Here is a 132,837-nt window from a genome sequence, read left to right on the forward strand (position 1 = left end):
CAGGTGTCTATTTCTATCAGTTGGACTGGAAAACTCATAATCCCTGGGGCCTGGGAAAATCTCTTTTTAGGACTGGGAAACAGTTCGTCTGAGACCAAGCACTGTCCCAGACCTGCCTGACAAACTGCAAAAGCAAGACCCACAAGAATCAAACCTTTTCCTAGGAATTTAACTGCATATCCAACCAAAGCTAAAGAATATTGATAAGAATACATATCTGGCACCCAACAAGATAAAATTCACAATGTGTGACATCCAAGCAAAAAGGACCAGGCATGTGAGGATGACTCATCTGAGGACTTGTATCTAGAATTTACAAACAACTCTCCAAACTCAAAAATAAGAAAGGCAACCCAGCTTAAAAAAATTGGCAGGAAATTTGAACAGACACATCACCATAGATATGTGGATGACAAATATGCACATAAAAAGATGTTCAATGTTACCAGTCTTAAAATGCACATTAAAACCAGGAGATACCACTTCATACCTATTAAAATGGTAAAAAAATGTTTAAAACAGACTGTACCAAGTGATGACAGGAATCAAAAAGAAGTGGAAATGTCAGTGCTGCTACTCTGAGTGTAAATGGTGCAAACACTTTGACGGTTTCTTAAACTGTTAAACATACACCTTCAGACGGCTCCATCATTCCACTCTTAGATATTTACCTACGAGGAATAAAAGCATATGTCCACACAAAGACTTACACACAAATGTTCATAACAGCTTTATTTGTAAGAAGCCTGAAAGCTGGAAACATCCCAAATGTCTATTTAATGAAATACCACTCAGATATGGGAAAAAAACAAAAATCCTCGATACATGCCCAATCAATGAATCTCACAACATTTACTGAATGAAATAAGCCTGATAAAGAAGAGTATATGGGGGTTCCCTCTGTGGTACAACAGGATTGATGGTGTCTCTGCAGTGCCAGGACACACAGGTTTGATCCCTGGCCTGGCACAATGGGTTAAGGATCTGATGTTGCCACAGCTGTGGTGTAGGGATCTGATCCCTGGCCTGGGAACTCCATATGTTGCAGGGCAGCCAAAAAAGAAAAAAAAAAAACAGAGGAAGAAGAGTATATGTCACACAGTTCAATTTATATTAAATTCTAGGAAATGCAAAGTTTTGTACAGTGACAGAGCAGATCACGCTTGCCTGGGGAATAGGGGTGGGTGGCATGCAGGGTTGGGGATGGAAGAGGGGTAACAAAGGGGCCGGAGGACACCTGAAGATGGGGGGTGAGTACAGCATCTTGAGGTTGTACTGGTTTCATTTGGCATTCATGCCTTTTCAGCACTTCTCACACCATCCACTTTAGGTATGTGCAGCGTTTCTCGGGAAAGCAGTTCAAAATATGAATGGGTTCTACATTCTAGAGATTCTGACAGAACTATTATTTTCATCTTCAAATACTAATTGCACTTTAGTTCAAAAAAAACTTTAGAACTTTATTTTTAAAAGTGCAACATGAAACAACAGGCATCAACATTAGGTCACTGACAATGTTATAGATATTAAGAAGTACAAAGTGAAAGTGAAGAATTCTAATTGAATGATAAAAACCAACACGACCTAATGCAACCATGCAGAGTCAATCCTCTAACGTCTGCTGGCCATCTCTCTCCTGAATGCTGCCCTGCTTACCAGCAGTGGAGCCCTCAGGCTCGGAAATGTAAACTGTAGTCTCCAGCTGTTCTCTGAGCTCCTGGATCAGGGGCCCAGATGCTCCAGGAGCCCGGGAAGGGGCAGGTAGCTGTCCCTGACAGATATCAGACCTCGGAGGGGCCTTGTCTCTGCATATCAAACCACTGTCAAGGAGCAGGGCAGCATGGCTGTTCTCAACAAAGGGACCAAGCAAGGAATTTACTGCCCCAGATTCACTGTCTCTGGGCTCCTCTTCTTCAGAGTCTGAGTCGTCAGTCTCAGATGAGAAGGTGCTGTCTGATTCCTCTGAATCGCTTGTGTCAGAACTGGAGGCAGCCTCCTGCTGCCCAGAAACTGACTGGGCTCCTGCCGTTGATGCAGTTTCTTCCTCCTGGACTAGAAGTGCCGCTGCTTCCAGTTCTTCCAGTTCTAATCCCAGCTGGGCCTTGGTTAGGGATGCTTCCCTTAAGGCGTCTGAGAGAGCTGACAGCTTTTTGGACCTTGAAAACCATTTTAAAAAGAAATATTAGGACTATTTGGTAACTGGCCTGGGAACGACAAGGTCCACAGATTCAAGAGCTAAGAAAATAAAGCTGGATCCATACTTCAGGCGGCACATGAGGTTAAGTCCCCAAAGAGATCAAAGATGTAAATGGAAAAAAATCAACCAAGTATTATAAGGAAACATAGGAGTTCCCGTCATGGCTCAGTGGAAACTAATCTAGCATCCATAAGGACACAGGTTCAATCCCCGGCCTTGCTCAGTGGGTTAAGGATCCAGCGTTGCCATGAGCTGTGGTGTAGGTCACAGACTCGGCTAAGATGCCACGTTGTTGTGGCCGTGGCATAGGCTGGCAGCTACAGCTCCAATTAGACCTCTAGCCTGGGAACCTCCATATGACTCGGATGCGGCCCTAAAAAGACAAAAGACAAAAAAAAAAAAAGAAAGAAAAAGAAACACAGGAGATGTCCTTACGACCCTAAAGTGAGGAAGGCTCTTCTAATTATGACTCAAAATCCAGAAACCACAAAGAAAGGCAAAGAATGATAAATCAAACAATAAAAAAACAACAATTTCTGTGAGGCAAAAGAAAAATCATAATAAAAATCAAAAGGCTAATGCAAAATTGAGAAAAATATTTGCAATTTTGCAATTTATATCACACAAGCAAAGCCTAATTCTAATAGAGTTCTTAAAAATGGAGATAATTAGGAGTTTCCGTTGTGGCTCGGCAGAAACAAAGGCAACAGGTATCCATGAGAACGTGGGTTCAATCCCTGGCTTCACTTAGTGGATAAAGGATCTGGTGTTGCTGTGAGTTGTGGTATATGTCATAGATGTGGCTCGGATCCCGCATTGCTGCGGCTGTGGTGTAGTCCAGTAGATGCAGTTCTAATGTGACCCCTAGCCTAGGAACTTTCATAAGCTGAAGGTGCAGCCCTAAAAAGACCAAAAAAAAAAAAAAAAAGATAACCATCAGAAAAAAAGGGGTCAAAGACACAAGCAGACAATGCTCACCAAAAGAAACACAAATGACTCTAAAATATATGAAAAGATGTTCAACAACTTCAGTCAAATAAGGGAAATACAAATTAAAATCATACTGAGATGTATTTTTTATATATCAGATTGGCAAAAATCCAAACATTTAGTAACCCTGCCAGCAAGGCTGTAGAGGAGAGGCGCTCTCATACACTGTTGGTGAGAGAGTAAAGAGCTACAATCCTTATAAAGGAGAATCTGGCACTAACTTTTAAAATTGAAAACATACATATTCCTGATGCAGCAAAACCACATCTGGAAATTAAACACATATGCTACACAACACAGGTCCAGAGTTATTTACCACAGCATTGTTTTTAATACTTCAAAATAAGAACCAACCAAATGTCCATCAACAAGGCACGGGTCAGATCAGCTATGGCATATCCATTCGAAGAAGAGTCTACAGCAATGTAACCAGAGGATTTCCAGGGGCTAACCCAGATACATGGTTCATCAGCAGCAAAAGGCCTGCCATAGGTATATGCAGCCTTTTAGGTTAAAAAAAAAAAAAAAAGTAAAGAAATAAAATTTTTTTTTGTTTTGCTTTTTAGGGCCGCATATATAGAAAAAGAAGTTCCCAGGCTGGGGTCGAATTGGAGCTGCAGCTGCCGGCCTCACCACAGCCACAGCAACGCCAGATCCAAGCCACATCTGACCTACACCATAGCTCACGGCATCACTGGATCCTTAACCTACTGAGTGAAGCCAGGGATCGAACCCACATCCTCATGGATCCTAGTCAGGTTGGTTAACTGCTGAGTCACTAAGGGAACTCCCAAAACATGTTTTTATTTGTACACTTACTTCTCCATGAACTCTGGAGAGCTACAGAAAGCACAAGCTTTTATGTGGAATGGGCACTGCAGGAGCCAGGAAGATGGAGGATGACAGTGAGAGGGAGACTTTTCACCACATATTTTTCATTTTTAAACCATCTGAATGTAATACCTAGTCAAAAGTTTTAGCTAAAAAAGAAAAAAGGCAGTATCAGAGAGCATCATGGGATGTTTCTTATTTTTACCAGAAAACCACCTCATGCCATTTCAGAGGATACCTTTGCTAAATACACATTACATTATAATGAACAGGTAAACTTTTTCATTAACTTGGATGCATTTTAGTTGTTTTGTTTTTGAAGCAACATATAGCACACAGCAGTTCTCCAAAAACTACATCTTTGTTGTTCCAGAGAGGAAGATTTGATGTGACAAGTGGAAAAAAAAAAAGTAGCAGTAAGTGAAAACAGTAAGCGTGCTGATGTGGCTCCTGTGTTTCCCTAGCTCCAAAGATTAAATGGGTGGATTGAGACAAACTGGATGAGGTGAATTCACAGGATAAATTCAGTCATCAAAGTGCAGTCTATCCCATAATATTGGGGAAATGAGGCTTGGTTTCAGTAGAGCTGAAGTGATGGATGGGGATTTTCATCTAAGTGCTTGGACGGACCTGAGACCCCTTTGTCTCAAAATATTTAGTGTAATAACGACTTCCTGCTGGGATGCACCCCCACCCCCAGGCTCTCCAGAAGCTCCACTGCAGTGGTGTCCCAGGGTGAGTGGGACGAGGACAACTGTCATCATGGATGCTCAACTTTCTCTGAAGTGAGGAAAACCCTATGTTTCAGTGCGGAAACTGCCAGAGCTTAGACAAGGAAAGATGGCCCAGAGTACAGAGGAAAACTCAAATGAGATTTTCTGGAGTTGAATAATGATTCACCAAGGGCTATAACTCTGGGTGAACTCCAGGTGGTTTGAAGCATCTCTAAAAGCAAAGTTATGAACTAAGATGGGTGCAACATAACCTGTTCAAGATGGCTGTAGATGATGTCCACCACACGTCCTAAAACCATGGCTACCAGTGGTCAAGGATCAGGGTGGTCGGAGCTGGTGGACCAGTTTAAAATCTCCTTGCTGCAAGGCCCGGCCAGCCTAAGGACTAGTCAGTTCATTGCCGTCCTTCTTGATAAAAACAGTCCTTCCTCTCTGGGTAATGAGACACAGCTTTAAGAGATAAAGAGGAATGAACTCAGGGAAAGAAGAGAATGCCTCTTATTAAGTTATAATATGCAAAATAAAAATTTTAAATAGAAGCTTTTATATGTTGGTGACCATACATCTCACAGTTTCTACAGTCATGATAAATACTTTCAACAATACATGAAGGATGACACCCCGCAAACATCACCACGCTTGCTCCTAATGACAACCCTGGGAATTGGCTTCATTTTTATCCCATGTGATAGATAATAAAACAGAAGTCAGGAGAGGTTAAGAGGGCTGGGAGGGGATGGCTCAGCCGACGAGGCCCTGTCAGGACCGGAAGCCCATGACCCTAAGCCCTAGCACTCTCCCCTCTGCCACAGGGCCTCCCACAAATGCTCATGCTCTGAAAAGGTCCCCGTCTTAAGGCCACATTCTTGACTCCTTCCCCATCTGATGCCACTCAACACCTTCTAAAGGAGCAAGCTGTGATTCTGCACAAGGCCCAGAATTCTCCAAAGAAACTAGGATGGTCTCTTTGGCTGAGACATCTTAAATCAAGGATACATCTAAGCTTTAACTACAGAGGTTGGAGAATTGGGAGGGGAAAAAAAATTTGAATATAGTAGATACATCTACTCAAGTTAAAACTATTTGCGTCTTACTGTCTACTATAAAAATATTACATCTGTCATTTATAACATTGTAAGTATGGAACCTCAAAGCCCCTTACCTATAATTCTGGCTCTTTTCAGAAAGACTACCTCATATGTACTGGGACTAAAAAGCATCAACTCTTAACAGACAGGCAAAAGTGGTAAGGATGAGTCATGTGACCCAAACAGAAATGCAGGCCTATTACCAGCAGAGGTGAACTTTTACCCTTCAGGGGAAAGTCTGTTTCTCACTTTTAGCACTACATTATGTTTAAGGTGACCCACTTATACAATATGTGTAAAAAATGGATATGTTGATTTTTCATTCCTCAACACCCTGATTCATCTCTTTTTTTTTTTTTGTCTTTTGTCTTTTGTTGTTGTTGTTGTTGCTATTTCTTGGGCCGCTCCCGCGGCATATGGAGGTTCCCAGGCTAGGGGTTGAATCGGAGCTGTAGCCACCGGCCTACGCCAGAGCCACAGCAACGCGGGATCCGAGCCGCGTCTGCAACCTACACCACAGCTCACGGCAACGCCGGATCGTTAACCCACTGAGCAAGGGCAGGGACCGAACCCGCAACCTCATGGTTCCTAGTCGGATTCGTTAACCACTGCGCCACGACGGGAACTCCTCATCTCTCTTTCTTATTATCCCAATTTTACTACCTCAAGGTGGCTAGTTCCCCAAATTGATATTAAAGTTCTGACAGAAACTTTACAGAAGGAGCATTCTTAACTCAAGGCAAGGTAAATGCTAAGGTAAAAAGTGATTAAAAATTTCAAAATATCACTGGTATAGAATGTGACCCAAGAGTTTGAGGAATGAAAGTTGGCCTTGTTTCTATTCTATTTTACACAGATAACTTAGCAATCACTGTTCACAGAAAAGGAAATTATTCCTTTGGAGAAATATATTAAGCCATGAAAGAGTAGCCTTTTTGTTCTTTCAAACACTGGCACAATTAAAGTTGGTTCTAAGTCACTCCTTATAAATTCTAGACTCTAACTCTGTAATGGCCTTTCCATTTCAGAAAGCACCTCATTTAACGCAGTTAGTGGTTTTTCACTGTCACACTCAAAATAGACCAGGCTAGTTCATGTCAAAAAGCCTTGTCAAATGACATTATTCGTTAACCAGAATGCTTACAAAAACCAGGTACATGTGGATATACTCAATGAACACATATGGTGGGTTACCAGTTGTACTTACAGTATATATTTTATAATCAAGTGAAGAACTCTTACCTGTTAAGATTTGTTACAGGGTGAAGGAATCAGGATTTAAGACACATGCTAGATCACATTCATGTCGTATTTTAATAAAATCATACTCAACACAAGTTTTTCTTAGAAAATTTCTGGAAATGTAATCTTGCCATGTAACTTAAAAAAAAAAAAGAAAAGAAAAGAAAGACCTTCCATTCTGTTTATATATGTGAAATAACATCATATTTGGAGTTTTTTTTTTTTTAAATTAAAGACTGCTTTCTGACAAGTTACAGTAAATCCAAATACCATGAAAGAATAATAGTAACAGCTGAGAGTATATGCCTTTGCAATGGCTAAGCTGATATAAAATTTCCTCAATTATTTTATATTTGGTGACAGTTTAGGGGGGGAAAGGCAGGGGTGGGAGGAACCACAGCCTTATGAAATAGCCAAAACAAAGTGCAAAAGGAGCCCTAAAAAGTAGGAAAAAGAAAACTGGGTATAAATAGAAAGCATACATCCTGTTTCTTGCTGTAGAGTTTTGTCTCAAACTATCAATCAACTTTTCACCACTTCCTGCAATAGCAGGTCTACTATAAATCTCAATAGTAACTGACTAGGTTTCATTTCCTCTGCCAAAACCTGCTAACCTGCCAGGCATGACATACTGACACTATTGCCAGCAACTGATAATGCAGGACAGGACTCCAGTGAGGCCACTCCAGACACATACACTTAATTTCAAAGGATACACACACACACATACACACACACCCCATCTCAGGTTTGTTCTGGAAACAAACAATATGTCAGCTTTCCTTTTAAAGGGTATTGATGACATACCAGATCCTTAACTTTCTGTGCCACAGGAGAACTCTGGGCGGGGAGAACCCTACTAATTTTAATGTAGAAAATACTGCATAAAAAGAGTTATTTAGGCCATATTGAGTTCAGGCCAAGGAAATAATTTTTCATCCCATTTTCATCTTGACTTAATACCACTCTTTGGACCTAGGTTATGAAAAGTAACACCGAGTCCATGGCTCATGTGAATAATTTTCCAAAAACTCCCTGGATTAGTTTCCAGTGGCTATCATAACAAGCTACCACAAACTGGGTGGCTTAAAATAGCAGAAATTTATTCTCTCACAATTGAGGCTAGAAGTCCAAAATCACGGTACCAGCAGGGGTGGTTCCCCCTGAGGGCTCTGAGGGGAGAATCTGTTCCATGCCTTTCTCTGAGCTTCTGGTGTTGCCAGGAATTCTTGGCTTGTAGACACATCACTCTAGGCTGCACTTCTGTCATCACTGGGCATTCTCCCTGAGCGTCTGCTGCCTCACATGGCCACCTTTCCCCTAGATGTGTCTCTGTGTCTCCTCTCAAGAATACCAGTCATACTGGGTTAAGGGCCCGCCCTACACCAATATGACTTCATCTTCACAATTACTGACACCCACAACAACCCTATTTCCAAATGAAGTCACATTCTAGGGTTCTGAGAAAGATATGAACCGGAGAGTGCACCATCCAACCCAGTACAGCCTGTCTTTCAGCACCACCACCTCTGGCCCAAATTCATGTCTGTCCTACAGGCAATATACATTCACCCATCTCAACATCCCCCAAGTCTCAACCGATTTCTGTATCAGTTCTAGAGTCAACGTCTCATCTAAATTAGGTATAGGTGAGACTCTGGGGATGCCTGCCCTGAGGTAAAATTCCTCTCTGTCCACAGATCTGTGAAATTTCAAAACTTGTGCATTTCCAAGGTACAATGGTTGGACAGGTATAGAAAAGAAGTTCCCATTTCAGAAGGGAGAAAATGGAAAGGATAAGAGTTACTGATCCAAAGCAAGTTCACAAGGCAGCAGGTCAAATTCCATTAGTTTTTGAGGCCTGAGACTAATCCTCAGGGGCTTGATGCTCTGTCCTCTGGGCCAACCCACCAGGGTGGAAGCTCCACCCACTCCAGCCTTGGCAGCCTTGGTTCATATCCTCCCACCTCTGCCCTCTTCCATCCAGGCTGGCTGTTTCTCTGCTGTCAGTCTCCTGCAAACGTCGAGGGCTCCACACCATCAGGCAAGAGAGTCCTTCACAGGTCCTTCCTGGATGCGCCCACCTCCCTTCCTTACGTGTGCCAGATGGCTGAGCGGTTCCATCAACCACAGGCTTAATCTCTTTAGCCAAAGACTGTCTAGCCACACCCTTGGCCCCATTTCCAGAGCACAACTATCTGTATAGGCTGAGAAGTTTCCAAATCATTGAGTGCTAGACACTTTTTACTCAAGAAGTCCTCCCTTGATTTACCTTTGCCTTCTTTCATTCTACTCTAAGCAACAAGGAGAAACCAGGCTGCACCTTCCACAATGGGAATCTCCTCGATTAAATCTCCCAATTCTTCCTCTTAAGTTCTACTTGCAGTCACGTTCTCTGCCTTTAGCAAGGATCACCTTTCCTCTAGTTTCCAATGAAATGTTCTTCTTTTCCATCTGAGACCTCACTAGAAGTACTTTTCACACTCCTATTTCCAGCATCATTCTATCTGTGATATTTTATAGAGAGATATATTTTTTCTAAGAAAACAGAAGCTTTCTCTGTAGCTCTCTTCACTTCTTTCCAAGCCCTCATGAGATTCACCTTCAACATCCATATTTCTACTAAATATCTCTTTAAGGCAATCTAAGATTCTTTCATCACGCACTCCAAAACTTGTCCAGCCTCTTCCAGTTCCAAATCCACTCCCACAATTTCAGGTATTTGTTACAGCAGCACTCCACTCACAGCAGTAACAATTCTGTATTAGTTTGTGGTGGCTGCCATAATAAGCCATCAGGAAATGGTGACTTAAAACAATAGAAATTTATCCTCTCACAGTTCTAGAAATCAAGATAGTGACAGGGTCTGTTCCTCCTGGGCGCTCTGAGGGGACAATATGTTCCATGCCTTTCTCTTAGCTTCTGCTGTTGCTAGCAACCCTTGGTGCTCACTGGCTTGTAAATATATGGCTCTAAGCTCTGTCATCATAGGGCATTCTCTCTGTGTGTCCATTTCCTCACAAGGCTGTCTTCCTTCTGGGTGTATCTCTGTGTCTCTTCTCTCCTTATAAGGATACCAGTCACCTTGGGTTAAAGGGCCATCCTACTCCAGCATGACCTCATCTTAACAATTAACTGCATCTGCAAAAACTGTTTCTAAATAAGGTCACATCCTAAGACTTTGGGAAGGCTGTGAATTTTGAAAGGACCCCCTTCAAAATAGTATGCCCCCTACATCTCTGACAGATAGTACAGATGTTCATTAATAGAGGATAATTAAGACCAAAAATAGATCACTTAAAGTAGATTAACATAAAATAGAAGCCAAAATTTAATAGTAAACAGTGATTTTAAAAAATGTTAAGATTCCACCTTGAGACAAAACTACACAAATAAGTTTAGAAAATATTTAACAGGAGTTCCCGTCATGGCAGAGTGGAAACGAATCTGACAAGGAACCATGAGGTTGCAGGTTCGATCCCTGGCTTCGCTCAGTGGGTTAAGGATCCGGCGTTGCCAGGAGCTGTGGTGTAGGTTGCAGACACAGCTCGGATCTGGCATTGCTGTGTCTCTGGTGTAGGCTAGCGGCTAAAGCTCCAATTAGACCCCTAGCCTGGGAACCTCCATATGCCGTGGGTGTGGCCCTCAAAAAGACAAAAGAAAAAGAAAATATTTAACAATATTAATATGTAGATTTTAATTATGTACTAATTTTGAAAAGAAAGAAAGAATGAAATATTAACTGTAATTATAACTGGTCTAACAAAATTGTATTGTAGTACTATGTACCTGATGTTCCTCACTTCAGGTTGGTCTTATAGAACAGAATCATAAAGTAATTTTTTACAACTAATCAGTTCAAGGGCCTCTCAATCATGTGATACTCAAGTCAATGTTTTAACAAACTAAAGGCTGTCCACTCCTGTCACTATCATTGTAGCATCTTCTTCAGTTGTTAGTAATTCCACACTTCCAAGCCTGCCAGCGGTTCTGTATGGTTCAAGTACAGCTCCTATATTACTTCCACTGCCTTTGTGAAATCGTTGACCTTTTGCTCAGTCTGCAACTTATCAGCACTGTACAATATCAACATCATCAAAAGGTCAAAGAACAAAAACACTGGCAGGATGGGTGGGGAAGATGCTAGAAAGGAAAGTGATAAGCTAGAATCGGGACTAAATTTATTAAGTGGTTTGATTCAACAGTATTTTGTGTTTTGACCATCATCACTTTTTGTAACTTTCTAAGTTCAGAAATTCAACTTACAAGTATTCAGAAAGACATATATACGGCTGTACTAGATACACAAACACATACACATGCACAAACACATACACATGCACACACACACATTTTTAGAGCAAAGTAAAAAAATTCACGTAATCAAGAAATTTCTATGATCCAGCAATGATATTTATGTTCATATGATCAAGCAATCCCACTCCTGGGTATATATCTGGAGAGAACTGTAATTCAAAAAGATACATGTACCCCTATGTTCACAGCAGCATTATTTACAACAGCCAAGACATGGAAACAGCCTTAATGTTCGTCAGCAGAGGAATGGATAAAGAAGATGTGGTACATACATACAGCAGAATATTACTCAGCCATAAACAAGAACAAAAATGCCATTTTGCAGCAACATGGATGAACCTAGAGATTATCATACTAGTGAAGTGAGTGAGAAAGAGAAAGACAAATATCCTATGATATCACTTATATGTGGAATTAAAAATACAACACAAATAGGGAAATCAGTGGTAACAAATCCAACTAGCATCCCTGAGGATGCAAGTTTGATCCCTGGTCTTGCTCAGGAGTTAAGGATCTGCCGTTGCCATGAGCTGCGGTGTAGGTCACAGACGTGGCTCGGATCCTGCTGTTGCTGTGTCTGTGGCATAGGCCGGTAGCTGCAGCTCTGATTCAACCCCTAGCCCGGGAACTTCCATATGCTGCATGTATGGCCCTAAAAGAAGAAAAAAGCAAAATAAAATATAATGCAAATGAATATATCTAAGAAACAGACTCACAGACATAGAGAACAGATTTGTGGTTGGCAGAGGGGAGGCGGAGATAAGATCGAAGGATTGGGAATTTAAGATTAGCAGGTGCAAACTGTTATAGATAGGATAGATAAACAACAAAGTCCTACTGTATAGCACAGAGAACTATATTCAATATCCTGTGATAAACTATTATGAGAAGAATATATACATATATAGCTGAATTGGTTTGCTGTATAGCAGAAATTAACATGGCATTGTATATCAACTATAGTGAAGAGTGTGCCTCTAGTGGGTGAATGAAGGTCTATCCAAATCCAGAGAAGCTATCATTTGCTTCAGCACTGACATTCATCTGAGAAGTGGAAGGGTGAGGGTGATAGACAGATTAAGAAGGGCACGAGGTCCATAAAGAACTGTTTGAGGGAAGTGCATTCCATCCTGTCCTTGAAATCGTTCTGCATTTATGCCAGACCGAATAAAATTAGCAGAGGTGGAAATATGAGTTTCGTAAACTAGCCACAAAATTTCCCTCTACGCCCCCCACAATCCAGCAGAACTGCTTTTGCTGAAATGTGCTCTGGTGTAATCTCCAAAGCTAGGGCTCAGAGCCAATTTCCAAACTGGCCCCATGAAACTCTCAGAACTGTGCCACCGGAAAGGTCTCCCTTGCCACACCGGCAGTGATCGAAGTGCAAGCTGAGAGCCACCTGTGTGATGGACCATCCCTGGAGCTCCTCCTCACCTCCCTTTTTGCTTTGTTGCTACCTTTTTATTAAATTCTTTTATCCCCACTTTATTTGCATCATCTTGTTTTCTACAGACAGAGATGTTTTAAATAATTTCTGGTACAAGACAGGAAAGAAGTAATTCATGAGTGAATCCAAATAACTCGTTAAGTAACACAAAGAAGAGCAATGTCAACAAAAGGCCTTTGTAGGGGAGAAAAGGATATGCGAAAACAGAGACTACAGGGCCAAGGCTGAGACAAGCACACCTCTTCAATCTCTACAATTACTCTAGGAGTCATGACATTTGGGGGATGTCAGACTGCGACAATTCTGACAATAATTCTGCCTTTCATCTATGTGAAAAGGGAAGACCATGTTGTTTAACTGTAGAAGTGGAGTATTTTGACCTATTAACTGTTCAAGTGAAACAGCTGTTTAGATGCCATTAACATAAGTAGCGGTCAGTCAACAAGAGGGAGAAGGCATTAGCAGGAAGGCCGTAGCAGAAGGAAGGTGTTGTAGGGGGGAAATGTCCCTCACGAAGATACGTTCAAGCCCTGACCTCCAGCACCCGTCAGTGTGGTCTCAGCTGGGGAAACAGTCTTTACAAATGTAATCAAGATGAGGTCACACTGTGTTAGGATAAGCCCTAAATCCAATGGCTGAGGAGGGACTGATGTCCTTATAGGACATCATGTGAAGACACAAGGACACAGAGAAGACCATGTGACGATGGTGGCAGAGTGGAGTGATGTGTCTACAAGCCAGGGAAAGTCAGGGATTGCTCACCACCACCAGAAGCTAGGAGAGAGGCATGGGAGAGGCTCTCCCTCAAGCCTCCAGAAAGAACCAATTGATTTTGGACTTACGGCCTCTCTAAAACTGACAGAATAAACGTCTGTTCTTTTAAGCCATCCAGTGTGTTGTCATTTGTTACCACAGCCCTAGAACACTAAGAGAGAGGCATATACAGGGATGAAGATCTTTAGAGCCAAAAAGAAATTAGAAGCCATGTTATACCAGTTCCTGGTTTTACAAATGAGAAAATGATACCACCAAAAACATCGACAGCAGCAAGGCACAGGAAAGTTCCCTTCATTTAATAAAACGCAGAGAACGGACCAGAATGTTTCCAGTTTCTCTCTGGGTTTAAAATGGTACGCTTTTACACTTCTCCATCAGACACTGACGCTCCGTTTTGACGCTCCGTTTCCAACCTGCAATTGCTTCTCAGAACACTCAGAATAAAACCCAAACTTCCCAAGTGAGGATGAGGTCCTGGACCTGACTGTCTGGGGTGGGGGGTGGTGGGGCATTTGAGTCCAGGTCACTGTACCAGCTCTACTCACCATCTTCTCTCCATCCTGAGGAACAATGATGTATTCTCTCCTCAAAGCCTTTGCACGTGTTCTTCCTTCTGGAACATTCTTACCTCAAGTCTTCCCAGTTGGCTCCTACTCATGTAGGACTCAGCTAAGCTGCCCCTCAGAGAGTCATGCAAGGAAAGTCTACTTAAAGCAATGCTTTCCAAGGGCAGACTGTGCCACGGGACATACAGCAAGCTGTCTTTGCCTGGCATGGCACACAAGTAAACCGTCCAGGGTGGCTCACACTCCACCTGCCATCCTGAAGGTTGAGGGTGCTGTTACCTCCACTCCCCTGAAACCCACCGGGGGTGCCACAGACCACAGGCTGGGATGCTCTGCCCTTCATTCTCAACTTCTTACACCAAGATTTATTATCATGAACTTGGCATTCTAGGACAGTTTTGAGGTCTACAGAAGCGCAAATTCTGGCTAAATTTTCAAACATGTCCTTTTTTTGTCTCCACTTTCCCATCTTGAAAGCAGAAGGAAAATGACTGCTCCCAAACTTCCTGGCATACTCTGAGGAAGAAAGACTGGGGCAAGTGATTTAATGTGTTTATTTCTCTGTAAGCTTGTGCTAGATGCTAAAATTTTCCCTGGTTACAAAATATGAAGTTTGTGCGCTGTGTTGTTTTCACAACACTGAGACAGGAAAATACCCAAGTGCTGGAATGTCTACCACATGCACACACTGCAGCATGCGGCTCTCCAAAATACAGTGGAAGTCGAGAACTTTGAAAATCCAGAATATTTATCCGCTCACAGGCATGATGCACAGTGAAATGTCTTCTCCAATGCATAATGCAATGGCATGAACCAGTTACAACAGAACCATTCTGCGGTTTCTTTCTTTTTTTTTTGTCTTTTTTTGCCTTTTCTAGGGCCACTCCCACAGCATATGGAGGTTCCCAGGCTAGGGGTCGAATCGGAGCTGCAGCCGCCGGCCTACGCCACAGCCACAGCAACGCGGGATCCGAGCCGCGTCTGTAACCTACATCACAGCTCACAGCAACGCTGGATCCTTAACCCACTGAGCAAGGCCAGGGACCAAACCCGCAACCTCATGGCTTCTAGTTGGACTCGTTAACCACTGTGCCACATGAGAACTCCTCTGCGGTTTCTTAAGGACAATCTTGTCCTACCAAATGAACGAGAGCCACGCATGGGCCACTCCCTGGTTTGGGCTTTCTGAAATTATTAAATGTCTGACATATCACATAAGCTCTGCCTCTTCCCACTCACTTTGAACCATGGTTAATGTGATCTCTAAAAAAAGCTGGGGATCTCTGCTTTCCTAGGGACAATGTGATTGGACACAGGGAACAGACAGCTCCTCATGAGGGCTGGTCACAATGCTAGGTTGGCACCTGTGGGGGTGGGCCCGTGGGGCTTCCTATATTCATCCTACTAGAATGACTCCATGTTATGCCAAAGGCAGAGCTCACCAACATAGTAAGGGCAGCACTTTAACCTGTCTCCCTTTGTGGGGAAGCCAGAGCCAGGATTGCCATACTCGCATTCAGATGGCTTCTTGTGGGACCAGGGAAGGCTATGCCCTGGCAGGGAGTTGGGATGGCGACCATGCAGTGGGACTGGTCAGTAAAGGCAGGGAGGGGAGCACTCTGAAAATATGCCCACCTGCCATCAACTTGACATCCTGCCTCTTAATTCCCCACTTCATAGCCCTACAGAGCCACATCACTAGCTGGGATCCTTATTAATATGTGGTATCCTCAGGCCAATGTGCCAAGAGATTTTGTTAAAGGGGCCCCAAAAAGACCTTTAAAAAGTGATGCTGAGTTAGACACCTCACCAAAATAACGCTGAATAAATAAAGCCGAATGCAAAAGAGTATGCACCATATTGTTTCAGTTACACTAAGTTCTAAGGCAGGCAAGGCCAGAGGTTGGTGACAGACGGGAGAGGGTACAAGGGGCTTCTGGGGGTGGGATGGTCCTCTAAGGCATAGTTCTTTTTCTTTTTCTTTTTTTAAGGGCTGTGCTTGCAGGATATGGGAGTTCTCAGGCTGGGGGTTGAATCAGAACTCCAGCTACAGGCCTACACCACAGTCACAGCAATGCCAAATCTGAGCCACGTCTGTAACCTACACCAAAGCCACGTCTGTGACATACACCACAGCTAATGCCAGATCCTTGAGTGAGGTCAGGGATTGAACCTGTGTCCTCATGGTTGCTAGTCGAGTTCGTTACTGCTGGGCCACAATAGGAACTCCTAAGGCATAGTTCTTGATCTGGGTGATAGTCAGTCACACAGGTGTTTCACTTTATCAGAATTACTTGTATATTTATCATCCATGTCTTACTTCAACAAAGATCAGCTTAAAATAAACAAATGAACTAACAAGAGTCCTGGAAAAGAGGTTCAGGCTTCTGAACATTTGCCCAGGTAAAGGTGGTGGAGCCAGAGAGAGGAGGGAGGTGTGCTAAGGGTGCACAGGATCATAGGAAGGGCGCTGGTCTGCTCTGGGCAAATGTCAGGACTTCTAACACAACACTCCTCATCTCGAACTTCTTTTTAAACGGCATGGCATGTTCTACCAAACACAAAGAGAATCTCAAAATACGCCTAGAGAAAGATCCATTAGTCATCTCTTTCATCGAGCACACTGTACACAGAAAGCTGTTCTCTGTAGAAGTACATAGTACACTGCTGTGGAGGTGATACCTGAGCTACTGGTTAAAGTACTGTCTGTGGGTCATTTCAAATATCTTTTTTAAAGGCACCCCCCACCAAGACATTTGATCTACAGACCTACCTTAGTTCATTTTCAAGTAAGAATTAGAATTTTTATTATTTTTCCTTTTAACATTGTTTCTAAGCTTCCAATATTTCAGCTTTTCCATCAAAACCTTGAAAACTAGCCATCGGGAATCTTTTTTTTTTTTTGCTTTTTAGGGCCATACCTGCAATATATGGAGGTTCCCAGGCGAGGGGTCGAATCAGAGCTGTAACTGCCAGGTTATACCATAGCCACAGCAACGTGGGATCCGAGCCTAGATCACAGCTCATGGCAATGCCAGATCCTTAACCCACTAAGCAAGGCCAGGGATCAAACCCGCATCCTCACAGACACTAGTCTGGTTGTTACCACTGAACCATAACAGGAACTCTGCCACCAGGAATCTTTACATCTCTTGTATGAATAGTTTCCTCAAGGTGAGTGATTTGATCTAATTTGTTTATTATAGAGTGAAGCTTACCTTCTCAAAATAGATTTGTTTTTTCAATGAGCATGAAGGTTTTTAAGATCCCAGGCTGTATTTGTAATTCCAACCAAAATTTATACAGGGACCAAAAAATCCTTTCTCCTAGGAGCAGAAAAAAGACCACTAGATTGAGTTTTCAGGTACTTCCTTCTTCTCTCCCTCCTCCTTCCTCCTTCCTCATCATCATCAGCAGCAGCATTACAACCAGTGAAAAGAGAACTAGATGGAAAAAGGTTTTTTGGCTGACCATGGTCAATTGGGGTTCTTCCACTTTGATTTTGACACTTTCATTTTTTAAACAGAAGAGTACATTTTACCAACATATTTCTCTGTGAAATGAGACCTGATTTGGATATTATGGTCAGTCTTCTCAAATAACTACCAAAATTCAAGGAATCTCTTTTTGTACTAAACTCCACCCATGTACCAGCTGACACATAAATATGAAAATACAAAAAGACTCACATTATTTTATATTTAGGATAAAGTCTTAACAAGAATCAACTCCTTTGTTTTTATGATTTAAGCTTCCTGGTCACAAAAAGAACTATCCTCACCACTCTTCAGACTAACCCTGGGGGCTTTACTCTGCACACTGTTCCCTCCGGACTTACACCATCAGATTATAACACGTAACTTTCCCCTCCCTCTCATCAGCCAGAGACCAGGGTCATTTACATGTGTGGCTAACTCACTTCTAAATAAATTGTTAATTTCCTCAAAATTTCTAGAGAAAATCCCTAAATCCCTAAAACAATGCCTCATTTGAAACTCTTGGACCTGGATGGGTTCCAAAATCCTAACTTGTTTGTTTTACACTTTAGATAGGTGATTCTGGATGTGTCATACTACGTCTTACCTATTATCCCCGGCAGCAACCTGTAATCAAGTACACTAATTATTTATATAGCAAAATGAAATGTATGGTTAGTCACTCCAAGTGGGGTAAATAAAAACTATAAACGGCCTCACATCACCAGATGAATTTAGGCCGGTCAGGTTTTGTTATCCATTGTCCTGAAAATATTTCTGCTTTCAGAACTTTCTGGGTTTCAGAACTGAGGTCAAGGGGTGGTGGATCAGGATGACAAGTAAGTAGACGGGGCTGCAGCTTTTCAGCTCAAGTGCCCAGGTCCAAGGTCAGTCTTAGGAGAAACATTTACTGACCCCCTATTATGCACCAGGCATTGTGAATTTAATGGTGAAAATACAACAGACTCTGTGCTCTGAAGATCAGATCATCTTAGTCTGTGGTGGGCAAGGAGGAAGCCATCCTATCACGGTGAAGGAAGTCTATGAGAAGGATGAGCCTCGGAAGACCTGGGCACGTCCAGCTTGGCTTCGGGAGCCCAGGGTGAGGAAAGAATTCTGTGCCCACACTGCCTTCCACATGAAAACCATCTTGTACCTTAAAATGAGGGCAAGACATCTACCAAAGTCCTAATTCAGCCCAGGTGGACTACAATGCTTTTCTTGAAATTTCAAACATTAAATTCTTTGAGAGAAGAAACACTGATTTCTTCTCCTCTGCCCCTACTGTGCTGGTCTGTATACCGATGTTTTAGTCTGTCTATAAGGTACAGACAAGTTTTACTCTTCACAAATTCCATATTGGGAAGTCCGCCATTTGCCAAAATTCTTTTGTAACTTCAAGATCAATACTCCTTGGTGCTGTGTGGTTATTCAGGGACACACACAGAACAGTGAAAATCTTTAATCACCCAAAGCCCGTGTCCCCAACTGAGGTATGATGGGATGGGGCTCTGCCTTCTTGTTTCAGCTTTCACACTGTAAAAAAGGAACTTCTTCATGGTCAATTCAACTTTGCATTTGGGGGCTTTCTGTTGACAATTTCCCTGTACAAAATGGCCCCCAAGCTCAGTGCCCAATTGTAGTCTAGTGCACTTAAATGCCCAAAGGCTAGAATGTGTCCTGTGGAGAAAACATGTGTTAGGTGAGCTTTGTTGAGGCATGAGTTATGGTGCTATTGGCCATGAGTACACTGTTAGTCAATCGACAACATGGGTGAAACAAGGTGTCCTTAAACAAAAACGCTAATAAAGCAAGGATATGTACTGATTGGTTAATGAAACTATTGTGACCAGAGGCTAACACTGTCCTCCCATTGTTGCAAGTTTGCTAACTCAGTGTCTGCAACAACTTTACAGAACAGAGCTGCTGTGAATAATGAAAAGTGACTGTAACTTGGTACTGACTACAAGACCACAGAGGAGAGGCGACCATTTCCGTGGGGACAAGGGGGTGATGATGGAGAAGGTTTCCTATTATAAAAAGTGTCATCTAAGCTGAAACATTCTCAAGGACTATGAGGAGCTGTCCACGGCATAAAAGCGGGAAGGAGGTTTTAGTGCAGTGGGAGCCATGGCATCATAGAACCAGCCAACGGCCCCATTAGATCTCTGGCTCCATCCTCAGACCGCAGAACAGGTTGGCTGCATTCCACAAGGACTAAACATTGTTTGTGACAGGAAGGAGAGATGCAGGTAAGATGGTCTATTTATGAGAGACCTTGACTCTTAGAACACAAATTCCAAAATACCCATGGTTTCAGGTTCTCCTTTTTTCTCCCCCATTAAATCTCCCAGGACACTGATGTTTATAAACTAGAGCAGTCAGGCGCCACTAGCCTCTCCAGACCACAAGAATAGACTTCTCCTAACCTCAATCCAGGCCCCTGTCAAGATCAGCGTGGTCAGCAGCTTGGCACATACACACCAGACCCTGGTGGGCACAACCACCTCTCACGTGGAGGAAATGTAAAAATCAGCTAATGTAAAAGTCAGCTCAGGCTTGATGTATTCAATGACTGCCTTAGAAAGCCTTGGATTTGAAAGCCAGAGCAGACAACGATGCTGACAAATGCTCATTTACAGAAAATCAAAACTGAGAAAGGCTAATTTTCTTAATGCTTGCTTATGTTCTCTCAAAAACTAGTTCAACTAAAGTGAAAAGCAGTGTTCTATCAGGACATCTTCAAGTGACAGCGCTGAGCCCATCCAAGGGGAATTTTAAAATCGGTTTAATAAAAGCAATTGATAATCAACAAGGCACATTTAGTTTCTCTCCTGAATCAAGCCTTGCTACTTAAAGCATAGTTCCTGGATCAGCAGCAGCAATATCTCCCCAGAACTTGTTAGAAGTGCAAAAGCCGAGACCCCTGAACCAGAACCTTCATTTTCTTTCCCTGTTTTTTTCATCTTTTCTTTTTACAGCTGCGCCTGCTGCATATGGAAGTTCCCAAGCTAGGGGTCAAATCAAAGCTGCAGCTGCCAGCCTATACCACAGATACAGCAACACCAGATCCAGGCCGTATCTGTAACCTACCCCGTAGCTTGCAGCAACATCGGCTCTTCAACCCACAGAGAGAGGCCAAGGATCAAGCCCACAGCCTCATGGGTCCATAACCCACTGAGCCACAATGGGAACTCCAGACTCTGCATTTTAATAAGCTCCCCAGGGGATATAACGCTCAATAAAGTCTGAGAAGCGCTGCTTCAGCTGTGACATGTGAGAGTGATGACTCTGACCACCTTATTCTGGCTCTCAGCATCGCTCATTCAGTCTTTCCACATACCAGGGAGGATGGGAGGAGCATGAGGCTCTTCCTCATTCCTGGGTCAGCTCTTGAGGGCTAAGCATTTGCTATCCCTTCACACATTCTAGAAAGGGCGGCCTGACTCTGCCCTTGCCCTCTCTCACCCAGAGCATAAATCTGAACCCTTAGCCTGCATCTACTCATTAACCTTGGGTCCAAGTCAAAGTGCAAGAAGCCCTTCTCTAATGGCCCTCTGGCTCCAGAGTTCTCTCTATGGTTTTTCTTCTAGGCCAGCTTGACCCTGAGGCCCATTCCCAGAAACATCTCATCTCTTGGCCCTGATTCTACAAAGCCGGGGTCAGCTTCTTTCTTTGTACAGAATCTTCAACCTCTTCAGGGACTGCTCCCAAGGTCAGGCTCCAGAAGTCTGCCCCTGATCCCTCTTCTGTCCATTTAGACTCGGCCTCTTGCCCGCTTCCACTGACCTCCACCCACTTCTTCCTTACCACCACATACAGGACCTCCCAACAAGTAACCTCTACCTCCAGGTCTCACCGAAACAATGCAGCAAATTCAATTTTCATTCGCTCATCCAATAAATATTCACTGAAAGTACTATGTGCCCAGGCACTGAGCCAAACAGACAAGGATCCCACATGGAGCTTACACTCCTGTGGAGGAAAAGATGAACAATAAACAAAAACTAAGTAAACCTAGAGCAGGCTAGATGGCATAAATGATATGGAAGCAAGAAGGCTGAAAAGTGGCCCAAGAGTGCTAAGGGCAAAGGGGGTTCATTTTTTTTTAAGTGTTTAGAGAAGACCTCACTGAAAGGTAACAAAAGGGAGCACATACACTGAAGAGTCTGAATTGAGGAACCTGGCTTTAGGCTTGCTCTTTACAGAGTCCATTTCTTCCTGGCTTGAACCTCCAGCCCACTGACCTTAGTACAACACTCTCATCTACCCTAATCTCAGTCCTAAAAGCCAGGGGGATGTATATCCATTCCCACGAGGCTGTTTCTAAGCTCCGGATGGTGTATCCACACCTCACACGTTCCATCGATTCCACTGGAGCCTGATACCCAACCTATGTTGTCCCAAGTTCCAGGAAAATGACAACAGGCTATCTTACTTCTAAAAAGGATGACCTAGAGCTCCTGCTGTGGTGCAACAGGACTGGCAGCGTCTTGGGAGCACTGGAATGCAGGTTCGATCCTCAGCCCAGCACAGTGGGTTAAGGATCCAGTCTTACTGCAGCTGTAGCTTAGTTCGAGACTACAATTCATATCTGATCCCTGGCCTGGGAGCTCCATATGCCTCAGGGTGGCCAAAATAAATAAATAAACAAATAAATAAATAGGAAGACCCAGAGGTTTAGGAAAAGAGGAGAAAAACTCTGGCTAAGCCAAAGTTTTACAGCATTTCATCCATCTATAAATGTAAACTATATAAAATACTTGAGAGATTAGGAATGCATCATTCGAAAGGTAACTTTTCCCTGCTAAGAAACTGTGAAAGATGACAGAGGAAGGCCTCCTGCTCAGCCCCCAGGACAAGGGTGAGGTTCCTAGCAGGTCCACACCCCTGGTGTGGGTGGCAGATGGGGCATTAAAGGAGCAATTAATTCTCCTTTAAAGACGGAGCAGGCCCTGCTGTTGAAATCTACACAATTGCAGGCTGGAAGAAACCTGATAGGTAACTGATTCCAGGGTTGTTCAGCAGAGCTTTACATAATGACAGAGACGATCCAGGTCTGTGCTATCCAACACGGTGGCATCATGTGGCAACTGAGTATGTGAAAGGAAGTAAAGCAAATTTTCTTTTAATGAATTTATATTAAAATAGCCTCATGTGGCTAGGAATATAAAATTGGACCACACAGATCAAATGTAAAACCTGCATTTTCTGGGACAAAGATGAAGCCTAGACAAAGCTAAAGCCATAGGGCTGCCGTGATCTGGAACACTCCTGTTGCACCCGGGCACATGGCTGGAGGGTTTTTCCAGCTAATTCCATACGCATGAGCCCATGCAGTCCTTTCCTCAGCCACATGGGCTAAGCAAATACATTTGACTCTCCACATTTCACCAGGGCTCGGAGCAAACCTGTGCCTGATGCCACAGGGTAAACCCGGGGGATGGCCAGGGCTTCTAACATGCAGACCTGCTGTGTGCTGGCTCCCATGAAAGCAGTGACACCACATGGGTTATCAGAGGGCTTAGTACCTACATGAGACAAGATGCTAGAAGACCACACTGGCCAGAAGAACCATTGAACAATCTCTCCTACATTGGCGGATCCAATCCTTGACAAAACATTCATGCAGATTAAGTCTCCTAGCACAGTTTCAGCAGGATGGGAACTACAATTTATTCTCTATTTTAAGATAGTGACTGCAACTCTCAGCAAGCAGGTCTCAACTCGTTTGCTGGACATCTCTTTAAAATCCTGTGTTCACTTTATCATCAAGACACATAGGCCAACACTCTGCTATAATTAGAACTGAAGAGTTGCCAACATGTCCAATCACACCCAAATTACTACCTACGAAAATTACTGATTACTAAAAATAAGAATGAAAAAGTGGCTCCAAGATATCATTTGACTAAATGCAGGAATCCACAGTGCAACTGAAAGCTGCAGTCAGATGGCTGCTAGGTCCAAACCTGTTGGCTGAACAGCATTTCATGTTCCTCCAAGAACTGGATGCAAAAGCTTAATTATGGTTTGATTCCAATGATGTTATCAAAACACTTCCCACGTGGGGCAAGAGATGTAAGTGCTTTTCTCCTTTCATTCCTTGTGAGGGCATCCAGGTGGGGTTTTTCTTGGAGCCACCTCACTCTGAAGACATGAATCCAGCCCCACAAGGAGCACTTGACAATAAAGCAGGGAGGGCTGATGGCAGGGCGCGTGTGGGGCCAGGCTTTGATCACAGCTGCAGCTCTCACCTGCTTAAAAAGGCAGCCGCGGGGAGGCAGCGCTTCATCCCCTTGCTCAAAAACACTAGAAATCAGCAGAGGTAAGCTGACGGGGAAAACATTACTCAAACCGCTGACCCTGCTGCAGGCGGAGAAGAGCTGCCCTGGCTCGGCTTTGATTTTCCAGAGCTGAGCCCGAGGGAAGAGGCGGGCGGACTTTCTTCTTTCCTGGAACCCCTATGGCAAGGGGCAGGCCAATGGAGCCCAGAGGAATACCAAGTGCAGAAGAAAGGGAAATAAATAAATAAATAAATAAATAGGAACCCAGGCAAACCTGAGCAGTGGTGGAGCGCTGCCATCAGCAGCTAGGAAGAAAGAGCATGTCCCCAGGGAAAAGCCACTAGGGTTTTGCAGGTTTTTGTGAAACCATGCGGAGCTGGGAGCTTTGGCTATGATCTCTGTCATGCTGCTATCCTGCTGGGGGAGGCAAGTAAGTATGTGTGCTAAGTCTTCCTGATGCATTTCTACTCCTGTTGTTTAGTGTGTGTCTGAGAAGAAAACAACAGCAAACCTCCCCGGTCCGGGAAAGCAGCTGGAAACAGAGCAACACATGACCAGTTTTTTTTTTTCCTTGATACACACCAAGCCCATTCTCTACTTGATAAGCAGCCTGTCTGCAGCTTAATGGTCATTCACAATTTGCCTTTTTAAAGACAGGGTTTAGAATGAGCTAGCGGGTTGACTGGTGTAAGACTCATCCATCTGTGTTCAGCTTCAGAAACTGAGTCCACTATTACATGGTCACTGCTGTCACACTGATTGAGAGCCCAAGGTTTGTGGGTACAGCAGTGCACAAGCAAAGCCTGGCTCCTGCTCACATGGTGCTTGCAGTTTGGCAGAAAGAAAGGACAGGGTCCTCAGATCCAGTATCAGAGCCTGTACCCATTAGGCCAAGGTCACAGACTCGGCAGCCCTCACGCAGATGGGGTCAAGTGGAAGGGGCCAGGGTCTCTGTGGCACAATGGTGCACACTTGTCCCACATGATGGAGACAGCTGGCCTCAGCTCCAGCTAATTGTCACCATGTGGGGATGCGAGCTCAGCAACTGCTGGACTTCTGTCAGTTTAAGAACAGCTGTAAATCTAGACTTTTACATTAAGTCTTCCAATTTTCAGTGCTGACAACCAATTCGAAGTTTTAAAAAACTTACTGAGAACTAAATGTAACCCAGGCGCTTCTGCAGACTTAGCCGCATTTCCTCAATTCTTTAAAATATTCTATATACCCCAACACACACCTGCCATACCAACGTGACCAGTTTACCACTGCTCTCACACCTAGAACAACTGTTTTAACGTTGGGGATTTGCCTCAAGTTGTACCCCTGCCTAATACGCCTCCCTCCGTCCTCTCTGTGCCAGGTCAGATCCCACCCAGCTTTAGTTCCCAGTTCAAGACTACTATTCCACTCAGCCCTGCACACCACCCCAAGTGCCCCCTTTTCTGATTGAATATCTTTCTTATAACTGTATCACTGGCAGCAGAGTGGGGATTCACTCCAGTCTTCAATTCTATTTCCATGTCTTATCTCCCCAACAAGACTAAATGCTCAATAACAGAAAACACACAGGAACTCTGTCAACAGAGACGGAGCATGCAGTGCTAATGGAAAAGGAGTGCTAATGTTCTGGAAGCTGACAGGGGACTGACTGATCACAGCAAGGCCATTAAGAGCCCAGGTTCTGAAGGCCAGCAGGACAGGGTTTCTTCATCTCTTTGAGGCTGTTTCCATACCTGTAACCTGGAGCCATAATAAAATGGGGACATAACCCAAATCGTATGGAGCCTGAGAGTAAAAGAGATGATGAATATTAAGCACGGAGCACAATGCCCGGCATGCAGTAAGCTATTATTATTATAATAGACCAACTGCCTGATTCAGCCAATGTCATTATTAAGCAAGCACTGCCTCAATGGGGAGCTTTGTTGTCTTCAAACCATTAATTGACTACTTTGTGTTAACATGCTCCAGACATATTGCATTTGTTAGCTCATCTAATTTACCTAATTCTGCCTATTTTATGGATAGTCGAAGCACAGAAACCTTAAATGACTTATCCAAGGCCACACAGACCTGAAGCCAGTCAAATGGCTCCCATACTCTTAACCATACTACTACAGAGGCCCTCCACATCTCTAATGGCAAGGGACAACTTTCTGACATTGACATTTTTGAATCAAAAGCAGGATTTGGCTTTGTGAACCATGGCTTAAGATTTCAGAATGATCAGGGCTTGGCTTGGGCCAAACTGTATCTTAGAAGTTTTAGTAGGGATGGAGTAAGCACAGGTAGTTGTAGAAGTTGTAGAAGTCCCAATAAAGAGAAAAACCTAGGTTAATAACTACTCAAGAAAGCCATCAGAACAAAGCAGGCTAGCCTGACTAGTGGAGGTGGAAGAATTGCCTCAGGTTGCTGGGTGGAGGCTGGGATGAGGCCTGCATTCAGATTCAGACCAGAGGGAGGAGTTTGAGGACTGCCCTTCTGCTGAGGTGAATACACACCTTACAGGATACTAAGGAGGAGCTACTGCTCTAACAGAGAGGAAGAGGCAGTCTTTTTCAACCCCTATTCCCCTTGGATGATAAACCTGTAGCCCACCGGGTCCTGGGGGCAGTGCTTACGTGCCTGCCCGCTAGTACCTCTCACAAGCATCCTGTCTTAATAAGTCTATTTCTTGCCTATCACTTTGTCTCTCGCTGAATTCCTTCTGTGCGGAGGAATTAAGAACCTGAACCTCAGTAAGTCCAGACACCAGCTAAGTGATTCTAATTTAAAACTGTGGTTCAAGCCCCAATCTGGGATTATGCTGGGTTTGAGTTCCTGGCACATGGGTTCAAGTCCCTATGTGGGTTTAGGCTGTGTTCAGGCCATTTTCAAGGAATTTGCTTCTCTGTCAATTGGATCAAGGGCTGTCATTTGTTCAATACAAGGAGAATGATGAGCATAAGAAAAATGTCCAGGAAGTACCATAAAATTATAACTTCTTATGTAAGACAAAAACTGTGACATAGATTAATATAAAAGGCATTTTGGGAGTTCCTAACACGGCTCAGTGCTTAACGAATCCGACTAGGAATCATGAGGTTGCGGGTTCTATCCCTGGCCTTGCTCAGTGGGTTAAGGATCCAGCATTGCCGTGAGCTGTGGTGTAGGTTGCAGATGTGGCTCGGATCCCACGTTGCTGTGGGTTAGACCTCTAGCCTGGGGAACCTCCATATGCCAGAGGAGCAGCCCCAGAAAAGGCAAAAAGACCAAAAAAAAAAAAAGGCATTTTGTTGATCATATTAAAAACTGGAGAGGGAATCAGAACAGTATTTCTAGCCACCAGCATCCATAGAGAAAACAGAAAAGAGGTAAATGCATCTGGTTTAACATTTAAAAGGTGAAGAGGGGAAAGTGATGAAACCACAGAGAGCAAACCGCAAATCTATGAACTCCAGGCATTAGAAGATGAAGTGATCCCCAGGAGCTGGCACAGGTTCACAAAAACTGAGGCCATCCCTTGGACTGGCCTGGACCTGGGAGCCCTGTGCAAAGACTGTGCGTGGGATTTAAGAAGGCATATGACTATTTCCTGTGTCTTCTTCAGGGTGAAATACAGAACATAGGGTATATGATTATAAAGCTGACTGGATTCACATCTGACCTTACAGATAAGGCTGATTTCAACCCGAAGGAAGGGATCTAGTAGAAAGGTAAAAAGCTTTGACATCAGACTTCTTCGACAGTTCTTTACTATTTCAGGTAAAAATATAGAATGTTCATTCTAATTCCTTAAGGGCAGAAACCTTACTAATTCCTCTTCAGCTCCCTAGTGCCTCATCTTATGTTTCGAACACAGAAAGGGCTCTAAAAATGATGACTTACTGGAGTTCAGGAGTCAAGTTTACATAGAGCATTACAGAAGTAAAAAGATCAGGAGAAGATCAGGAAAGAGCTGGGATGACAGATGTTCGTTCCCAAAAGATTAAAGTAGGTGGATGGAATAAACCGAATCCGACAAGGCAAAAACCAAGGAACAAATACAAAGCTCTTTGAGAGCTGATGAAAATGAGGAATTATAATTAAACAACAATATCTGAGACAAAAACCTTAATGGCTTTGGATAATGGCAAACTGAGAATGAATAGTGGGAAGAGGTTTCCAACATTAAGCAGATGAGCTCCCAGGCCACATTAACACAGGAATGGGGATAAAAACCAAAAGCAACAGCTCCTCTTTACTTTCTGGCCAAACCTGGAGAGCTATACTTAACCTGGAAGATACTTTAAAAGGATACTGAGCCAAAATGGTACAGGGGGAGGAGGGGGAACTGATAAAGTAGTGTGCCTAAAAAGAGACCAGGAAGGGCAAAGAAGTGGAAATTCTGGAACTGTAAGAATCATTTAAAAGCAGAAGAGGCTGACCTAGAGGCTTTAGAAGGGATGAGGTAGTAATCCTCCAGATGGATAAAAATAGATACTTGAAGAGAGAATGGACTTTTTCTACATGGGTTTGGAATTGAAACTAATGTAAAATAAGTAGATTCAGTCCAATTCAAAGGAGAGCTTTCAAACAATCTAAGGTGCTTCAGAGTAGATCCCGTCCCCTCATCCACCAGTCAGTCTCCAGGCACTGGAATGGTTCAAGCCAAAGGATAAGCCATCACATGCTGCCAAGAGTGCACGGGGAATTGACCCACCAAATAAAGGCTGGCGAAGAAGGAGATGTTGCCAGACACTTTGATTCTATGACTGACTGAATTACAATGATCATCACCAAGACAAGTGATGCCAGTGTTAGCTTCAAGCCTCACAAGGGAGAGATGACTTTGTTGGGAACGTATGAGGGAGCTCCAGGCAAAATATATCATTTCTGGCAGGGAAGACTGCATGTGCAAAAGCAATGAAGAGCTGAAGCTTATGGCAAATTTGGGAACTGGTGAGTGCATGTGACAGGAGAGAAGGAGGGTGCCTGATCAGCAGGAGTGGGGGCCAAAATATGAAAGATGAGGAAGAGGACAAAAAGCTTCCTGAGCCCAGCTCAGGTACACATTTGTTAGGCTTTTATCCTTAGCAAAGGGAAGTCATGGAGAAATGCTGAGCACAACAACCACAATCAAAAGGGCACTTGGGATGATAGCACTGGCACTGTCACTAGAAGAAAACAAGATGGACAGTGAGAGGAGACCCACCTTGGCTCAGTGGAAATGAATCTGACTAATATCCATGAGGACGCAGGTTCAATCCCTGGCCTCGCTCAGTGGGTTAAGGATCTGGTGTTGCTGTGAGCTATGGTGCCACAGACACGGCTCAGATCTGATGTTGTTGTGGTTGTGACATAGGCTGGTGGCTACAGCTCCGAATTCAACCCCTAGCCTGGGAACCTCCATATGCCATGGGTGCAGCTTTAAAAAGACAAAAAAAGGACAGAAAGTGAGACTGTGAGGGCAAGTTAGATAGACAGGACATTCTGGCAGGAAATGAGAAAATATAGATCTGAATTAAAGGAAAGGTAGTGAGACCAAAAAGAAGAATTTAAGTGAAAGAAGTTAAATAGGGAGAATTTGAAAGACCTGCTGGACTAATCCACTGGGAAAGCAGACACAGACACACTTGAATCAGGGAACCAAGACATGTCACCTTACCTAACAGTAAGACCGAAATCCCCAAAACATCTAAAGTTACAACTATTCCCAATTACTGATCCATCATGGTTTTATAGGGTACATTCAGTATTTTTCATGTATAAAAATTATAAGATTTTGTAGTTATCTTTGAATCTGAAACAGTCACCAAAAGTCTATTGAAACAATGTTCGCAAAATTAACTCCTCCAGGGAGTTTCCAGCATAGCACAGTGGGTTAAGAATCTGACTGCAGTGCCTCGTTGCTGCAGAGATGCAGGTTCAAAAATCCCCAGCCCGGCACAGTAGGTTAAAGGATCCAGAGTTGCGACAACTGTGGCTTGGATTCAATCCCTGGCCTGGGAACTTCCATATGCTGGAGGTGTGGCCATAACATTAAAAATAAATAAATTCTTCCAGGGACAGAAAGAAAATATGCCAGGCAAATACTGACCAAAAGAAAGCTGTATGGATAGATTAAAAAAATCTCTAGAAGAAAAAAAATCAAGATGGCTATTTGGGTAAGTTTTACTGAAAATTCAAGGATGGGGGAGTTCCCGTCATGGCTTAGCGGTAAGAAGCCCAACCAGTATTCATGAGGATGTGGGTTCGTTTCCTGGCCTCACAAAGTGGGTTAAGGATCTGGCATTGCCATTAGCTGTGGTATAAGTTGCAAATGTGGCTCGGATCCCTTGTTGTTGTGGCTGTGGTGTAGGCCGGCAGCTGCAGCTCTGATTCAACTCCTAGCCTGGGAACTTCCATATGCTGTGGGTGGTGTGGCCCTAAAAACAAACAAACAAACAAACAAACAAACAAAAAAAAATTCAAGCAAGAGCTCCCTTCAATCTTACACAGGCTATTTCAGGGAACAAAAAAGGCAACATCCCCAAATTCACTTTATCAGGCTGTCATAATCTTGATAACAAATGCAGAAAAAGCAAAAAAGAATGGAAAATCATAGGCTAACTACCTTCCCTTCCTATCTCTTGCATATGCAACACACAAACACACAGAGTTAGCAAACCAAATTCAGGATCATTATTTAAATAATGCATCATAATCAAGATAGGTTTATTCCAGGAATGCAAGACCTCACTTAAGCTATGTATTTTATAAACGCCATTCATAACATTAACAAATCAAAGGAGAAAATCCTTAAGATCATCTCAAAAGAGGAAAAATATGCAATAAAATTTGAGGGCCATTTGAGATCAAAACTAAGATTAACAGGAAAGTTTCTTAACTTGACATAGGCTATCTACAAAAGCCTGCAGCAAACATATTTAATGATGAACCGTTGAAAGCTTTTTCTAAAAGATAAAGCGCAAGATAGGGAAGTACATTACCACCCTATCTGTTCAGTATTTTACTAGAAGGTCTAGCCAGTACAGTATGATGAAGAATAATAACAACAACAACAAAAAGAAAGATAAAAAGAATGGAAAAGAAGAAACCAAATTATTATTATTTGCATTGCTTTATTGCCTATATCGAATAGTAGGGAGAATCTGCCCCTAAGTAACAGAGTTCAGCAAGGTAGCTGGATATAAAAATCAACCTAAAAAAGGGAATTACATTTTTACATTAAACAAAGAGTTTAAAATAAATTTTTTTTGAAAAATACCATTTACAAAAGCAACACCTAAAACGAAAGAATAAATCTACCAAAAGATGTGTACAGTTTTTACGGAGAAAGTTATAAAATGCTATTAAAAGGCATTAAAGAAAATATAAAAATCACACTATGTTATTGCAAAGAGGCTAAGTGTTTTAGTCTCCCCAAACTGATTAACAGATTCAAAGCAATTCCAATCAGAGTGCTATTCATGGAAATTGACAAGATGATTCTAAGATACAGAGCTTCAGTAACTAAGAAAGTCTGGAATTGGCACATGATAGACAAGTAAATCAGTGGAACTGAAGACACAACCTGAAAACAGATCCATGTATATATGTAAACTTCATATATGACAGAGTGAGCACTGCAGGATGCATGGGGGAAAGGATGGACTATTTAATAAATAAAACTGGAATAAGGTTATCCATATGGGGGAAAAAATGAAACTCGATCCCCTATCTCATAAAATACACAGAAATAAGTTCCAGGTGGACTAGAGACTTAGATGCTAAACCCCAAAGAATAAAAATTTTACAAGAAACTATATGAGAATATCTTTATGACAAGCAAATCAAAAATCTTTCTTAAGAAACAAAAAGCATACCCATAAAGGAACATATTGATAAATTCTACAACATTAAAATTAAAAACTGCTGTTTATACAGACACTACAAGGAGACTGGAGATAAACTACAAACAGGGGAGAAATGTTTGCAACATATTTAACCAATAAAGGACTAGTATCCAGAATACCAGAGAAACCTAAAAATCAAAAAGAAAAAGATAGCCCTAATAAAAAGTAGGCAACACAACAGACAGACATTTCACAGAAGAAGGGATGTGAATGGCTCATAAATACACGGAAGGCTGTTTAGCTTCATTAGTTACCAAGAAAATGAAAATGAAAAATAAAAAGAAACTCGTTCACACCCACGGAGAATTTCAAATTTTAAAATTTGAACAATACAAGTGTTGGCATTAAGACTGAGCCAGGGGAAAAAAAAAAAAAAAAAAAAGGAGTTCCCAGTGGCTGCAGCTCCGATTAGACCCCTAGCCTGGGAACCTCCATATGCCGTGGGAGCGGCCCAAGAGATGGCAACAACAACAACAACAACAACAACAACAACAACAACAACAACAAAGACAAAAAAAAAAAGACTGAGCCAGGGAAATTCTCATACACTGCTGACAGGAGTGTAAGTTGATATAAACGGGTACAGCCACTTTGGAAAAAAACTTGGCATTACCCACTGAAGTTTATCTGGCCTACAACCACCCCCTGAATCCCAGAAATGGACTCACTCACTCAAAAAGTTGCACAAGTGTACCACGAAGCATGAACAAAGATGTTCAGAGCCATATTTTCCTAAAAACCCCAAATGGAAACCATTCCTCAACAATAAAATTTACATTACAATAAACAACTTGCAGTCAATTCAGGCAGCAGCGAAAGAACTAAATAAATTAACTACATCTCTGTGCATCATCATGGATAAATCTAAAAAAAGAAAAAACATTACCTGAAAAATGCAAGTAATAGAAGAACACATACACAATGATGCTATTTACCTACAGTTCAGAAGCCAGTAAAACTAAAACTACACTTGGGAAAAACATATAGATGGCAAAACCGTAAGGAAAAGCAAGGCAATGATTAACACAAAGTTCAGGGTTGTGATTACTAGAGGGAGGAGGGAAATACAATTGGGACTGGTCCCATTGGGTGCCTCTAGGAAACTGGTAATATTCTGTTTCTTAAGATTGGTGGTAAGTACACTCATGTTCACTTTTTAATTCTTCTTTGAACAGTACCTATATTTTTAGATTATTATAATATTTCATAAGAAAATAACTAAATTCTATAAACACACAAAAAAGGCAAATAAGAGGTAGCCTTCAAAAGATAACTGAAACCAATAGTTCCTTTAAATAATTTAAAAAAAAACCCCAAAACCCAACAGAGGCAAAGAAAAAAAAAAAATGAGCCATTACCCATAATTATGAACTTAAGTGCCAATCACCCCAAAAGAGGCTAAATTCTGTAAACAGAAGAATTTCTTTAACAAAAGCCAATAGCCCGAGAATTATTTTTCCCAAATGAAGTCTTATCATTCATTCAGCCATGCAAGTCACCAACTCAGCCGTCATCCTCCGAGGTGCCTTCTCCCTCTCTCTCCAAATCCGTCCGAGTTCCAAGTCCTGCTTCCCTGGTCAGGCTACACTCATCCCTCACAAGGACTTTTCCAGCTGGTCTAACAGGCAATTCACACTATTATCCAGTAATGTCCTCCCAGAAAGTGCCTAAAATCCTTCACCAGCCTCCCACTGCTCTTAAGATCAAAATAAAAATTATCATTATGTAGAAAGTGCTATACAGTCAGGCTTTGCCTCAATCACCAGCCAAATCTTGACAGATCCCTCAAAACCACACACATATGCCTTTTATGTTTCAGTCACCCCAGCTGAACATCCTATGTCCTTTCAGTTTCTTGAACACATATACAACTGTCTCCTGTCACAGAGACTCTGTAAGGGGACCTTCTACATCTTGCGAAATCCACCATCTCTCTTAAGTTAACTCCTGCTTGTACTTCAACACTCAAAGCAAATACTTCCCCGGAAAAGTTTCTCTGAACATTACCTGCCCCTTCTCCTACCCCTGCTACCAGACCAGGTCAGCTATCACCTGCTTTCACAGCAGCATGAATCTTTTTTCTTGCAGCACTTTCCAAGATTTTGCTTTTCCTTTTTGTGTATGTGATTATTTGATTAATATCTCTTTCCCCCTAGACCATAAGTTCCACAGTGGAGGTGGGGAGGGGCATTCTGGTTTTTCGCTTATCAGTGTAGGCTCAGAACCTTAGCCTAGAATGCTGCACATAGCAAGAACTCATAAATACTTGTTGAATGAATGGATGGATGGCACAGACACTCCAGCCTAAAGTAGTCAGAACTTAAAAAATCACTATACCCCCACTTGATAACAAGACCCCAAAAGATGTGAATCAGAGTAGGTATATGGCCTCATCTCTCACTCCAAAACCTCAAGAGGAGAGCCCATTTTATGTGGGCAGGTGATCTTTGAAAAAGTATGATCAAAAGAAACATGTTACACTGTCCCATAAGATGAGAAAATTTGTGTAAGCTTTCATTTAAAAAACAAAACCAAAAATGTTCTCAGATAAATCTGGAGCAAGGCTGAATCTTTCTGATAAAAAGATAAGACAAACCTAGTATTTACCTCCTAAACATTCTAGATTTGAAATTTCCTTTTGAAATCAGGGGTTACAATCATGCTTCTGAAACATACATATGTGTAGTGCGGACATGTTCAGAATATAAGCTTCACAATTTCTTGAGTTTTATAATTAATCTAGTATTTAGTAAAGTGGAGATCCTTTGCCAATAGTTTTATTCATATGGCTCCAGTTTACCCAGCTTAAGTGAAATCCTTTTAACTCTTGTACCCCTTAAACCAAGTATATAGGACATTTGCTGACAACTGTAATTTTAAACATCAAGTTGAAAATGAAGTGAATTTCTTTCAATAAAAACTAAGTCCTGGAGTTCCCTTGGTGGCGCAGTGGTTAACGAATCCGACTAGGAACCATGGGGTTGCGGGTTGGATCCCTGGCCTTGCTCAGTAGGTTAAGGATCTGGCGTTGCCATGAGCTGTGGTGTAGGTTGCAGACGCGGCTTGGATCTGGCGTTGCTGTGGCTCTGGCATAGGCTCACGGCTATAGCTCCGATTGGACTCCTAGCCTGGGAACCTCCATGTGCCGCGGGAACGGTCCTAGAAAAGGCAAAAAGACAAAAAAAAAAAACTAAGTCCTATTTTTCTTGAAACTTTAGGATAGTCTAAGGATAGAAATAAAATCCAAATTGGCTGGCAAACTTTCTTGGAATGGCCACAGGTACTTAAGGCTGGATGAGAGAAGATGTTTTATTCTTTGCTCAAAGTGTCTCTGGGTTCTAGGTAAGGTATCAAAAATGACACTGCCAGCGAATAAGTTTGGATGTGTATGTGGCTTGAGGGTACAGCACAAGAAAGGGCCTGAAGAAAACAAGATCATCTGAACAGACATCACTTTTCACATTGCACTCTGTCATTTAAAGCACACCACATAATTATAAATCTGTGATGTAAAGTGATATCCACCACAAGGCTAACAGCAGTTCATCTGCACAAAGGACAAATATGCCAGGACATTAGAGTCTATTCTACGATCTGATGTGTTGTTGTAAAACTGAGAACACATGCACAGTAGACTTTTATCTGCTGTCTTTTTTTCTACTCTATAATTTCCTGTCAATAATAATATGGTACACCCAACAAGGAGATAAACTCATTTGAAAATAATGTCAAATTACTACTTGACCTAAATGCTAAATTCATATTTGAGAAATCTCAAGCAAGCATTGATGGATTATCTAATTATTGTCTATTTCATTGCATTCAGGGCGCAAGGGCTTTCTTTTTTCATTTATTTACTGATTTAGTTGGGCCTTGAGCGCAGGCCACCATACTTTTTACTCAATCGGTTCTTTAATATTCTGCTACATTTGAGGGGGAAAAAATAACAAACATCATCCTTGTAATTTCTTAAAATGCACATCACGGAAAAAATAAAATTCATGTTCACTGTAAAACAAAATGTTTCATGTTCACTTTTATACAAAAAGTTAAGTACAAACAGAAAGGCCACCTATAAATCTACAAGCCAGAAATAACTTTTATCAACATTAATGTGCTTCCTTCTAGGGTTTTCAATCTGTGAATACATATTTCTTAATGTGATTGAGCCGTTTTAGCAAATATGGCTTTATATATACATGGCTATTTCCATTTAACTTTCCAGTTATGATTTTTCATGATAGTGTAGTATTGTTAACCTTCTGAGACAGTGGGCTCCTTGATGCAGGAATTTTGACTTGAACTAACCTTCAGCACTGAGTACAATGCCAGTCATAGCAGACGCTCAATAAATTTTAGATTCAATCAGACTCTGAACTCAAACAAATTAGCCATGAAGAAAAGAAATATGTATAATTACAAATAATTGAGTTCAATAATTATCATTGATACATTATTAATAATTAATAAGCAATTATAAATATTTCAGATGAACATGGTTGGAGCTAAGAAATTATTACACACAAGTAGCTCCCTTTTGGAAGGAGAATTCAATGGAATGGCTCTCCATGCTCTCCTTCAGCTACACAGTAGACCACCTGGTCTGTCTCTTGCTCAGGTGCGCACAAACTGGAGATGATGACGAGAGGAACGTCTGGAGTTGAAGGTTGGGGTACTTTCCTCCTTCTCAACCAGCTCATGTTCTCTGTCTCCAGAGGAGGGGATGGCACCTGAATGCAGGTCCCATGATGGTCAATTCCTGCACCTCTCTCCTCAGGGAAATGGCAGCGCAGTCCCAATGCCACCCTCTTGGTCAATGTTGCTCAGTAGTAAGTAAGGGACAGGGAAGGGATCTAAACATCCATCCACCCAACTCAACCATCTAGACACCCACGCACTGCTCTCTCTACCTGTCTCTCTCTCTCATATTCCTCCAAACTATGTAAATACATCTCTGCAAAAAGTTACTTTACATTTCCTTTGCCATTCATCTGGATACATAATATCTGTGTAGGTAACAGCATATATCCTTTTTTTGTGACTAGAATAAAAAGAATGGGATATACACTGAAGGTCCTAGAGAGAGAGGTTTAGTATTCTGTAACGAGAGGGTAAGACTGCTATTTTTCTTTTTTCTTTCTTTTTTTTTTTTTTTTTGTCTTTTTGCTATTTCTTTGGGCCGCTCCCACGGCACATGGAGGTTCCCAGGCTAGGGGTCGAATCAGAGCTGCAGCCAATGGCCTACGCCAGAGCCACAGCAACTCGGGATCTGAGCCGCGTCTGCAACCTACACCACAGCTCACGGCAACGCCGGATCGTTAACCCACTGAGCAAGGGCAGGGACCGAACCCGCAACCCCATGGTTCCTAGTCGGATTCGTTAACCACTGCGCCACGACGGGAACTCCTGACTGCTATTTTTCATTTAAGCTTTTTACTGAATTAGAAAATTTTCAGTTCAATGAGCATTTACTAATAAGGGAAAGGCATTTTGCTAGGCGCTAGGCTATCAAGTTGAGTGAGTCTTTTGCCCTTTATGACATTCACAGTACAGATTTCTTTGGGCCCTTCTTCTTTGGATCAGCAATTAACAATGAAGTCACAAAATCATTCCTCACAGAATCATACATCTTGAGATTGAACTTCTATCACAACCCACTCCCAGGTCTATATAATCACTCATTCCAAATTTCATTCTTTTCTTATAACGATACTCAGCTTTTTGTTTTTAAAGTTTTAAGTTAACACATAGGACTCTGAAAAGCAAAAGATGTCTCTGCCCAAGAACTACATGCTGCCATCATGACAAAGGCTTGGCATTCCCAGAGGCTTCCTTCACTCAGCTACACAAGCAGAACATACAACTGAAGAAGGAAGTGACCATTTTGCAGCTGGCATAAATCTCCAGCTCTGGAAGTTGAGTTTCTATGTCTCCAACTTAGTTCAAGCGACTGGCAGAGACTGCCAGGAGTCCCTGAACCCCAACTCCAGTTTCTCAGGCAAGGCAACCGCTCCGTGGCCATACTTTGGGCATTTGAGAATCAATGTACAAAGTGCTTCCTTTTGGAAACCAGGATGGTTGTTCTTCTAACCTTCAGATCAAGTATCCTGTCATTTAAAAAGGTTGGTACCCACAAAATATGATTTTTGCTGCCGATCCATAATTAGATACTAGCGAAGTTTACTTTTCTCTTAAATATAAACATAGATCTATTACAATCTTCCTGCACTCTAAAAAGGTTGTTTTATGCACTTTATGGGGTAACTGCACTTTACTTTGGAGGCCACTGCAATAGCAGGTTTGGAGAATAAATGTTTACATCAAAATGACAATTTTACAATATGAGAAAACTATCCAGGAAAAAAAGGTAGGAAATAAAAATAGAAAATAGTCTGCTTCACGAAAATACTAATTTATCATTTTAACAAAAGCAGAAGCTTCTATGAGGAAAAGACAACACACACCTGTGTAACAGCTGACACTTTTTTTAAACCTTCCAAAAGGCCATACTCAGTGAAAATATCTAAAAGTGGATCAGAAATTTGCTGATACCCATCCATTTAAAATACAATCTGTCAAATTCTTTCAATACTCTATTACTGTCTGTATTTTATAAGAGAAAAACTATTTCCTGGAAAGTTATTTAAATTGAGAACAGCAAATAAATAATCAATGATAAAATTATATAAACATCATACATCACTTACAACCTAAAATATACCCCAAGAAGGCCCTTTTCCAACATCTTTCCCCATCTCCGGGAGAACAAAACTCTCTATAGCCCTATTTATAATTTTCCCGGCTTCTATTTATTCAGAGAAGTAGTCAGAGCAGGAAATGGGACCAGTCAAAGGATCACAATCAATCTCATCACCTTCACAACATGCTGTGAGTGTAATTAATCCTCTATTTATTTAGGGGACTTCACACCCCTTACATTAAGGCAGCAACTCCCTGCTGGCTTCGGTTGAGATAATTATGTTATAACAAGGATTGGGTTTCAATCATATTTGGCAGAAGAAAAAGGAAATTGTACTTGAAGTTGTCAGTTTTTTTAAAAAGCTTTCTTGTGACTCCATTCAAAGGACGCTCTTGACAAAGCTCTCCTTAAACAGAGCACTTTCTAAGTACGATAACCGCACATATGCCACATTAATCAATGTAAGCCTCTTCTCTGAATGAGACATGAAGACCATCCAAGTACAGGGAAAACTCTATCTGCAGGAAAGAACATGGCTTTACAAAACCTGACTCGATCAATCCCCACCTGAACCCACTTGCTCCTGCAGGTGGGTCTCATCCACCAAGAATCCTCCCAAGCCTTCTGACTGGCAAAAATACGTTAGAACAGGGAGGTGAAGGAAAATACCAATTTGCTCACACAGTAGCTAATTATAGCCTGTGAAAAGCCAGGGCTCCGGCAAGCCAAAACCAAGGATTTGAGAAGTCTGGAGCCAAGTATCCGGAAAGAAAACGAGTAAGGACAGAGACAAAACCTAGCAAAGCCACGGCTCGCAAATGGGCCTGACACACAGGTGCCTCCACGGACCTGCTCTCCAACCTGGGAGCTGCCTAGCCATTCCTGCCAGGTTCTATCTCTGTTACAAGAATTTAAGAGTCTCAATTTCCCCTCCACCCTCCTCCTCATTTAGACAATTAATATGATATATGAAGTCTTGTCCATTTTATTTTTATAAATCTCTATTTTTATTAATAGAGCATGGCACAATGCCCACAGTAGATGTAGGACTAAAAATGATAAATTATCTCCAAATTTCTAAAAATTCTCCAATCTGCCAAACCTCTTTTTTTTTTTTTTCACGGTCTGGATTAGAATGTTTGTAGGTATTCTACCCTTCCTCTCAGGTATCTCAATATATCTCAATAATATTTCATTAACCTTTCAATAGTATTTAAGCTCTTGGAAAAGCAAAATGTGCAAGCATCTGAGCTTTACTGATGTGAGTTCCAGTTCTTAGTGAAAAACAAAACAAAATGTGCTCTCCTGGAACTGGAAAAGGACGTTAAGTAAAAACTTGGAAAATCGAAACAAACCCATGGAACTTAGCTAAAAATAATGCATCAATAATGGTTCCTTAATTGTGACAAATGACCATACCAACGTAAGGAGTTAATAACATTGGGGAAACTGAGTGTGGGGTGTCTGGGAACTAACTCTCTGTACCATTTTCACAATTTTTCTAAAACTAAACCTAAAACTCTTCTAAAATAAAAAGATAACCTTAAAAGGAAAAAGAAGGCTAGAAATTACAAACAAAAAAACAATGAAAAACGGCACAAAACTTGAACATTCTACAGAATTCTTTGGCTAGTTTTCTCCATGTGTACAGTTAGAGCAGGCATTCATGTCTTTACAAAGGGTTATTTCAGCCTGAAATCTTTAGGAACATCCGTAATCCCATGATTTATTGGCACATTTCTTGTTTGAGAAGTCTAATGAAGAGCAGCAGCCCCCAGTGGGCACTGCTGAACTACTGGTGATAAGGTGAAGGCCCATTAAGTAAATCCCTTCTATATGAAACCGCACTGAAGGGCTACAAGTGAATGGATATTGGCAAGTACTAATCTTTTCTTATGGAGATAAAACCCACTTCCGTCCAGCATGAATTTGTGGATTTAATTAAAAATAAACAGTAAAACTAAAGAGCAACTTGACATGCCAGCATAAGCGCCTTACCAAGAATGATTTCAATTCAAGGGAGGTTTAACTTGCTTGAAATTCTGCACAATTGTTTCTTGAAATTTCTATATGCTAATCCATTAGCAGCTAATGTAACACTTAACGATGAACCATTTGTCAGAGAAGTAACTTCCCCTGCAGAAGTGAAACCACCTAGAGTGTCTGATCATCACTGGTATGCTTGAAGTGGACACACCTCGGAATCACCCTCAGCCCTGTATTTTTATTCTGAGCATCAGTGACACAGGGCACCATAGCTGTCAGCACTCTCCCAGTTGTGGCTCACAGTGTTGTCCTGGGATTGCAGCAGGGTCCTGTTAAGGTGTCTGCCTACCCACATGCACCCTTCTCTGAGAAACGCAACAAGCTAGTGACAAAGTGAGCCCTGGGACCATGTGTATACCAACCACTTTAGTGGTCACCCTTCACCCCAAGCCCACTGTGACCAAGGTAACTAGACCAGGAGAAAACACTGACCCCTGCTGGGCCAACCACATTCTCCCTCTGCGGGAATCAGAAACCAGTACTCTAGCCCAACTCACCTGAAACCAGACACAGGGAAACTCAGAGCCTTGCAACAGCCATCCTCCTATGCATGCAGCAAGAGAAGAGGGCAGAACTTGCACAGAAGCAGTTTGAGGGACCACAGGTCACCAGAAAGTAAGCTGATTGCCGCACTTCGTGGCTTGAGCTCTTGGGGCCCAGCTGCACTCCAGCACCTGGGTTCCAGAGGATAGCCTGCAGCCTCCTAAAAAGGCCCCACTTTTACTAGAAAAGTCTGTGCGGGTTTCTCGTACATAACCAAGTGATTTCTAAGTCAAGAACACAGCGAGAGTCTCCAGCATACTGAATGGAGAAATAAGGGTTTCATATCTGCCTCTGTTACTAAAACATCGTGACCCCAGGCTAACTGCAGACTCTCTAATTCAATAATAAAGGGGTACTATTAGGACAGATAAAACTGTGATCCAAATGCAAAAAAAGCCTCCTGTCTATCTTTGCCCTTCCAGTGCATCAAAGCTACAACCAGGAAGTCTATTCTCTGGGTTGCTTACATGTCTGACTTGCCTGCTTCTCTGCATGATGTTATTTTCCCAGCCAGGAATGCATCCACTCCTGATTATTATTATACTCATATGTGTAACTGTCCTGTGTAACCAGATACCATTTTTTATGTTTTGCTATTAATTCACATCCCTTCTCCGTCCAACTCTTCTCCAGACATCTTTTCCAGCTGTGATCCAAATGTTCCCGACTCTCTCTTTATGGATGCTCCTTAGGGACCTCAAATCAACATTTCTGAAACTGAACTCCTCATTTTTCCTCCATCTCACTACTCTTCCAACCTACACCCTCTCCAATATTATTTATTTCAGCAACAGCCTAGTTAACTGGTCAAATCCAGATCTCACCTTTGACTGCTCCCCTTTTCACTCTCCCCTAAGATCCTATCATTAACAAGTCCTGTCTTGCCTACCCCTTAAATCTGACCACCAGTCTCCTTCCCAACTCTCACCACCTTGGCTCAGGCTACAACTTCCTTTAGCCTGGATCACCCACCTCCAAACCAGCCTTTGAGCATTGAGTCTGAGCCCCGCCCTCACTCCAATTCATTCTCCACGATATGACCTGATGGGTCTCCCCAGAATTTAAAGCTCACTGTGTTACTCAGACAGATACTCCAGAGCTCAACCTCTACAGTGGCTCCACTTTCTATCAGGACAAACTTCAAACATCTCCATGGGGCCAGGGCTCTATAAGAACTCTCCTGTCTCATTTCTTTCATTTCTTTCCTCCCATTTCAGTACCAAGGAATGGGAGCTCCAAACATTGTGGGTGTTCAAGCTCTTTAAAAGGACCTTTTCTTCAGTCCCTGCTATCTAAAATACTCTTCACCCCTGCTTCCTCATCCACATCTGATTTTTCAGCTCTCAGCTTCAACTCTTCCTTCCTTCCTACCCCTCAAGACTAGGCATGTGGCCTCCTGTGTGCTCCCACAGCACCCATACTCCCCACTGTGACCTCTAGCAGGCTAGTGCACAATATTCCCCTGGCATCTGTACTCCCCACCAGAGGACCAGCTTTTAGGTGGCAAGTCTCTTGATCACCAGAGTATCTCAGCACCTGGCAGAGAGCAGGGCTCAACAATTAGTGGTTGAAAAGAATAAATAACTCCACTTTTACACTTGGTGCTAATGTTTCACCTCTGCACATGAAGTATTCACTCCCTCGGCTTTTGGCAGATAAACCAGGAGCAAGAGAAAGGCAAAAGGAAGAGATCTAGGAGTTTCCATTGTGGTGCAGCAGAAACGAGCCTGACTAGGATCCATGAGGAAGCGGGTTGGTTCCTGGCCTTGTTCGGTGGGCCAGGTATCCAGCGTTGCCATGAGCTGTGGTATAGGTTAAAGACGCCGCTCAGATCCTGTGTTGCTGTGGCTGTGGCCTAGGCCAGCAGCTGTAGCTCCAATTCAACCCATAGCCTGGAAACTTCTATATGCCATGGGTGCAGTCCTAAAAAAAAAGGGGGGGGGGGATGATATCTACACTGTTGTCAGGAACATAACGCTATTTCCTACCAAAGCACGTAGACAGAGGATAGAGCAATGATACGGTCCTAAGTTTTCTAAACTGTTAAGATTCCAGAGCAGAAATGGCTTGGGCTTATTCACAACAGAGGAGAGTGAAGTCTCAGATTTACTAAATGAAACAAAACTATTTAGTGGCAGAGTTGTCTCACTCTACAAACTTTGTACATTAGTGTCCAAAGTGTTGCAAAATAAGATTTCATGGGGGGGAGGGGTAAGAATGCTAAAAAGGGGTGAAAAAAATATATGCACCAAGAGTATTAATCACGGTAAACCATTCATCAGTTCCATGAAAAAAGGTTCAGCATTTCAAAGACATGTGCTTTCCTTTTCTCTTACAACTATTTACCTTAAAAAACTACACTGGAGAAAAAAAGATTTAAAACCTTCATGGCAAGCTCAGTTAGGATTTTAGACTTCAATTTCTTTTTTCACAATAAGGAACAACCAGAGCTCCTGCTGTGGCTCAAAGGGATGAGCAGCATCTTGGGAGCACTGGGATGTGGGTTTGAACCCTGGCCCAGCAGAGTGGGTTAAAGACCTGGCGTTCCCGAAGCTGTGGCTTAGTTTGTGGGTGTGGCTTGGATCTGGTTCCTGGCCCAGGAGTTTCATATGCCATGGGGCAGTCAAAAAAAATATAAATAAATAAATAAATAAGGAGCAACCAAAATTTTTCCATGCAGAAAAACAAAATAATACTATACTCTATCCAGTGTCATTTCAAACAACACTACACATTAAAATCATAAAGTATCGGAGTTCCTGTCGTGGCGCAGTGGTTAACGAATCCGACTAGGAACCATGAGGTTGCGGGTTCGGTCCCTGCCCTTGCTCAGTGGGTTAACGATCCGGCGTTGCCGTGAGCTGTGGTGTAGGTCGCAGACGCGGCTCAGATCCCGCGTTGCTGTGGCTCTGGCGTAGGCCAGCGGCTACAGCTCCGATTCAACCCCTAGCCTGGGAACCTCCATATGCCGCGGGAGCGGCCCAAGTAATAGCAACAACAACAACAACAAAAGACTAAATAAATAAATAAATAAATAAAATAAAATAAAATCATAAAGTATCAAATTTTCTTCAGCGAGCATAAACTTGTAATGAGGAACTGATTAGATTTTTTTGAACACTATGCTACAGATATTATGCTATAAAGAAAAAGGATTTATAGAGTACTATCATAAGTATTAAATAAGTCACAAAATGATATGCGCAGCATTATTTCCACTGGTTTAAAAATGCACTGGAAAAATAACTAGAGAAAATATTAAAATACTAGCTCTGGCTGCATTAGATGAAGTCTCAGAGTAACCTGCTTATTAGGTCTTATTTGAGAGGCAGGGCTGGAACACGTATGGTTTTTTTAATGGTACAAGCTTTTCCACCCCAGCTCATACCAAAGGGTGTAAAATGCTAAACTTTCAGAGGATCAGAACTACCAGTTCTCTTTGTGAGTACAGCCCACCAGGAAAGAAATCAGGGGAAAGTGAGATCTTGAGTGTAGCTAAAAATTTCAATGAAAGTAAAGTTAGAACTGATTCAGTTTGTTTTTGTAAAACAAGGAGAAATGCTCCTTCAACTGGCCTTACTAGGTACCATTCAATCCAACTAAAATTTACTATGTTCACAAAGGGCTACGATGGGCCCAGAGAGGTGTCCATTCCCATGAACTTTAACATTTTATTTATTTAAAAAAAGTATTTTTTGGAGTTCCTGCTGTGCCATAGTGGGTTAAGAACCCAACTGTAGTGCCTGGGGTCGCTGCCAAGGTGCAGGTTTGATCCCTGGCCCCAGTGGTTTAAAGGACCCCACGTTGTCATAGCTGCAATGTATGTTGCAGCTGCAGCTCAGATGCAATCTCTGGCCCAGGAACTGCTATACGCCAAAGGTGTGGCCATAAAAAAAATTTTTTTTAATTTTTTTAAATTAACGTAGAGTTGCTTTACAATGCTATGCTAATTTCTGTTGTACAGCAAAGTAGCTTAGTTATACATATATACATTTTTCTTTTTTTTGTATTGCCTTCCATTATGGTTTATCCCAGGAGACTGGATATAGCTCCCTGTGCTATATAACTTTAACACTTTGGAGGGAGAAAGAGATACGCACCTAAATTACTACAATGCAAGGCAGGCCCAAATGGTCTCTAAACCAAGTGTCATTGGAACATCCTGGAGGAAGATAAAGGAATCCTTAATCTATCATGCTACAGAGAAAAGCTCTCTACAGGTAGGACTTTTTTCTCACTCTCCATCGCCTGCAACCCCATACCATGGGCAAAGACAACTGCTTGTCTAGGTGGCATATCTGGAAAAACACAAAATCCGGACCCAGAAGACCCGAGACTATGACAGACCTATCTCTTATAAGGTGTATGACCTCAAGAAAACCACTTCCACATGCTCCCACCCAGGGCCTATTTGCTGCAGTCGCCACCACATTGGAAACCTCCAGTGAAGCTACAGTGAAGGATGGTAGGGAGTGTTCCTTTTCAGAAAAATTATTTGTAGAGTCTGTAACTTGGAATAAAAATACAGGAGCTTCAGTTTTTAAGATCTGCAAATATGCTCTACAAGACGCAGATATCACAAGGAAAACCACGAAGCACTAAAGCAAAACTTCATAATTGTTGCCCTAACTTCATTAATTTGGTTTAAGGATGACTTCGCTACCCATATTCCAGTAAGTTTTTGCCAAAGCAAATGTCTGACTATAAAAATGGAATGCTAGTCAGAATTCAGCACTTGTCCGGTATTTCAAATAAAATTTTATACAGTCATCATTACAATCAAATAGAGACTGAGGAAAAGGCAAAACTATTTTAAAACATAAAAATAAGGTGCTAGATTTCACTAATAAACTGTATGGGAAAGAAATAAAATAGGAGGCAAAACTATTTTAAAACATAAAAATAAGGTGCTAGATTTCACTAATAAACTGTATGGGAAAGAAATAAAATAGTAAGGAAGAAATTAGTTATGAAAAGTATGGACACTCACTGCAGTATTATTAATTCACAGCCAAGAAAGTTCACACAAAAGATGATACTGGAAAGCTCAATTATACTGTGCTTGAAAAATTATGAATGAAATTAGACAATTTAATTAAAATTAGGTTATCTTATCTCAAAGGGGAGAAAAAATAGCTGGGCTAGACCAGAGTTAAAATGCAAAACACAGAGTGAAAACAAGACAGACTCTTTGGCAAAAGGAAAGTTACAGTCAAACGGGTAAATTTGAAAAAAATGTTCCCAAACTAATTTGAAGAGTTCCTGCTAGTTTCTCTCCTCTATTTCACTCCCCAATAAGCTAATATCTTTCTAAAAATTATTATTATCCTAACAATGACTAGGAACCTAAGAAGGTCGTTTTATTTCCTGCAACTTAAAACCAAGGGAAAAAAATTTTTTTTAAGCACAAGAAAGTCCTATTAAACCCCACATCAACTTGAGGGCATACACCCTTCTACTTCAATGAAACACGATCTTCTCTCTAGTTAATAAAGAATGCCACAAACAGAGAAAGGAAGCACTCATGGAAACGGGATCCTGGCACAAACCTCAATGCTCATTACATGCTTATAAAATCCTCACCCTGAAAGAAAAAAGAAAAACCTAAACCCTCACAAATAGACTATTTCAATTTAATTTTATTATGAAAACAACAGGAAATGACAGCAGGGTATTTGATAAGCTCAATTAGCAGGAGGATCAAATGAAGTGATGACATACCATTATGACCTCAGGGGTTAAAGATGCAATTTTCCATCTGGCGAAATCTAGATTTCCAACATGAATGCTGACACCACCTGCTGTATGTTATTAGGCATTATCCTGAGCAGTCCCTAAGCATTTTGCTTACAACAGGTATAGCCTCAAGTTTTTTTCTTATTGCACTCTGCAATATCGTGAAATTGCTTCTCCATGAATAGAAATCAAAAATAAATTCTATATAATGACTCACTCAGAACAGGCATTAAAAGCCACCCTAAAGCATTCATTTACCAATCATAGTAATAGTAAAAATATCATGATCATTTTTCTTCTAAGTCATGAATGATGTTGTGCCATCATTTTCAATAGCACTTATGAATTCCAACCAAAGGCTTTCATTGTATGTTCTCAATTAACAGTCTCCTGCTCCTGAAATAGATATTTTGGGCATGTCAGATAAGAATCAGGTCTATAGAACAACCTGCACAAAATGAAAATTCACCGCACTTTTTTTTTTTTTAAATGGCTGCACCCACGGCACATCGAAGTTCCCAGACTAGGGGTCAAATCAGAGCTGCAGCTGCCAGCCTACACCACACCACAGCTTGCCAGATCAGAGCTGCATCTGTAACCTACACCCACAGCTCACAGCAATGCCAGATCCTTAACCCACTGAGAATGGCCAGGGATCAAATCTGCATCCTCATGGATTCTAGTTGGGTTTATTACCACTAAGCCACAACAGGAACTTTTTTTTTTTCACTGCACTTTTAAACTTGATATACTTCCTTGAGCGAGGTAATTGTAAATATATATATATATTTAACATACCAAGTGCAAGGGACGCATTTGGGAGTGTTTAGACCCTCAGAAACATTTTATTAGGCTCTGAAGGTCACTGTTCTTATACTTTGAATAGTGGATTTCATAGGTCAGTTGTTAACCAATGAGGGCACAGCTCTCACTGTGGTTAGATTTAGGTCTATAGCCTGTGATATTTACACATACGCCCCCACATACATATTCATACCTCACTGTAAGTCAACTTACAGACACGGGTTCAGATACCCAGTCTTGAGATTTCACTGAGGACAGTCAATACCATAACAATGAAGAGTCAGAACTGTGTTTTAACACTTACTTTCCAGGCTATACCAATTTTTTCTTGTAAAATAAACTTTTCATCACCTGTGCCTCTTCCCTAACAACTTCACCAAGCTCTCCTTGTTGATCCAGTACTTCTTAAGTGTATGGTAGCTGTATGGGTTTCTCTCTCATTAAAACTTATTCTCCAGGTAATTTCATTTTCTTCCTCCCTGGAAGGCAGGTACATGCTCTAGAAATGCATGTAAAACTTGTAACTCAAAACTTACTTGGCTTTCTGAATCCACACACAGTAGTCTGATATGTAGAGATCATTTAGAATGTAAGCTGGATCGTTTTCCTGAAAGATTTTGTGAATGTCCAGTAGACACTTTAAAACTGCACTTTTACCTGGAGGAAATTGAAAAAAATAAAATTATCCTTAAGAAAAAACACATGATTTTTTAAACTGAGAAATTCACATACTGGGGGGTACTATATTTACAGCAACTCAGAGTTTTAATGATTTTGTGAATATTTTTCATATTTTTTGATTGTAAGAAATCATATCAGTACTGTTAAGTCCAAATTCCTTTATTTCTTAAGAACTATGAAAAATCTTTATACTCTATTGTTATAGTTGAATAATTGTGGTTGCCATAAAAACACCATGAAACAAAACTAGGTATATTAAATGACAGGGAGAGAAGTTTTCCTAAGTAAATGAATATTTAAATGCGTCGTAATTTTAATTAGATTATGTTTTAATTAAAGCTTTCAAAATACCATGGGAAAGTATATTTTAGTTTTCAAACTTCTCTATTTCTTATGTCAACTATTTTTGCCAAAGAATCATCGAGTACAAACTTAAAATTTACTCACCTGAAAGAATTGAGGAAAACTCAGCTGAAAAGTAAAATATCATAGCACTACTTCAAAACGAAGCCAACAAAAATCACTTGGAAAAAAGCTCAAAAGTACTAAAGTCTTGTTCAACCTAATTACTTCCTCCTGGCTGTGAAATGAACCTAATTTTAATCCAAAGCAAAGCCTACAAAAGGAACCCTTCACAACTCAACAATTCCCTATGCGCGCCCAACTTCAAGATAGTCCCTGAAATTTATTAAGTATAAGGCAAATTACTAAACCTATACTGGTACTACTTCCTTTGATCTGTGAAACACAGCATTTTCTAAGTCTGTTTCATTCTTTATAGTTCTAAAATGTGAAACTACTGTCTGATTAAAGAAGACAGTGGATGTGCTTTCATCAACATTTCCCACTTGACTATTAGATGTGATAAAGGAATTGTGAGCTATATAATGACCTCTCAAGATGCCAAAATTGCTGCCACTAAACTTTTAACACAATTAACACTAGAAAGTCAGCTTGAAAAGATCGGGGACTTCTGTTTCATGTGGTGGTTAATCCCCAACACCTAAAACAGAATCTTGCAGCAGCAGATTTTAGCATTTTAAGAATGAATGAATAAATGACACAGTAATCGCTTGCTTGAACCCTTGCAATGTGTTCCATTTTGTGGCCCCAACACACCAGGCCCTGATGAGTCTTCCCTGGAAATGCCTCTTGCAGCTGCCCTTTCCTCACCACTCCCTGACCACCAATCCTCACTCACGCCTAAATGAGACACTCTGCCTCATCCCTCGGATTCCACTCTCTTCCCCTCTTGCCCTCTGAAACACATTTTTCTTTTTAATGATTTTTATTTTTTTCCATTTTAGCTGGTTTACAATGTTCTGTCAATTTTCTACAAGCAAGGTGACCCAGTCACACATACACATATACATTCTTTTTCTCACATTATCATGCTCCATCATAAGTGACTAGATATAGTTCCCAGTGCTATACAGCAGGATCTCATTGCTTATCCATTCCAAAGTCAATAGTTTGCATCTATTAACCCCATATTCCCAGTCCATCCTGCTCCTTCCCCCTCATTTTTAAAGCACTGCTTTTGTTGAGTTCCCTCCCTGCAGGTGCTTTCAAGGCTCTGTTGACTTGTTCATGGCCCCTTCCCCACACCTGGAATGCCTTTTCTTCTCCCTTCGACCTGGCAGAATCCTAGCCAGCCTTCAAGGCCAAGCTCAAGTTTTCATCCCTCAAGAAGCCTGGACTGACTTCCCTAGTCCTCAGGGCTCTTTATTAAACCCTGCAGAGGACGAGTCCCGATATGGCTCAACAGGATCAGTGGTGGCAGCTTGGGAGTGCTGGTACACAGGTTCAATCCCCAGCCCAGCACAGTGGATTCGATGTTGCTGCAGCTTGGTGCATGGCTGAGGCTTGGATCTGATCCCTGGCCTGGGAGCTCATATGCAGCGAGGCGGCCAAAAAAAAAAACCAAAACTGTGGAGGAAAGAAGCAGAAAGGACACTCAGCTGATTCTCCCTATAACCTCCCTTGCTCATCACAGGAGAAACTGAGGCTCAAGGGTGGTAAGATACTCAGAGTGCCACTGAATTGAGGGCCCAGGATCCAAATTCTGATCTTACTGACTCCAGACTATCTGTGTGTTCTTGGGCTACATCACATTTTTATTACTCAAGAGTTAAGCAAGTAGTAAGCTCAAGATAGGGATCATGTCTTTTTCAGAAATGTTCACTATTTATGTGACTTCCTCATATGCAGAGAGGAAGAAGGTGGATAAACTCAATGGGTTAAGAGAAAAAAATACTTAGAAGGCCTAAAACTACACTAGGTTAAGGCAAGGTCTTTGTGACTTGTCAGAGTGGCCCAAGTTAACTGATTAACGTGGCTTCCTCCTACCCCAACCACAAGTCTATTTCATTTACAAAATAGGATTTCAAGAGTGTGATGGCAGGAGGAGGGATTATGATCAAAACTCACAGAACTGATGAAAGCCAATTAGCCATGTTACCCAAATAGGAAAAAGTCAAGAGAGAACTAAATAAACTGTGAGAATTTTTGGAATGGTTCGAACTGCAAAAGAGAAGAAAATGTCAGGGCAAGCATGTGCCTATTTCTTACTTTCTGTCTCTTCTTTGTGGGGAGGGGTCAGGGCAAAGGAGTTTGGTTTTATGACAACTACTAACTTCAAGATTTAGAAGTCAACCACATGTCTTTACCAAAAAAATAAACTGTTCACTTGAAACTTGTATAAGCTCCTCTACAGCATACCGTCTCTCTCAAGATGGAACGTCTTACTAATACAAGCAGGTTAATAGAAAATGCAGGATTTGGAGCTGGGCCTCACAGCAAATAATTCAGTGAGTAAAGGAAAGGGTAGGTATGACAGCTGGAGGATGGCTTAAAAAGGAGAAGTGGGACTTAAAATGGGGTGGGTTGGGGAAACAGAAAAAGACCATTTGGGTGGAGCAGATGGTTCAAGGAGGAAAATGGGGAGTAAACAGGTGATCTTGGCAGAAGTGAGACTGTGAGAAGGAGATGAATGCAATCAGGCAGGACTGAGGGGAGATGGGCTAAGGGGAGGTGTGGACAATAAGGATTAAAGACCCTACAAGCCAGAGATGTGTATGAAAGAGTATGGAATTAAGGTCATATATTTAATGAGAATCCACTGCAACCATTAACTAATGAGATTTTTTTTTCTTTTTTTTTGCTTTTTAGGGCCGCATACATGGCATATGGAGGTTCCCAGGCTAGGGGTCTAATTGGAGCTACAGCTGCCAGTCTACACCACAGCCACTGCAACACAAGATCCAAGCCACGTCTGCGACCTACACCGTAGCTCTCACAACGCCAGATGCTTAACTCACTGAGCAAGGCCAGGGATCAGACCCGCAAGCTCATGGTTCCTAGTCGGATTCATTTCCCTTGCACCACAATGGGAACTCCTTAACTAATGAAATTATAGGAGTTCTTTTTCTATGTGCTAGGTGGGATGCTGCCCAATTCATTAATGGTGGATAAAGCCAATTAAATCTTTAAATTTAAAAAAAAATTGTCTAACTGGCACAACACTGTAAATCAATTATATTTTTTTAAAAATTCCTAGCTTTATTTAGCAGACATGCCTAAAGTGAGGCTGCTAAGGGACACAGGCAAATTCAAATCTTCCAGCTATCACAAAAGAAAAATAAACATAATAAAAGCAACATCCAAAGTTATTAAGTTTTTTAATTTAAAGTGAAGCTACATGAAGCTTGCATGTTTTGATCTCTATTTTCCTAAAAAAAAAAGAGAGAGAGACAAATACACATGGGAAAAACCCTTAGGTATACCCAAATGTATTAATGGTATTTGTCTCCACACTTACTGAACAAATATGTGAGCCCCTGATGTCACGTGGGATTACAGTTTTTTATTCTTCTTTACATTTTCCCCAGTTTCAAAATACTCCACAATAATTTTCCATGAACTTTTTACTCATTTAACAAAAAAACCAGACATACCTGACTACATAGCCAAGCCTTGAAATAACGACAAAGGATGTTAAAATTTCTAAATTCACATTTAAATTTTCTTTACCTTGTATTTTTGAGCAACTGAGAAGAAATATTTAGAGCAGGTAATTTCAGAAAGTCATAGACAAGGCAATTTTGAAAGGGAAAGTTACACACTCTTCAAAAGCTTGTGTTTTCATTTTAAATCTTACTCAAACTATTTTTGCAGGGTGCTATATGACAAATAAGGTAGAAGACAATGAGGCTACTGTGAGCTGGCAATCTAGAACAAAAAAGTACATTAAACCATCCTGCTCCCAACAATGACTACTGTTACTCAAGGTCATACTGGATCTCGTCTGTTCCTACTAAATCATCAGAGATGATTATGGCACCATAGCCAAGAGACTCAGGAAGCATATAGTTTTTCTTATAAACATCTCTTTTGCATTGATTGCTCTTCTCAGGTTGCCAATCACTTATCCAACAGCTATCAGCAAAGGAAAGGGCTGGCCCTCCAGGCTGTCACACAACCAGTGGCTAGAAGGGGACTCAATGCACCTGCCTCCTGTGGGGATTTATCCAGTCGTGGGCTCGTCACACATTATATGGGCGTACAAAACTGCTCAGGCCTAAATCCAAGAGAATCATTTCTGCTGAAAGGCACTGCAGGAAAGTTACCATTTTCTGTCAGTTCACTGCCTGGCCCAGGGCAGGAAAAAGCAGGTACCTTGCACATAACCACGGTAACTATTTTCCCTGCAGCAATCCACTAACAGGCCTCTCCAAAGAGTTAGGGATTTTCTATGCATGACCAGGTCCTCAGCGACGCCAACTCTATCCACTCAAGAAAGGCTTCTGACACCAGGATCTCTTCATGAGAGTTCAAAACCAGTGAAGGCAAGTTTAAAACTTATCCTGGTATATAAATGACAAGTGTCATGAATGTTTTTACCTCAGGAAAAATGACTGTCTAATGACAACAGAGAAACATAAGGACAATATAAAAAAATATGGATGACAGTAACAAGCAGGTGGGCAGTAAACAATATTTAACACAGTCTCTGCCTACACATTCTCCAGCTTTCCTTTAAAAGGAAAGTAAACTGAGAACAATGTGCTTTCCTGTTCTGGACAGATGTGGCTGAGGTCTCAGGTTAATGTATCTTAAAACAGAGACAAGATTGAGCTGTTCTAAATTAGAATCCATTGGCTATTTGAAATCTTCCTATCAGCCAACTGGGTTTGGCAATAATCACTCACTGACAGACCAGCTCATGGTTGAAGGCACTTAAGAAATGGCTCCCATCTCTAGGAGATTATAAAGACAGTGGATGTTTTTACCGGCTAAAAACCAGCACAGAAAAAAAAAAACAATATAAACTGCTAACTCTATACAGTAAGAGCTAAATTTCTTTTCAACTCTTGGTACATTATAGTTATGATGTATCTGGCTGTGGTTTTCTATGTATATAGTTTTCGTCTTTAAAGTTGTGAGCTACACAAGACAAGAAGCCATAAAGAGTAAAGGAAAAAGAGGTGGTTATTCAAAACCCCTGGTGGAAAGCACTGCCTGGCTTTCATTTGTAAAATTGCCTCAAAATAGAAGCCACCATGGCTATCATCCCTAAATACCTAATTTAATAGATATCTGGCTAGAATCCTGGGATTTTGATGAGACATTATCAGGAGGGATAATTTATGAATTATTTTTAACATTAATTATCATAGATCATTTGATCATAAAAAGGGAAGACAAGAACTGTGTCAAATTATTCAAAATTAAGGGAATCAAAGTACAATAATTTGCTTCAATATCAGGGCCTGTTAGAAAGTAGCATAAAGGCAAGTCCCTAACAATTAACACAAACATGCGTTCAATTTAACTTTATGAAAGTTGCTCAGTCTATTTATACTTTTATCCTCAACTTCCTCCAGATGCCATTTAAGCTCTTATGTTTCTGAGTTGTAATAAGAAACACATACCAGAAGCAATGACAATTATTATTTTGAGCACAAATTCATAGTCCTATATCAATTTTTAGATTCTTTTTTGGTATTAAAATTACATTTTTTTGGCCACACCCACACCACAGTTGAAGCTTGTGCCACAGCTACCGCAATGCTGGATCCTTAACCCGCTGTACCATACGGAAATTTCCAAAATTACATATATTATCTGCATAGCCAGAAACAAAATGAACACAAAGCAAACATATACTGTGAAAATGTTTCCTTTGCACAACCCTCAAGCCAACCCTAATTTACTATCAAGTCTCAAAATGGGCATTATTTCCTTAGGAACTGACTTCCAACAGCCTCTCCTAATGCCTAGCACATTGTCTGTTATGGTAGTTGACAGCTACCCACTTCTGCTGCACCAAGTACTTTCCATACATTGCTTTACATAACGCTACTAGTTCAGTGCTTTCTTGCTCATTTCATTGGTGAGGAAACTGAGGCTCAAGGTAATGAAGGGGTTGGTCAAGATCACAGCTAAGAAGCAAGAATCGGACTGAAAATAGGTACATTTTCCTCCCAGCCACAACATAGCACGGTACCATATTTATCAGCTTGGGTGGAAACCTCCTTGACAGGAAAGAACACAGCTTCTCATTTGTCTTCCCTGGTCTAGAACACTGTCTGGCAAATGATAGGATCCTGTTCAATAAAGGCTGGTTGTTATTGTAGCCAGGAGTACACAGAACCTAAGTTTAAAAACACCGGTCAAATTAGTCAGTTAACATGTACTAGTTATAGCACCTTTGTGACCTGTGCATTTAAGCTATGGAGTCAGGACAAATGTGGGGTATACAATGTGTTTGCCTTCCCTTTTAATTTCTAATCCCTGATAAGAATATAACTGTGCCAACTTTCTTACATCACCACACCATCAAAAGTTCAAATAATGAATTTAACCCAGGGCTGCTTTTTGCCTTTTCTGCTCTAACAATCCCTGCTGGATTTGCTGGTTTGAAAGGACAGCCTTGACATTCACTCGGTCCTCCTCCTTAAGTCACCTGTCAAAGCAGTGGCCGTGTCAGTTTAGAAATACATGTCCGGATGTCATCAAAATTACATAATGGCAGCATGACTAATTTCCATTTCTTTAGACAGTTAAGAATGAGGCATCTAAGTTCAAGGTGGAACATTTTTAAAAAAATCCCATCTATACAGTAAGTACAAAAATAGAAAGGTTAAGAAGTTGAACATGCATAGCAAAAAGCTCTTGGAACAGTTGCAAGCTAGACCTGAATTTTTAAAAAACTCATAAGCATCGAAAACTTCTTAATTCTGTGCATAAGGTTTTAATTACAACTATTCCACCTAATGTAGACAGTATGTGTCTCAATGCCTGGTAGCTCAATTTAAAATAAATTCTTGTGTCGTTACTTTAATTAGGACTATTCTGGGGAGTTCCCTTTGTGGCTCAGTAGTAATGAACCAGACTAGTATCTATGAGGACATGGGTTCGATCCCTGGCCTCACTCAGTGGGTTAAGGATTCAGCATTGCCTGAGCTGTGGTGTAAGCCACAGAGGCGGCTCAGATCCTATGTTGCTATGGCTGTGGTGTAGGCCAGCAGCTATAACTCTGATTTGACCCCTAGCCTGGGAACTTCCATATGCTGAAGGTGAAGCCCTAAAAAAACAAAGAAACAAACAAAAAACCAAGAGACTATTCTGGAGTTCCCACTGTGGTGCAATAGACCAGTGGCTTAGCATGCAGGTTTGACACCTGGTCAGGTACAGTGGGTTAAAGATCTGCAGGGTGGCCAAAAAAGAAGAAGAAGAAAAAAGACTATTCTACTTCATTTTTCCAGGCGGTAAAACTTAATACGAAAACTTATGACTTATTTTTTGGAATTAACTCAGTTTTGAATTGGGAAAACTAAGACTGTGCATATACAAAGCAGAAATACACAGGAAGAAATGTATAGGATTCCTCAAATGGCGCATAAAGGGGAAAAATAAACCCAGTCCGACCAAACTTATGAGTCCCCTTTAGGGATGTGAAATACTGATCAGTAGGTCATAGTAAAAAGAAAGAACCAAACCCTTTTGACACCCTCACTGTATTACAGTGAGAATATTTGCTGACTGCTAAATGGTTTACACACTGTAGAACTAAGCTTATGCTTCTTTACATTTAGTGTACAGTAAATATAATCTAGTAAAGATGATGACAGGTCTGTATCTTCATGCAAATTTAATTTATCTTAGCAAATGACATTTTTGGGTTTTTTTTGTTGTTGTTGTTTTGTTTTTTTGGTCTTTTCAGTGCTGCAACCTCAGCATATGGGGGTTCCCAGGCTAGGGGTCTAATCGGAGCTGTAGCTACTGGCCTACGCCACAGCCACAGCAACCCCAGATCCGAGAGGCATCTGTGACCTACACTACAGCTCACGAGACCCAGTCTCCTCAGGGAGAAAGACAACTACTATACAGTATCATTTATATGTGCAATCTAAAAAATACAACAAACCTGTGAATATAACCAAAAAGAAGCAGACTCACAGATAAAGAGAACAAACTAGTGGTTACGAGCTAGGGGTGGGGCAAGACATGGGTCAGAGAGTAAGAGGTAGAAACAATTTGGTTCAAAATAAGCTATAAGGATATATTGTACAACACAGGGATAGTCAATATTTTTTAGTAACTGTAAATGGAATATAACCTTTAAAAATTGTATTTAAAAAATTAAAAAATTAAATTAAAAAAGGACCCCATATTCTTATAAAGCACTGTAGGCGTTCACAGCCTCACCTCAACATACTGCTCCCGCCTTTTTCCTACAACCCCCCTTCACAGCAAAGCCGCCAAAGTGGAATATTTGTCATTTCTTGAACATATAACTCCTTTCCTTTCCTCTCTCTGGTGTTCTTTGCCTTCTACTTTCTCAGGGAACACCTTCCTCTACTTCTTTTCTAAATCCTACACATTCTTTGAGCAATAAGGACCCTATCTATATATATATCTCACTCACCAGGCCCACATTGCCTGCCTCTCCCATGTCTTGCCCCTCCCCCACCCATATCAGAAGCACCATCTGGAGTCAGAGTAAAATTTAGTGCTGGAATCCTGTGTCTCCTCACCTCCACTTTGACCAGGCCTGGCTGAGGAGGATAATAATACAAAAGCAAGTAGAAAGAGAGGTAAGGGGTCTGGGTTTGGTTTTGTTTGGATTTAATAAGGTTTCTGGTCACAGTCACTGAGAGAATGCAGGTCATACACACCCTCCCGCCATCGCCTCTTGGCACCCACCCAGAGTTGACACTGGGTCTCAAGCTGTGATGGGTGGAGCAGAGAGCTGTCCGGGCCCTCACTGCCAATAGAAGATGGCAGGTCCCAGAAGCTTGGACAGAGACAGGTGGCACTTAGCTTGCTTAAGAGTTCAAGTCACAAACTGATGGTCTACACGGCCTGACTTGGGTGCTCACGCAGACCTGCCTCTTACAGCATTACATTCAATCTTCATGTCGTTGTTCACATTTAAACTTTTAAACTACCTTGTAACAAAGACCATAACTTTCTACTTCTTTTTAAGTCCCTAAAGGTGGCAATTCTACACAACCACAGGGCAATAGGCTACTGATGGGGCACGTATGTCTCAAGTTCACACAGGCACAATTACTCCCATGTGTGTTCCTTAGACTCTGCCATCCTCCCTCATTCACCTGCTTGACCAAGTAGGCATCTCAGTTTATTTCTCCTCATGCTGAGGGACTGCTGAGGGACAAACTCTAATAGGAACAAACCAGATCACCTCCATCTCATCCTGGGCTGGTGCAGGTGGGGAGGGAGAGAAACAGATGACACGATAGGCTGAATGTTGGCCGCTATTTAAGATGGAAAGCAGCCAAAGACCTCGGCTCACTTCAAGAGGGATATCCTCCAAACCTGTACACAGCGACCCTTGAAGGAGAAGATGGTTAATCTACACATAACTATAGTTGGCCTCAGTATCTGCAGTTCCATGCCATTCACTGATTCAACCAACCACTGACTGTGGAGTACTGCAGTATTACTGCTGAAAAATACCCACCTGCAAGTCGATCTACCCACGTTCAAACCCATGTTGTTCAAGGGTCAACTTCATATATACCTGTGCCTACAGCAAGCCTACTACAGCAAGGAGAGGTACATGTTTTTTCTGTAAAGATCCAGAGAATAAGTATTTTGGCTTTGCAGGCCACATAATTTGTTCCAACTACTCAATTATGCCATTATATCACAAAAGCCGCTGTAAACAATACATGAGTGAATAAGCATGACTTGTTCCAATAAAGCTTTATTTATGGCCACTAGAATTTGAAGTTCACATGATTCACATGCGTCATGAAATACTACTTTCCTTTTGATTTTTTTCAACATTTGAAGATATAAAAAGCATGTTTAACTCACAAGCCATCCAGGATGGATTTGGCCTATGTATGGTAGTTAAGCTATTTTCTACGTTTTTTAAATTTATTTTTGTTTTTTATTTTTTTTAGATTTTTATGTTTTCCATTATAGTTGATTTAACTGTTCTGTCAATTTCTACTGTACAGCAAAGTGACCCAATCATACATATATATATCTTCTCTCATACTATCTCCACCATGTCCATCACAAGTGACTATATATAGTTCCCTGTGCTATACAGCAGGATCTCATTGCTTATCTACTTCAAAAGCAATAGTTTGCATCTATTAACCCCAGACTTCCACTCCATCCCACTCCCTCACCCTCCCTCTTGGCAACTACAAGTCAGTTCTCCAAGTCCATGAGTTTCTTTTCTGTGGAAAGGTTCATTTTTGCTGATTAGATTCCAGATAAAAGTGATACCATATGGTATTTGTCATTCTCTTTCTGACTTATTTAGTATGAGAGTCTCTAGGTTCATCCATGTTGCTGCAAATGACATTATTTTGTTCTTTTTTATGGCTGAGTAGTGTTCCATTGTGTATATACACCATATCTTCTTAATCTAATCATCTGTCAATGGACATCTAGGTTGTTTCCATGTCTTGGCTATTGTGAACAGTAGTGCTGCAATGAACATACCGGTACATGCATCTTTTTCAATGAAAGTTTTGTCTGGATATATGCCCAGGAGTAGAATTGCTGGGTCATATGGTGGTTCTATGTTTAGTTTTCTGAGGTACGTTCATACTGTTTTCCATAGTGGTTATACCAACTTACATTCCCACCAACAGTGGGAATGAAAGGGTTCCCTTTTCTCCATACCCTCTCCAGGTTTTGTGATTTGTTGACTTGTTAATAATAACCATTCTGACTGGTGTGAGGTGGTACCTCACTGTAGTTTTGATTTGCATTTCTCTCATAATTAGTGATATTGAGCATTTTTTCATTTGCCTGCTGGCCATCTGTATGTCTTCTTTGGAGAAATGTCTATTCAGGTCTTTTGCCCATTTTTCAATTGGGTTGTTGGCTTTTTTTGCTGTTCAGTTGTATAAGTTGTTTGTATATTTTAGATATTAAGCCCTTGTCAGATGCATCGTTTGAAACTATTTTCTCTCATCCCATAGGCTGTCTTCTTTTTTTTTTATGATTTCCTTTGCTGTACAAAAGCTTGTCAGTTTGATTAGGTCCCAAGTTTATTTTTGCTTTTATTTCTGTTGCCTTGGGAGAAGGTGTTTTCTTAACAGGCATTCTCCCCTGTAAATTGTAAATACTTTTATTTTATAGCTTAATTTTTGTCTTATTTTTATTACATGATAAACACAAGAGCCAAGGTCAAGTCATATATGTCCTCATAATTCTGCTGATTCTGTTATAACGCTTTGCATAGAGAAGGGATTTGATTTGTATCTGTTGAATAAATATCTGCTTGTTTGTTATTTTTCAATATTAATTCCTATTTAAAGGAACTCTAAATTGCAAAAATGTAATTCTTCCATGTTTTTCAAATAACATAAAAAGTATTATTCAATTTACTTCATCTAGATCTCAATATTACCATGTATTAGTACTTTCACTCATTAAGGTCAAATACAATATTCTCTGCCCAAATTTGTCTTAAATACATGCATTTTTCTGCTTTCATCCTCTTACTTAAAGAAAGTAAACTTATAGTTACTTCCTTAAAAACTCAGACCAATAAATAAAAATAAATAAGTAAAAATAATCTCAAAACTGACATTAGATTTATTTAAGAAGCACTAACTATAGAAGTTTTTTTAAAGCTATAATGTCAAACCATGTAACTAACCTCCTGAGGTTTTTTTTTTTTAAAACATCACTCAGCTTAGAAATTGCATAAATTAACAAACCATCTTAAATAAATAGTATAGGAACTACAATGTAGATCAAAATTGGAGATGTATATACATGTCAATATTTAAGAGAGCAGCAGATTTTGAGCCATCATCCATTAGGTAAGATACTTTAAGTGATTTTTTTTTGGGGGGGGAGCAGAAAAACCATAAGTTCTTAATCATCTGTGGCCATTAAAAGGCAATTTATTATTTGTAAACCATACAGGAAATGCTGCCCCCTACAGAGTATTTTAAGAGAACAAAGAATATTCTATATAAATGTAACCCAGCAATTACCAAGAGAGCAATCTAAAAAAATTTTAGTGATTAACAAGATTATTGGGGAAAAAAGCATCTATGGAGTTGACTGGAATTTGATTTTCTTCCCTTTAATGTTTATTGCTCATACACAATATCCTTCCACACAAAAGTATATATATAAACCCACAAAGGCTCTGAGGATAAATAATATCTATAGCAATAACGTGCCAATTTAAGAGCTGGGAACACAAATGTGGGCTCTGAGGAAGAGGTGAGAGTAAAAGGAATTTGCTTTGCCTGGTGGAAGAATCCAGGGTGAGAGAGCACCAAGGCTGGCCTACCAGGATGTCATACAGAGCGTTACTCTCTCTCACACACATTTCAGCTATAGCTCACACACTCTGGGGCTCTAAGCCCCTCCTTTCTTAGGTTGGTTGGTATGTAAGTAAGTGGTCAGCAAAAACAGGTAAAACAGTACTTCAATATTTGATCTGAATTCCAAGCTACTAAAATTTCTTCAAAGCACTACAGTTGTTCCATTCTTAGAAATTTTTAAAGTATGAAGAGGAATTGACTAGGAAATAAAAAGTTTGAGAACAATTGAGAAGGAAGAAGAAAACAGAATTATCATGTCCTGGCTGAGGAGCAGGGAATTATGTGATAATATTAGGGAAGTAGAGAAATCAATGCTAGAGACCAGCTAACTCAGGAAGAGAAAGTTAACTCGGGTAGGAAAACTATCAACTAGTTTAGTGGGGCAAATCTCAGGGTCAAACAACATATCAACTCCAAAGTTTCACTGATGAAACAATTTTCGTCTATGAACTGCGTCATGTCCCTCACTCACAATATTAAGAACACTTCCTTCCATCCTTCTATGTCTAATTCTTCAAGTCCCAATTCAAATCTCAGTTCCTATACGAAGCTTTCTCTGATTCCCCAAAAACATCACCTCTCCCTTTTCTGAACTACTTCACTTTGTATAAGATGCCTACTACTGCCTACTATGGATTTTACATTTTTGATGGACATCTCAGTTACTCATCCACATGCTCCCCAAATACAGTACCTGAATCTAATTCATATGTACAGGGCACACTGTATCTAATAAGTAGCTTTTTCGTAGGTACTGACAAAATCCCTGCAGAATGAAGAAATTAATAGATAAGGTCATGAAACAATTAAGAAGTACTTCAAAGCAAAAAGAAATCTTGGAGGAATTGAAAATTGGGAGTCAAATAAGGCAGAAGCTCCCCTCTGTAGATAGTTATACATCTTAAATGACTTAGAGCTAAGCCAGTTTTCCTAGCTTTCTACTTTCACCACCATGGTTCTTCTTTGAGTTACTTATTACACATGTAATTAAAAAACAAAAAACAAAAACAAAAAACAAAACAAAACAAAAAACACCTGGTAGTTGTGTTCTTCCATGGCCCCCATTAGAATTTGAAGCTTTCTGAGGGTGTAAGTCAGATCCCTCCTGTTCACTCCTCTATCTTCAGACCCAGCTCAGCACCTTGGTGAAGCAAATGCTCAACAAATACTTGTTCAATGACCCTCAAAATCATTTTACATAATGTTCTTAACAACTAGAAATTAAAAGGTCTAACAATTCTTTAAAATGTCTCTAATTGGGAACCCACTAAATTAAGATTAATGTCAAAATTGGAAAATCCTAATGATTTCATCTTTTAGTTTCAAGTTTGGGGTAATCTTTACAATTCAATAAAAAGAAGCATTTGGACTTCAGACTACACAGAATTCAAATGCTGAAAACAAACTCATCTTTCAGGCTGCATCAGGACCCACAGCTCATACAATACACTTGCCTTATCTCAGTTTCCTCAACGGTAATTTTTCTTGAAGAAAAAAGTTAGGCCCAAGCTCTGTGCTTTGCCTCTTCTCTTTCACACTGATTGTGTTGTTATCTCCATCTACAGAAGAGGTTAGTAAACCGGTCACTTCTGAAAAACTGATTATTGAGCTGAGTAAAACTTAAATATGTAAGAGCTATTAATGATATGAAGTAATGTCAGCTTTTAGTCGGTAACAATAACTAATCTCCTGAAGGCTGTTTCTTAGGATATAGCCACATAGCTACCAATCATCAAACCTCAAATGTGCACAGAAAAGGTAGGTTTCTGATTAGCACTCCAAACAAACAGGAATAGAGTTCCCTTCGTGGCTCAGAGGAAACAGACCCGACTAGTATCCATGAGGATGAAGGTTCATCCCTGGCCTCACTCAGTGGGTTAAGGATCCCGTATTGCCATGGCTGTGGGCGGCAACTACAGCACCGACTTGGCCCCTAGCCTGGGAACCTAGCCTGGGAACCACATGCTGCAGGTGTAGCCCTAAAAGAGGAAGAAAAAAAAGGGGGCCAAAAAGTAATAACTCCAAATGTGTATCAGTCAAAAAAATATATACACATGTTTGAACACAAAGTATGTCTTCTACAAAACGTTTCCACAAAATTTAAAATACAGATGTAAAAAACAAACAATAACAACAAAAACCAAAGATATGCAGGGGTTAAAAGTCCAAACTTAAGAAAAATAAATTCTTACACAGGAAGATCACAGCATGTACAAAAAGAGACCACAGGATCCCGAACTCCTTGGAGCTCATCACCAAGCTTCGGCAAGTACCAACTCGTGGCCAACCCCGTTTCCTCCACACCCTGCCCGTTTCCCCCGACCCCGCTCTGGATTATTGTGAAGCAAATCCCAGGCTTCAAATAATTTCATTTATATAACAATTTCAACCCTTCAAAAGGGCACAGACTTCGAGTCAGACAGACCTGGCGCCCAATCCAGGCTCTATTGACTCTGGCTGGGTGACTCTGGGCAACATGACTGAACTTTCTTGAGCTTGTCTTCTCTCTGCAAAGGGGAGATGGAGTCTGACCTCCCAGGATGAGAGTGTGGACAATGGGAGCTAAGGTACCTGAGGCACTGAGCCTGGTGCAGGCACGTGGGGAAGAGTCAGTGTGGCGCGGAGGCTGGAATGAGGACAGTGCTAGCACATGAAGCCAGACCTCTTTCTGACGCACTCCCAGAGAGGCTCCCAGGACAAAAGAGCTATCAAATATTCCCATTTTTAAAAAGAGACACTAAACCCTCTGTGCTAAACTTGTAGGGAGACTAACAAAAAAACTGATCCATGACCCTAGGCCAATATTCACCTCCAGAAATATAAGGGAAAAGAGGTCCAGAAAAATCTCTTTGGCTAAGGCTGCTGGAGTGCTATGGGGTTCCCACCACCTTTCATGAGCTGGGAGAGAAGGTACTCTCCTGTCACTTTAAACCAAGAGAAAGGAGGGTAAGGAAGGGACCCTGAAGAGTATAACCAACTCGTCCTGGAAATTGTGGGGTACAATGACTTGTGTTTGACTCAAACCTGATAAAAGGCCCCCCTTGGAGAAGCAGGAAGGGGCAGCCTGTGGCTTAGTGGAGGACTGCTCTGGAAGCAAGCAGTGCTTCCTGCCACAGGGAGAGCAATCCCCTCCCTATCACTGGCTTCCCAACCTGAGGCAGGCCTGAGCTGGAGAAGGCAAGATTTATTTTTTTAATCAAGTTCAAAGGGAACATTTTTTTGGAAGTATTGAAATGAAACTCTTCTTATAATCTAAAACAAGAGAAAAAGTTATAGAATATGTATCATATATCATAGGATACATGTGTGTGATGTGCTATTTATAGGATATATATTCCATCCAGAAACAATAAAAGAAAGACTCCACAGAATGAGCTCAAAGGGGAAACTGGGAGAAAAAAATTAATTTTTTTTCCTTTTACCCCATGACATTTAGCCCTTTTAATCTAATGGTTACCTTATATGTCCAATTGAGGCATAAAAGTATACAAGAAAAGTAAAGAAGGCCTTTAGAAAGATGAACGAAATACACACAGTAGAACAAACAGTAAGTTGTGCGAACAATGTATAATCAAATACTAAACTATATCACTTTTAAAGAGAATAAAATTTCTTAAGACACATTAGAAAAGCTGCTCTCTTTTGGTTTCTTCTCTTTTTTTTTCCACTGATTTCCAGTAACAGCAGCTCAGTGATGCTTCCATGAAAGGGTCTTCCCACTCTTCCCAAAAGAATAGAACAAGGAGGGGGAAGTGAAAATTGCTACAGATAGGAAGAGAGGCAAAAAGAGGGGATGACCATGTGCCCCAAGATCAATTCCATGGGTGCAGCCGTATGTTAAACACTAAAATAATGCTTAAAAAGACAAAGTAAGTCTTCTGCCCTTGCAGGAATCTGAGCTAGGCATATAATAACAGTATGAGATAAATGTAGTCTTCTGGAGGGTGGGGAAGGTGTAGTAGAAAGACTATAAAATTGATAACAGTCAAAAGTCCAATAAAGAATCCTTGTAGGAGTTCCCGTCGTGGCTCAGCGGTTAACGAATCCGACTAGGAACCATGAGGTTGCGGGTTCGGTCCCTGCCCTTGCTCAGTGGGTTAACGATCTGGCGTTGCCGTGAGCTGTGGTGTAGGTTGCAGATGCGGCTAGGATCCTGCGTTGCTGTGGCTCTGGTGTAGACCGGTGGCTACAGCTCCGATTCAACCCCTAGCCTGGGAACCTCCATATGCCACAGGATCGGCCCAAGAAATAGCAACAACAACAACAACAACAACAAAAAAAGACAAAAGACAAAAAAAAAAAGAATCCTTGTAAAAGCTCCTGTACTATCAGGTAAAGCAAATTCATGGCTCTTTAAAAACTTAGCTCTTAGTCCATCCTCTGTTGATTCTGATACCAGCCTTCCTTCATTGGTTTGGGAAGTTTGTTTCACTTAAGACCAGTATTTCTTTTACGAAAGATTTATTAACTTTCAAATATGGAAGCACTATGTAGATCTTTTAGTAAAAGCATGATCGTTTTTTTGAATTATAAGTAGGCACAAATTCTTTCTTAGAAAACATCAAAAGCCAAACCAGAGCTACTGCACCTAAATTATGGGGTGTCCAAACAACTGAGACTCTTCAATGGCATTAATGGTACCCCACTGTCACCCACCTGTACAAACATAGGTTTCCAACCCCAACCAGAGCTCGTCATCCCACAACAAGCCAACAGCTCAAGGCTCAAATGTTAGAAAACCTGGCTCAGTGCTTCAGCACTAAGTAGCCACAACCCAAATTAGCCACAGAATATACTATGTGTTGTTTATAGAGGGCTGGGATTCATTTTCAGTGTGCTACCTCAGGTTTTCTGTTGCTACTGCAAAACAGCAGATAAGCCTATTTCTTGTCAAATAAATAAGGATGGAAAGTTAAGTCTAAATTTTCAATTCTGACCTACCTACTGAAACTGTTTGAGTAATTGACTACAGTATAAGTCAAGGCAATCAAATTTATTTCGGGTTATACCATCACAGAATTGATTACTTTTCAAATAAAAATCCAGAGAACTAGATTATTTCCCAGAATAAAAAGCAAAAAGCAATGGAAGTGTGTGTGCATGTGCATTTGCGCATGGGGGCTTTGCCGGTTTTCTGTCTGGAAGCCATGATATAACAAGATAATCACAAACTGTATTCTCACTGTTTAAATCTATGAATAATGCACAGATAATCTAGCATGACTCAAAACAAGAAATTAATTGTGACATGTAACTCAAGTTCAACAGTCATTTATAGTAGATCAATTTTTCAAAGTAATTTTTGCAGTTCAAAAAAGAATGAACATGCAAAAATAAATTTTTAAAGCGAGCTTCCCACTGTTTAAGGAGACAAATTCCTCAAAGGTAGTAGCTCTGCTTTTTTTTTTTTTTCATCTTTTTGTCTTTTCTAGGGCCGCTTCTGCGGCATATGGAGGTTCCCAGGCTAGGGGTCCAATCGAAGCTGTAGCCACGGGCCTATGTCAGAGCCACAGCAACGTGGGATCCGAGCCTCGTCTGCGACCTACACCACAGCTCACGGCAACGCTGGATCCTTAACCCACTGAGCAAGGCCAGGGACTGAACCCATGGTTCCTAGTCAGATTCGTTAACCGCTGAGCCACGACAGGAACTCCTGCTTTTCTTATAATCAAGAATCCTTTAAAATAAAATACATCTAGTCTAAACCAACCAGATGAATAAAAAAGTATCCTTCATTTTAAACTATTATTCATGCTTACAATTATTGCCTACTTTATAAGAATCTACTTCAAACATGACTTTCCCCCCACGGCAAAAAGAGTATAGGTTACACGGAAGTCAAACAAATAAACAAACACACAAACAAAAAACCTAGATAAGCCTCCAGAAGGGACAAAACCATAGAGGTGGGATTCTTTCCATTAAGCCAATGAAGTCACCTGGATATAAAGGAAAGAACTTCCTTTCTTTCTCCTTCTTAGCCTCAAGTCTGAAAACTAAGCCCCCAGAAGCATTTTTATCTGAGGACAAAGAAATGATGAGACTCCCCAAGGAAACATGTAAGAAATGATCATGAAGTACAGCAAGTGACTTTTAAATAAATGTACCAGAATTAACACATACAAATGGATGTTGCCCCCTTCAAAGTTATTACCTTAAAAACTATATACCTAATCCAGTGATGCTGTCAGAGGCACTTGGGAATTTGTTTCAGAGCTTAAAATTTTCTACACCCTTCAAATGAGCAAGTATTTGTCTTTTCAAGCTGGATTTAGCAATGGCCAAAAGTCCTCAGAGTTGCTGTGCTTTCCATGGAAAGCCCTTCCTGATCTCCCAAAACAAGGTTCCATGCTTCATCCTATAATCACTGCTCATTCCCCAGCAGATAACTTTTCAGAGTTGGACATGCTTACTTATTTACCATCTGTCACCCTGACAAAACTGTAAACTTCATAGAAGCAGGGAACCTGTATTATTTATTACTATACTCATAATCCTACAATAACATCTAGAAAATTACAGGCATGTGAATGATACAGAAGTACTGAATGACACAATCCACTATTAATATAAAATGGCTTGTAACAATTTCTCTATTTACCCCTTGCCACTGCTCTATGGAAAGAGTACCACACTTCTCTGTGTGACTATACATCTATATAGAGGGACTATTACTTTACATACCTGGGAGGAAACATGTTTGGATTGGATCATTGCCATTACTTATTAACATATAGAAAAAGAAAGCAAAAATCACGACTACATCTTCACAGACTAAAAGCACATAAACTTTTCATTCTCAAATGTGCAGTCACAATAATATCTTACCTAGTTGCAATATCTTTATAGTGTCTCTGTAGGCTTCCATCACCAGCTTGAAATGGCGGTGAAGTGGGTAGCACAAAACTCGTCTTCCAAAAGACACCAGGATATCATGAACATTAGACCAAGTCTGTGAAGTATCATTTAAATAAGTAATCATTTCCATATTACACGAAACAAAAGCACACAACAAACGCATAACTATTCTCAATTAAAAACTAAGTCTGGATCATCATCAAGCCAAGTGGAAGACAAATACAAAGCCATGGAATGAGACTCTTTCTTTACAAATCACAATATAATTTTTATCTCAGTCATAATTTCTCACACTTTATCAACATATCAAAAATGCTCCTTAAAAATCACATATATAGCAGGAAAGTTTTTAAGTCTTTTAAAAGTTACCAATCTGAATGCAAAACATATGGCACTAACAAAATACAGATGCACATAAAAGACATTTCTAAATGATCTATGTTTCATGTTTTTGTCTTTTAGGAGCATTCAAGATAATGTAGATGAAAAATACAGAACTCTTGAGTGAAGGGGGTTCACAGTTCCCCTCTTCCTTTTCTCTCTTTTTCTTTAGCTTTTGGCATTTACTTCAGTAATTTGCTTTCACTTATCAAAGAGAAACTACTCATTTCTTTATCTTGACAGGTATCAGACTGATACCATTAGCAACACAAAACTTACTGAAAACACTAGAAAAAGATAAATTTTTACAAAAATTTTTAAATTGGGTTTTAATTTAAAATGTATAACAAATGTAACCCATATATAATACTTAAAATATAAAATTAAAACTGAGAGTAACATCATTTCCATGTATGTATCCTTTCCATGTATGTATGTATTTCCATGTGGGTATCCTTAACGAATAAATCATCTGATTACAAATACCGAGCACCCAAAAAGAATAATTTACAGCTAAAAAAAAAAAAAAAAAGGAACTTTTAAAAAATTCTGTCAAGAAGTGAAATAAAAGTATGACAGAACTATTAACATGTCTGGCAATTCTGTTACCTCGAAAACAATAAAAATTTCAAAATAAAGTCAAATAGGTCAATTTCTTCATGTAAATTTTAATAACTATGAAATTATATAGTCACCAACTACTTTGTTTTCAGTGTAAGTAATCAAGTGACCATTACAAAAGCCAGTTTCTCCATTAATCTACTGATCATGGAAATATGCAGAACCCACACGAAATCCAAAGAATAGCACTTCTCCATCTTAAATATGCATACGAATTCCTGGAGATCTTGCTACCTAGTTAACTCAGGGGGTATGGATTGAGATTCTGTCTTTCCAACAAGCTGCCAGCAGAGGATACATTATCTGCTAAGATTCTCTGATAAAGTTAATTATTTTGGTTCCTGTTTACATCTTATCTATTATTTGAACAAAGTGATTCCACAGACACAATTTTGATTTTACAACTTAAAATGAACACTATCTAGGATTTAAACTGGAAACACACACACACAGAAACAAAACTAGTTGCCTTTAATAGATGATACAATTATCAATTATTGAAATCAGCATTTTTTGAAGCTTCTTTTTTGATGTACGACAGTGTGTTCAAAGCTAGTAGATTTAAGGATACCATCCTTAGCTATTTTTGTTTTGTTTTTTTCTTTTTTTTTTAGGAATGTACCCACGGTATATGGAGGGTCCCAGGCTACGGGCTGAATCGGAGCTGTAGCTGCCAGCCTACGTTTAGCTATTTTTGGTAAGATCTACACAACTATTCTCTGGAAAATAGATTATAAAAACAATTATTATTATACTAGAGAGTTATCAGATCTAAACATACTAATTGTAGGACCTAAGCTAAGTTATTTAAGCTATATGTTACAAGTTTCCTCATCTGTAAAATATCAACAAGATTTATCACACAGACTTACTGAAGGGAACAGGTGAAGTAATATACACCTATACTTAAAAGGCTTGGCACAACCCCTGGTGGCAAGTTGCAGCTAAGAATATTATCACCTAGATTTGCTGCCCATCTGTGAGCTCTGAACCTCAATACATACCAACCTACCTCCATGCCTCAAACTCCACCCATATCCTGCCCCAAAAGACTCTGTCCCCATTCCTTCTCCAGAGTTTGTGCTCCCTTTCCTGACTTCCAAAATATCCTAACTGGTCTCATTATTATACTAGGATTAGAGTAAGAGTAACAAATGGAATCAGACTTTTATTAAAAAGATGGAAAGAAAAAAAATTGGACAATAAAGCTACCACTTTTTAAAAATCAAGGAATTGCTTGGTTGACCCAAAATAAACTAATAACAACAAAAAATAACTCTCTGAACAAACAGAATCAAAGCAAGTACAACGGAAAATCATACCTCAAACCAGCACAGCGTTGGACTCAGTTTTCTGATATTCCATGCAGATTCGACCTTATTTGTTTTGAAGAAAAGGATACTGTCACATTAGAGACAAAGTCATTTAAAAACAAAGCAAATACATCCACTTATTCAACTAGTATCATATAAGAACTAAGAAGCATTTAGGACTGCGGGAAAGTAATGACTTTAATGATGCCAGGGTGATCAAAGGCGAGTTTCTGCCTACTCTGTTTGGAATTTTAGAAAGTAAAGCTTTCACACTGATAAGAGTACCAGAACACAAGAGCACATAAGCAAGGGCTTTAAAGCTAAAGCAAAGCAATGCGTGCTCAATTTCTGTCCTTCCCAACTAGGTTTTACTTGCCTCCCAGATATTTATAAATAATCTACCAAAGAACTGAGAGATAATGTTCAAGTATTCTCTGTGGCACTTAAAAAGCTGCTCAAGCATTTGGCCTTTCAGAGAACGCTTGTGAGAAGAAGTACATTCTAGAGAGCAATCCTGAAGTTTCAGGACGTCACAGTTTTAAATATGTGAATGTAAAAATAAAAAATGCTAGGTTTTATCAAGCATAACTACATATTCTCAATCTCCTCAAGCAATATGAAGCACTTTTTCTGTCGAAGAAAACATCTTCTACAACTATGGTATCCTAAAAAGATAAGTGGAAAAAAAAAACCTTTTTCAGTTACAGTATGACCTCAATATACTCATTAATATTCATTTTGGAGTCAAATGCAAATCTCAAAAATCACTGTTGAAATTTTCAGAATTCTAACAGCAAAAAATTTGGCACATATCGACTCCTTCTCCTAACACTAAGCAAATGCTACCATGTTCAGTGAGAAAAGCAGGTCAAATAATAGCATAGGGAGTTCCCTTCATGGCTGGGAGTTCCCTCCATGGCTCAGCAGTTATCGAACTCAACTAGGATCCATGAGGATTAGGGTTCGATCCCTGGCCTTGCTCCATGGGTTGGGGATCCGGTGTTGCTGTGAGCTGTGGTGTAGTTCACAGACACGGCTCGGCTCCCAAATTGCTGTGGCTGTAGCATAGGCTAGGGGCTGTAGCTCCAATTCATATACTAGCTTAGGAACTTCCATATGCTGCAGGTTTGGCCCCCAAAAGCGAAAATAAATAAATAAAATAAATAATAGCATATACTATAACCCAATGTAAATACACATGCAAACAGGTGTACCATAAAAGAAGACTGCAAGAGAAACATCACCTTGCAACAGTGGTTATTTCTGATGGCAGAGATGGTAATTTTAATTATCTTCTTCCTGAGAGTATTTTCCTTCACAATGATATGAATTATTTGTGTCGTTTTAAAAGGCAGGGGGAGGGGAAGAGGAAAGGGGGAGGAGACTAAGAGGTGCAAACTATTACACATAAATAAATATTAATGAGTATAAGAATATAATGTACAGCACAGGGAAATGTAGCCAATATTTCATAATAACTTCAATTAGAGTATAATGTATAAAAATACTGAATCTATGTTATACGCCTGAAACTAACATTGTAAATCAACTTTACTTCAATAAGAAATGTTTTTAAAATAAATAAATGAAAAAGAGGGAAGCATATGCACAGCTCAAAAATAACCGCTTCAGCAAGGACAATTATAAATAGCTGCAGGGGAGTTCTCTGGTGGCTAAGGAGGTTAAGGATCTGGCCCTGAACTTCCACATGCTGTGGGTGTAGCCAAAATAAATAAACAGGTGCAGGGACTTATTAACTGGGAAGACTTTTTTGTTTTTCAGCCTTTATATATACACAATCAGTGATATAGGTGAGGAAGAAGTTTAGCTCTTCGTTTACAAAATCAAATGTGGTTTAAGAAGAGATACAATACATTTTTATAAGAAGATCATTTAAGAAACAACAAACTTTACAGAAAGATTTACTTTTACAATAGGATTTCATCGAATAGCAAAAGGATACAATGCGAGTTTTTAAAATCTGATTTAATACAATTTTTCAGAAGTATACATACTATTTAAATTGAGGGACACCTCAGATTTCCTTTTTTAAAAAAATACTATGCTTTACATCTGTGAAGGAGCAGTTCCGAGAAAGACTCTAAATAGGTTTGGTAAAGTTTACCCCTTGCCAATGTCAAGTGTCGCATGGCAAGAGCCCACTCAATTGGTCAAATGACCTCCTAAAAGAGATGAGAGCTCAGGATATTGTTCTCTACCCTCACTTTTACTTTCCCACTCCACTACTGGGTAGAGATGAGTGCTGAGAGAGAAGGGAAAAGATGAAACAAAAACATCAGGCTTTCATGCTGGTACCCAACACCAACACACCTGTGCACCTCCGCCTGGAACATCCCTATGTAACTCATCACAACTGGTCGACTCATGACCGTAACACAGCTTACTCCATACAAGAGTCTATGCCAACAGGCAGAGACACACTTACATTCTTCTCTCCTTCAGTGACACGTGTTTCATAGCAATATGCCAGAAGGATATCTATCAAACTGTAGTAGACCTGACGATGGGCTCTCTTGTCTAGCAGGTAAGATTTATTGACAAAATTTCGCAGCTGATATTTCTCTTCTTCAGAAAAAGACACTAGAAGAAAACGCATTTAAAAATTAGATGTTCCATTCTGCTTTATAAAATCCCCACTGTAGAAGATTTGTCAAAAACATAACTTTGATTATAGAATCGGAAGTAAAAGTTACTTAACTCCGGACCAGAAACAACTTTTTTTTTTTTTTGTCTTTTTGCCTTTTCTAGGGCCGCTCCCGCGGCATATGGAAGTTCCCAGGCTAGGGGTCTAATTGGAGCTGTAGCCACCGGCCTACACCACAGCCACAGCACCGAGGGATCAGAGCCGCGTCTGCGACCTACACCACAGCTCACGGCAACGCCAGATCCTTAACCCACTGAGCAAGGGCAGGGATCGAACTCGCAACCTCATGGTTCCTAATCGGATTCATTAACCACCGCGCCACGAAGGGAACTCCAGAAACAACTTTTTAACTAGACTTCACATTTTTATTAAGAGCTATGTACCTGCTCAAATCCTAGTAGGGCTAAATAAAGGAAAAAATGTCTAAGCAATATCTATTCCTTTTTCCAGACCTCACCCCAACCCTACTCTTTTTTTGCTACACTGCTCTGTATTCAAGGTGGCTAAATAACAGAATTACTGACTTTTAAGTTAAAATAATTACTTTTTGACAACAGAAAACGTAATAGCTAAATGAAGCACTCTAAATATTCATTATCCATTTTGAAAGTTCTACACAAAGTAATGGACCTATTCCCATATATCAATCAATTTTAAAGGCATAGTATTTCATAAAGTATCCTTTAACACAGCAAATGTGACCACAGAGCACAAAGGATGCTTCCTTTTCTTCTTTTGCTTGGCACCTCTTCTTTTCATCTTCATTAACAGTCTCTTCCATGTTAAGAATCTAGTATATATGTCACTTCACACTTTTCTTTACAACCATAGAGACACAAACATATATACATGGGAGTTGATACCTTTTTCCCCCTCCAGAGAATGAGATTTTTTTTTTCCATCCAGCCTATCTCACTCAACAATACTTCTTGCAAATTCCTCCAAGTCTGGTACTTAGCTAATTTCTGCAAAGGAGTAGAATATCTCATGGTGTAGCATGCTCTATCCAACCACTCCCCCTACTGATGGGCATTCACTTTGCTTCCAGTTTTATGCCACTGCTAAGAATGCTGCAATAATGAGATTCTTCTATACAACACTGGGAACTATATCTAGTCACTTGTGATGGAGCATGAAGCAGGATAATGTGAGAAAAAGAATGTCTATATGTATGTGTGACTGGGACACTTTGCCATAAAGTAGAAAATTGACAGAACACTATAAACCACCTATAATGGAAAAAGTAAAAATAATTACAATAAAAAAAAAGAATGCTGCTATAAATATCACCATCATAATGTCATCAGATACTGGAGGTTTCCATTTCTATAAAATAGACTCCCAAGTGTGGATTTCTTGTTTTTCAAAGACATTTTATTTACTTATTTATTTATTTCCTACACACATCTTTTGCCCACTCTCAGAAATAAATGCTTTTTAAAAAATCATTTTCAGTTTAATGGATAAGAAGTGACTGTGGTAAGAAAAAAATTCTAAGATGAATCCCAACGAGTCACATCACTTGGTGTGGGGAGGACCTGCAACTTGCTTCTGTTCAAAGGAATATGGTCATGGTAATAGGACAGTCACTATTACGATTATGATGATTATGTTCCATTATCAGTAGATGAGCCAGAGACCCACCTGCTGATTTTGAACAAATAAGACGCTATGCGTGAGGAGGCTATGCAGCAGGGAACTGTGGGGTCCTCTAAGATCTAAGAGTGACCCACCAGCTGGAAGCCAGCAAGAACATGGGGGCCTCAGTTTCTATAGCTGCAGGGGTGAAATTCTACCAACCATCATGTGAGCTTTAAAAAGTACCCTGGGCTCCAGAAACTTAGCTGCCAACACCTTTTTTTTTTCTTTTCTTTCTTTCTTTTCCTTTTTTTTTTTTTTTTTGGCTTTTTAGGGCCAAACCCACAGCATATGGAAGTTGCCAGGCTAGAAGGTTAAATCAGAGCTGCAGCTGCTGGCCTTCACCACAGCTCAAGGCAACACCCGGGAGTTTCCACTGTGGCTCAGTGGAAATGGACCTGACTAGTATCCATGAGGATGTGGGTTCAATGCCTGGCCTTGTTCAGTGGATTAAGGATCTGGCATTGCTATGAACTGTGGAGTAGGCTGGCAGCTGTAGCTCTGACTCAACCCCTAGCCTGGAAACATCCATACACTGCGGGTGCTTTAATCCTAAAAAGCAAAAGGAAAAAAGGCAACACCAGATCTTTAACCCACTGAACAAGGCCAGGGTTCGAACCCACACCCTCGTGGATACCAGTCTGGTACATAACCCACTGAGCCACAACAGGAACTCCTCCTATACCTACTTTGAAAAAAAAGGAATTCTCGTTGTGGCTCATGGTTAAGAACCCAACATGGTGTCCGTGAGGATGCAGGTTCAACCCCTGGCCTTGCTTGATGGGTTAAGGATCCAGCATTGCTGCAAGCTGCAGTGTGGGTCGCAGATGCAGCTCTGGTTCGACCCCTAGCCTGGGAACTTCGGTATGCCTCAGGTGTAGCCGTAAAAAGAAGGAACAAAAAGGAAAGAAGACAAAAGAAAAGATAGCCATCACTGTCTACAGCCTTGCAAGACCCTGGGCAGAAGACCCAGCTAAGCTAGGGCTGACCCCTGACCCACGGAAACAAGAGACAAATTAGAACTTTGTTCCTTGTTTGTAACTTGTCATGCAGCAAGAGAAAACCAATACAGTGGCATATGATAGTTACTTAGGTAGTATTTCTCTAATTGCTAAACTTTGAACATTATTTCATAGGTTTGTTGGCAATTTGGAATTGCTCTCTTGGAAAATACCCATGTGAATATGTTTTGCCCAGTTTCTTCTGGATGGCTGGTCTTGTCAAATATTTAAGAACTCGTCTATTATAGATATGAACCCTACTCATCTCTCTAAATCTACTGCATCTTGACTGACTTTGTTTAGGGAATCTTTTGCCACTGAATTATTTATTTTTGTGTGTAGCCCAATTACATCTATCTTTTTTTTTTTAACAGATTGTGAATTTATGGCCTTTGATAAGGTTTCCTCAACCGCTGAATTGTACATAGAGACTCTCAGCTTTTCTTCAAGATTTACTGTTTCCTCTTTTATATTTAAGTCTTTAATCCATCTGGAAGTTATTTTTCATGTTTTAAGATTTCAGTTAATTCCAGATGAAGAGTTAATTGTGCCAGCACAGTCTGTTCAGTAATCCATCTTTTCCCACAGTACTGAACCACCAACTTTATCAACAAGATCTGCGCTTTTCTTGCTAAAAATTACTTCCAGGCATTTTCAGTTTTTGTCACATGCAAATACAATATTTTTCCCCATTCCCAGTAAGTTACTGACAGATGAGAAGCGGCACTTTCTTTTTAAATACAAGTCACCTTACCAAATGTTGGCTAACCAGATCAAAAAAATCTAACTACTTAATAAATGCAAATGGTTTAATAAAAATGGAGTTACCGTTGTGGCTCAGCGGGTTAATGACCTGATGTTGTCTCTCTGAGGATGTGAATTCAATCCCTGACCTCACTCAGTGGGTTAAGAATCCTGCACTGCCACAGCTATGGCACATATGGCAGACATGGCTTGAATTCAGTGTTGCTGTGGCTGTGGCACAGGCCTCAGCTGCGGCTCCAATTTGACCCTTAGCCTGGGAACTTCCATGTGCCACAGGTGCAGCCCTGAAAAGGAAAGAGAAAAAAAAACAAAAAACAAAAAACCTTTAACTATATATTGGGAAGGCAAGCAAGTCCAAGAGTGTAGTGCTTCCAAGCTTCCTTTGAGGTCTGTAATTCAGGCAAGCTATCATAGGATACATCTTCTCACATTAACAATATGTGAGCATTATAGGTTCCTCATTAACTATACACACAAAATAAAATGCATCATGTCTTAGAGCAAGATTTACAGAGAAACAGCTAACAATGTAGATATGCTGAATTCCCAGCTTATATGAACAAAATATGCCCACTACTTTCTTAGAGCAATTCTTTTTTTTTGCCATTTCTCAGGCCGCTCTCACGGCACATGGAGGTTCCCAGGCTAGGGGTTGAATCAGAGCTGTAGCCGCTGGCCTACGCCAGAGCCACAGCAACGCGGGATCCAAGCCGCATCTGCAACCTACACCACAGCTCACGGCAACGCCGGATTGTTAACCCACTGAGCAAGGGCAGGGATCGAACCCGCAACCTTATGGTTCCTAGTCGGATTCGTTAACCACTGCGCCACGACGGGAACTCCTCTTAGAGCAATTTTTAAGGAAACTTAAGCATCTAGATTTACTATTACCTCTCCATAAGAGTGTTATCAATCTCTTAACTTTCGAAGTAATCCTTCATTTTCCTTCCATGTCCTATTAGACAACCACTTTCAAGTTCACTTTAAAAGTCACTAAGCCTAGTCAAGAGGATCATTCAGCTTTCACCACTCGTGCTTCATTGTCAAAGTAGTACCAAAATAACACTGAAGACTTTTTGTCCAGGTTTGAGAACCGTCCTTTCTACTGAGGTAAGGACAGGCTAAACTGCTGTAACCAACAGACCCAAAATACAGTGGCTTCGGAAAGACAGTTGCGGAGTTCCTTTATGGCTCAGTGGTAATGAACCCAATTAGTATCCACAAGGATGTGGGTTCGATCCCTGGCCTTGCTCAGTGGGCTGGGGATCCAGCACTGCCGTGAGCTGTGGTGTAGATCACAGATGCGGCTCAGACCCCACATTGCTGTGGCTGTGGCGTAGGCCTGCAGCTGCAGCTCCAATTCTACCCCTAGCCTGGGAACTTCCATATGCCGAAGGTGCGGTCCTAAAAAGGGAAGGGAGGAAGGAAGGAAAGGAAGAGTTGTTTCATGCTACTACCCTGAGTGAATGATCCCAGACAGGTGGGTGTCAGAGTCTCCACCAAATAACTTCCATCCAGACAGTGGGAAAAAAATAATAATAAATTAAAAAAAAAAAAAAAAAAACTTCCATCCAGGATGCTGCTCTAACCAATGGGAAAGCAGGAGAAGAGGATGACAAACGCCTTCTTTCTAAAGACTTGATCCACAAAGCGTACAGAGCACTTCCACTCGCTTCCCCATCATCCAGGACTTGGTCTCCTGACCATACCCAGTGGCAAGGAAGGAAGGAAATGTGATCACCAGCCCATGGGCCCAGCCCAGCTCTAATGCAGGAAGCCTCTTCTTAGGGGCAAAAGATTAATAATAGACACATGGCTTCTTGGACACCTTCTCAAGAGACCAAGAATTATTAAACTGCCTTTTTAATATTCCCAAAATACTCTCCTGAAAGCTAGCGAAGCCCCAGTCCCTTTCTGTCTCTGCTCAACAAGAGGCTGTCCTTCTGCTCCTCACAACTGGGCAAAAGCCAGAAGGAAAGGAATATGATTACTCCCACATAATGGCCCCTTTTCACATATCGTTTTCCAATCCCACTTCTATGCTCTCTTAGGAGTCTTAAGTTTAACATGGCTTCTTTTTGCTGTAAGGCTTCCTTCCAGCAGTTTTTTGTAGTCCGTCCTCTGGGAGAGAAAAAAAATCTTAAACACACTTACTTGAAATTACTAGAAGCGATATTCCTTTACTCATTTAAATACATTAGAGTAAAAAAAAAAAAAAAAAAAAGGCTTTGACATAAAATATAATTATTTTTTCAACTATATTTTTAAAAATTTAATGTTTGTACTAGCAGTACTTCTATAAACAATAAATAACTTACATCAGCAATAAATAATGTATTTAATTTGCTGGCCAGCAACATGAAGAAAGGTATATATTTTCAAACTTAATGTAGGCCTCAGATTTGATGCCTGGCCTGAAGCATTCTTTAAAGACTGACATTTAAAAATGAAATTCATGGGAGTTCCTGTTGTGGCTCAGCAGGTTAAGAACCAGACATAATGTCCATGAGGATGCATATTCAATCCCTGGCCTTGCTCAGGGGGTTTAGGATCTACCACTGCCCCAAGCTGTGGCACAGGTCGCAGATGTGGCTCAGATCTGGTATTACTGTGGCACAGGTTGGTAGCTATAGCTCCGATTCAACCCCTAGCCCAGGAATTTCCACATGCTGCAGGTGCCACTGTAAAAAGAAAAAAGAAATTCGTGGAGTTCCTGCTGTGGAGCAGTGGATTAAGGATCCAGCATTGCTGCAGCTGGGACAGAGGTCACAGCTGTGATTTGGATTTGATCTCTGGCCCAGGAACTTGCCTTGGGTTCGGCCAACAACAACAACAAAAAAGAAACTCATATGACAGGTAAACTGAGTGGTGATTGTTCCCTTAAAGGGCTCATATAAAGATTCCTCAATTTAACTAGAAGCTCTCAGTTCATTTAAAGTAAAGTAAGGAAACTGTAAGAAGGAATATTTCTTCACCACATGAAGAAAGCGAACCTGAAAAAGTATTTTAAGATCTGTGGTACTTGGCAAGAAGATGTGAGAGGATATTCCCTTAGGTATAGTTTTGGAGATGTTCATTGATTCAGTTAATAGGAGGAGTTCCTGCTGTGGCACAGCAGGTTAAGGATCCAGTGCTGTCGCTGCAGCAGCACGGGTTTGATTCCCAGCTTGGTGCAGTGCATTAAGTATCTGGTGTTGCTGCAGCTGAGGTGTAGATTGTAGCTTTGGCTCAGATTTGATGCCTGGCCTGTGAACTTCCATATGTCGCAGGTGCTGCCAAAAAAAAAAAAAAAGTAGCTACTAGGAAAGTGCCAGGTGTTCGTGTTCACTAGCCTTTACACCCTACTTGGCTAATAAAGACATCTGCTTCCATGTAATTCTGAATCACAATGTAAAGAGGCTCAGAACCATTGAATAACACATCAACCCACCCACAGGTTTATTCATTACTCTTAAGCCATCACACAGTAAGTGCTCAACAATTTATAAAGGATGACCTGGGAAGTGTGGGTTCTGATGTTACATTACCCACAGGTGTTTTCACACATCACAGGTCACTTTCCATGACCATACACACAAGGAAAGTCAACTTGAAAGTACTCTTTTGAATTCCAGAATCCTGGGTGCCCCAACCTTCCCTTAAAATACCACCACTTTTTTCTGAGTGTTTTTGAGTTCCATTTTGGCCTAAGCAGTTCATTGATAATATACAGAAGTATTTAAATTCTGAAACTCAAGCAAAGAAACCAGAGATAATAAATAACAAAAACAACAAACCAGGACATCACCAGAGAAACCAAAAGTCTGAGCTCTCCCAGCCCTTTTTTATTAGAGCTGTAAATCAAATCACCCAGAGGAGAACTTGGGGAGGTTTGCACACCATTGGGTCTAACCGAGCAACAGCACTGGAAATAACTAGATGTGGCGCCAACAATACTTGGACGATTGCCACCACCAGTAACATTTGTTGAGCATTTGCATGACTTAGCTATACCACAAAGCAGCTTTGCTATATAGTTCACAACATTTTTGGTTAATTACATTTCTATAAATAATCTACAGTCAAACAAAAGTCAGCTGAATGTTCAGTTCATTTGGGAGAGAAACTGGTGCCCAAACACTGAAGCAAATGGCCCAAGACCACCACCCAACATTAAAAACCCCATTAATACATTTGGGGACTGCCAAGAGGCTCCCATCAAAACGGAAAGGGACCTTGTCACTCCTCTTAGAACCTTGTCTAGTTTTGTTACTTTGACATTTTCCCTTCTGTCAAAATCCCTCTTCCAAACATCCCTGTCTTCTGTGGGTCAACAATTAAATCATGTGTGATCTGCCTCCTCTGAGAGAAATGCAAATCCATTACATTGTACACTTTCTGGAAACAGATTAAGGGAATCAGGAGAAAGTGTGCTGCATGTAAGCCCTTGGCCTAAACTAGCAGCCCTGAGGTGCTGCAGCTTTCAGAGCCGACACTGACAGTTCGCCTGAAAACACTGGTGGCAAACAGGATGTCCCTGCTAGGAAGCTCATTGACTATAAAAGTTATGTGGTGTCACAACAAGCAGTCACGTGGCAAGATTCTTGGGCTGAGATTAACCACTGAGAGACAACACGGGAAATGTGGTAAGTTCATCCTCGTGAAACCAAAGCTCAGTGGGAGCACAGCATTTAACACTTCCATTTACAAGCCTTTAGGGAGGGCGATCCGGATCATTACCAAACAGAAGATGTCAATGAAACGCAGGGTGACACTGAAAATGACAAGCACTGTAACCAAGGCAAAGACAGGGGCAAAGTTCACCATGTTAAGGCTTATCTGGAAATCAAAACAATCCAGCTTAGTATTTTATGAGGGGAAGGGATCAAAGCTGCACTCCTAACCTACACTACTATATTCACCTGGCAATGTCCCACTGCAATGACAAGAAGGCCCAGGAGGCAAAGGAAAAAAGAGGGAGAGGAGAAAGGGAAAAACTACAGCAACATGCTGCTTGAGTGAGCTGGGAACTTCGAAGTTTATTTTTTGGTTTATTTCTTTTCTCCCATATTTGAGACTGGTTCAACACACTTCAATTTACATCTCCAAATGTGGGTGTCTCAAATATTCAAACAAGAAAAACAAAAATTGAGGGAGGAATCGTGTTAACAAAGAACTTCCCCCTAAAGCTGTGAAATGCACAAAAATTGGAATTTCAAAGGGAAGCCATTCAATTTCTGGCTCTCCTGCCACTGACTTACTCTATAATGACAATTTCTAAGACTTAGAATATGCTACGGGTTTTAAGGACAGCAGTGTCTAGCTCAATCCTCACGATAACTCTCTGAGGTAGATACAGGATTTCCACAGTGACCCAGAGAAGTTGCCACATCACAGAGCCAGCCTGTGGAGGAGCAAGGCGTTAAACCCTGAGCCCCATATTTACTTTATAGCCTATGCATATCCCCACACCTGGCACATTTACAGGATGTGAATTCAAATTCTTCCTTAATCATGTGCCTTGCTAATTTTTTAACGTTCTTTTTTTTTTAGTAATTAACATACATCATGAAGTGATTATCACAATAAGTTTAGTAAACAGCCACCGTCTCATATTGACACGAAATTAAAGAAACAGAAAGCAATACTTCTCTTTTTTTAATTTATTAATTTTTTAATAGTTATTCCAATACAATTTTTTTCTACTGTACAGCATGGCGACCCAGTTACACATACATGTATGAAAGCAGTATTTTTCTTGTGATAAGAACTCTTTAGATCTATTCTCTTAACTTGCATACATAACATAAAGCAATGTTAATTATATTTATCATGTTGAACATTACATCCTTAGTACTTATCTTTTATTTTTAAATTGAAGTGTGGAGTTCCTGACGTGGCTCAGTGGAAACGAATCTGACTAGGGACGAAGGTTCGATCCCTGGCCTCACTCAGTGGGTTAAGGATCTGGCATTGCCATGAACTGTGGTGTAGCTCACAGACAAGGCTCAGATCTTGCTTGCTGTGGCTGTGGCACAGACCATAGGCTATAGCTCCAATTCAGCCCCTAGACTGGGAACTGCCATGTGCCTCAGATTCAGCCCTAAAAAGTAAATAAATAAATAAATAAATAAATAAATTGAAGGACAGTTGATTTACAATGCTGTTAGTTCCTGGTATATAGTAAATCAATTCATATATATATATATATAATACACACATATATATATATATATATACACATATATATGTGTATTTTCTTTGTCAGATTCCTTTCCATTATAGGTTATAGCCTAGCTATTTTTAAAGGTGATTCTTGGAATGAATCATCATAATAGCTTAACTGACTATGACTGTGCCTAAAGCACCATTCTGGATATATACCACGGGTCAGATAAAGATAAAAGATCAGAAAGGCGGTGGTTAAAGGCACATACTGGCTGAACCTTCTACTAAAATTATACACAGAGAACTAAAAGCATGATGACATAGAAAACAGGACATAGAACAAGCTGCAACTGAGCAAAGGAGAGTAAGTTAAAATTTAAATTAAAGAGGGAGTTCTCCTTGTGGCTCAGTGGTAACAAACACGACTGGTATCTGTGAGGACTCGGATTTGATCTCTCACCCCGCTCAGTGGGTTAAGGATCCAGTGTTGCCATGAGCTGTAGTGTAGTTCGCAGGCAAGGCTTAGATCCAGCATCGCTGTGGCCATGGTATAGGCCAGCAGGCTACAGTTCTGATTTGACCTCCTAACCTAGGAACTTCGTAGGCTGGGGGTGCAGCCCTAAAAAGACTAAATAACGTAATAAAGAAATAAAGGTAAGGCTGTCTCTTGATTTTTAGGGCAACTAGCTCACCCTTGTGGACAAAAATTTTAACTGCGCAACCACCGACTCCTTCCCAGACCACTTCAGGAAAATAAGGCACTCAAACTGGAGAAACTGAGTCAGACCCCTCAGAAAGCCTTGATGATTCAAGTTTGAGCAAACTCTCTGAGCAGATCTACATGGCATACACAGTTAACTGTTTAAATTTTTTATTGTTATTTCCCCAATACAATTTTTTTCTACTGTGCAGCATGGTGACCCATTTAAACATACATGTATACATTCTTTTTTTTTTAATTATCATATTCCTCCATAAGTGACTAGATATAGCTCTCAGTGAAACTATTTAAATTGTGTTAGCAAAGCCACATTTAAAAATTCAACTACATGATTTGAGAAGTCCCTGAAAGACTCTTAAATCAAATACAAAACCAAGGTTTGGTTGAAAAAAGTCATTATTTATAAATGATTTTCTGTTATCCAACAGAGTCAATTCTAAAAAACTACAGTGGCAACGATTCACCCTGATACAGATCACCTAAGCTCTTAACAAAACCTAACTACAAGAATATTTAACAGGAGTTCCCGTCGTGGCGCAGTGGTTAACGAATCCGACTAGGAACCATGAGGTTGTGGGTTCGGTCCCTGCCCTTGCTCAGTGGGTTAAGGGTCCGGCATTGCCGTGAGCTGTGTTGTGGGTCGCAGACGCGGCTTGGATCCCGCATTGCTGTGGCTCTGGCATAGGCCGGTGGCTACAGCTCCGACTCGACCCCTAGCCTGGGAACCTCCATATGCCGTGGGAGCGGCCCGAGAAATAGCAAAAAGACAAAAAAGAAAAAAAATATTTAACTGCAATATTTACTTATTCTATAAATATTTATTGAGTACATATTACATAACAGACACTACACAAGACTCCAGAAGTAGAGCAAACAGCAGGCTACTGCATTGTTATACAGAAAATCAAAATATTGTGATGCAACAGCTACTTCAGAATGAGTGATCAAAGAAAGCCAGTGCAGAACCCTGAATGCCCGCCAGTAGTAAACAGCCCAAATGTCCACCAATCACAACATCAGCACACGAGGCAGGTATTAAAAGCTTCAGGTAGGAGTTCCCTTCGTGTGCAGTGGAAACAAATCTGACTTGTTCGATCCCTAACCTCGATCAGTGGGTTAAGGATACAGCGCTGACATATGCTGTGGCTCTGACATAGGCCAGGCCAGTGGCTGCAGCTCCAATTAAACCCCTGGGAACCTCTATATGCCAAGGGTGTGGCCCTAGAAAAGACATACACACATGAAAAAAATAGTTTCCTCTATGAGGCAATTATATTGTGCTTAGGAAAGACGGTAAACAAATGCACCTAATTTTGAATTTCTTACCTAATGCAGTAAAATCTTCTGGCTCCTGATTCCTTTTTGAAGAGGCCATAATTTTTGAATATAAATCAGTCCACCAAGGAATATACTCCAAAACCTGTTTAACTGCCTCATCTTCAAAAAAGTCAGCTCTGGAGAAAAAAAAGAACAAAAACATATGTATGTATGTGTATGTATAAAGGGGCCTGTTACATAGAATTGGGCTGGTTTTCACTTTTTTTAATTTTACCTTAAAATGTATCACAAATGCACTAGAAATAGAGACTAATGCAAAGTACATTTCAAGGCAAGACTGAGCAATGCTATTACTTTCTTTGTGGTTACTAATCATCATAAAATGAAAAATAAGCATTGACCTTAAAGGATATTTGGCTCTTATGATCTCTTTAGGTTGAAGGTACAAAGAAGACCATGCTCTGTACCACAGCCATGTGAGATGAAGCAAATCTGAACACACAATGGACTAAAGCCTAGCACTTGTGCAAAGTTTCCAACCAGCACAGATTTTTGGTAAGGTTACAGTGAAGGAAAGAATCTTTTAACTTCACCAACAAAAAAATAAACACATGAGAAGAATATTTAGAATACTGCATATCCAGAGGTCACATATACACACACACAGACACACACACACATAACTTATTGTTTAGCATGTGCACTCATGTTTCTTACCATGATGCAATCTATTTTACCTATTTAGCTAAGCTAATCTTAATAGGCACTTAATTTAAAACTACTGCAAAAGATAAAAGCAACCTTTGTAGAGAATAGAAAGTTAATCCCCCTGCCCTTTTTCTCAGTTTAACTAGAAAGACAATTGCTACATTCAAAATATACTCTTGGAGGACACTCATTCAGGAAATACACTGTCTTGCATTCAAAGATGGAAATAGGTATCCTTGGGAAAAGAATGACAAAAAGCATAATGCATAGTGGAAAATTCACATATCTTTCCATTAATTAGAAACTTAAGGCACTGGCTGTTTTGATAAACTGGATTTTCCAGCTTATAAGTTTTATGACCTTAAACATTTTTCTCTCAAGTGAGATACTAAAATATTTTTAAAATTAGGAAGATCACAGATAACTTATTGAGTTCTCTGGATGTGCCAAGCACTGTACCAAGCGCTTTTGAACTGTTATTTCCTTGAACCCTCACACCACCACCACCACCGGCAGGGGGTGCTAATACTCTCCTTTCGCATGGGTGGGGCCAGCATGGGGACCCACTTAAGTCTTAGTCTGGAACCCAACTATTAGCCAACATAAACATTCCATTTTTATGACTGAGGATATAAAATGCATATTGGACAAAACAACAGTTATTTTGAAATAGTAATTTTCAATAACAATTTCTGTCAAGATTAGGCTGCTGCCCAGGATTCTGGCCACAGCAAATTAACAAACCAACAAATTAACAAATTAACAAATTAACAAAGCCTTTTGCAGAGACAAGAACACGAGATGTTAACAGGCATGACTTGGCAGGGAATGGCTTCCTCTTGGGACAGGCTGTTCGAGGTGTCCTCGTACAACATATAAACAGAGACCTGTCTAACAGGTAGTCAGACGTGCAAATCTGATGGTAGTCATGAGCATTTAGACAGTTACTAAGGCCAAAGAAGAGGAGAGAATGGCTCAGGGAGAAGTTCCCATTGTGACTTAGCGGTAACAAACTTGACTAGTATCCATAAGTACTCAAGTTCAACCCCTGGCCTCGCTCCGTAGGTTAAGGATCCAGCATTGCCATGAGATGTGGTGTAGGTGGCAGATGCAGCTCGGATCTGGCATTGCTGTGGCTGTGGTGTAGGCTGGTAGTTGTAGCTCCAATTCAAACCCTGTCCTGGGAACCTCCACATGCCGCCAGTGTGGCATTAAAAAGACCAAAAAAAAAAAAAAAAAAAAAGACCAGGGAGATGGCAGAGTGAGAGGAAAGGGCACTGAATGCTGCTGAAGCACTGGGCACATATGTCAAGGGTAGAAGAAAAGCCCGTCTGAAAAGATGCTGTTTTCACCCATAGGAGAAAAATAGGAGGGGAAATGCTTTTCTAAAACAGTACCTCTACCACCTTCAAGTCCCTTAACAAAATATTTCAAAATGTTTTAAGTGACTGAGTACAATCTCACTAACACAGTCCCCAACCTACACAGTGATGGTTTATTCTTTACGTTGCCCAAGATCTTAGGTTGAATGTTGTACTTTTAGGAGTAAATACTTTTCAAGTTGTTAAAAGCCATTCAGTCAATGAGCATTCACTGAGTACCCTCTAAGGGTGGCGTCAGGGAGAAGATGACCAGTAAGACACAAGTCCCGCCCTTCATGACACCACAAATGACTATGAACCACAGACACAAACACAATGTTATAAAATGAGGTGAAAACAAGATGAGCTATAACACACAAGCACTCCCTATGTCGAGTTGCAAGGGGGGCGCAAGGGCGTGACAACTGAGCCTAGCCTTAAAGGGTAAGTCAAAGTTACTAAGGGCAAGTGAGAAACGAGCTGGCAAAGGGATACCAGGAGTAAAAAGTGTGTGAGGAGGGAGATGGAAACATTCATTACAGCCATGGCAATGGCATAACATGGACAAGAAGTGGCAAAAGAGATGCTACGAAGGCAGGCAGGATCCAGAGAACTTCCTACATGTGCTCAGGAGTTAGGAGCCTATGCTTTAGGCAAAGGAGAACCCAATAAGAGTTTCAGCGCATTTTCACTTTCAGTACCTAAGACACCATACTGGTGGTTTTACAGCTGATGGATCTGCAGAAATACAGGCTGGAGTGACAGGTGCCAGCTGGCCAGTTAGGAGACAGCTGCAACAAACCAGACCCAGGCGAGGGCCAGGAAGAGTTGGAGTGAAGGAAAGAGAGAAATGGTACAATTTCAGGACTGATCGAAAGTATGGGAGGAGAAAGAAGTCAAAGTTTCTCACCTGGGTAACTGGGATGAAAAACAAGGTATCCCACCCAGGAGAAAATTCAGCAAGATTTTACTGGTAAAATGATGCGTTCCATTTTTTTTTTTTTAATCTTTTGTCTTTTTAGGGCCACACTAGCAGCATATGGAGGTTCCCAGGCTAGGGGTTGAATCGGGGCTATAGCTGCCAGCCAACACTACAGTCACAGCAACACAGGATCAGAGCTGCGTCTGCGGCCTACACCACAGCTCATGGCAACACCAGATCCTTAACCCCCTGAGCGAGACCAGGGATCGAACCTGCATCCTCACGGACCCTAGTCAGGTTCGTTAACCACTGAGCCACAACAGGAACTCTCCATTTTGAATATGATGAAATAGAGGAGTCAATGAGAGACCCAGTCCCTCTCTAAACCCTGAACCCAGCTTTTCTTCACAGCACTTATCACAATCAAAATACCGTCCACTTTCCCAGGGAAGTGTAAGCTCGTAAGGGCAGCTACTTTGTACCTGCCACACTCTTCTTGCCATCTGCAACACTGCCTGGCATGGAAGTCATTCACACAAATATTTGGTGAACAAATAAATGCACATATAAAAAATGAATAAGTGACGTTTCATTCCAGTGCTTTTTGCTAAGCTTTCGACTGTGGATAAAGACCACCTTGGAAGCAGGTGACCCTCTTTCCAGTCTCATCATTACCATGTGACATTCTGAGATCACCTCAATAAATTGAGAAGCCTCACCAGTCTCCCATCTTAACAAATGTACAGCACTGTACATTACAGTTTTAAATGACATCCCAGATTAACAGGTACAACCTACTCTGTATAAAACAAATAAACTAAAAGGATATATAGTTCAGCACAGAGAATATAGCCAATATTTTAATAGTCGGAGGACCAGATGGGACACTGGGCTTTCCTTTACCTCCTCTTCCTTCCTCCTTCCACTTTCTGCTTTGCAGCTGCTCCATCCCACCTGTAAACCAATGGTGTCCTCTCCTGTCTTTTTTTGGGGGGGTTGAGGGGCATACCTGTGGCACATGGAAGTTCCCAGGCTAGGGGTCAAATTAGAGCTACAGCTGCCGGCCTACACCAGATCCTTAAACCACTGAGGGAGGCCAGGGATCAAACCTGCATCCTCATGGATACTAGTTGGATGTGTTTCTGCTGTGCCACAACAGGAACACCTATAGTAACTTTAAATGGAGTATAGCCTATAAATGTTTTGAATCACTATGTTGTACACTTAGAACTAACATAATGTTGTAAATCCACTATAGCTCAATACAAATAAATAAATAAAAGAGGGCCTTCTCTCCCCTCAAAAAAGGCACCCTAAATATACACGATCATTTTTGTCCCTATCTCATAGATAATTTTTTGAATGTCAGTTAAATTATTTTACTTTCTCCCAGAGAAGGAAATAAGTGAGATTTTATGAACTGGCTAAAATAAAAAAATGCCAAAATTAAAAAACATGGGAGTTCCCTTCATGGCTCAGCAGTTAACAAACCCGACTAGGATCCATGAGAATGCAGGTTCGATCCCTGGCCTCGCTCAGGGGGTTAAGGATCTGGTGTTGCCATGAGCTGTGGTGTAGGTCACAGAAGCAGCTCAGATCTGGCATTGCTGTGGCAGTGGTATAAGCTAGAAGCTGCAGCTCCAATTCAACCCCTAGCCTGGCAACCTCCATATGCCACAGGTACAGCCCTAAAAAGACCAAAAAAAGAAAAAAAAGAAAACAAACAATTTGCCTGGGAAGGAAAAAAAAAACAAAACCACGTTCAGTAAGAGAAATATGAAAACTTAGCTATAATAAGCAAAAGACAGACTATTTAGGAATGTTTCAAGACACCTTCAAAATATTTTATTGTAAAAGTAATATTCAAATGGAATTATAAATGGCAATAAATGGATAATAATTTTAAAGAATAATTGTTTATGGATCACCTACGCACCTAGCATTCTGCCAGGCTGCAAAACATAGGGGGGAAAAAGTCACACACTGGCACTCAGATTTTACAACAAAGGATTTTTAAAAGCAATAATAATCTACAGTCACATACATGGGCCTTTAAAATGTATAAACTTTGGTACACAGTTATAATTTACCTCACGGTGTTCTCCTTTAAAGTAAAATTAAAATCAGTTTTCCTTAAGCTCCTAAAAAACCTGACAACACAAAGAGGCATCATGACATGTAAAGACAAGTCAAACGACTTGAAAATGTCATATTATATTGATGTCATGTATATTAATATATTACACATGCATATTACACTTATATACATGTGTAATATAATACATACAATGTATTGTCTGCAGGGTAGATAGAATTTAAAGTAAGGAGATCCCTTTGTGGCTCAGCGGTTAATGAACGCGACCAGGAGCCACAAAGATAGGGGTTTAATCCCTGGCCTCACTCAGTGGATTAAGGATCCGGTGTTGACCTGAGCTGTGGTGTAGGTTGCAGATGTGGCTCAGATATCGTGTTGCTTCGGCTGTGGCACACGCCGGCAGCTGCAGCCTCAATTCAACCCCTGGTTGTGGAAACTCCCTATGCTGCAGGTACAGCCCTAAAAAGCAAAAGAAAAGAATTTATAAAGTAAACCTTTTCTTCCACTGTATTAACCATTAAGAACAACAAAAAATGCACTAAGCTCAAAAAACTTTATTGATAATTTTAAAGAATTTTATGCTCACTTAATATATTTGGATGAGTCAGTCAACAAATATAAATAATGGGTAATGCAAAAACTAAAATTAGCCAAAGTCACAAAGAACCTTTACCTCCTAACTCCAGCTTGTCCACGACTAAATTTAAACTGCTCATATAAAAAGAACTCTTTCTTGAGAAATGCAAAGACCATTTCATGCATACTATTAAAGAAAATGTGCTTCTGGATAAAGAAACCAGAAGACGGAGAAAAATACAGGCTGCATATAATATCACTCTGCTAACTATAAATTCTAATTTCCTAATTCTCTCAGGCCATATCGCTATTCTTCAAGTTTTAGAAGAGAAGAGATAGGCAGTTCTGCTAATTAAGCTCCCTCCCCCTCGAAATTTCAGTCTTGTAAAGCTCTATCTGTTTTCATGCTTGCCCGGGAAACTTGCTGACAATGAAATTTCCACTTTGATATTCAGAATGATTTTAAATAGGTTTCTTCAAATTATTCTTCAGTGGACTTTTAAAATCACAATTGGAGAGATAAAGGTAATTAAAGTGGCAGTGTCAATGGAGTTGAATCTCTCAGATGTCCTCCAAAATAAAACATACCCTGCTCTTACCCTGGTTCCCTTAGGATGGTGGAGAGTTCTGCCATTCATGACTACACATCACTCAAAGAATTTGCACACCATAAGATATATTTCTGCCATTCCAATTAGTCTCCCACTGTGTCACGGGAGATATAATGTTAATCATAAGAGCAACAGCAGTTAAACCGAAATCGTGGACATGAAATGGAAATACAATATGACAAATGGAAAGATTCTCTTCAAGTTCTGGTTGAGCCACTTAGTGGTGTGACCTTGGGCAAGTCCCTTAACCTTCTTTCCTCAGCTGTTGTGAAAATTGAATTAAATGATCACACGAGAGCACTTGAGAAGCTGAAAAGCACTATACAAATGTAAGGGAATATGATGATTATAGCTGCATATGTAACAATTTAGAAACTGCTGATCCAGAGCTTGGGAAGAATAATAATTAAGGTCTATATCCAAACTCGACTCACATCCTAGGAAAGCCAAATACCCACAGAGGCCTGGGGACAATCACTTCCTTGGAAGAAGCGCTGCTATCGTGGCCAACAAGAGATAAGACCATCTCTCCACAAGTGCTTGTTGACCTACCCATTAATTAGATCCATTTCTTAGACAAATATAAGCCTGATAGAGACACATGAGGCCCAAAGACACAATCAATGCAGATGGAATATATAGCAAAACGTAAAATTAGATCTCATTTACACTCTATCCCAATAAACAATTATTTGTTAATCTCAATTACAGATGCTATTAGATGAAAGTGCTGGGAAAACCCTGAATCAGCCAAGAAATGGGGTACAAGGAGATTCAGATTCTTAAAGAAATTAAAACATGTTTTCATTTATATACACCATTAATCACAACAAAGAGTCTTCAGAAGAGAATGCTATATATCCTCATGAATCACTGTTCTTCTACTACTCAGCTATTAAAAGGAAAGAAACAGTGGCACTTGCAACAACACAGATGGACCTAGAAATTTTCATGCTAAGTGAAGTCAGTCAGACAGTGAGACACCAACATCATATGCTACCAATGATATGTGGAATCTGAAAAAAGGACACAATGAACTTCTTTACAGAACAGATACTGACTCACAGACTTCGAAAAACTTATGGTTTCCAAATGAGACAGGTTGGGTTGGGGGCAGGGGGGGGGAGGACAGGGGGTTTGGGATGAAAATGCTATAAAATTGGGTTGTGATGATGGCTATACAACTATAAATGAAATAAAATTCATTGAGTAATTTTAAAAAAGCAAAAAAAAAAAATGAATGCACTATTCTATTTTTAAGACTGGTGAGAAAAAACTCAAAGAAGTACACTAAAAGGCTTCTCCGGTGTTGGAATGAGGTTCTAAGAAACAGCATCTTACAGAGATCAAGAGGTGTAACAGGTGTAAGTTAATTCAAATGTCAAGGTTTGGGGCCATCACTAATTTCAAGAATCCAAAAAGCACATGCCTAACATAAAAAGATGCCCGAAATTTTTAAAATACTAAATGTCAAAGGCATTATTTAACTCTCAAGAAAACTCAATACTCACAGATAATGATCAGGATCAAACTTGGCCAGCTCAGCAGCAAGGCGTTTCTGCCTTCGTTCAGCTGCAGGAGTGAAATCTGGATCCTTAATATCGATAACCTCACTCAATTCATCCTAAGAACACCCAAAAAAGAAAGAATAATTGCTATCTCTCCTATTTTAGCCGTGAAAAATCTAATTTCATACAAAATGCCAAAACACGGGAAGAATCTAACTGATCAGCGAGCCATGATACCACCTGTGGCATTTAGATTCAAATCCAGCAAATGTTACAACTACTACTTGCCAGGCCCTTTTAGAAGCTTTCGCATATTTCATTTAATCCTTACAAAAAACAAACTATTAAAGATTAACATGAAACACAGAATAGGATAAACCCCTGCAGGTGAACAGGAACATTTAATTCTCCATTCATTCCCCAAGTACTCCCGGAGGTTTGAAAGTTATGAAAGGTAAGTTGAAATAAACTGCTAGACCCAAGATGGAGCTGCTTCTGCCTTGGGCAGGGGGACGTCAGCAAACCAAAACTTAGATCTAACTTTCAAGTCTCTGAAAATACAACTCTTGAACAGCCATACAGTATATCCTCCAAGGAAAAGCCAACTCTGGGCTCTATTTATTTCCTTGTTCCTTCTCACCCCTAACAACAATTTTTAAGGACAATTTTGATGTATATGACTTTCTATTTGAAAATTTAAAAATCTAATCCTAAGTAATACTCAACTTTACCATAATCATCTTCACCTAGATATACACATACTGATACATAGCATGTTTCCTAAAAACAACTCCACAGAAAACAGGTATATCAGTAAAACTGCCTAGGACATCATACGGTCTTTTTTCTTGTGATCAGAATCACGAAGGAAAGCAAGTTTTACAGGGCAAAATATTCCTGAAGCCCTATCTTTTTTCTTTCTTCAACATACCCCTTCCTACTACCAACCCCAAGAGAGAGGTAAGCAAACTGCAAACAGCTTGAAGAATATTAGCTGAAATGAAATCAAGGGAAATAACTTGGTAGAGCATCGTGGAGGCAAACTATTAAAACACGACTTGTAAACCCAACAGTTGACTAGTGCCTAACACCTGGTTTAAAGTCAACAGCTATAGTCCAGCAAAATCACTACAATGAAATGAGCTATATGGACTCAGCCAGGGAGACACTAGAAAACAAAGCCTCCCAACACCATCAAAATTTCCACATTTAAAAAAGTTGGAAAAAAAAAAATCTCTCATCTCTAACACAATTCATATAGCTCAGGTTAACTTCAACATTTAATCTAAGCACGTTCGTATAATGAAAAGCCCAGAGAACTTAATTCCTTAAAGTACAAACACTCTGGGCAAAAAACAGATCAATGGCTGTTTCCAAACTTGGAAAAATTTGCATTCCCAAAGTTCTTTTACAACTTACTTCGGGGAGACTCAGAATGCTTTTCCCTATAGACATGCTATTATATATAATAGATTCTTGGGGCAGCCCACAAGTTCATTCAATTCAAAATAAACTAGAAGTAGAACACTCACAACACAAAGAGTTTACAAGTGTGCAGCAATGCTTCTTCAGGAAAATGCATTCAGAGTTCTAGTGTATTCCATGCAAAACACCTCTTCCCCAGCAATGCAGCCTGGACTCCTCCTCACTTCTCTGCCTCCCCACCTACCTGAAGTCACCTCCTGAAGTGCTCAGAGCCACTTCCTGCTCGTGGACCCCATGGACCCCTCCCCAGCACCCTCCAGTCCCCTGATTTCTTCCCTCCTTCTAGCCCCAAGGAGTTCCCCGCCCCAACCTTCCCAAACACACACACACACACACACACATTTCAGAAAACAGCCTCATGAAGCAGAAAAGATGTGACTCTGGAGTTAGAAAAACCTGAACTTGAAACCCAGCTGCAGTATAACTGTACAACCTCACTGTGAACAGCTAGACAGACCTCTGTCACAGGGTGGGCACTGGTTGCCTCTCGTCACTGTAACAAACTACCACTAACATGATGGCTTGAACACAAGCGAACTCTCTCATGGTTCTAGAGGTCAGAAATCCAAAGTCAGTCTCACTGGGCTAAAATGAAGGTGAAGGCTGCTCTGGGTCCTTTCTGGAGGTTCTGGGACACAATCTATTTCTTTGCCTTTTCCACCTTAGAGGCTGATTCCCCTCATTCCTGGGCTGGGAGCCCCTCACCACAAAGATCCCTCTCCCTCGGCTTCTCTTCTCACATGCTCTCTACTTAGGTCTTGTAAGGACCCTGTGCTTAAATAGGGCCCACGTGGATAATCCACGCTCATCTCCCCATCACGAGATCCTCAACTTAATCACGTGTGCCTGGTCCTTTCTGTCATGTAACATAACATATTCAATATTCTGGGGATTAGCACATGAACATCTGGGCAGGGACAGGGGGAGGGAGCATCATTCTGGCTCCCATAGGCTGCCACAAGGATTAAATGCAGTAGTACAAGTAAGGCATAAATACAGGGCACGATCATTCAATAACATCGGTTTCTTTCCCTCCGACTCCCTGCTCCACTGCTGTTCCCTGCTGCTCAGGGGCTGACTTCCTACCCAGAGCACACACCCTCCCTCCTCTTCAGCTTCCTTGTTTTCAAGTAGCAATAAAAAGTTTAAAAAAAAATTAAATTTTAAAAGGGATTAAAATGTCCTGCTTCATTACTTCATCTGAACCAGACATGAGGTATAATCTTGCAGACTCACGTTTAATGGGATAACTGGACTAAAGAAACCTCGGACATTTCAAAGCACTAACTGCATAGAGAATAAACCTAGACTCCGATCACAATCAAAGTTCTGCAGAATCCAGCCCCTGTCTTGAACTTCAACCTCATCTCCTACCTTCCCTTTCTGGCTCAAATATGCCCAAGTCACAAATCAAACTTCTTGCCATTTCTGGAACTCTGAGTCTCTGTGTTTTCAGTATCCTCATCATTCAGGACTCAGTGCAAATGTCACCTCCTCAAGAGGCTTCCTAGCCAAGGTAGCACACTTCCTAATTCTCACATCACCCACTTATTCACTTGTCATCACCTGAAATTACCTTGTGGATTTGAGCTTTACCCAGTTACTGCACACACACCCCCCACTAGAACATTCCATGAGGCCAGAGGTCTGGTCTTTTTTTGCATTGTATCCCAGCACAGTGCCTAAGGTTCAGTTTCAAATCATTCATTCAGCAAACGGTGTGAGGCCTGCTCTGAGCAACATGCTGCTCTGGTGCTGGAGACCTGGAAATAAACACATAGACAAGGCCTCTCTCCTGTGGGGCCAACAGTAACAACCAGCCTCCACCCTCTCTCCCTCCACCCCCAGCCTCCAGACTCACACACAGCTACGCAATGCCAGGCCCAAGAATGCAAACATTTGCAGGAGTGCAAGCCCCACTCAGGCCTGTCCTTTACACAACCATCCACAGTGGCCCTGTGCACACTGGACACGCAAGAGAAACTGGAACAAACTAAAAAGTGAAGGTAGTTTGGGGTAGTGATATCTATTTAAGGCATCAGTCAACCAAAGGGACAGGAGAAAAGAGGATGAGAAATGGTACATGACAGCAGGGCTTTTTTGTTGATGTTTTTAAAGCACTGTTATGGTCACTACCAGGAGAGTTATTTAAAGATGGGTGGGGCCCAGAGAAGCTCATGCAGGATCTAAATCATGCTAACATAAGTTTCGTCAGAGCTAAAGCAGAGACCCTCCAAAGAACAAGTCAAGAACTGTGTGCCCATTGGGCCAGTAGGGCTTCTGGAAGCAACGGCCTCGGGTTACTAGCAGAGCTGAGGGAAGGAAAGAGCCAGCAAGCCAGCATCCTGTGGTTGCTGGCAGCAGTGGTCCTGGGAGCCTGCTGGGTTGGTGCCCACAGACTTGAGGAGTGTTGCTGCTGGCAGCCACGGCCGCCAGGAGTCTGCTGTGAAGCTCTGACTTGAAGAAGCCAGGGCAGTTTTCCAAAGGCACTCCGTGGCTGGCAGTGATTTCAGAAAGGAAAGAAAGAGTGTGAGTGTGTGTGTGTGGGTATGTGCACACGCACATGCATGCATGCATGTGTGGGAGGAGAGTAGTGACAGAGAATGTTTCAGCAAAAATATTTTTACCTCCTTCCTAGTATCAGGATAAAATATAGACGTTCACAAGCAAACTCTGTGTAAGTGGCTGGAGGGAAAATAATATGAAAGACTATACCCCTCCCCACAAAAAAGGATTAAATTATTCAACTAAGAGAAGATACCTGGGTATTGGAATTATGGATGCTTTACTTTGTTATACTGTATTTTCATAATGAATATCTATTGCTTTTCTTTTCTTTTTCTTTTTTTTTCTTTTTAGGACCGTACTCATGGCATAAGGAAGTTCCTAGGCTAGGGGTCGAATCAGAGCTGTAGCTGCCGGCCTACACCACAGCCACAGTAATGTGGGATCTGAGCTGCGTCTGCGAGCTACACCACAGGTCACAGCAACACTAGATCATTAACCCACTGAGTGAGGGCAGGGATCAAACCTGCATCCTCATGGATACTAGTCGGGTTTGTTACCACTGAGCCACAACAGAAACTCCTCTATTGCTATTATCATTAGAGAAATATGAAGCTGTATTTCATTTAATAGGGGGGAAAAGGAGATTGTAAAAATACTAGTAAAATATGAGTAGTCAACAAAAATTTATGGATATTTTCTCATCCAAAGGCAGAACTAGAGGAACTATAAACTTGTGAGAAAACATTTTATCAGCATTTGAGAAAACGATGGTTTTTAAAAAACATTATTTTAGGAGTTCCCGTTGTGGTGCAGTGCTTAACGAATCCGACTAGGAACCATGAGGTTGCGGTTCGGTCCCTGCCCTTGCTCAGTGGGTTAAGAATCCGGCGTTGCCGTGAGCTGTGGTGTAGGTTGCAGACGCGGCTCAGATCCCGCGTTGCTGTGGCTCTGGCGTAGGCCAGCGGCTACAGCTCTGATTAGACCCCTAGCCTGGGAACCTCCATATGCCGCGGAAGCGGCCCAAAGAAATAGCAAAAAGAAAAAAAAACAACAAAGCAAAACAAAACAAAACAAAAAAACATTATTTTAAAACAGAAGAGCTGATCTCAAAGCTCTTTTGTTTATGCAGTAATGGTCTTGGTGCCCTCCAGCTGGATTACTAGGAAAAAAAGGTCTCACATGTTACTCTTAAATGATCACTCAGTTTTTAACCACGTGATAGACAGGTATAAATGCAAGAGAACTCTGCAAGTAATACCAATTAGCTAAGATTTTTGTGGCATCATCTCATGAAACACATCTCCCTTAATACCCCAAAGGGAGTGTCCCTTAATCACTGTTCACATATGATTTTTGAAAGTTCTGATATTTCCTGAAAATCATGAATGATTTGAAAGATACCATAGACCTCATACTCAATTCATGTGAGTAAACACAATATTCTTTAAGGACTACATATTGGTGTGTCCACTGATAAAATGCACATACGTGAAAGTGGCGAGTACACGATGGAGTCATGATGTAAAGCCAATATACACAAGAGCCCAGCCTGGTGCCGCTCAAGGACACACTCAGCAGCTGTCAGCTGTCACTGCAGTCAGTGGAGGTCCACCTCTGTTACCCGGGTTGCCTGGACAGAGGTGAGCTTCAGGATTCAGACTTTGAAGAGTTCAGAAAAGTAATGTAGTGCACGCACATACCATGTTTTATTTAACCCCCTCCTGAAGTGTGATGGCAGCACCTTGTATTCAAATTCATTACTATTTCTTCAGCAAAGTCTTTCAATATGCACACTGGGTAAGATTTAAAAAAAAAAAAATGCCATTGAAAGATTCACATCAGTTCAGATCAGGTTTTGCCATCAAACTCAATATAAAAAACTTTTAGGAGTTCCAGCTGAGGTGCAGTGAGTTAAGAATCCCACTGTAGTGGCTCAGATCACTAAGGAAGTGCGGGATCAATCCCTGGGTGCAGCAGGCTAAAGGATTCGGAGATGCCACAGCTGCAGCATAGGTTACAGCTGCAGTTCAGATTCAATTCCTGGCACAGGAACTTCTATATGCCACAGGTAGAGCCACGAAAAACAAACAAAGAAAAAACTTTAAGTTTCAGAATTTTTTTATGACCCCTGTACTGTACATGTAGGATTATAATCCTAAACTGTTAACAGTATTACCATTTACAATAGTCTTTAGAATTTTCTCAAATGCACCTTGGTTTTTCCCTACATTGGGGAAAAAAGGCATTCAAATTGTTTAGAACAGCAATGTTTATTCAATGGAAATTTAAAGGCCAGTTTAAAGATTTTAGACAATCAAGCTGTTTATGAAGATTAAACATTAAATTCAGTGGTTCATTCAAGGAGGAATAGAAAGTGTAGTCAGAAAAAGACACACAAGGGCTCCAAAAATGCCAGTATGGTTTTATTTTTTAAGCTGGGTGACAAGGATCTAGAGATTTGGTGCATTAGTTAAGACATTCAAAAAGATAAAAAGAACAGTTTTTCTTAAACCAATCTAAGTTACTTACTTAGTGAACATTTTCAACAGACAAGAAGAATATATGACCTCACAATCACTGGCCTAGGCTCATAACATGGCATCAATGCATCTTCTCAGCAACGTGGCAGAAGCCCCTTGAAAGGATCTTCCCTCAACAGCAGCAACAATTAAGAAACCAAGTTCCAGAGTTCCTGTGATGGCTCAGTGGAAACAAATCTTACTAGCATCCACGAGGATGCAGGCTTGATCCCAGGCCTTGCTTAGTGGGTTAAGGGTCCAGCATTGCTGTGAGCTATGGTGTAGGTTCCAGACATGGCTCGGATCTAGCATTGCTGTGGCTGTGGTGTAGGCTGGTGGCTACAGTTCTGATTCGACCCCTAGCCTGGGAACCTCCATATGCTGTGGGTGCAGTCCTAAAAAGACCGAAAAAAAAAGAAGAAAAAGAAGCCAAATTCCCTGACCTTAAGAAGCTCTTTCAATCTAAACATACTATCTGTCTTTAGACTGTGTGACTTTTCTTTTTCATTTATAGCTTTAGACGGGCAAGCCCTAAATAGACTGACCACAAACCAGCTCTTTGCTAAACAACTGAGGTCCATTTGCTGTAGTTTCTGCTGTAGACAAAATGTGACTCTATTCTTACGACCACAGAGATAACCAGGGAATGTGATTAGGGAGAAAGACTATGTAGAAACCATAAATCAGCAGAAAAGCACATAGGTTTATGAAGGAAGTATTTTATTGGCATTATTCGCTCTTAAGTAAATCCCAATTTTGTTTCCTTTAAGAAGTCTTGAGAGCATTTTATATTTCCCAAGGGCAGAGGTCTTTCAAGCATTCTATTCTTTTTTTTTTTTTTCCAAAGACTTTCCACAATGTAGCATCTCCTTAAATTTTCTAAATGGCCTGATATAGTTAGTGAGAAAATTTATCATTATTTTACAAAAAGGAGACAAAACTTAATTTGTGGTCAAATAACTGGTCTGCATCCCAAATCTAAATAGAGGTAGAGGTGGAACCAAAACATAGGTCCTTTACCTTCCCTTAGCAGACTCAAACATTTCTTACTATAATAAACCAAATGCTAAGTAGGTCAGATAGGGATGAATTTTTTAAAAAAAGAAAAGAAAAGAAAAGAAACCACTGTTCATCAATGTTTCTTCCATCTAAAAAACATTAAGACACTAATTACACTGTTTTCTATAAAACAATGTTAAGTACAAAATAATCCAAAATCTCCATTTCATTCATGAGGTAGGATTTCCTACACTATTTGAGGAAGAGAAAGAGTGGTATCTTTCCTTTTTGGCCTAAAAATATTCAGATTTTAACAAGAGATGACATAAAACCCCCAACAAGAGTCAACAGACAAAAGTGCCTACTGTACGCCAAGAACAAAACAATTTGACCAAAAGACATAAACTCATTCTCACCAAGAATACTATGTCTCATTTACATATAGAACAAGAGAAGAGTTCCCTGGTAGCACCTGATATGGGTTGCTGCTGTGGTACAGGTTCAATCCTTGACCTGGGAACTTCAAAATCCCACAGGCTCAGCCAAATAAATAAATAAAATGAGAGGCATCATGCCAAAGGTATAAGATTTTCATTTTTTAGAAGAATGAAACATAAAGATTTTTAGGAAGTATGAGAGAGGTGTTCTGTTTTATATTTTGAAAACTTCATGTGTAGAATAACAAATGAAGTAGAGAAAAAAGAAAGTACCAGTACATTTTCCACCTGTAAGGAGAGTGCAACTGGGCAGCACAGTCAGTGTAATGGAAGCAAGGGCAAGTCTGTGTAGCCACTACATATAAGGAGTTCTCCTTTGTGCTCCAAACATGTCCCCATGCACATAAAAAGTCTCCAGGAGGAGTTCTTGTCATGGCTCAGTGGTTAATGAATCCGACTAGGAACCATGAAGTTGCAGGTTCGATCCCTGGCCTTGCTCAGTGGGTTAAGGATCCGGCATTGCCATGAGCTGTAGTGTAGGTTGCAGACACGGCTCGGATCCTGCATTGCTGTGGGTCTGGCGTAGGCCGGTGGCTACAGCTCCGATTCAACCCCTAGCCTGGGAACCTCCATATACCGCAAGAGCGGCCCTAGAAAAGGCAAAAAGACAAAAAAAAAAAAAATCTCCAGGAATGAGAAGAACAGAAATCAAAACATGCAAATGGTAAAACCCTTGGTGTATACCCAGAACTTTTAGAAAAACATACCTGTAACCGCTGAAACACCCCTGATCGTAAGTTTCCAAATCCATAGCGGCACTCTGGATTCAGAGCACTTTCGGGTACCTCTTCATAGGGGGACTGTTCAATTTCCCAATCAAACTCTTCATCGTCATCTTCTACTCCTTCCTCAGAAACCTCAGAAACACCTAAACATGTGAAACACTAATTTTTTTAAAGCACTGGATTTCCTAAGTACGACCCAGGGAAGAAGTATAGGAAAAAAATCGCCTGCCCATGTACCCTAACAGACAAATATAAGAACATGCATAGGTGAAAGTAGGAGGGGGGAGGGAAGGATAAATTAGGAGTTCAAAATTAAAATATACATGCCACTGTATATAAAACAGACAACCAACAAAGGCCTACTGTATAGCACCGGGAGCTATACTCAATATCTTGTAATAATCTATAATGGAAGAGAATGTAAAAAGGAATATAAATATATTTATATATATATATAAAACTGAATCCCTCTACTGTATACCTGAAACTAACACAACATTGTAAATCAACTATATTTCAATAAAAATGTTTTAAAAAAGAATATTCATACTTTCACTGTTCTTTTTTTTAATTGAAATATAGTTAATGTACAATATTGTGTTCATTTTGGGTATACTACACAATGACGACATTTGCGGATATTACAAAATGATCACCACAATAATTCTAATAACCACCTGTCCCCAAAGTTATTACATTACTACTGACCATATTCTTTACGCTGTATATTATAATCCTTGTAGCTTGCTTATTATATTGCTGGATGTTTGTTTGTCTTAATCCCATTCACCTATTTCACCTACCCCTTGCCTCACTATTCTTATTATCCAAAAAAAAAGAAAAAGGAATTAACCCAAAGTTCCATCAATAGTAGGATGTATAAATAATAAATGCAATGAAGCAAACAGACCTCAGCCATCTATGGATAAATCTCACAAAAATGTTATAAAAGAAGCCAGATAACAAAGAACACCTACAAAACGAATTTTATATACAATACCACAGGCAAAACTGGGAGTAGGGGTTACCCTGCAGAGTAAGGAAGGGAAAAATAACCAAGAGGGGACAGAGGGGAAGACTCCAGGGTATGGGAAATGTTCCATTTCTTGACCTAGATGGTGTTCCCTGTATGTTTACAATGAATTATAGGCTTCTGATTTTAGCTCAAAAGGCTAATACTTTGCCAAACAGAGATTCTATTTCAAATGACTGACCTACTGGTTCAATAGAGTTGTTTATGTCTTTAAATTATTGGTCACCAAATGAGCTATTTTCACACAGCATCATATGACCTCCTTAGCCTGTCACTGGAAGAATTTTCTCCAATCTTCTATTTGCTATATCCCTTTTCCCCTACAAACATATAGCCTTCCAAACCTTCATTTACCTTTATTTCCTCCCAAATGCAACACACATACCTATTTCTTCAACAAGTAGCTTTGCAGTCCTCGACTTTCTTGGTGCCAGCAGAGCAGTTAACATATTCAGCCCTTCAAAATGCTGGCCAGGAGTTTCTTTAGGCAATCGAATGGTAAAAATTCCTTAAAGATAAATTGTTTTATGCTTAAAACATAGATTAGAAAATTCAAAGACTTCACAAATATATATAAAAAATCCGTATCTTAGTATACTATAATTCTATTTCACAGAGCTCCAAAATTATGCCCTTATTATGTAGTGATGAAAAATCAAGATAGAAAGAGGCTCAAACAAGGCTTTTCAGAACTGCTGATTCAGCTGTCATCTCCTGGAGAAATTTATCTATTAAAGCACACAGAATGCTTAAATCTTACTCCAAATCACTTTAACCTATTGAGAATATTAAAAGGTCATGTCAAAAACTCAATGATCTGAGAAGGCAATAGCTTAGTTCTGGCCAGTAGCTATTCATAAGATTTATTTCTGGACTAGGGGGTGGAAATCAGAATATCTAATCCAATAAAGAATAGCAGCAGTTACAAGCGTATACAAAATCTTAAATAAGGCAATGACGGCTTGATAAAGTTCTGTGATATCTCAAGAGATATATTCCTGAAGTGTGTCTAACACAGACTTAATTCCATCCATGTTCTTTTCTTTCCTTGATTCTGTTTATCAGCCTCATCTAGGCTCCCCTATGAACAGATTACAGTATTCACTACTCTTACATTTTAAAACACTGTATTTCTTTCAGTGTACCTGGCCGTATTCTAACATATCTAATATGACTAAACCCAAACAGTTCCACATATTCCTTCCCAAGCCCCATGTGCTTTCAAAATGTAATAACTTTGCTTCAGTATGCAACTTATCTGCAATTAAAAGCTGATTTACTACCTAGAAAGGCAGTTTTCTTATACTTCACTGTGTTATGGGTTAGAACTTTGTCATTAAACTCTTTCATTCCAACTTTCCTCCCTTACCCTATGTCACTGAGGTCAATAAATATTCACTTAATAAATCACACCACAGTACACAAGGTATTATTATTCCAGATACAGTGACAAAGGAAAATCCAGTGGCTTCTAGAGTAGGAGAATAAATGGTTTCAAGAAGAGCTGAAATAAAGGGCTTATCAACTAAGAGAAAAATTCAATTAGTTTTGTTTTTTTTTGTTTTTTTTTGTTTTTTTTTTTTGTCTTTTTGCTATTTCTTGGGCCACTCCTGAGGCATATGGATTTCCCAGGCTAGGGGTCCAAATGGAGCTATAGCCACCGGCCCACGCCAGAGCCACAGCAACGAGGGATCCAAGCCGCGTCTGCGACCTTCACCACAGCTCACAGCAATGCCGGATCCTTAACCCACTGAGCAAGGCCAGGGATCGAACCTGCAACTTGACGGTTCCTAGTGGGATTTGTTAACACCGCGCCATGACGGGAACTCCTAGTTTTTAAATGCCCCTATGGACAGTTTCTCTCTCGCCAACATGTAATTAAATTTTAAGAATGAAAACTGGAGTTCCCGGCGTGGCGCAGTGGTTAATGAATCCAACTAGGAACCATGAGGTTGTGGGTTCAGTCCCTGCCCTTGCTTAGTGGGTTAACAATTCGGCGTTGCCATGAGCTGTGGTGTAGGTTGCAGATGCGGCTTGGATCCCGCGTTGCTGTGGGTCTGGCGTGGGCCGGTGGCTACAGCTCTGATTCGACCCCTAGCCTGGGAACCTCCATGTGCCACGGGAGCAGCCCAAGAAATAGCAAAAAGACAAATAAATAAATAAATAAATAAAAATACTTAAAAAAAAAAAAAGAATGAAAACTGTACCAGAAAGAAGGAAATAGATGTATGTATAACTGAATCACTTTGCTGTACATCTGGAACTAACACAACATTGTCAATCAATTAGGCTTCAATTAAAAAAATAAATTTAAAAAAATTTTCAAAAGAAAAAAAGACAAAACTCAACTCACAACTTACAAAAATCATCCACATCTTTTCTAATCTGTCAACTGCCACAATCCAACTTCAACTTTTAAACACTTACTACATGTAGGGAAAAACAGGAAATAAAACTTCTAGAAAACAGAGCCAGGGTACTTAACTAATTTAACTTTAAAGAATATTGTAAAGTACTACAAAGGATTGAGAAAATTATTAACTGTTAAGAAGACCTTGAATAACAGGCACTGACAATTAAGAAACAGTAAACAGTAACAGAAACAGATCGCAGTTGCCATACACCTAAAGGTCCCCAGAGTACCTTGAGATTATTACCAAGCTACTCCAACATGAAGAATCCAAAGAAAAAAACTAACAAAAATTTCAAAGTCAATACCTTTATCTGCATCATAGGATCCCTGCTCACTTCCATTTTCTACAATTCTTCCAGGAAGGGTTAATCTGCAGATTTAATAAAAGGTCTCATGAAGTCCTTAAATTACAAGGCCTCGTAAGGGACCATATGGTGAAAGTATGCATCTACCATTGAAATCTATCAACCATTTTCAAAGGATATTCCTCAGCATTTAAATGTCACAAACTAAATAATTTAGATTTCTTTCCTAGCCAAGAAAAAAGAAATCAGAGATGACTCATCGTTTGGTTTGAGTAGGTGCTAGTCACTGATAAAATACTTGAAAAGCCACAATAATTATTAGTTATCACTACTGCTATAACACTTTCCCCTTTCTAATGAGAGTTATTTATATACCTGGTGCCTGAAAGAGCAGGGGGCTCACTAAAAGTGTACTAATTGGCTTACCCCCTCAAAAAAAAAGAACCACCAAAAAATAGGAAAGTATAAAGAACCAACAAAAACAATCATTCATACTGGGCAAATTACTGCTTAAAAGGGGGGGGGGGAAGAGGCAGAAAACTAAAGTATTTTTTTTCAAATCTCATTATTACTACATAGGGATTTCCCCCTCTTTCCTACTAAAGGAAATGAACTGATTTCTCTACTTGTAGTTTTGCCCTGAGTCAGTCAGTCTTCCCCAAAGGACCCAAAGGAACTTTTCTAAAACACAAATTTGATGGTCACTTTTATATTAAAAAAACTTCTATGGCTGTTTGATACTGATTAGATAATTTAAATTCACCAGTACTATACATCAGGGCAGCTCCAGTCTATTCCAAATTTAAAATACCAACCTCTTTTCCTTCCATACCCCTCTCCTCCTTGCTTCCTATTCTATCATCATCATCATCAGACTTGGCAGACCCCAAAAGGTCCAGGGCTTTACAATCTACTTACCTTTGAGCCCAATATTTCCTGGAGCTATAACACATTTTCTGAGCAAAAATCCCTCCTAGGACTTCCTATTGTGGCTCAGCAGAAACAAACCCAACTAGTATCCATGAGGACGCAGGTCTGCTCCCTGGCCTCGATCAGTGGGTTAAGGATCCAGGGCTGCCGTGAGCTGTGGTGTAGGTGGCAGAGGTGTTGCTGTGAATCTGGTGTTGCTGTGGCTGTGGTGTAGGCCCGCAGCCAAAGCTCCAATTCGACCCCCAGTCTGGGAACTTCCATATTTCTCGGGTGCAGCCCTAAAAAGACAAAAAACAAACGAACAAACAAACAAAAAACCTTCTAAACCCAACATAAGGATACAGTTATTAATAAGTCATCTTGTTATAATGGGTAGAAACATTAACTTCACTATCAGAATCTGAATTGAGTCCCAGTTCTGCCATTTATCACCTCTGTCACTTGCTTTGTGCAAGTTAATTCAGTTCAAGGCTCATATTCCTCATCTATAAAAATGGAAAAATAACAGAATTTATCCATGGGTTACTGTGAGAAAGAGGATAATGCAAAAAGCTTAGTGGCTGGTACAATAGGCAAGCATTCAGAAAATATAAGCCATTATTATCAACTCTCTTCTCCTAAACTTTGTGTAAGTACAGAGTTAATTTTTTTTCTTTTCTTTGTGTGTGGCACAGGATCCGAGCCACACCTGCAACCTTCGCCACAGCTCATGGCAACACTGGATCCTTAACACACTGACCATGGCCAAGGATCAAACCTGCATCCTCATGGACACTATGTTGGATTTTTAACCCACTGAGACACAACGGGAACTCCAGAGTTAAGTTCTTAATGCATGATGGTAAAATTACATGTGTTCACAGATCCACCTTCCCTGTTAATTCCTCAAGGAAAGGGGTGAGGTTTTACTCATCTTTGGTATAGTGTAGCAAAACTATATTTTCAAAGACAGCCCATCTCACCTCACTCCTCGCAACAATGCAATCAATGTTTCCTCTCCTAAAAACTGAGTGGGCCTCTGGAAATGTTTTAACCTAAACAATAAAGCAAAAGTGACACTGTAATTTCTGAGGTTAGATTATAAAAGGTGATACAGATTCTACCTTGCTCCCTAGAATATTTGCTCTTAAAACCTTCATCTATTATGGTAGAAGTCCAACTCCCTGAAGGAATCACAAACTAGACCATGAAATAGACCATGGAGGGAGGTTCTGAGACTACACAGAGATTCCCTCCTCCACCTACCCCATCTGTCCCAGCTGCTTTGGCCCTTCCTGTCTCAAGTCCAGCTGCCATCTGATTACAACTAAATTAAAGACGTCAGGCCAGAAGAGCCAAGCCAAAGTCTTACCAAATTCCTAAGGCATTAAAACCAGGAGAGAGAGTAAATGATTGCTATTTTACACCATTAGGTTTGACTGATTATCTGGCAACAGAAAACTGCAACAGTAGGCCCTCTTAATAAATAATAATACTTACCATTTATTAAATACATACTTAATTACCAGGCTCAATAATAAGGATTATGCATGCATTATCTCAATCCTCATATCAACTTTTTAAGATCACTAATACTAGCCCCATTTTACAGATCAGGAAACTGAAACTGAGTAACTTCTCAAAAGTCACATAACTTTAAGTGTACTGAGACCTATACGTGCCCAACTCCCAAGCCTCTGTTACCCAAGGAATGAATCAGTCTGCATAAAGAATACTCTTTAGGAGTGTGGCTCAGCGGGTTAAGAACCCGACATAATGTCCATAAGGATGCAGGTCTGATCCCCAGCCTCACACAGTGGGTTAAGAATCCTGCGTTGCTGCAAGCTGCAGTGTAGGTCACACATGCAACTCATATCTGATGTTGCTGTGGCTATGGGGTAGGCCTGCAGCTGCAACTCCGATTTATCCCTTGTCCGGGGAACTTCCATATGCCTCAGGTGAGGCCATAAAAAGAGAAAAGGAAAAAAAAGAAATACTCTTAAAACTGCTTTACATAGAGCCTACTATTTTGTCTTCATCAAAATTCCCAAGTTAAGCAAGTAGCTTTTATTCTGAAATTTTTATTTTATTGTATTTATTTTACAATCTTACCCCATTTAAGATCTTTTTTCTGAGCCTCTGATTAAGCATTTGTAATGTGGGCAAGTAACAGAACATACTTTGCAGGCTTATCTTAAAATCAAGTGACACAGTTCACATAAAGACCTAATTTGCAGCTAAAATTCAATAAATGTTGGAGTTCCCGTCATGGCTCAGTGGTTAACGAATCCACTAGGAACCATGAGGTTTCGGGTTCGATCCCTGGCCTCGCTCAGTGGATTAAGGATCTGGCGTTGCCGTGAGCTGTGGCGTAGATTGCATTGCAGACATGGCTCGGATCTCGAGTTGCTGTGGTTGTGGTGTAGGCCAGTGGCTACAGCTCCGATTGGACCCCTAGCCTGGGAACCTCCATATGCCGCAGGTGCAGCCCAAGAAATGGCAAAAAGACAAAAAATAAAATAAAATAAAATAAATGTTTGCTAACAACATCATCATCATTCTCCCATTCTTCATGTTTCAGCTTAAACAGCAAATCTTCAGAAGGGCTTTCATTCTTTATCAGTGCTCTTTATTTTCCTTCAGAGAAATCACAACATTTATAGTTATATGTTAACTTGTTCGCTTATTGTTTTTCACTTCCCATTAGAATGTAAAATACATAAGACATCACTATATTCCCAATACCGAAAACAGCCTGGAATAAACCAAGAGCTCAATAAATCAGGCGAGGAATGAATGACTGAAGAAACAGCAAAGTGCAACATGCTCAAGGAGATGGATTAAGTTAAGGCCTAATGGATATCTGAGCAAAACTGCTTCAGGCCCAGTGAAGGAACCAGCTTGACTCAAGAGGAATGTTTGTATGGGGAAAAACTACTTGGGCAGGCAAGTTACGCTGGAACTACACTTGATAAGAAAGACGAGATTTGAGGGAAATGAGAGAGCAAGATATTGACAATGTTGAGGAAGAATAACCTGGCAGTGTCCTCTGTAAAATGGGTCTAATGTGATAATACCTATTTCCAAAGATGAGAGTCCAGGTAAAATGAGATAATGTACATAAGCACTTAAAGGCACTGCTTGCCCACCACACAGAAGGGGAGTAATAAGTGTTAGCTGTTATTACTGCTGTTACTATTCTGCAAGGGGAAAAATGCAAACAGAGAATTGATGAAGGCCCCTACTGAGGTTGGGGGCCAACAAGCACAATGAAGGGGCAAAATCAAAACGAGAAGGAGCAGACAACGAGGAGGTGGAGCATGAGACTATTTAGGTCAGGGGTCCAAAAAAGGCGAAAATTTCAGGGAGTAGGGAGCGGCCAGCCAAGAAGAAGGGCTGAGAAAACCGACAAGGACAGGTCAGCTGGGAAGTCAGTGCGCGCCGTCCCAGGGCAAGTAGGACTAACGCAGAGAGAAAATAAAACAGCAAAAGGGACAAGCACTAGGAAGATAGGACAGAAACTGTAAAGGTGATATGGTCCCAAACCTCATGTTATAAAGTGGCTCCGAAATCTCTTCTACGCGGGAATGTAAGATTTAAGAAGAAAATGAGCTTCTGCAGCATTCAGAGCGCAGAGTTCGTTTTCTCAGCACCTGCTGCGGAGACCCCGGTAAAAGGCATTTATAATGCCGAGAAGTGCTCCCCTTGTTCTTTTAGCCTCCCTCGATAAGCAGTTATCTAACGAGTGAATAAATGAATGAATTCCTGAAACATGCTCTCCCCAGCGCCAGACCCCCGGAACTCGCCTGAGAAAGTACGGCTTCGCGTAGAACTTGAAGTCGAGCCCCTCGAAGTAGACGTCAAACTCCGAGACCCGGGCGTAGGGCACGCGGATGGCGATAGTCAGGAAGTCGGGGTCCTGGCTGAGGTCGAACGCCGGGGTCAGCATCGCTGCGCCGGACTCGGTTGCCCAGGTCGGTCACTGTCGCAGCAGCCGCGATCCCGCCACTCAAAGTCTCCAAAAAAATCCCCACGCGCCGTTACCCGCTCGGTGAGGTAAGGCGCTTCCGGCTCAAGGCGGAAGTGCTCGTGCGTGTGAGAGGAAGTCCCTCCTCACGCCGATCTCCATAGAGACGGGACGCAGTTAGTGGGGAGGTAGAGTAGGGAAGCGGTGAATGGGGCTTAGAAATTGAACCCAGGGCATAGCTTAGAGGAACCCCGGCAAGAGTTCGTCTTAGATGCAACAAGCCTCTGTGAAGGTTCTTAGAGATAATTTTAACAACATTGGCACTGCAGGCAGTGAGTACCCTTTGTATCCCTTCTCGCCCACCCTAAGCTGTAACAACCTTGGGAAAGTTTCTATGTTTCAGATATCTATCTTTTCTATAAAATGAAGGTAGAATTTAGCCTCATAGAGATGATGTGAGGGTAACATGAAATTATTCATGTAAACCTCTAACGACGTACTTGGCAAGTTGTCAGTGCATGGTGTATTGGAGCAGTTACTCAGTAGCCACAGAAGCGTCATTACTGTGGTTTTTCCCTAGTTCTCACATGCTTTGTCAACAGTTTCTCTTTCTCTCTCACTCTCCATCTTTCTCTGCCAATTTCTCTCTCCTCCCTCTCCTCCCCCGCATCTCTCCTGTTTTTTTTTTTCCCCTGCCACTTTCTCTCCTCTAATTCCTTATTGAAATAGTTTTCTTGTTTAGAGAACGTCCATCCCACTCAGCTCGTTTAATTAGAGCACGAACGCCAAAGAACACGACTCAAAGAGGTTAAGCAATGTCTTACAGTCATGCATTTTACAATTACCAAAATCCAGAACGTCTGACTCAAACCCTGTTAGTGCCTGCACTGACGAATTGCAATGCCTCGGTACTTTCCTTCCTTTCCTCACATTTAACCTTACACTTATTCGAGGCCCTTTTCTTTTTACCTTCTCTTCCTTTTTCTGTCTTTTGTTTTTTGTTTTGTTTTGCCTTTTCTAGGGCCGCTTCCCGCGGCATATGGAGGTTCCCAGGCTAGGGGTCTAATCGGAGCTGTAGCCGCTGGCCTTCGCCACAGCCACAGCACCGCGGGATCGGAGCCGCGTCTGCAACCTACACCACAGCTCACCGCAACGCCAGATCCTTAACCGACTGAGCGAGGCCAGAGATCGAACCCGCAGCCTCAGAGTTCCTCGTAGGATTCGTTTAACCACTGCGCCGCTAAGGGAACGCCAATCTTCTCTTCCTTGTATTTCCCCTTCTTAGTCTATGCTGTTCATACTTTCCCAATGCCTCTCTCATACCCTCCCTCTTCCCTAGCATATTCCCTTGGCCTTCCTTCTCTCTCATTTTATTTCCTGTTGTTCTACCAGTAACTAGAATAGTCCAGGAAATGTTTTGATTTCCTGATCTTAAATATTAGTGGAAGATGCATCAAAGTCATCTCCGGGGACAGTGGACCAGGTAACCTCAAAAGCCTTGTCAACCTCCAGTGTATGAGTCTTGAAAATTAGGAATCAGACAAGCATATTAAGAAGAGTAAATAAAATTTTAAAATTCAAAATGAAAAAAATCCCTCTGCTTAAACCTGGTGTTTTGAGAAAGGCAAAATAAAAGGTTGTGTGTAAAACAATTTAAAGAGTGCTCTTTACATATTCATCCATTCCTTGGGAGTAGACAGATTAACTGAATTGATGAATAGTCACTATGTCTCAGTACCGCACCATATCCTTTACAATGATCTCACTATCAGACAGCTCAATGAACTGGGCATTATGTATCTCCATGGTTTGCCCAGGATTATAAGGCTAGTGAATGGTGCAATGGGATTTAAAACCCAGATGAGTCTGATCTAAAATACTACAGATCTGTCTCCCTCTAATATTACTAGCTATGCCCCTTGTTTCACATTGTGAGCACAAGCCTCCTTGCTTTAGACCATACTGAGCCTTACAAATAATAGGCACTCAATATTAAAAATGAATTGATACAAATTTGGAATTAGTAAAGCCTTCAAAAAGTCCCTTGAGAAGGCCTTTGGCTGGATTGTTCCAAATTAGTGTCTCTAAAATGAATCTTTTTATCTACCATGGGACCTCATTCCTGCAGATTGACTAGCATTAATATTTTTAAATTATTAATACCAAAGAATTGAGACTGAAGCTATGCATGAAGAAACACTATTTGAAAACACGTTGCAAAGTAGAGCTATGCACTTCCTGGTTATTTCACTCTTTGCTTGGCAACACAAACACACACACACAGGCTTGGAGCACAGATAGACAGACTGTATAGTACAATGCTGCTGCTGCTATTTATTTATTTATAGGAAATAGATATTACATTTGCTGTATCACAAAATACTGATAGATGCAACTATATAACATAGATTTATTGTTATTTTATTTGCAAGCTATAGTTCACTTTATTTTTGATTTCTAATTGGTGGTAAATTATACAAGTCAAAAGTTCATTCTCTTTTTTAAAAAATAAAATATTATAAAGTTCCCTTGACTGCTGTCCAACTCCTTTCTCCTACTTCCCCAAAGTTAATCCCACTAGCCACTCTTGCAGAACTTTTTATATATCTATATAATTTGTGGGTACCCCTGTTACTTTATATATGCATGAGTACATTCTCAGCCTATAGATGTTAATCTGAAACATTATTTTATTATTTCTCTTGGTTACTTTCTTAGGCATATCAGCATTGACTCAGAGATCTAGTCATGTTCCTCTTCTAGATGTAGACATTGCTTGAAAATAAAGACATTATTCCAACATTTCATGTTAACTCTGTTTAGAGGGAAGACAAACAAGAATAAAGATTTTCATCATTTTTGAGCATTCATCCCATTTTCTTAAGGATTATTTCCAGGTTGTCTTAAAAATTAATTATTTAATGGAAATAATTTTTTTTTCTGTGGCCACTGTATTGAGTATAAGTTTATAACCTGCCATCTCCAATAATATTAAACTAGCCACTTTTTTGGTCTAACAAACTTAATTGCGATCCACAAGGCTCAAAATTGAATGCTAACTTTAAAAAATGTTGTCTATAAACAATTCCAATTTCAACCATATTATGAAGTTCTACTGTTAGACATCTTTTCATGATGCAGTGCCCCTTGCTTCCAGAAGGTGGCAGACATACAGGCAAGAATGTTGTCAAAGTTTTGGCCTATGTTGGAAAGAGCTTTCCTGGATAAGCTGTTTTAACTCTAGTTCATCCTCTGAGCCATTTGAGGGAGATGGTGGCATCTTACACAGACCTTGAAAACAAGCTTACCAACTGTTATTATTTTGGTATGCATCTTTTCAGTCTCAGTCTTTTCATAAAATTCATTAAAAAGTATCTTTCTATACATAAAAAGTATAGGAAGCATTATATAGCATTATATATAATAATCATAGCATTATACTACTTCAATTTGATTTCTCTTTTTGTCAAGTATATTATACCATAATTGTACCCTTCTTATTTATCAGTGTTAGTGTGGTTAACTCTGAAGAAGTGAAAAAGGAAATGATTCATTTTGAGAGAGGAGAAAAAAATGAAACCAATAGTAGATCATAAACAGAGATCAGAAAACTAGAATAAAAGTACAAAACCTAGAATACGAACTAGATTACACATTTTGAATTCTGGGGAAAAAAAAGATATTCTTTCACATACAATGGAACTAGATGTCCTTAAATTTTGCAATTATAAGTTATAAACTGATTCTAAGAGGGCTTGGATGAATTCATGGACAACCTACAGACAAATACTAGATTTTAAGAGAGGTTTAAGGGATGGTCCCAACAGGATACAGACAGATGCAGTCTGACACTGGTGGTGCCTCCTATGTTTTTGAAACCCCTTTATAGTAAAGCACTACTCTTTTTGATCCTTGCATCAATTCTTTAACCCATTCAAATTATAGTTATTAAAAGAGCACAGCTTTAGCAATATAAATACAACACAGTATTTCGGGTAAGATTTAGTCCAATTCCAATTGTATACAAGCTCAGTAATGTTCTGAAGAAAATTTAAAAGAGCTAGAGCTGATTTCAGGGAGTTGTTTTTTTTTTTTTTTTTTTTTGACATTTTTGTGCAGTGTGTAGCTAAGGGCTTAGCAACATATATATCAGGATGCTAGTCCCATCCCATTAGATGAAATGCAGACCACAAGGAAATGCTAACCAAATAGCATTTTGAACTTCCTTCATTGTTTAATGTCATATATCTAAAAGACATCTACGGAAGGCACTGTTTTGATGCCCTGCCCAGATGCTCTTACAGAACCAGGGAGACCATCTGTCAATGGCAGCAAATGTTGTGGGTGACCTCTTCTCCAAAGCCTTGCCCTAGCCCAGGATTTCTCCGTTTCAGGTATTGGAGCTGGATAATTCTTGGTTGTGGGGGCTGTCCTGTGCGTCCTAAGATGTTTAGAAGCATCCATGGCCTCTTACTTCTTAATGCTGGGACCAGCCCTGCTGTTGTGACAACCATAAATCTCTCCAGACTTTGCCAATGTCTCCCAGGGGACAGATCTGCCCACAGTTGAGAATGACTGCTCTAGATTGATGAGAGGCTCCAGGAAGTAATTACCACCACCACCCTCCCAGACCCATAGCCTTGAGGACTGATGTGGGATACAGACGACTGCCTTAAAGGGCAAATGACACTGGTGTGGCTTATGCTCCAGAGTTCCTTAAGTGATCAGGCCAAAGGTAGATTTTCCCTGAGCCCAGCTCAGATTTTCCTTGCTCAGCAGTTTCCTATTCCTTCTCCTTCACTTCCTCCCTTATAGGTTTCTCCTGCATAACACCCCCTATAACAAGTCACATGCATTCAAATCCTTGTCTCAGGCTCTACTTCTAGGGAATAGGTCTAGGGCACCTGACCTATGTCCACATCTGGAAGAACCCCTTAACATTCCTTACAGTCCTGCAGAACTGCTGGAGAAAAGTATCTGTAGTATCTATGGAGAATACATGACACAGGTTTTTATATTAGGGTTCTTATAATCCAGTTATTCTTTTCCTTAATTCAGAGTGAAGCCTTCTCAGTTCTTCATGTAGAAATAGTTTAAATGTACCTCTTTTGGCATCAAGGTTGTGGTGAGATAGTAAATTGTTGCAACCATCTTAAAAAATTGTTTTGCAGTATCTACTAATGCTAAACATATGTATGCCCTAGTACCATACGATTCCTTTCCTTGATGCATAACAGAAATGAGTGGTAATTGTCCGTTAAGAGACATGTATAAAAATATTCATAGAGGCATTATTCATAACAGCCAAAATAGGGGGCAATTCAACTGACCATCAAGAGTGGAATAAACATGGAGTTCCCACAGTCTTGCAGCAGGTTAAGGATCTGGTGTGATCTCTGTGGCAGTGTGGATTTGATCCCTGGCCTGGTGGAGTGGGTTAAGGATCCAGCATTGCCTCAGCTGTTGCGTAGGTCAAAGCTGTGGCTAGGATGCAACCTCTGACTCGGGAACTTCCATGTGCTGCAGGTACAGCCATTAAAAAAAAAAAAAAAAAAAAAAAGTAGAATAGACAATTTGTAGTGTATTCACTCGGCATTGCTAAATACTAGTAAGGTAGCGGACTACAGCTACACGCAGCATGTATGAATCACATAGGCATTTGTAAAGTCAAAAAGACCAGATTCAAAAGGGTTCATACTGGATATTTCCACTTACATAAACTTCAAAGCAAGCAAAACTTATCTATAGTCATAGATGTGAGAATAGTGATTACCTTTGTGAGTATGTTTATTGACTTGGAGGATGCATGAGAAAGCCCGCTGGGTGCTGAAAATTTAGTCTTAATCTTGGTTTGGATGGGAAGTACATGGATATAAACATACGTAAAATTCATAGAGCCACATATTTAAGATTGGGCACTTCAATGTATATAATTAATCAATATAAAAATTATGTGGATGGCTAGAAAACAGTCAGAAGAATTGAACCACCCCTGGAGCCTGATGACTCACAGCCATGTCCCTCACATGGCATTGCCCTTGCCTGCAGAGAAGTAAGTTGTCCAAAGTTACCCTGCTCCAGAAGGCTAATGCAGGATATGAAGGCGTAGCTTCCTGTCTCAGATGGGGCAACCCTAAAAGCCCTCTTGGCTCCTGAGCTCTCTGCAGAATTGGTAAAGGCCTTGGTTGTAAAGGCCCTGTGGGCCTCTGTCCAGTGCCACTTTCTCTTCTTACAGGTTTACCTCCCAAGAGCAATGCCCCCCCCCAAAAAAAAACCATGTGCATTCTATTACGCTTCTGAGAATTTGTTTCCAGGAACCCCAATCTAAGATGCTGTCCATGCTACAGGTCTACTTCTCCAAATAGAATGGAATGCCGACCTTGTTTTCAGTATCAAAATCCCCAAAACTAACTCTACAGCCTTTTTTTTTTTTTTTTTATTGCTTTTTAGGACCACTTTCCCATAGCCACAGCATCACCAGATCCCTAATCCACTGATGGAGACCAGTGATGGAACCTGCATCCTCATGGATACTTGTCCAGTTCATTACCTGCTGAGCCACAGCAGGAACTCCCTATAGCCTCCTTCTTAACTTTACTGGCATTTCTCCACTAAGTGATCTTAAAGCCATGATTTTGCCTATGGTAGCCACCCAGAAGAAAATCAAGCTTGTAGAGAAAATACTCAACGAAACTATGAGCTCGGAGTTCCCGTCATGTCTCAGTGGTTAACAAACCTGACTAGTATCCATGAGGACTTGGGTTCACTTCCTGGCCTTGCCCAGTGGGTTAAGGATCTGGCGTTGCCATGAGCTGTGATGTAGGTTGCAGACGCAGCTCAGATCTGGTGTTGTCAGGTGTAGGCCAGCAGCTGCAGCTCTGATTGGACCCCTAGCCTGGGAGCCTCCATATGTTGAGGGCATGGCCCTAAAAAGACAAAAGACAGAAAAATAACCATGAGCTCTAAGAAGGAGAAAAATAGGTCCTCCTGCAATTTGAAACAATTTCTGTTGATTATGGGTATTGGAAACTTATTTTAAGTACTTTTCTGTAAAGTTGAAATAGCATAACTGGGTTATTTTACATTATTTTTCCCAGAAGAGTTCACATTAGACACTCTTTTTTTCCTAAGTAAGGATAAATCCTTTCAACGAGAGACCCTGACATTTGAAATGCATGTAGTAATTATGTCATTGTCCATGGTTCATAATCAAGACACAGCCACGAACCCTTCTCCCTGTCTTCTTCCTTGGCTTTGCTCCATTCTGCGCCTGATTTTTGCCTGTTTTCTGAGTATTCTTTCATCCCCCAATTTATTTACATGTCTACACTGACATTTTCTTTGTTTTCACATCAATTTTTTTTCCTTATGGCTTTTGTTTATTTACACTTGTTTTTCTTGGTCACTTCAGTATTGTGATTTTTTAAAATCATAGTTTGTAGCGAATCAGATGTCTTCACTCTTTAGAAAAAACATAAGGAAACAAGCAAATTTAAACTTATGTCTTCATGGCAACAGAAGTTCCAGCCAATGGAACAGAGCCTGTTGCCACCATTATCATAGTTTATGGATTTTTTTTTCATCCTGGAAAATAATATTTGAGTTCTTTCTTTTTCCTCTGGGCAATACTGCCCACAAGTTATCATATATTTATGGTATAAATTTTATCAGTGATAATATCTGGTATTCATTGGTTGCTTATTGTATATGAGCCATTTTTCCAAGTAGTTTGCAAACAATATTATTATTTCATCCCCCATATCAGCTCTAGGAGGAAACAACCATTATATCGCCACCACCATCATTTTACAGATGTGGAAACTTGGACTTAAGGAGGTTTGCTGACTGCCCAGGTCCTCTGGGACCCCTGAGCTTATCCCACTTCCAGTCCACTGTCTATAAAACACGTTTCTGTTCTTGATGATCTGGGAAGGGAGAAGAGATAATATAGATGAAAGGATACTCTGATTTTTCTTCTGATCATATAAATCTTTCACATTTTACCTTTTAAAAGATGAAAGAAATGATCTCTAAATTTAAATAATTTAGGAGTTCCCGTCATGGCTCAGTGGAAACAAATCTGACTAGCATCCATGAGGATGCAGGATGGATCCCTGGCCTCGATTTATGGGTTAAGGATCTGGCATTGCCGTTAGCTTTGGTGCAGGTCACAGATATGGCTTGGATCTGGCTTTGCAGTAGTGTAGACCAGCAGGTGCAGCTGGAGTTCAACCCATAGCCTGGGAACTTCCATATGCCAGGGGTACAGCCCTAAAAAGACCCAAAATAAAATAAAATAAAATAAAAGGATCCGGCATTGCTGTAGTACACATAGGTATGTGGTCAGTCCCCGACCCAGAACTTTCATTTGCTTCAGGTACAACCATAAAAAATAAATTATTTTTATAGAAAGTGACTGTTTCAAATTGTAGGTTTGGGGGAGGTCTGCTGTGCAGCAATGGATGAATGGAATATCAGTGAAAGACAATCGAATGTACAAATGAAATCAAAGAGATCCAGAGATAGAGAAATGCATGGGGTTTGAAACAATTGCAAAAGCCTCATCTCTGATAAGTCTGGGGCTTGAGCTAAGGCTCCCAGGAGAAAAAGTACAGATAAATGAGGTTGAACCCAGGCTACCTTATCTGATATGGCAGACATGAGAACTGAAGCAACAAGCAATAGCATTAGAAACAGAGTTCAGGGCAATTGGTGAGGGTGGTGAATGTCCAGGAAAAGAATTCTACAACTGAACAGGACTATAAAAATCATGTGGTATAACCCACTATCTTTTTTAAGATACAGAAATCAAAACTCAGAGAAATAAAGTGATTTGGGAAAGGTCACATAGCAGGTTGGTGGCAAAAATTAATACTCAAGCCCAAGACTTTTTCTCTAAGAACCCACAGTTGTTTAAGGAAATAGAATCACTATTCTGTGTCTGAAATTAGATAAGCTTTCTCCCCTGGCATCAAAAATACAATGGTATATGCATCCTAAACATCTGGACAGATATTGTAGTGTTGAAAGCTAGATTCTTTCGACTAGTATCCATGAGGTTGCAGGTTCAATCCCTGGCCTCGCTCAGTGGGTTAGGGATCCAGCATTGTCATGAGCTGTGGTGTAGGTCACAGATGCGGCTCAGATCCCGCATTGCTGTGGCTATGGTGTAGGCCAGCAGCTACAGCTCCAATTAGACCCCTAGCCAGGGAACCTCCCTATGCCTCAGGTACGGCCCTAAAAAGACAAAAAGACAAAAAAATTAAAAATACAAACCAAAACCAAACCTCTAAACCTTTTAGTCTCTAAACTTTCACCAAATTCTCCATTAAGTTTTTTTAAACTTTACGGGGGCATAAATTACATTTCATAAAATTCACTCTGTTTTGAGTGTACTAGTCAGCAATTTTTACTATTGAGTTGTGCAATCATCACCTTAATCCAGTTACAGAAAATTTCTATCACCCCAACAAAACCTCTGTGCATCTGCAGTTAACACTTGTTCCTGCCTTGAGATGCAAGTAACAAATACTTTACTTTGTGTCTCTATAGGTTGGCTTTTCAGGGCATTTCAGATAAATGGTCCATACAATAAGTGGCCCTTTGTGTCTAGCTTTCTTCACACAGCATGATGTTTTTGAGGTTCATCCATGCTGTAGCGTGAATCAGTAGTTAATTCCCTTTTGTAGCTGAATAGTATTCTATTGTATGAGTTTACTGTGTTTATTTATCCATTAACCAGTTAATGGACATTTGACTTGGTTCTACTTTTAGGCTATCATGAATAAAGCTGCTTCCACTGATTTTCTTTTAAATTTTTTATGGTTGTACCCATGGCATATGGAGGTTCCCAGGCCAGAGATTAAATCCCTGCAGCTGAGGTCTACACCACACTGGATTCTTTAACCCACTGCTCTGGGCCAGGGATCAAACTTGTGGCCCTGTAGCAACCCAGGCCATTGAAGTTGAAATCTTAATCCATTGCACCAGAGTGGGAACACCTGCTTCCATTGATTTTTAAAAGTAGTAAGGATTCCTTGGTATAAAGGAGTCTTTCGCAGAAGTTATGGGGTTTTTTAGGAGATCATTTATTTAAATAAGAAAATACAAAAAAAGAAAAAAAAGAGTATAAGTTCACCATTCAGAGATAGCCAAACTATTAAATTCCATACTTTTTTGCCAAGTATGTATAGACTTTTTCCTTGCAATAAGTACATGCTTTTTTAAAAAGCTTATTTTATTTTATTTTTTATTTTTGGTCATGCCCATAGCATGTGGAACTTCCTGAGTCAGGGATCAAACCTCCACCACAGCAGCCCCTGGAGCTGCAGCAGTGACAATGCCAGGTCCTTAACCTGCTGAGCCACAAGGTAACTCCCCAATAGGTTATTTTAAAATTAATGTCATCATGAATAATCTGAGTTATTTTGTATTGAGGTATCATAATTTGTTTATCTGATATCAATGATTAAGTAATTCAATTGCATCCAATTTGCTTCCCATTATAAACAACAATGACCTTGACTATGCTCACAAGTTGTCTCCAAAACTATTTACTCTTTTACAGTTCATTGTTTATAGTCAGCTTTTTTTCTATCCTGAAGATAGTTTGGCATTTGTTCACCCCCAAAGTCGTCCTTTCACACTGACTTAAAAAGCATTCCTTAAGGAGTTCCTGTTGTGGCTCAGGGAGTTAAGGATCTGATGTTGTCTCTGTAAGTTTGATCCCTGGCCCCACTTGGGGAGTTAAGGATCTATCATTGCTGCAAGCTGCACTATAAATTGCAGATGCAGGTCGGATCCCATGTTGCCCTGACTGTGTAGACCTCACCTGCTGCTCTCCTAGCCCAGGAACTTCCATATACCATAGGTGCAGCCATTTAAAAAAAAAAAAAAGTGCATTCTTTAATGCACAGATTAATATTGTCCAGAATTATTTCTTAGTTTATACTCTATTTCAACAAATGACTTCAAGTCCCAGTTCCATCCTGTTGTAATCAGAGCTGACTAGAGTGTGATCAAATACGTAGCAGTGTTTGTTTCCTCTTGACGCTATCATGTTTCATAGCACCCAGTTCCACATCAAAAAATCTTGGCAAATTGAATTTTAGTTAATATTTGCAGCCTGAAAATTTTGATAAAATTCACACATTTTATTACATTATTTATTTATTTATTTATTTATTTGCTTTTTAGGGCTGTACCCGAGGCATATGGAGGTTCCCAGGCTAGGGGTCAAATCGGAGCTACAGCTGCCGGCCTACACCACAGTCACAGCAATGCAGGATCCGAGCCACATCTTCGACCTACACCACAGATCATGGCAACACCAGATCCTTAACTCACTGAGCGAGGCCAGGGATTGAACCCGCAACCTCATGGTTCCTAGTCGGATTCGTTTCCACTGCACCACAATGGGAACTCCAAAATTCACACATTTTAATAGCAAAATTGTTTTTGGAGTTTGTCAAGAGAATTCCTGTTCAAAGGGACTTCAGTGATTTTCGGTGACAAAGTCACCTTAGGGTGACTACTTATAATAGGTATCACCATGGGACACCCCCCCCACCCCCACCAAAGATTGGTTGGGCCCATTTTTGCATTTTAGACAAATAAAATCAAACAGTTTGTATTCAGCTGTGTCTGGCTTCTTTCCCTCAATATTAGGGTAGTGACATTCACTCACTACTTGTATGTAGCAGTATCTTATTTAATCTCATCAATAGGTGGTATTCTATTATATGAATATACCACTAAGTATCCATTCTTCTTTTGATGAACATTTGGATAATATGGATAAATATAAGTTGTTAGTAATTATAACTAAAACCGCCACGAACTTTCTTTTACATGTATTTTGGGGCCCGTATGTATGAGTTGTATTAAATATTTACTATACCTAAGAGTAGGATTTCTGGATCATAGAAAGTACATATGTTTTCTTGAGTCACCACTGTTTCTTTCTTCCTACCCCTTCTCCGGTTCAATTTTCTTCTTCTCAACATAACTCTCATACTGAGATACTATGAGCAGTAAACTTTTCAACTTCATGTGTCCATATTTTACCCTTTGTGTTAGTTTCCTAATATGAATTTATTTGCTTACAGTTCTGAAGACCAGAAATCTAAAATTAATTTCAGTGGGCAAAAGTCAAAGTGTCAGAAGGGCAGGATCCTTCTGTAGGCTCTGAGAGAGGATCTATTTCCTCGACTTCTCTAGCTTTAAAGCTGCCTGAATTCCCTGGCTTATGGCCCTATCTTGAATTGCTCCTGTCTCTTGCTTCAGTCCTCCTATCAACTACCTCCTCCTTTTACCTTCTTGCCTCTCTCCTATAAGGACCTTTATGATTAGAGTACATTTAGGATCCACTTGGAAAAGCAAGGATGTGAACAGCTTCAAAAGGCAAGAGTGGCCCAGTATCATCTTTAACATCTATATTTCTACCAATAGCCTAAGGGAAATCTAAAGTTTTTCTATCACCTGCCTCAAAATTCTTCTACACTCAATCTATACCCACTTCCAAAATCTATTCAATATTTTTAGGTCTTTATTACCTTAGTGTCCTCCAAGTTGGATGACTATTTTGCAGGGTATAGAAGTCTAAGTTCATACATTTTTCCTCCACACAATGAAAACATTATTTCACTGTATTGGCTATGTTATAGCTGATGATAAGTCTGATTTTTATTCCCTTGCAGGTATACAGACTTTTTTCCTTGTGAATTTAAGATTTTCTCTTCTTCCTTTACATTCTGTAATATTATTGAAATATATATAGGCATAGATTCCTTTTTAAGTTACCCTGTTTACAACTTATTAAGCTTTTTCAGTATAAGGACTGGTATTTTCTTTCAGTTCTGTAAAACTCTTAACCACTTTTTTTTAATTTCTTTTTATAGCCACACTTGCAGCAAATGGAAGTTCCCGGGCCAGGTGTTGAATCAGAGCTGCAGCTGCCACAGCCATGGCAGCACTTGTTCTGAGCCACATCTGCAAACTACTCTGTAGCTTGAGGCAACACTCGATCCTTAACCCACAGATCAAGGCCAGGGATCAAATCTGCAGCCTCGCAGAAACAACATCAGGTCCTTAACTCACTGAGCCACAACAAGAGCTCCCATTTTTATTTTTAATATGCCTTCTCCAGCCCCCATTCTTTCCCTCTGGAAATCTGATGAGAAGTATATTAAATCTTCTCACAATACACTTCTTGTCTTTTACCCTTTTAATTTTTTTTATTTCTGTAAGAGATACACTTTCTGTATCTCTTTGTGCTACATTTTCAGTAACTTCCTTTGATCTAGTTTCCATTTTTTATAGCCTACTCCTCAACTAGAAGTTACATGCTGTTTAACCCATAAATTGTTTCTAATTTTAATCATTACATATTTTACATTTTTAGAAGATATATATTTTGGAGTTCCCGTCGTAGCTCAGTGGTTAACTGATCCAACTAGGAACCATGAGGTTGCGGGTTCGGTCCCTGGCCTTGCTCAGTGGTTTAAGGATCTGGAGTTGCCGTGAGCTGTGGCGCAGGCTGGCAGCTACAGCTCAGATTAGATCCCTAGCCTGGGAACCTCCATATACTGCAGGTGCGGCCCTAAAAAGACAAAAATAAATATATAAATAAATAAATAAAGACAAAAAAAGATCTTAACTGGAGTTCCTGTTGTGGCTCAGTGGCTTAAGAATCTGACTAGTATCCAAAAGGACATGGGTTTGATCTTTGCCCTTTCTTAGCAGGTTAAGGATCTGGCATTAATGCAAGCTGCAGAATAGGTCCAAGATGCAGTTCAGATCTGGCATTACTGTGGCTGTGATGTAGGCCATTAAAAATAAATAAATAAATAAAGATTTGAACAAATAACATAATCTTGTTCAATTGGCAAAATAACATCATGGAGATGTTAATTCACTGTAAATTAATTTATGAATTTGTCTTAATACCACCAAAGTTCTTAAAATTTTAGAACAAGACAAATTCTGGGGTGATATAAGAAAATAAATAGGAATAGCTTGGAAAGCTCTAAAAGAATAGGACTCATCCCACTAGATACATAAATACATTACAATGCTAAGTAAATAAAACCTCCCTCTTATGTGGGGGACAGAGATATAAAATGGAAGAGGAAGCCCAGGAATATTCCGAAATACACATGGGAATGCAGCACACAATCAAGGTGCATCTCAGCTTGACGTGGGAAATATGGACTGTGCAATATGGGTGCTGAGTAACTATCTGAAAAAAAGTAACTTTGGGCCCACCCCCAACCCAGGGAAAACTTCAAATGAAGCAAAGATTATAATTTAAAAATGAAGCTCTATTTATTGATAAGAGTTCTTTACACAGGAGTTCCTGTCGTGGCTCAGTGGTTAACGAATCCGACTAGGAACCCTGAGGTTGCAGGTTCGATCTCTGGCCTCGTTCAGTGGGTTAAGGATTCAGCATTGCCATGAGCTGTGGTGTAGGTCGAAGATGCGGCTCGGATCCTGCGTTGCTGCTGCTGTGGTGTAGGCCGGCAGCTACAGCTCCAATTAGACCCCTAGCCTGGGAACCTCCATATGCCGCAGGAGCAGCCCTGGAGAAGGCAAAAAGGCCAAAAAAAAAAAAAAAAAAGAGAGTGTTCTTTACACAGATTCTGGAGAATCCTACTAACCAATTAAAGACAGGCAATCTTTAAAGACTAGAGCAGATATTTCATAAAATAGAATGTCTAATTGGGTCAATACATACATGAAAAGATGCTTACCTTCATTAGTTCTCAGGGAAATACAAATTAAAACCACAATGAAATACCAGTACACATCCACCAGAATGGTTAAAATGGAAAACAAAAACAAAATTTAGAGAGGATGTTTAGCAACCAGGACTCTCAGGCATTGCTGGGAGGTGTGTGAGTTGATAACAATCACAGGGGGAAACTGTTGGGAGGCATCCACTGAAGCTAAGCTTATGCCTACTTTGTAACACAGCAATTTCCCACCCATATCCAGTGCACATGCATTCACATGCTCACCAAAAGACAAGTATGAGAATGTTCACAGCAGGTATACAGTGAAAATATTTCTTTCCACCCCTGTCCTCCATCTGTTCTCAACTTCTTACTATGTAAAGATAAAGATATCTTTATTATTCAGTGCTTGCTACTCAAAATGTTGGATCACCACTAGCATCAGGAACACCATCTCAGACCTTCTTAGAAATACAGACTATCTACCTGGCCCAGAAATACTACATTGATATCTGCATTTTAACAAGATCTCCCAATAATTTGTCCACATATTAAAGTCTGAAAAGCTATAGTTTAAGCCGTGGTTTGTCAGATATTCTTCTGTTCCTTCTAACTGCTACAGACATAACCCCCAAATCTCCTGTCCTGTTCACTGATGTATTTATTGGCTTCCATCTTGTATAGCTCAGTTTACACCCTTCTCTTTGTTCAAGCAACAGATATGCACTATACTCAGGGGAGCACAGTTCACAACACAGACAGGTGAGCCACAGGAGTTAAGCAGAAGATCCCATATCTGCTTTTTTTTTGTGGGGGGGGAAGAAAAGATTTTCTTTTTTAGAGAAAATTTTTTAGGTTCACTGGAAAATTGAGGGTAAGGAAAGTACAGAGTTCTAATACACTTACTATCTCCACACATACTCAGCCTCCTCCCCTATCAGCAGCCCAGCACCAGAAGGGTACATTTGTTACAATCGATAAACATACACATTGTTATCCCCCAAAGTCCACACTTGAGATACTCCACTGTCTGCATGCAGAACACTTTATGTATCTACTCACCTGCTGAGGGACATCATCTTGGTCATCTCCAACTGTTCATGATTACTAATAAAGCTGTTATAAGTATCTTTTCATTCACTTAGTTGCTATATGTATATTATCTGTGACGAAGTGTCTGTTAAGATCTTTGGCCCATTTTGAAATCAAGTTGTTTGTTTTCTTACTGTTGAGTTGTAAGTGTTCTTTGCCTGTTTTGGATAACAGTCCTTTGTCAGATGTGTCTTCTGCAAATATTTTCTTCCAGTCTGTAGCTTGTCTTCCAATTCTTTTAATTGTGTCTTTCACAGAAGTTTTCTTTTTTTATTATAAAAGAATCCAGCTACTCAATCATTTCTTTCATGGATTGTGCCTTTGGTATTTTATCATCGTCATACCCAGGGTCATCTGGGTTTTCTGCTTTGCTATTTTCTAGGAGTTTTATAGTTTTGCATTTTACATTTAGATCTATGATCCATGGAGTTCGTACTGTGGCACAGTGGGTTAAGGATGCAACTGCAGTGGCTAAGGTCCCTGCAGAGGCGTAGGTTCAATCCCCAGCCCCAGTGCAGTGGGTTAAGGATCCAGTGTTACCACAGCTGTGGTGTTAAGTTGCAGCCTGGCCTGGGAACTCCCATATGCTTTGGGTGTGGCTGAAAAAAATCTGTGATACATTTTGAGTTAATTTTTGTGAAGGGTCTAAGGTCTATATATACATACTTTTTTTTTTTTTTTGGTCTTTTTTACTAGGGCCACATCTGCTTCATATGGAAGTTCCCAGGCTGGGGGTTGAATGGGAGCCACAGCTGCTGGCCTATACCACAGCCACAGCAACACAGGATCAGAGCTATGACTGCGACCTACACCAGAGCTCATAGCAATGTTGGATCCTTAACCTACTGAGCGGGGCCAGGAATTGATCCCGCATCCTCATTGATACTAGTCAGGCTCATTACCACTGAGCCACAACAGGAACTCCATTTTTGTTTTTGTTTTTGCATATGGCTGTCCAATTGTTTCAGTGCCATTTGTTGAAGAGACTATCTTTACCCCATTGTCATAGATCAGTTGGCTATATTTACTGGGATCTATTTCTGGGTTCTATATTCTGCTCCATTGATCTGTTGTTTATTCTTTTACCAATACAACAATGTCATAATTGCAGTAGCTTTACAGAAGTTGGGTAGCATCAGTCCTCCAACTTTGTTTTTCTTTTCCAATATTATTTTGGCTATTTTGAGCCCTTTGCCTCTCCATAAAATGTTAGAACCATTTTATCAATATGCACAGAATAACTTGATGGTATTTTGAGATTGCTTTGAACAGATATCTTGACAACATCAATTCTTCCTATCCATGAACATGAAATATTTCTCTATTTATTTAGTTCTCCTTTGATTTTGTTCATAAGAGTTTTGCAGTGTCCCACATATAAATCTTGTATATTTTTTGTTGGATTTATACATAAGCATTTCATTTTTGGAGGTGCTAAGATAAATGGTATTGTGTTTTTTTTAACTGTACAGTTGCATTATTTAATTATAATTATCATAAATTCTTTGATGGAGAGGAAATCAGAATCAGTTCTAAGAAGACTTCAGCATTCCAAGAATGATGTCCAATGACCCCCTTCATGGTGATTATGCACTTATTTACTATGAGATAGATGTATTTCTTCTTCAGAGATTCCTTGTTTGTGTATCAATTGTAGATTTTTGGTTTGCAATTATTCTGAAGTTTTGATATGAGTCTATATGTATATGAGATTGTTTTTTTGTTGTTGTTGTTGTTGTTTTATTATTTATTATTATTTTTTTCCCACAAAGTTGTTGTCCTCTTAATTGCAAGTTCATCTCCAGTGCCCTGCATTTGTACCCACCTCTTCTCATGATTTCTGATTTTGGTGGTGTAATTGTGCATGGATGATTTCGTATCTTTACTATATATATACCTTTACTGGTGAGCCTTGTCATTTGTAGTATTTTTGTTTCTGATTGCAGCCTTTTCTTTTCTGCCTAGAGAAGTTCCTTTAGTATTTGTTGTAAGGCTGGTTTAGTGTTGCTGAATTCTCTTAGCATTTGCTTATCTGTGAAGGTTTTGATTTCTCCTTCGAATCTGAATGAGAGCCTTGCTGGCTAGAGTCATCTTGGTTGGAGGTTTTTTGCTTTCATCACGTTAGGTATATCATGCCACTCCCTTCTGGCCTGCAGAGTTTCTGCTGACAAATCTGACGATAACCTTATTGGGGTTCCTTTGTATGTTACTTGTATCTTTTCCCTAGCTGCTTTCAAGATTTTCTCTTTGTCTTTAATTTTGGTCAGTTTGATTAATATGTGTCTCAGGGTGTTCCTCCTTGGGTTTATTTTATATGGTACTCATTGTGCCTCCTGGATTTGAGTGAGTGGTTCCTTTCCCATGTTAGGGAAGTTTTCGGCTATCATCTCTTGGAATATTTTTTTCTGTCCCCTTCTCTCTCTTTTCTCCTTCTGGCACCCCTATAATACAGATGTTGTTGCATTTCACATTGTCCCAGAGTTCTCGGAGACTCTCTTCATTTGCTTTCAATCTTTTTTCTCTTTTCTGTTCTGCATCCGTAATTTCCACTAATCTGTCCTCCACCTCACTTATTCATTCTTCTGCCTCCTGTATTCTGCTGTTAGCTGCTTCTAGTGAGTTTTTTATTTCAGTTGTTGTATTTTGCATCTCTTCTTGTTTAAGTTTTATATCTTGTATCTTTTTGCTCAGTGTTTCCTATAAGTTATCCATCTTTGCCTACAGTTTATTTCCAATGTCTTGCATCATATTCAGCATCAACAATCTAAAGTCTTTTTCCTGGAGGCTGAGAAATCTCCTCATTGCTTAGCTGATTTTCTGGGGTTTTTCCTTTCTCCCTCATCTGAGTTATAGTTCTCTGTCTTTTCATGTTTATAGGTTTTTGTGTGGTGACCTTTTTACAGATAATAGAGTTGTAGCCTCTCTTACTTCTGATGTCTGCCCCCCTTGTGGCTGAAGTCAGTATGGGGGTTTGCTGTAGGCTTCCTGATGAGAGGGGCTGATGCCTGCCCACTGGTAGGTGGAGCTGATTCTAATCCCTCTGGTGGGTGGGGCTTAGTCTCTGGATGGGATTAGAGGCAGCTGTGTGCCTGAGGGGTCTTTAGGCAGCCTGTTTACTGAGGGGCAGGACTGTGATCCCACCTGGATTGTTGTTTGCCCTGGGGCTTCTCAGCTCTGACTGAGGGGTGGGGCCAGATTTTCCCAACATGGCCACCTCCAGAGAAAGGCACTGCTGCTGAATATTCCCCAGAGCTTTGCTTTCAATGTCCTTCCCTCACAACAAGCCACATTCACCCCTGTTTTCCCAGGATGTCCTCCAAGAACTGCAGTCAGGTTTGACCCAGATTCCCATGGAGACTTTGCTTTACCCTGAGACCTGGTGCACGTGAAAGTCTGTGTGCGCCTTTTAAGAATGGGGTCTCCATTTCCCCCAGTCCTGTGGAGCTCCTTCGCACAAGCCCCACTGGCCTTCAATGCCAGATGTTCCAGGGGCTCTTTCTCCCAGTGCTGGATCCCCGCACGTGAGGGTTTGATGTGGGGCTCAGAACTCTCACTCCTGTAGGTGAGTCTCTGTGAGCCAGTTAGTTTTCAGTCTGTGGAGCTTCCCACCCGGGATGTAGGGGGTTGTTTATATCGTGAAATCATCCCTCCTACCTCTTGATGTGGTCTCCTCTTTTTCTTCTGGAGTAGAGTATCTTTTTTAAGGTTTCCAGTCCATTTGGGTGGATATTGCTCAGCTTTTCGTTGTGAATTTTGTTGTTTTTAGGAGAGAAGTTGAGCTCCAGTCCTTCTGTTCCACCATCTTACTGGTATTGTGTTTTAAATTTCAAATTTCACTTATTCATTGCTGGCCTATGGGAAAGTGATCAAGGTCTATATACTAATCTTGTATCTTGCAAACTTGCTATAATTGCATATTAGTTCTAGGAGAGTTTTTCTATCAAGTCTTTTGGATTTTCTACATATACAATTATGTCATCTGCAAAAGAGAGTTTTATTTCTTCTTTCTCAAATTGTATCAATTTTACTTTCCTTTCTAGTTTTACTGAATTATCTAGAAACCACCAAAATGGCTGAAATTAAACTAGCACACAAAATCAAGTTATAGGTGAGGATGTGGAGTAAAATGTAGAACTTACCCTCCACTGATGGGAGTGTGAGTTGGCCTAATCATTTCAAAAACTGTTTGGCAGCATTTATGAAAACCATATGACTCAGAAATTCCACTTTTGGACATACACCCAAAAGAGAGGTGTGCCTTTGTCCAGCAAAAGATTTGTATAAGAAGGGGAGTTCCTGTTGTAGCTCAGTGGTAATGAACTCAACCAGTATTCATGGAGATGTGGGTTCAAACTCAACCAGTATTCATGGAGATGTGGGTTCAATTCTTCGCCTTGCTTAGTAGGTTAAGGATCCAACATTGCTGTGAGCTGTGGCGTAGGTTACAGATGTGGCTCGGATCCTGCACTGCCGTGTCTGTGGCTAGGCCAGCAGTTACAGCTCTGATTCAACCCCTAGTCTAGGAATTTCCATATGCTGCAAGGGAGACCCTAAAAAGCAAGGGAAAAAAAAAAGTCTAATTATCCTCAGTAGTAAAATGAACAAATAAATAGTGAACTATGGTATATTCATCAATTCATATAATAGAATATTATCCATCAAAAAACAAATAAATAGTAGTTCCCTTGTGGTCCAGCAGGTTAAGGATCTGGCATTATTATTGCAGCAGCTCCCATCACTGCTGTAGTGAGAGTTCAGTCCCTGGCACATTAACTTTTGCATGCCATAGTTGCAGCCAAAACACACACACACACACACACACACACACAAATATACAAAGAAACTTACAGATAAATGGTAAAAGATGAATTAGCCTCACAAACAAAATGTTGAATGTTGTTGAAGAGGAGTATTGTATGTTTACATAAAATTTCCAAAAATCAGAAAAATTAATCTACAATTATAGAAATTATCAGTTATTACCTTTGAATATAACCACTGTGAAAGAGCTTAAGGAGTCTTCTGAGATGCTGGAAATGTTCTTAATCTTGATCTTTGTGGTATATCAAGCTGTACACTTGAGAATTATGTGGTTTACTCTCTATAATTCCAGCTTAAAAATAGATAGATAGATAGATATTCATGTATATATGTATATACACAATTTGTAGTAAGTGTTGTACAAGAAGCAAAGTAGGCAAATAATAGAGCATTATGGGAGGAGCAATATCTCCTTAAAGAGCATGGCTAGAAAACATTTTTTAAGGAAGTGGCATTAAGCTAAGATCTAAAGCTTAAGCTTCCAGAGCCTAGAATCAGGCAAGAGAAACCACAGTGCAGAAGTACTGAAGCAAGTTAGAGCCAGGAGAAGTAGAGGTCCTGATGGCAGGCCAACGCAACGAGAGTGAGTTCCAGAATGGATGCAGAACAGGCCAAAGTCAGGGGCCAGATCGTGTTGGATTTAGAGGCCATGGCAAGGAGTTCAGACTTTTCTAATCAGCCAGGAAGAACCCTTGAATAGTAGTAAGTGGGGAGAAATTGGGATCAATTTATGTTTTTGAAAGAATTATTCTGGTTTAAAGATGGGAAGAAGTCATGGGAAAAAAGCAAGAGCAGTTGGAATGTTTCTAGGCCCTAGGATAGCCGCATCATACAATTCAGAGTGGTGGTGGTGGGGTGGGAATAATTTATGTGAAATACAGTGGGAATGAGACCATTAGGAAATGTGCACAAGTTGGTCTTTTCAAGCAATCACTATTGACAATTCGGGAGAGAAGTAGATAAATGCCAATGATGTTTTGGAGGTAGAGTCGACAGAATTTCCTAACTCTCTGGATAGGGGAGGTGAAGGAACAGCCTTCTTTCTAAAGGGCTTCCAATAATCCTTCTAGAATTCAGGCCCTTATGTAATCCTCTCCACTTGAGTGCAGAAAGGATTTAACCACTTGCTTTCAACAAGTTAAACATGGCCTTGTGATGGGATGTCACTTCCAAAAATAGATAACAAAAGATTGTCACTTCTGTCTCAATGGAATTCTCTTACTGGCTCTTTCTGACGTGTTTATCCCAATAGAGCAGACCACCTGGCAAGGCAATGAAGCCAGCCTCTGGCCCAGAGCCAGCAAGGAACAGAAACTCTCAGTCTAATGACCTGAAAGAAAACAGTTCTTCCAACAACCATGTGTGTGGGCTTAGAGCACACATGGAAGAGGATCCTTCCCCAGTTGAGCCTTCAAATGAGACCATCAGACTCAGACCAATATTTTGTTTTTGTTTCAAATTTTATTTTTTGGTCACATCTGTACCACGTGGAAGTTCCCGGGCTAAGGATCAAACCAGCAGCAACCAGAACCGCTGCAGTGACAATGCCAGATTCCTAACCCACTGTGCCACACAGGAACTTCAGACCAACATTTGATGACAGCCCTTTTAGAGCCTGTGAAGCAGAGGATCTAGCTAAACTGTGCAGGATTACTGACCCATAGAAAGGATGAGATTATATATTTATTATCCTAAGCCATCAAATTTTGGGGGTAGTTTGTTATCAGCAATAGACAACTAATACAGCAAGTGAAGGAAACAGAGAAACCAAGCTAGCTCCTACTTAATTCCTGGCTTGAACAATTGATTATCAAGATATGCCAAATTTCCAAGGGGAGATATAGATTTCTGTTTATGGCGACAAATATGCAAGCAGTTAGTGTATTAGACACCCATGAGGGAAACTGGGTGAGTCACAGGTATGGTATCTGGAAACCTTTTTCCATGATATTAGATGTCAGAGCAGTAACTAAAAGATGAATTTGGACTCAGGGGAAGGTAAATCAGGCCTTTCCTTTTATCCTAGCAAGGCTTAGGAAAAAAGAGTCCTCCCATCAAATTTAGCTGTCTCAAGTTCTGCTTTTGGGTTTGAGGTCAAAACGCCAGGTATTAATCAAGTGTTACTTTCGCCTCGTTTTATCCTCATTACATGTGTCTTACTGAGGAAGGGGGAGGTGGCAAGAGAGAGTTTTGGAATCCTTGCTTCATTGGGCCGCATATCAACATAATAGTGGCCATTCCTAAACTTAGAAGGCCTGAACACCAGGCCTTACTTAGCCTAGCCCAGTGTTTCTCCACAGGGCCACCATGTTGGCCCCTGGCCCAGGACAACTTTGTGATGCAGAGTGTCCTCCTTATAGGAGGTCTCTCCCATGCCAGTAGAACCTGTCAGTTATTATAACAACCCAAAACATCCTTCCCACAATTTCAAATGGATCCTGCTGGGATGGTACCTCGCGCTCAGTGAGAACAAATGGATTCTTTTGTGCTTGCTCACCTGCAA

The 132,837-nt window shown here is 40.5% G+C and overlaps 1 protein-coding gene across 1 annotated transcript; it reads right to left on the reverse strand.

Annotated features, from left to right (window-relative positions):
- Positions 1–1,090: 1,090 nt before the first annotated feature.
- Positions 1,091–109,788, reverse strand: SHQ1 (SHQ1, H/ACA ribonucleoprotein assembly factor). The gene is made up of 11 exons (XM_047779233.1): positions 109,529–109,788; positions 104,814–104,878; positions 102,481–102,603; positions 101,045–101,205; positions 92,333–92,445; positions 84,597–84,724; positions 72,780–72,934; positions 70,343–70,396; positions 67,989–68,112; positions 48,174–48,294; positions 1,091–2,156 (listed from the first exon to the last, which is right to left on the reverse strand). Exons 1-11 carry the CDS (start codon positions 109,669–109,671, stop codon positions 1,604–1,606), a joined length of 1,740 nt encoding a protein of 579 aa, XP_047635189.1. The 5' UTR covers positions 109,672–109,788; the 3' UTR covers positions 1,091–1,603.
- Between the last annotated feature and the right edge of the window lie 23,049 nt (positions 109,789–132,837).

Source organism: Phacochoerus africanus, chromosome 1, assembly GCF_016906955.1.
Source record: "Phacochoerus africanus isolate WHEZ1 chromosome 1, ROS_Pafr_v1, whole genome shotgun sequence".
Lineage (NCBI taxonomy): Eukaryota > Metazoa > Chordata > Mammalia > Artiodactyla > Suidae > Phacochoerus > Phacochoerus africanus.

What these genes read in the sequence shown, in the direction of transcription:
- SHQ1 (XM_047779233.1), bottom strand. Translation starts at nt 109,671, where the DNA reads ATGCTGACCCCGGCGTTCGACCTCAGCCAGGACCCCGACTTCCTGACT. An exon ending in TTTGATCCTGATCATTATCT is followed by an intron (nt 84,725 to 92,332) that starts GTGAGTATTGAG and finishes TTTTTTCTCCAG; the next exon opens with AGCTGACTTTTTTGAAGATG. An exon ending in TCACTGAAGGAGAGAAGAAT is followed by an intron (nt 70,397 to 72,779) that starts GTAAGTGTGTCT and finishes AAAACAAATAAG; the next exon opens with GTCGAATCTGCATGGAATAT.